At 39.8% G+C, this 116,428-nt stretch overlaps 1 protein-coding gene across 1 annotated transcript; it reads left to right on the forward strand.

Moving 5' to 3' along the window:
* Window positions 1–7,041: 7,041 nt before the first annotated feature.
* On the forward strand, window positions 7,042–110,330 carry GREB1 (growth regulating estrogen receptor binding 1). Its single transcript, XM_009937413.2, has 33 exons — window positions 7,042–7,121; window positions 48,616–48,772; window positions 56,332–56,454; window positions 57,214–57,390; window positions 63,823–64,005; window positions 64,320–64,463; window positions 65,780–65,905; window positions 68,761–68,883; window positions 69,753–69,890; window positions 70,072–70,257; window positions 70,825–71,175; window positions 71,889–72,017; window positions 73,549–73,674; window positions 74,129–74,326; window positions 74,417–74,597; window positions 76,434–76,626; window positions 77,231–77,367; window positions 78,695–79,034; window positions 80,621–80,736; window positions 81,457–81,656; window positions 83,436–83,525; window positions 85,754–86,370; window positions 93,402–93,504; window positions 95,224–95,382; window positions 97,007–97,149; window positions 97,918–98,079; window positions 98,822–99,026; window positions 99,843–100,017; window positions 100,992–101,210; window positions 103,493–103,628; window positions 104,169–104,369; window positions 105,980–106,118; window positions 108,756–110,330. The coding sequence occupies exons 2-33, from the start codon at window positions 48,616–48,618 to the stop codon at window positions 108,917–108,919; spliced, it is 5,841 nt and encodes a 1,946-aa protein (XP_009935715.2). The 5' UTR covers window positions 7,042–7,121; the 3' UTR covers window positions 108,920–110,330.
* Window positions 110,331–116,428: the final 6,098 nt, after the last annotated feature.

The following is a 116,428-nucleotide window of genomic DNA, read 5'->3' on the forward strand; positions in this document are numbered from 1 at the left end:
AGCAGTGTGCCCTGGCTGCCAATGGGATCCTAGGATGCATTAGGAGGAGTGTGGCCAGCAGGTCGAGGGAGGTTCTCCTTCCCCTCTACTCTGCCCTAGTGAGGCCCCATCTGGAGTACTCTGTCCAGTTCTGGACTCCCCACTTCAAGAAAGATGAAGAGCTGCTGGAGAGAGTCCAATGGAGGGCTACGAGGATGGTGAGGGGACTGGAGCATCTCTCCTACGAGGAAAGGCTGAGGGAGCTGGGCTTGTTCAGCCTGAAGAAGAGAAGGCTGCGAGGGGACCTAATAAATGCTTATAAATATCTGAAGGGTGGGTGTCAGGAGGATGGGGCCAAGCTCTTTTCAGTGGTGCCCAGTGACAGGAGAAGGGGCAATGGGCACAAACTGAGGCACAGGAAGTTCCGTCTGAACATGAGGAAGAACTTCTTCCCTCTGAGGGTGACGGAGCACTGGAACAGGCTGCCCAGGGAGATTGTGGAGTCTCCCTTATCTGGAGATATTCAAGACCCTCCTGGACGCGGTCCTGTGCAGCCTGCTGTAGGTGACCCTGCTTCGGCAGGAGGGTTGGACTAGATGACCCACAGAGGTCCCTTCCAACCCCTACCATTCTGTGATTCTGTGATTCTAGCTGAGGTGACATACTCAGTTTCTTAGATGCATTTGTTTACGGCCATGTTTAAGGACCTTTTCCGAGGAATAACTGGACTGGAATGTTATCTAACTAAAACACAGGCAAGTGCTTTATGTTTTCATTACCTTTAGTCACACCAACAGCAATGCCTGTAGCATGCCATATGACTGAAAATCTGAAAATGCTGAAAACATGTTAATTTTCTTACTGCGAGAGTGGTACTATGGTAATTGTTGTTGCTGTGTTGTTTTTTTGTTTTGTTTTTTAAGAAATGATTTGATATGTATTCATCCTGCACCAGAAAAAAACAGCTTTTTGGTTATAAGTGCTATTCCAGATGAGGGAAAGAAAAGGCTATGGGCAAAATTAATAGTTCTGGTAGGGTGGATCACTCTATAGACTGTATATTGAGTACCTGGGATTCATATGATTAAAAGGAGTGATTTTAAAAAGACAAGTTAAGAATTTCATGAAACATCTAGACATAAAAACTGGACAGGATTTCTTTCCTCTGATAATGACTGGAATGTTTTAAATAGCTGTGAAGTGTCTTGCATGATTTCTGTAAGGGTGTCAAAGATGGCTTATTTCATAGCATTTCAACATCAACTGGCTTTCGTTGTAATTAGGAGTGTGGTGATTAAATGCTGGTGAACTTCATCGGTTACGAAGAAACTGATGCTTAGTGTCATTTATACTTTGTGAGTATGTCCAGTGCTAACTTCAGAAAAGACCATGCAGATTCTTTTCATTTCCAACAGATATTTGTTATGTGTATTTTGATTATTTCCTCAGTCTTGTAGCTATCTAAATATCTCATTATTCACAGAAACTCATCCCCAGGATACTCTGTCCGTCAAGGATATATTTGATATTTAGTATTTTTCTTTTAGATGTTATTACTTACATAATTTATCTTACCTCAGCTAATGTTTGTAACGTGAGTAACAGATTTTTCTCGGTAGTTTATTAAGAGGCTTAAGAAGACTGGAGGCTCAGTCAGATACAAATTAAAAAATAGGTGATAGGCACCTGAAATGATTACTTATGATCAATAATACAAAAGAAGTATTGGCTCACATCAGAAAGTGAATTCTTAAAGGCAAACTTGCCTTTTGTTTCAACATTTTAATCACAATGAATATCTGTAATCTTTTAGAAGAAGCTTGTGTGTATTTTGCATGAAACAGGAGAGAACTGCAGCTTAGTGATTATAGCTGAATTGAAATCCTGTGCGAAAATTGATGCCTGAGCTGGAATGATCCAGCTCCTGGTTGGCGTTAGGTGTGTAAAGCAGATTCTTGCTCTGTTCATACAGACAATGGGTCTTCTGGACTAGCTCAGAATTTGATGGCCACCATGACAATTCTTGGGCTGTTCCACAGATCTGTAGGCTCTGCTCAGAAACCTGGGCTCCTGCCAAAAATACGATTCTCCGGTTTAAGTTGGACAGGCAATCACTGTCTTTTACTTCTGGAGTTCATAGTTTAGCTGTTCTAATGAGGCCAGGAACCTGCTTTGGTGGTCTGTCATTGGAAGTTGAGAGGAACAGTCAGCCTTGAGGGAAAACGTCAAGTTGAGAACTTTGATCTACTTTTGATCTAGCACCACACCAATGCCATGTATTACATCCTTGCAGTGGTATATGATTCACAAATGGTCTATGAAGAGGAAGCAGAGATTGTTAGAAGTGTCTGAGGTAGGAGACTTGTGCTGAACATGGCTGATGAAAATGCACAGGTATTTGAAGATTTATGTTGTGGCTACATCGAGGTACAATAGAAAAAAATTCACTACGTGATCGTATTTTTAAATGTTATGTGATATACTGTTTTAAAATATTTAGCATCTTTATGAAACTTGGTCACCTCTACTGAATTATAGCATTGATGTTGTGTATGTGAAGGCTTTTCATCTCACTTTACTAAGAAAATTGCTAGAAATGTGTTTTATTAAAAGGACACAGGAGAGTACACAGAAAACTTTGCTTGCTAAGAACGTGTGGTACCAAAGTATGTTGTTTCTATTCTGTCCGTGACAATGGACAGTAAAAACATTGAGTTTCAGGAAGAGTTTAAGAAACAGAAGTGTAAAGTAGTGCCCTCTCTGGAGTATCCAATTGTAATATACAGTTTGGAGAATTCCTGTCCTGTCCTGCAGATACCCTGCATCTGAGCTGCCCACTGATGGACCAAACTCCATGTGTTCCCTGAATTAATTTTTGAACCCTTTCATAGTTTTGACTGCTGTTGCATCCTTCAGCAGTGAGTTCTACAATAATCTGTTTGAAAAAACAAATTTTGTTGCAGATATGGTCTCTAATCATGTCATTGGGTACTCTGTAATTCTGGTGTTACTTATTTTCAGCTCACTTTTTCCATATTATTCTCTACTTTGTAGACCTTTATCCAATTTGAAGACGCCGAGCCTATATAATCTGTTTTGTGTGGAGGTCATTTCGAATCTCTGGTCACTTTTCTGTGTTGCTTTTCTGTTCTGCTATAGGCTTTTCAAATGGTGTGACATTTAAAAGGAAGAAAACTGTAACTTGAATGAAAAAAACCAAAGGGAAAAAATGAATTTTTTTCCCCAGCACGAGGATGGTAAAGCAGTGGAACAGGCCACCCAGGGAGGTTGTGTAGTCTCCATCCTTGGAGGTTTCCAAGACACAACTGGATAAAGCCCTGAGCACTTGGCCTCATCTCAAAGCTGGCTCATCTTTGACTGGGACTTTGGGCTAGGCACCTTCTGTGATCCCTTCAAATCTGAATTATCCTGAATTATCCCAAGACACAATATGCAGCCAGTATATGAGAAGTCTACAAGTGTAGACTTAATACATAGTTAAACTGTTATTTTCTTCTTTAATCTCTATTATTTTCCTAATACTGTATGTGCTTTTTTGAAAACTAGTGAGCATTGAGCTGATGTTTTCAGAAAATGGTCTACAGTGCTCAAAGACCTCTTTCCTAAGTGGGTAAGAGTCCATCATTGTGCACATACAGTCCGCAGCTGCAGCAAGAGCAGAGAAGAAAGAGCATCAAAAGGTGACGTTGTGAAGTGTGGCTGTGGAAGCAACATCTGTCCATTCTCTCTGTGCAGAGTTACTTCCCTGAACTTGGACAAAAGCAGGTAGCAAGGAGGAGGTATCTTGGGAATTGCCTGGTTCAGTGGATGCTGCTGTTGACTGAAGCACTGGCAAAAACATTGGCTGAAAGAGAGAGTTGTCTGCTGTGAGGGGAAAGGATTGCATTTTGTGCCACTAGCATGTCCATCGCCCCTGGTACGCTCCTGCACTGGGAGAGACTGAGCAGAGCTGGACCCAGCTTTAGTTCCCTGACTGGCGCTGGTGGCTGCTGCCTTCTGCCTGGGCAGCCTCTTACCATTCTTTCTTCACCCGCTCTCTGGGTAGGTAACTCTTCCAGCCAGCTGCCTTTGCCCTGCCACAGATCTCCAAATCTCTATAGAGTATCCATACTGTCAGCGTCTTGCCTGTGACTTCTTCCTGCCCTGAGTGCCAGTATGGCTTGCTAGAGCTATCAGGCAGCTCTTTTATTGCACATCCATTGTTTTTAATTTATTAGTACTTAATTTAACCTGCCTTTTCAATCATCTACTACTATGAGACATGCCTGCAACATTTTAAAATCTATATTTGGGTATCCTGAATGATCTTCTGTCATTTCACTGTTCCGCACTGTACAATGTATCAAGCTTTGTCACAGTAGTGTTCACCAGCTTCTCCAGGTGACTGGAGAATATGCTGAGAAACAGTCCATCAGTCAGTCATTGGTGTCCCACTCATATTTACCACTCTTGTGGTGCTGAAGTTGGTTTAAGCTATAGGTTGCATGTCTTACCCTATAGCTAGTTGTTCAGCAGCTTTGTATTTGAGTAAAAAACCTCTGGACCTGGTGATAACTTTAATTCCAACTGACCTGTCCATTCCAAAGCTTCCTTTGCTGTCCATCAGGAAGAAGTTCTGACCTGCAGAAGTTGTGCTGACATGCGACATCTCTGAAGTGTTCTAGAAAAAGCATGTATCTAATTTTATAGAGATTTTTTTAGCAGCAAAATAGATAAGACATCTGATTCTCTCTGCTTTCTTTTTTTTAATGTTTTTTATTTTTCAAGTTTACCTGTTGTTAAAATAAAAACTCATCCAAATTGTAAGCCCTGACTTAGTCCTCTTATCAACTGCAACATGAATAGCATCAGTTTGAGATGATTATTCATGCTTGTCTGGAGATTGTTGCTGAACTGTAAGGATTGTTTCTGGTCTGAAAACTTTGTTGCACACACCAAGTTCTGAGCAAGTTTCTGCTACAACATAGGAGTGGTACTCTTGTCCTTTTGGGGTGCAAAGGCTATTGTGAGGTAGTGTGTATACAGAAGGTTGGTAGGAAATACTTCTGTACGTAGTGCAAGATGGCACTAGTTCTTAAAAAGCATATTGCAGCCCACAACTCAGGAAGGAAAGTCTTGATGCTGGCAGTCTGGGTAGTTGTCAAAAGTTATTCAAAAGTTCAGGTCTCTACTTTGCCTTGATTTTTGGAAAAGCTCTGCCCTGGTTTTGAGATATGAGATTAATATGGTTCTTTAAATTAGGTGAGTGCACTGAGGTGCAAGTCTCTTGAGCATGAAAATAGGCAGCACGCCCTTTTGCTGCAGCACAGCATCTGCTCATTGTGGCACCATAGCTTATTTCTGACCTTTGAATAGAAGCGTCAGCTGCATTTAGTTAAATTTAAACAATTTGCCAAGAGCTGCACTTGCTGTGCCTTTGAGAGAGAGGGGGTTGAACACTGTGCTGTGATATAGGTCATGCTGCAGAGGAGAAGGTGGAAGAAGCTGCTCGATTGAATCACATGCTAGGCATATGAGATTTGGTAAGTCTGGATTATAATTTTTTGTAAGTCTTCATTTCTGGGCAAATTGATTTGAGTTTTACGAAGATTGATCAGTAGAATGTTTTGATATGGCAGATGTTACTGTTGTGCTCAAAGAGCCTCCTTAGAAGGTATCTGTCTTTTGTTTGTGAGATGATCCGGGGAATGTGAGTAGTTGTTTCTATGCCCTGTGGACCACCTTCTGCTGACCTTACATGTGTCATACCTCTTAGTTGCCCTGTGAGGCCACCAACAATGAAGAAACATGGGCTAGAACATCGAAAGTTTTAAGAGGACTTGTAATTCCTACACCTTCATTGTGTCTGGCCTTGGCCTTGCAGTAGGTAACTTGCTGCTGGATTTCAGGCACAATCAGTAGAAGTAACTGCCTGATAAATCTTCACACATCACCAGAGAGTCAGGTGCCTCTGAAGGCCTCCAGAGGGAGATCCTGTCCACTTAACTAAAGTGTTTAACTGCAAGCAGACAAGATCTTTTAGAAGTCTTCAGCATCACCTTCCTCTCTCCATAATCTCTGTAACAAACATAAACACTTTAGAAGGGCTGGTTTATTGCGTGTCTAAAATTAAGTCCTTAGGAAGAACATGCTGGCTAGCTGTGATTATATTTGATTTTTGAAAGCCATGTACTAGTTACCTGAAAGTGCTTCTAGTCAGTCATCGCAACTGCTGAAAGTGAAAAAAGACCACTTGCACACTTTTATCATTCAAGCTGATAAGTCAGAAGACTTGTGCCTATGGTTTCCATAAGTGTAAAAGTGATTATTTCATAGGTCATGATATGAAAAAATCCCACTGGTTACTTTTTCACTTTCATTTGCTATTGCATCGTCAGATTATACTGTTATTTAAGCCTGGCTTTGTCAGGGAAAAGTTTGGAAACTTCTTTAAAAAAAAGCTATTTGGAATAAGGGTCGAGAAACAAAGAGCACAAACAATAGGTAAGCTGGATTTGGGAGATAACTAACTAACTATCCAGGGCATTTTTCTTTAATCTGTACAGATCTTTTAAACTAATCTCCAAGTGGCAGGCTTTGGCTACTGTGACTAGATTTCTTTCACACACAGATAATCCCCCAAGATTTCCAGTTTTTCCAGAAGACTTCCACTTTCCCTTCATATCCCTGGTCTTCCCTGTGCATCTTCTGTTGTGTGACTCTTTTTCTCCTAGGGCTGCTGAAATTGCCTGGGCTTTAGACCCGAGAGCCGCACAAGGCACGTCTGGTTGGGAAGATACCATATCCAGTGGGAAGCAGGGGTGAGGATGCGTGAGGCTGGAGAGGAAGAGGCGGGGGGAGGGTGAAGGGGTTGTATTCTTGACCTTAGGTAGCTGGTGCTGAGAGGTAGCGTATTGTGTTGAAGCACAGTCAGAGCTAGAGTTTGTGGATGGGAAGGAGGGAGCAAGGAGGAGGGAGGAGGAAGCTGGGACAGCGAGGGGGGAGGAGGAGGAGGGAGCAGCATCTCTATCTTTCTTTGCAGACCACGCTGCTAAACAGCGAGGGGAGGCTCATGCTGCCCTAATATCCATCACTCCCTGCTTCCAGCGTGGTCACAGGCAGCAACAAAGAGGGTCTCAGAGGTAAGATCCTTGCAACTTGCAAAGCTGCAGTCTCCGCCAAAATAAGGAGGAGCAGGAGCAGCAACAATACAGAGAAAAGATTATCAGCACCTGGGAATGCTCTGCGACGGCTCGGGGAGGGGACTGGAAGCCCGGGTCCCCTGAAGGCTCGGGAAGTGTTAGCAGCAGCAGCGAGCAACAAGAGCGGAGTAAGAGGGGAGCAGATCAGGTCCGAGGGGATCAGGATACCAGCTAGCAATGGTCAGCGGTGGGCAGTTTGTGTCTCCGCTGCCTGGGTAGAAAGAGGAGAGAACAGGGTAGAACTATGAAAGCAAATGCTGTGTTACCTGAAATACATGGCTAAGTAAGGCTTAACAAAATATATGAGTGGTTTATTTGTGCAAAATATAGTTCTGGAGTGGACAAAACGATTCATTAATTTGTGCATGTCAAAAGAAAAAATATGAATGAAAAGCAAAGCTAAAGTCTGCATATTTTTTCAACATTATTATGTGAAAGTTGATTTTTCATTTTAGGACAATGTTTCAGTTCAGCAATGCATTTAATAGCAAGAGGAGAAAAAAAGGCAAAACACCCAAATGAAATGTTGGGTGGTTTTTTTGGGGGGGTCAAACAAACTGTGCTGTTTGATAATTATTGTAAGAAAATATTTGTGATACCAGAACAAGGTCTGCTGTTTGGCCTGAGAAATACTGTTTCATTTCATTCAGGAAAAAAACCAACATAATTTTGTACTGGCCTGAAATGAAATTTACAATCATGTGTGATTCATCCACTCAGCCTAAAAACTCAGCAATTTGGTTAGGTGTATTTATAAAGTGAATTGTTTATTTTTAGTTGCAGATACTGGAAGCTTAGATGAAGGAGACAGAAAGTACAACATCTCTACACTGGAGAAATTGATGCTTGCTTTTTTCTTTGTGCTTTGTCTCATTTACTTTACTTTTTAAGGTATGAGCTACCTTGGTTTTGATCTAACACCTCATACACTCTTCTGAAAATTATTGACTAATAATGGCAGTAATGTCAGTGTTTGTTGTTAAACATGTTGAACAAAGTACAAAGAAAATTAACAGAGGCTTGTATCTCTTATGAATAAGAGCCTTTAGGATTTAATGTATTGTTTTCCTTATGATACAGAATCAGTCTCCAAAGGTGGACATTCTGGAATATTTGTGCTTAATTGGAAAGTTCTGTGTTTTCATCTCCACACTAGGTAACTAAAATAGCTGTAGTGAGTTGATTTGGTGTATGAGTGAGGAAGTTAGAACCCCCATTCTCTGCTGCCTTGGGGAACTTGGAGATGGTGGACCTGATTTTCATCAGTGTATATTTACTGGTACAAAAGTACATGGGATCAGCATCAGGTTCAGTACTGGTCTGCTTCACCATTGCCCCATTTTTCTTATAAAAGAGAGAAGAGCCACGTCACAGCAATGGGCTTTTCTTTCACCAGTTTTTACAGTGGTGTTAATTGCTATTTCAGGGCTTACAGTTCTGTTATTATTTTAAAATAACAAAAGTCTGACTTTGGTCACCTTATCTGGTGTGGTAGTTGTCAGCTCCAGCTTTGAAATTGACTTCAGTCAGTAGAGAATCAGGGCTTTTGTTGAAAAAACAGAATAACTTCTTTTCCTGTCAGCCTACTCCCTTGCTTATACAACTTGTTTTATTTTTTTAATCTGTCTTTTGGTTTGCTGACTGCAGGAATGCCCGATATATATTTGAAACCTCTTGTTCTGTCTTGTCCTTAATGTACAGCTGTTTAAGAAAACCTCAAAGGAATTGAGGCCTTAAAAGTGATATTTTGTTTCTTTAGAAAAACTAAACAGCCTACATACAAAATTGCCTTTTTTTTTTTTTTTTTTGTATTTGACTGCGGTTTTAATTTTCTGTGGCTTCTGCTAAAGAAATGGAACGGTCTTGCTTTGGAAAGGTTTAACTGTGTCATGTGCATAAAAAACCAAAACAAACCTGACACAAATCTACTGCTGCAGGTAAAATTCATTTGAAGCTAACATTCTTTTCTACTGAGACAACAGTTAGCTATTGTTCTCTTAAAACAACCTTCTATGAACTGTATTGTTCTTGAAGTTTATAAGGGCTGGATGCAAAGCTCCCTGAAGTCAGGAAGAGACATTCCATTGACTTCAAATGGCTTTGAATCAGGCCTGTCACGTGAGATTAGCTCCTGACAGAAGATCTTATAAGCACAGGCGCAGAACATAATGATTTAGGGAAGGAATTTCACTTATGCCATGATCGTCTTTGCTTTGTGAATATCTGTTAGGCACAATGCTTTTGAAGCAATGCTTCATTTATTTTGTGTTAAAAATGTGTATATTCCTTGGTATTGTGAATATGTAGTTCTGCAGAAATTTTCTTCTAGCTTAGGTCTCAGATGTGTTGTCTATTTGTGTCTATAGTTAAAGACTTTGTTAAGGGAGTCTGTCTTTGGATACGAAAGTTCAGGATCTCTTAGATGAGATTTCATAGCCTCAGTAATACTAGGTGTAATATACACAATGTTAGGGAAAGAGTTTTCTAATGTGAAATAGCAAGTTAAAAGCAATGGTTTGAATTCTGTTTTTCTTGTTAAACTAAAAGAACATATTCCATATCAGAGACTAATGGCTTCCATAGTTCCTCTTTTAAAAAAAAAACACAACACCTGCCCCCCAAAACCCAGAAGAGATTGCTCTTCAAGTTGTCAGAAGTGGAAGTCATTTTGACATTTGGAGTCTTTCTGCATTTGAAGCTTATGCAACTTACACCATGTAAAAGGAGCCATGATAAAACCATTATCGTTTTATATAACAAAAATAAACCAGGAGCATTTTACAGCATGCATTATGTAAGGCCAGATTTGGATTAGGAAGTTGTAAACTTTCAGAGGTGATTCTTTTTAAATAAAGGAAAGCCTGTCAGACTCCTAAACACTCTAGTGATGCTGGACATAATTATCTTTAGGGAAAAATTGCCTTTGGTTCTTATTGATTGTGGCTCTTCTAATGAATACAAAGTCTGCACAGCAAATGATAAGTGATCTGTCACTCCTTTTTTCACCCTCATACAAAATAAAGCATTTACTTACTGTCAGCTGAGATCAGGCACAACCATGGGTTTATTTCACGTGAATAAAAGCTACATGAAGAGCATAAAACGCTAGTGTAACTAAGAACAACCAAAATCTACATACAAACATACCTACTGACATAAAAAACGTGACTGCATTCATGTACTACACACATGCACAGGGAAAGCATTGCGTCTTTAACTACAGCTGAAAATTCTTTGCTTTTTTCCAACTTAGACTGTGGTTAATGACTCAGTCAGTCTGCAAATCTAACTCTTCGAAACTTCTGCTACACAGACTGTGGCAGGCGATACTGTAATTTACTAATGAAATTTCAGTGTGTGACTTTTGCTCATTTTGTAGACATTTGTAGCTGTTCCTTTATAATTGCACCTAAGGATTCCAAAGAACATTGGTTTGTTTTTCAATTTCCCTTCATTTGCTATTATCCTTGTGTTGCCTGTCATGCTTGAATATTTATGTGAGGAATATAGGAAGTCTAAGAAGTAACATAGCGAGTGGTGTATTTCTGAAGAAACAGTAAAAGAAAATTGCCATTTAGACATTGTATATCTTAAGGAAAAATGCTGTCAAATACAAATACTGATTGAGTGTTAAATGAAGAAACTATCTTTTTTCTAGCTAAACAGTACAGCAGCACTTTATGAAAAGAAATCTGTAATGATATTGGAGGCATATTTTATGTAATTATGCAGTAGATAAAAATGTGAAATTATTTGCAGAAAGTATATTAACATCACAGTCATAAAAATAAGCAGTACTGACAAAGAATTCCCATCAAAGATGTATTTATGAGAATTCATCCTGATACTTAGCTTAGTGACTCTTTTAACACTTTTTGTGTTCTTTTAAATGGTTGTCTGCAGAATATATCCTTGGTTTTTAGCCTAGCTGTCTTAGTTTTTAGAGCTCCTTAGTAGGAAAGCATGGGGCTAGGTCTAATGCTTTTATGAGAAAGAGAAAATCCATAGATTTTGTCACTTGGAGTGGGAAAATTTTATTTCCACATTTCTTATCCCTTTTCCAAGGATAAACATTTATTTCAAGGAAAAATGATATGATCCTTCCTGTGAAGTTCTAGTGTTATTATACAGTGTTATGAAACGATAAGCTAGTTTCTAACGATTATGACAGCACTTCTATTAAGATTTCATCATACAAGTTCTTTTCTACAGGATATATGTATCAACTATAAGAGTATGTGAAAGGGTATGTAGACAGGTTTAAAAACACAGGTTTTGCTTCTGTCAGCTAGAAGCTTAGTGCATTAAAAAAGAAAAGGATAGTTTTTTCTGATTTGGAACCACATTTTCACATGTTTTCAAAATCTCTGTACTCTCCCAGTTTCTGTATGAACTAGAGATTAAAGTAGCAAAGTACTACCCCGTACACAAAGCGATCAAACCATAGGCATAGAGTGGTGGATAAAACTATAGATATCACTGGTGAAATGATTCAGGATGTTACTTGTAATAACAGTAGTGAAAATATTTTTGAAGACAAGAATGATTTGGAGGTTGCTGATAAGTTGTAAAGATTGTTTAGTCCTAATCTGGCAGCTGTTTTCATCATTTTCACCCTAGAGGTAATGAAATGGTTGATTTATTCTGTAAATGTGTTTGTTTTTAAAGAAAACATTTGTGACATACTTGACTGTGATGGAAAGGATGCTCTAGTTAAGTGAGGGATCCAGATCTCAGTGACATTTTTGTGTAGATGGATCTATAAATGGTTTCAGCCCTAATTGTTCAAGACCCATGCATGAACACGCTGTGGAGATACACTTAGACATATACATGTAAATTGGGCTCAGTCATTCCTGCCATCTGTGAAAAAGTCACTTGTCACTCCCATTTGAGATGGAAATGCCAGTCAGTTCAGACTTGCTAGAATATGTCTGACTTTGATGAGTAGTTTTCAGATTTATCATTTTATTAAATCAAAAATCTTCTGTCAACAAGTGTGTATGTTGTTGGTTATTTTCCCCCTTGTTCTGCTATATTCCCACATTTTTTATCATTTGTCATCTTTTGCATAAAGAAGAGCATAGCGTTCACATCAGTGGTAATTATGTCTCTGCTGCTCAAAGTGGCCTCGAAGCAAGAGAGCCTTAAAGAAAGCAGATAAGCCAAGCCTCATCTTCTCAGCGTGAGACAAACGTTTGACCTGATACCCAGCCCCCCAGCTATAATACAAGCACCTTGCCCACCTACAACACAGCATTATATTATATCTCCTGCTTTGAAGTTCATGGGATGCTGGGAAAGCAGGAGAGGAATCTTGGTGATGTACTGTGGTACTCTGCCTCACAGTGGGGTCTCCATTTGAAAGACTGTTTAGAAGGAATATTTCCTAGGCAGTGGCATTAGTCCAACCCCGTGTGTGTGATACATCGCCCAGCATGGTGGGGGCCATGAGACATCAACCAGGCCTACTCACGAGAGAGGGTGGCTGAGCAAAAAGCAATGTACAGTGCACATTCTGTGTTTAGAAGAGGTTATGGTGACCTGGAGAAGTCCACTTAAATTCTATGGAGCAAATCTGGTGCCGAATCAGAGAGATGGAGTTTGGAAAACTCTGGTCTTCCACTGATACTGCAGTCCATTCTCTAGGGGCAAGCAGGCTTCCACAATGTGAAACAAGGGTGAAGCTCCTCAAGGAGAACTTGCTATGGTTTTAATATTGTTGATGGATTATTGTGGAATTTACTGCCTCTTGTATAATCTGAGTGTATTGGAACGCGTTTCCTCTTGGCATTTAAAGGATTGTTTAAGAAGTTAATTTTATGAAATAGTTGAAAATTAATTTTTGTCTAGCAATGCTTGTCTAGGTCTTGCTCAGATTGGAAAAAAAAGAAGTTTTAAGTATCCAGCTTTCAGGGCAGTAAGGTCAATCTCCTTAAGTCCTAGGCACCAGTCAGAAAATCACCGAGGAAGATTTTATTGTGGAGTTTGATATCAGTAAAACTTGTTCTAATTCTTACCACTGTGGAGGATGCTGTGTGCTGTTGCTCCAGGTCAGAGAGCATGGCAATGCACAGTTACTGACAGCTTTGAACAGCTGAGTTCTGAACCACTGGTTAGATCCTTCCAACTGCTATTAAGTTTTGATACCAGGCCTCAGAATTCATCGATAAATATTGAGTATTTCTCTGCGGCCGTGTGTGGCAGGTTCAGGTTACTGTTGTAGATCCCCAGACATTGATCTGTGATATTAGGAGAAATGGATAGCAGGCTCTTTGAAAGTCCATTTCTTTTTACGTGGTACTTGTGGGAGAACTATCATACTGTACATTTTCTTGCTTATGGAGCTCTTTAGGGGAAACCTGAATACAGGAAAGAAGATATACAGTAAAGCATCTCATCTTGTCTTGCTTTTGAGAAGTTCGTCCTCAAAATGACAGTGAGATTATTTTTCTATATGAAATACAAGTTGTCCTATAATGTTGCTGTATCTTGGCCACCTTTTAAAAGGCAGATGTAAATTTCATAGTACTGTAACTTAGAAAAAGCAACCAGCCTTCTTTCTCCATGCCTAAAACAGCAATAAAATTAACAAAAATATGAAGTGAGTGAGATTTTAACAACTTGCATTTTTAGAGTATCTTCCATTTGCCTGTGCTAGCCCACTGATGAACATTGGGACCCATACTGCTGCTAAAGTTCACATGACCCTGTCCCGTCCCACTCGGTGGGTGAAGGGAGAGGTGATCTATTTTGATTCTCTGCACTGTATCTAGCAGTCATGACAAAGACTGAAGAAGCTTGTTAAAAGAACAACCAACCAACCAAAGCTTTACTTGGAATTCAGTGAGATTACAAAAGGTGGTAACTTTGCAACTTCGTAACATTACTTTTAGCGCCATGCGGTTAGAATGGATGCTGACTTGGCAAAACTTACAACAAACTAAAAAGTATAGCAGATAGATAGACAAACTTACAACATCACTACCCCTGTGTGTCCAGAAATTCAGAGACAGAGAAAGAAAGGAAAACAAAAAGAAAGATAAGAGGTATCACCACCCTCAGATCCAGCGACAACTTCTGTTGGTGGTCAAGGTCCTCCGCTGATGGGTGTACATGCCCGCTTACAATCACATCGCATGTTTATACTCAAAAGTTACAAAAAGCTCCACCTAACTAACACAGTTATTCCACCTGTCTAATGCATATTCATGGTGTTGCACAAGTAGGGTCATGTGTGCTTGCACGGGAATTGTGCTGAGCCAGCAAAGTCATCTGCGCCTGCGCGGGGGGGTCTCAGAGGGCCTCTGGTGGTCGTGTGGGGAGGAAAACCCACACTTGTTTTGTCCTTTTATGGTCATGTGTCATCTGAGGACACCAGAGTGCTCATTGTTCTTGTCAGCTCCTTGTTTCGCAATTTCACAGCAGATGTAGGTCCTTGGTTGAGCAAGTTTGTAACCATGAGATGTTGCTTATCTTGGAACACTGGCTGCTATTCAACCAGAATTCAGAGGTGGTCCTCAACACTTCATTCCACCTCAGGGGTGGGGTACTGTTGTGCTTAGGCAATGGGCGTAGGGGGGGTCTCGGTGGTCTCATGGTCCCCCCTTGCCTACATGACATTGCAGGAGAGAGGTGGGCTTCGCAAGCTGGCACCCCGCCTCCGCAGGGTTCTGCCTGTCTGTCCCAGTCCCTCATCCAAATGACCTCTACAGACCCCAACCTGAACCACAGACTATTTCCTTTGCAAATTGTACATGCATAGACAAGAGTTTACAGCCTGAACAGCTAGCGTATGTTATGGATATATGTGTACTTATACACGTATACTATATATGTACTGTGGCTTAGCTGCACGCTTGATCAGCTGCTCTGTCATAGTTACCCATGACTAAAAGCTTTTGTCTGTGAGGCTTTAATAAAGAAGTAAGAGACTAAGACTTCACCTGTTTTTTAAACCTGTAACTTAAAATGTTAACAACTGTACAATCTCAGGCAGTGACTGTGTGTAGTTGTCTAAGAATGATAGTATATGTATTTTTGTGTGTGTGTATCTTGTTTTGCTTTATGCAGTGAAGTTTCCTGACACGTTCTGATGTTTATTTTAGTGCTTTTCTTTCTGTTATGCAGCCAGCATTTTGTACGCACAAGGGAAAGCCAAAGGTAGCTGAGGGATGCAACTGGGAGTATCAGTGGGTATAAAGAAGAGTGCAGCAAGTGAGGCAGGTGACTCTGCTCCTCAGTTCGTTCCCAGGTTCCAGCCCATGGATGACGTTCACTCTGCGGTGTTCTCTCCTGGATTCTCTTTTACAGCAATTTCTCTCTGAGGCAAAACTTAAGTGTGGTTCTGGACCTAATTTACTTCAAAAGCTGCTCCCACTGGACAATATGGATGACACACTTATGACTTTCTTAATCCCACACAGTTTTCTAATACTATATAAGTAGGCCTCGTACCCTGTGTATAATGTGATGCAACATCCTAATTTGTGTATCATGACATGCTTTTAGTTCCATGCCAAAAAATGTTGCTCTGGTAAAAGCTGCACTACAGCCTGCACAATAATTGAATTAAAGTGACTTGGGGAAAAAGCACACACAGATAGTTATGCCAGGGCTGTGGAGGCCCAGCAGAGGCCCAAAGACACTTTGGCTGAGCATCAAATGATGGGAACGTGATCCTGTAGTGTGAACTCAAGCGATTCTCCATCCCTTGACATAAAGGCCAGGCATCTTTTCCTGGGCCAGACGCTTTTAGCAGTAGAGGTGTAAGGTCGCGCTGACAGCCCAATCTGGATGCAAAGTGGTGATGAGTAGGATGGCTGCAAGAAAGCAAAATTTTATGGTTGGCACTATCCCCATTTCAAATTAGCTATACTGCTTCACAGTCTTTTCACTACTAGGTGGCATTGCTTTTGCTTGTAATTTGGTGTCTTTGGCAAAGCGTTCGTTTTCTAAAGAAAAAAGAGTATCTTGAATTCAAGCTAAATCTTACAAAGTGTTGGAGTGATCCCTTTAAACTTTGCAAATGAGGTCTTAATATACAGGGAAAGCTTCCCTGAAGTTTGTTTTTTTCACTGTGTGCTTCTGTGGATCCAGGATGAAATACATTTTTCTTTTTAAGCCTCTTCTTTTGTTATATCCAATTGGAAATTGCTTAAGTAATCGTGTTTGTTAGGTTATGTGATGAAAGTCTGGCAACTCCTAATGAGGTTGACACAGTGGAGAAAGAATAGTCTGACAAATAGCAGGACTGCAAAGGAATAATCCATTGATTCTTATATCTTCTACCTACATTGGAATTAAGTGTGACTGCAGCCACAGAATTTGCCTACACTCAGGGCCGTGTATAAAAGCATGCACATGAAAATCTAATATGTTTTAATAAGGCTTTATTCACACAGCCTCTTCTGACTGCCACTGTGCTGGCTGAGCAGGTGACTGCCCCTGTCCCTCATTATTGCATTTCTGTCAGAGGTTATCACAGGTGACTCTGCCAGCTGGGCTGCTCCCATTCCTAATCTGTTTTTCTTGAAACGAACTGAGGTGGTGAAGAGCTGTTGTTTTAACAGTTTTAACTTTTTCACTGAAGAGATTGAGGGATTGCTCACAGGAGCACTTACATGGGTAAAACTGGCAGGGCAATCATTTACAACATCAGAGCAGTAATGAGCCTCTGTAAAAGTGGTTGTAATCTTTTTAGTGGACACTGCCAGAACTGGAAGATTTGTCGGTGGCCTTATATGCATTGAATTCACGCCACTGACTTTTTAGTCTTTTCATGTTGCTGTATAGACATGACCTTAGGTTCCTATATATGTTGCCTGTTCCGGTGTAGCGTATGTTATCCATGGTCAGGATTCAGTTAAATGAAGATATTTACAGACTTGTGGTTCACCAGAGCTTTTTTTACCCTGGTTTAAATTTATCTGCTTTACATTCATGCTGGAGCTGCTCTGAGGGCTCTGTACTGATTTAGAGTTGAGTGTTCTGTCTAAGGACATGCAATTTATTTTTAAAAAAACAAGAGTAATCACTGAGTAAAAATGCTCAGGGTCTGGTTTAGTTCAAATCCACCAAAACCAACAGGATCAGTTCTAACAGCCCTTGTGTATGACTATTATCAGCATTTTGTCTGAGAACTTTTTGAATTCTAAAACTTAAAAAATCCCTCCTGTTTTTTCCCTTTTTTCTACTATTTGCTGGTATATTCCTTATTTTTTATAGTAGTAAATTAGTATAGAGGAGAAGAGTGATTCTAAAGATGGCAAGATTCTTGGTCATTCTAATGACACTCCATTCCATTTATGAATTCAGTTTTGCTCTTTTCCAATAGACATCTATGTTAAAGCAAAAAAACATTGGCTGAGCTGAGTAGATAATATTAGGTGAATTAGAAGTTGCTTTAAAACAGGTATCATAAATCCCAATGTTTGCATTATAGATTATGAATAGTTTTATTTTTAAATGATGGAATGTATGCTTTCTTTATCTGTTGCATTATTACTAATATGTCATTGACTTATAGATTAGGAGGGATATCGTCAGTGTAGAAAAAAGTTGTATCAATGGTAGTTTGAAAAAAAATAATCAGTGCAAAACTGTTTAACACTTGGGCATAGGTTTTTAAATTAAAGTTGGTTTAGAACGGTGTATACTGTGAAATCTGTCCAGTTTTGGACGAGCGTTTGTCCTCATTCCCAGCAATATTTAGTGGTGTGTTACAGAAATGGTTGTCCAAAGCACAAGAGACCAAATATTGACATTACTTCAGGCTCCAAATTTGTACATACTTATTGATCATCAGTAAGTTTGTCTTGTTAGAGGTATTACTTACATATGTGCTTTCATTTATGTATCTAGAATGGGTTTTCAGCAGGACTTCCCATAATAATGCGGAACAGAAGGGTGTTTCTCTTTGTGTTTTCCTGGCTGAGCTTATGCAGAAAATGCTGTTAAAATGCTGCAGGACATGTATGGTTTTGCTGATGTTGTTAGGGGATGCCCAGTGTCTTGGCTAGATGTGTACCCAAGGAACTACAGGCCGGTCAGCCTCACCTCCATCCTGGGAAAGGTGATGGAGCAGCTTATCCTGGAGGCCATCATCAAGCAAGTGGAAGAAAAGAAGGTTATCAGGAGTAGTCAGCATAGATTCACCAAGGGGAAATCATGCCTGACCAATCTGATAGCTTTCTACGATGACATGACTGGCTGGGTAGACGAAGGGAGAGCCGTGGATGTTGTCTACCTTGACTTCAGCAAGGCTTTCGACACAGTCTCCCATGATATCCTCCTAGGGAAGCTGAGGAAGTGTGGGCTGGATGAGTGGTCGGTGAAGTGGATAGAAAACTGGCTGAACGGCAGAACTCAGAGGGCTGTCATCAGCGGCGCTGAGTCTAGTTGGAGGCTGGTAACAAGTGGTGTCCCCCAGGGGTCAGTACTGGGCCCAGTCTTGTTTAACTTCTTCATCAACAACCTGGATGAAGAGTTAGAATGTACCCTCAGCAAGTTTGCTGATGACACCAAACTGGGAGGAGTGGTAGATACACCAGAAGCCTGTGCTGCCATTCAGCGTGACCTGGATAGGCTGGAAAGCTGGGCAGAGAGGAACCTGATGAGGTTCAACAAAGGCAAATGCAGGGTCCTGCACCTGGGGAGGAACAACCTCATGCACCAGTACAGGCTTGGGGTAGACCTGCTGGAGAGCAGCTCTGCGGAGAGGGACCTGGGCGTCCTGGTGGACGACAGGTTAACCATGAGCCAGCAGTGTGCCCTGGCTGCCAAGAAAGCCAATGGGATCCTGGGGTGCATCAAGAAGAGAGTGGCCATCAGGACGAGGGAGGTTCTCCTTCACCTCTACACTGCCCTAGTGAGGCCTCATCTGGAGTACTGTGTCCAGTTCTGGGCTCCCCAGTTCAAGAAAGATGAAGAGCTACTGGAGAGAGTCCAGTGGAGGGCTACAAGGATGGTGAGGGGACTGGAACATCTCCACTACGAGGAGAGGTTGAGGGAACCGGGCTTGTTCAGCCTGAAGAAGAGAAGGCTGCGAGGGGACCTTATAAATGCTTACAAATATCTGAAGGGTGGGTGTCAGGAGGATGGGGCCAAGCTCTTTTCAGTGGTACCTAGTGACAGGACAAGGGGCAATGGGCACAAACTGAGGCACAGGAAGTTCCGTCTGAACATGAGGAAGAACTTCTTCCCTCTGAGGGTGACGGAGCACTGGAACAGGCTGCCCAGGGAGGTTGTGGAGTCTCCTTCTCTGGAGATATTCAAGACCCGCCTGGACAAGGTCCTGTGCAGCCTGCTGTAGGTGACCCTGCTTCGGCAGGAGGTTTGGACTAGATGACCCACAGAGGTCCCTTCCAACCCCTACTATTCTGTGATTCTGTGATTCTGTATTATTTCTATTTGACCATTTTGTTGAATTTTTATCCCTCAGAAAGGGGGAAGATGAAATTGTTTGATTAAAAGTACCCATGGTCATCTCTGATAGTTTTGTGGAAAATATATTCTCTAAATATTCTGGAAGACAATGGAAAAATGATCCAGTTATCTATCACACCGTGTCTAGGGAGGAAAAGATTTTGAAAACTGTTAAAATTACATTTCTTCTTAAACTATGAACAAAAGTATAGAAATTGACAACAGTCCTTAAATGACAGCATACACACATTTAAAATGTGTACATTTGTTGAGTGAAATTACATTAGTAAGCTCATACATCTGCATCTTAAAACTGGAATTCTGTATGACACTGACAAGGTAGAAGTACTGTGGGTGAGTGTACACAACGCGGCGTCATCAATAAGCTTTAGACAGAGAGGTTTGTCAAAGAAAGTAGATGTTTGAGAATATTTTCAAAACCGGAAAATTTAGGTTTTTTCTCATTGACACTTTTCCTTCCGCTCTTTTTGTAAAATCTTCTTAGCATTCCCACTGGTACATTAGGACACAAAGCATTATGAAAAACAGAAGAAATCCTTAGTTTATTGGCTAAATTTGGAAAGAATTTTTGACATGGCTGACCATCCTTCAAATAAGATCTTAGCGTCTGAGTGCAGAGGTCAGGGTATAGAAGCCTTGGGATATCAAAAGGTGGTGAGAAGAATGGCTGGGATTTCCAGCAGCCGGAGAAGGCTCTTTTGTCTCCAGTGGTCAGTTGTTGAGGATGATGCCTGTGGACATCAAAGAAATGTCTAAACAGTGTTATCTAGGCCTGTCCTTTGCCCCCTGCCATGTAATGGGCCCCTTTTCAGTAAAACATTGGGAAAGCTGAGAAAGTGAGTTGTCCTATGCTGGCGCTATTAATTCAGCAAGAAAGCAGATCAATAACATTTGCACTGACCAGTAAAACAATCTGTTATTTTCTGAAAATGCAGATTAGTCAAGCCTATAAATTATACATTACACAGCCAAGAATCAATTGAATGAATGTTTTTTTATAATATATATGTTATGAGACCTTACTTTCTAAAAAATTCCTTTTGTGTCTATTCTAACATATTACGGGGAGCTGTTCTGAGAAAACAAAACAAAACCATCACCTTTCTTTAACACTTGCAAAAAAGTTTTGGCTCTTGTTATTCATGGGTTGTGTGTACTGAGGTACTTTTAAAGTAAAAAAATGAGCTGATATTTGATGCAATTCATACTTAAAACATTGACTTTGATGTCTGAAAGAGTGATGCCATTGTTATCAAGATAGATTGCTTTCCTCATCAATAAATAAAAGTTACAGTATCAAAACACAGCCTCTACCAAAAATATTTCAGCTCCTGTATTGCCTATTCACCCTGTTTGTACACAAGTGAAGGAATCACCATCACCAGCTTTTTCTTTGTGCTAAATGCAATCAAAAAAATCTATTCTGAAAATGTTATGAGAGAAGTAGTCTATCATGAGCATTTTCTATCAATACCTGTGTGCAAAAGCAAAACCTATTGTTTGCTCCTTGGCACTTTGGATTTCTTTTTAGAAATCAGAGTTCTCTGAATCCCCAATTTTGCAAAGAGATATTGCAAGTTTTGGAGGTGAACAATCAGGGTGATAGTCTGGGGCTCTAGCTGTGTGAGAGCTCATTTAGCCTAAGATAGGTAGTAACAGAGAGGAAGTCAGACTAGAAATGGGCCTTTGTTTGTGATTCCCATGAATCTATCTCTGGGGTTTTTTGTTGATTCAAAATGAATTATAGTGCCTATGTCATTATGCAATATTGCTGTCATTCCTGAACTACGTAGACACAATGTAAGAAATATTCTTTGCAGGACTGAGCAGTCAGTAGAATTTCTGGTTATGGGTCGGTCTCTAGCAATGTGTAATAAACCCAGCTTTTAGGATTCACTGCTGCCCACATTTTGCTAAGGGTGTGTTATTAATTAGAATATACTTGAAGTCTTTGCTGATAAATTAGGCCACAACAATATATATAATTGCATTATTGTCGTAAGAAAACTATATAAATTCAATAACAGATACTTAAGCCAAATGGTAATGTGAGTATTAAAAATAAAACAAACCTGCAGTTGGCACTTTCTTAAAAAGAGGAAATTGGAGCTAGGATTTGTCAGTACGTAGTTGTGTGACATCTTGAATTATAGCTAAAAATGTAAGTGTGATGGGTTTTCAAAAGTCAGAAATAATCTTTTTAATGAGAATGTGTTTCTCTACCTTATTTCATTTGATCGTGAGTTAGAACTGAAGAGGAAACTGATATAAATTTATGGGTAAACTTTAACTAGAAGAACATGTATAATAGTACAACTCTTGCTAAACTAATTAACAAGTAACAGATGTGCTGGGATGATTGTTGTTTATTTGGATGGATATTGCACTTGAAAACTGACATAGTGTGCTGTGAGATGACTCACCATTACTTACCTTCCTATATCCTCACCTAGTGAAGAAGGTGAAGAGCTACAGATTTGCTAGCACACCGGGGTGACACCAGAGAGGCTAGATGGTTTTCATTGCTACACTGAGAGCCCAAAGTAAATGCTTCTCGCTTCAAGAACATGGATCTTGAACATTGATACTGTATTCTAGAGTTAATATATTTTATAATATATAATATGATATAATATTGCTTTTAGAAAAATATGGAGAGCAAAGTATTGCACCTCTTATAATATTTTATACTTTTCTTAATACAACTGCATTGTTTTTCTTGTCATAGTTGCATCCTGACTTTGCAAACAACTCTGTCCCTAGCTTTACACAAGAGAACAGTTCCAATGAGTGAAGAAGGACAAAGGCCACGCAAAAGAGGAGTGTTTACAGAAGTGAGATCCTGATCCTTTAGTTAAATTCTGATCCTCTGTCTAAACAGATGAGTTTAGATTTTTATTGGAAGTGATACGTGACTACAAGTATTATAGTTCAGCAGTAGCTTAGATAATAGCCTTAGCTAATGAGTAGGTCACTGCTGTTTGCTAGCTGAAGGCATATTCTGTTATGTCACAAATGCATAATTTATAGGTAAGGATAAGAAGACAGAAGTCAAGGAAACAAGAGAAAAATGTAATTTCTCGTATAAAGATTTCCAGACCATATTTGAGGTTTACAGAGTTGCCTCTTTATTTGTCTCTACTGGATGCTCATGCAGTATTTTCTGCTGTATGAATTTATGAACAGTCTTTCTTTCCCCACCACCATTTAAAAACGTATTTTTAAAAATAGATTTTCTATATAATACTCCTAGTGACTGTGGCCATCATCACTTAGGCGGTTGCTGCTGCTGGTCACTCATTCCCACAACAGTTGTGCAGCTGCATAGGTGGCATACGCATAGATGTGGCTGTATAACAAAATAGTTTAAGGGACTGATCTGGCTGAAAATCAACTTAAAAAAAGAAGCAGTAGATATTTTTTTTCAGCTAGGTCATGCTCTAATCCCACTAAACATGTCCATGTATGAATACCTGTGCAAAAAACAAAATAAGAGGCATGAATGTGTAGCTTGAGTCAGCCCAGAAAGAAGAGGTGCTCACTGCACAAACTGGAAAAAACTACTGAAAAATTTATTCCGAACCTGTGCTAAGGGAGAATGGTTTTCCCCTACTAACACCTACTTGTACGCGTTTGCAAATGTTCACATCTGAAGTAAGAAGTGCAAATTTGACATTCTTAGAAGCACAGAAATTGCCTTTTCCAAATTCAGATGGGCTGGCCTGTCTCTCTGATATTTCAGTGTGTCTGCTGTAAAACACTTGTCTGTCAAAATGATTTTTAAAAAATCCATTTTTAAGTACTGGCCTTCATTCTTCAACATTCAGTCTAGAGAAGCCTAATTAGAATTACAAGAGCTGCTGGAAAAGTCATTGTAGCTTTTGTAAAGGGAAGTCAGACATTGTAGATTTACATTCCTAATTGTAGGGTAGAATTAATAACCTAGTAATTATATGATAGTGTGTAGTGTTATAAAAAAGTGAAAAGTAATGTATATGCCAATTAAATATACATAGATCGTGATGTGGTCTGAATTAACCTGTTAAGACAGGTTTTAAAGTTGTTAGGTCAAAACTCAGTGGCAGTTAGGCAAGTGAAAAATTAATAATTATTAAGAGGAGAATAAAGAAAAAAAAGTAAAACAGTATTTTACTACTATATTAATTTGCTGTCTACCCATATCTTGAATAATGTGTGCAGTTCTAGTCTTAGAGTAGAGCAGAACCTGAGGAGTCCTGCAGTGGAGACGAGGATAACTGGAGATCTGGAGGAATTTCCGTAGGAAAGACTGGATGGGCAAGAGTTCTTCAGCTTTGGGAAGTACAGGAAGAGGGGATCGAAGTTCTAGGACATCTAGAAGGTAATGAAAGATAAGAAATTGTACTGGACATACTTATTCACTATTTTTCCTAATAAAAGAATTAGGGGAGCCACTGGAATTAACATCCAACAAATCTAAAATGAAGAAACGGGTTGCTTTTATTATTTTTTCTCTTCTGTTTTTCATGTTTGACTTCCCGTGCTTCTCCATAAAACTTTTCTTATGCATATGCTCATTTTCCACATGAGAATGGTTTCAATCTCACGTCTGAGCTATGTCACATATAAAAGATGTGTATGATGCGATGCAATTAGGGGAAATAGTTAAGCTTGAATTTTACAATAATTTCTGAGGAAGTGATCTCCTGTGGTGTTCAGCAAGGTTTAGATCTAATAGCCTTTCAGAAGTGAGTTTTGATTGTGGGTAACTAGAGATGTATTGATGTTTGAGATCTTAAATTCTGTCCCAAATTTATCAGAAAGAATGAGATGGGAAACCTGTTACACCATGGGAGAGTGCACAGGAATTTGAGTAATCTGAAAAGAAGTGAAAAGTAAATGCTACTGGATAACACAGGTTTCATGCTCAGAGAAGTTGCAACCTAAGTTCAGATGAAATTTTGCTGCAAACTGTATCAGCTCCCCTGCAGAAAAGAGGTTCTTAAGTTTAATTGCAGTATTTTTAAATGATCCTTGTTATCACTTAGCTGGTTAGATGCTTGAAACAATTTTAATTTGAAAGGAAATTAAAATAACTCTCTGTGCCAGGAAAACCGTAAACACAGGCTTAATGTATTTTAGTGAGAGAAACTTCTCAGACCATTTTGTCATCATATGGCTTTTTATTCTTTTCCATGTATGCTGAATCACCTGTCAAGTCTGACTTGCCTCAAGACTTGAAGAGCTGGCATTGCACAGTCAGTTCTCGCTGATACTACATAATGACGGGACAGAGTAATAGAGATGAAGTAAAAGCGGTTTAGAATATGCAAACTAATGAAAAACACGAACCTGTTCGTGAGGAGAAGGGGAACAGCCTTAAGAGATTTGCTGCTGAGTGCTCTGAGCAGCGTGTCATCCTCCGTGGTGTTCTATGTAACCAAAGGCGTGGAGCGAAGACAAGACTTAAATCGCTGTTTGGACAATCCACCCACAGAAACTCAGGAGTTGATGTAGAAGCTTTACCAACAGAAAGAAGGCAGATACTCAACTTGCTTATGTATTTACTTAGTCTAGAGGCAAAGAAAACGGTGTCTCTTCTCATGGTTGCATGGTTATATGTGCAGCTGCAATACAACCAGTGTAGTGCCTTTGAGTCTGCAAAAGTCTCAGAGTCCAGCTTTCTTAATCTGTCAGAACAATGGTAATTTTCAAGCCTAATGGTGTGTGAGTGTCAGTATCAGTTGTTTCATTGCTGAATATTGCAGTTCCTGGAAAGGAGAAGTAAGTGGAAGCGGAGCGTGTATATCATTTTTGGGAAGGGCATTTAGAGAGAATAGTTTTGAAAAGGCAGTGGATAGAATAGAAGTCAGAGAAAGTAGGATGAAGAAGGGAAAACTGTGACCAGGATGCACGTGGACTTGAAAGCAGAGTTTGCAGCGCTAAACTAAATGTCTTGTGGTGAGCCTGTGCACCGGAACTCCTGACTGATTAGAGTGGTTCCTGGTACAGTTTTGGCCTGTGGTAGTTAACAGTCTTCCAGCCAGTGCCTGGGGTGGGGCTGGCGTGCACTGGGGACTGTTCCCAATGTGCGTGGGCCTCACATATTGTCCCACCAGGCTCTTTCCCACTAAAACATTTCCACAGCCCTTCAGTTTCATGTGGTGAAAGCATCACTATGATGACTTGCAGCACAGCACTGGCGTTGATTAAAATGCTGTCTCAAACCACACATAATGGTTATGTCCACAAAGCCATAGGGCGCTACCTGTGTCCAAGGAGGGTAGCATGGGCATGCCACAGAATGGCCTGTGGCCTGGGTGTATTTAACAGTATAGACTTAGCAAAGGAGTGACATTTCCTGCTTGGATGTATCTGATAAACGGATGGGGTTGCTGTGAAACTGCAACCTCACATGAATGGGAGTGCCAGCCTTGCTGAGCAGCACTAATGACAGGGGCTTCATCTGTATGGGCCTTCCAATAAACTCATTTCTACGGACTGTGCCACTAAGGGCTGTTGAATGTGACATACAGAGAAAAAGGGACTAAAAGTTATTTTACTGCGTAAGGGGCGTATTTTGTCTTTGCCTTTTGTGCAAAATTCTTGTGAGGTCATGAAGGTAGAGCAATGAATGTCAACTGAGGAAGGAAACTACTGCATAAACAAGTGTCATGTTATGCATTGATAACTGAGCCTCAGGACACATAAGGCTCTGTGTCTATGTGTTGATATGTGTGTATATACAGGTGGTACCTACCCACCTGGTTTATTTTTGTCCATCACTGGGATATAACTGTTGCTTACAAACAGCTTCTTAATAGTGTACCAGGACACTGTGTCTTAAAAAATTAAGAGGGTGATGAGCAGAATTTATTCGAAGGAAGCAAAGCTTCAAAATTGCTTATAAAGTAAAAACCTACTCCATTAGAAAAGGTTTTGCAAAGCTCTAGTTTGGTAAAGAATAAACACCTTAATGGCAAGATGCTATTCATGTATTATAGAGACTGTTAATTAAATGGAGATGATGAGGAAAAGATAATAATATGCTATTTCAAAGTCCGTAATGTCCAGCACTGAAAGACGTTACCACTCAGAGTGTTAGAAGAAAAGGAAGGACTTCGATAACAGAATTCTAGCAGAGGTAGGGTTTGCAATTGTGTGAACCACTTACTCCTCTCTTTTCTTCTTCACAGCTTTTGGCACAGGAGACAACAAAGAAAAGTAATATTTCTAGGTGAAAGTGAGCTGGGCCCCTTGTGGACTTGACTTACACTCTTCTTTAGCCAGAGGTCATCTTCCTGAGTCTTAGGCAGCTTGTAGGCGAGCAACAGTTGTAATGATTACTCCTCAGTACTTATGGAGGTGGTTCCCTACAGAGGATAAATTCTTCAGAATGCTTCATAGATGGTTCATCCCATATTCTGTCATAGAACTACTGTTTGGGTACCTTTAATATAAAGTTTTCTTTATTCTTCAGAAGTTGAGTTCTAATGCAGTGCTGTTTCCTGAAAGTCATGTAATAGTGTTTACAAAATGGGCAGTACTTTGGGATCCAAGGCATTTTCAAGAAACTACTTTCTCAGTAAGTAGAAATATCTGTATTTTTCAGTGAGAAACTATATATAGGTTTAGAATACAAAAGCTGACATCGTAACATTAATGTATTAGGATGTCTTATGACAAATTAGGATAATCTTAAGCCTCCCAAAATCAGAGATAAGGGTCAAAGTGGTGGGACCAAGGTTCCCTGTGTTGGGCAAGTGAAATGATCTGCTCGGAATCAAAGAAAATTGTCATTTTCAAAGTTTGAATTAGAAGTCTAAACTTGGTGCCTACTGATCTTGTGTGAACATTTCTGAATGCATCTTCCTCGTGCTTTCAAATTATACCATAAAGCTAAGATATATTTTTCTGAAAGAGCCTTTATCAAATGTCTAGGAAAAAACCTGTCCTTTATATTAAATATTTACTGCTATGGAACAAGTGATATGTTTATGTAGAAAGTACTGGATGCATAATTACAGCAAAAATGGATGCTGGCAGATGTGAAAGAGCCACCCCTTGAAGCAAATAGTTTTGCTGTTGTACAAATTACAGGATGAATGCATGCTGGCAGACGTGGAAGAGTCAGCCCTTCAAGGCAAGAATTTTGCTGTTACATAAAAGCTTGTTCCTAACATGTCAATCGGTACAATATGTCCAGCTGTGGTGTTTCAGACATATCACTTTGTACTATTCGTGCTGTCTATTTAGAGTGCTGTTCCCTTCTTTCATCTAGTCACCTGAGCTCTGTGCTTTTAAGTCTTGATGGTGAGAGACTGTTCTCTGCTGCAGGGACAATGTACAGTGGATAATACTCAAATGTGAGAGCAATGCCCAGCTTTTTTGAAAGGCACTATCAACCAACTGAAATAGTGGTATTAAGAATAATATAAATGAGAGAGTGTCCTATTTTTTATACTTAAATATACAGTGAACTATGTGTCCTTATGCACCCTTGATGTTGCAGTCATGATCTTGTGGACTTCTAGCATATGCCACTAAGTCATCCCTTTCCTGTTCTGAAGAATCCCAGCCAACTAGATAGTTCTGAAGCTTGTTAATACTTTCAATCTTCCGTCTTGTCTTTCTTTGAACCTTTTCAGGTTCTACTATGCCCTTTTTGATACAGTGGACCCAAAATGCAGAGCACTCCAGTATAAGCAGATTATGGATTTATGCAGTGGCTTAATCATGTTTTGTGTTTTGCTCTTGGCTCCTTTCTGCTTAGTTCTTAAAATCTGATTTGCTTTTTAGCTTGCTATTGAAAAAAAAAAAATCAAATGTGAGAAGTCACTACGAAAGTCATTTCATACACTGCTGAGGTTTCTTTTCTCAACCAAGACACTGAAGTTGTAGGCCATTTTTTACTATAGGAATGTAAAATAATTTCAGGTACAAAGAAATAATTCTTAAGAGCCATTTTCTTTGATCACTATAATTACAAATATAAATACCATAATCATTAGGATTATACAACATGTATGTACAACAGAGAGAATGTGATTGTTATTACGTAGTATATAATTGCCATTGTGCTGTCTTAAGATTTTTATGGTAAAAAAACCCTACTACTTGCAATTTATATCCCTTTTTGTATAGATCTATTGCTGTGGATTGCCTCTCCTACTAATACTTTCTGTGTATGTGTCATATAACATGCAATAAGGATTTCAAACCAGAGCAAGACAAAATGTCAAACGGGGCAAAAATTTCATAATGACAGTGTTCTTCCTCTCCAGCTTCTTTTCTGTAGTACGAGGAGTTGAAAAATGGTAAAGATTTTAACAATGCTTTCAGCATAATGTCAGAAATCACACAACTGTCAAGTTCTAGTTTTGTTGAGGAATTTATTATCATTCTGTCAGACTCGAGTCCAGAATTGCTTTTTGATAAATTCTGAGGATAAAAGAGCAAACATTATACTTAATCATGTCATTTTATAATAAATGCTTGCTTTTTAAAATTTTTACTTTTTGTTCCAGAAGTCAACAGTCTCATGTATAGTTGCTATGCTATTTCAGCACCAGATTTTGGATGTACAGAATGTTAAGCTGAAAAAGATTTTGTACGACCTTTGCCTTTGCGGTTTGACATTCAGTATTCTGTTAAAAGCGAAGTTTTGAGGCTTTGGAAACTGCACTAAAATTTATTTGGTGATAACATAATGAAAATATTTTTGCATTGTTCATACTGTGTTCACAGCAGATAATTTGTATGTATGCAGTTGAAAGGCACAATGATGTTAATATATGAGAAAGGTACATATAGGAGGCAGGTACCATAAAACTGGTTCATTCAGTGTGAAATTTAAAATAAGTACGGAATCCTTTATACTTGTCTTCTGGTTCTTCCATTTTTAGCAACTTTTATGTAAAATTAACCATATCTCTGTCACCTGCTCATGTCATATCTCTAGGGAAAGGAAGGAAGATATTTCAGCAGGGCCGGATGAGGGATGCTCAGCTGAGTTCTGCTTAACCTTCATATTTACTATTATTAGCAGCAACAGCTGGGTCTCCATCTGTTAGAATTTACTCTGTGGAAGAGTTTTGAGTAAGCCGTTTTCACGACGTTTCTGAACTCACATGTAAAGATATTTGCTTTTGGGGTGGATTCTGGTGGGTGCTGTTCTGCTGTGCACTTACAGGCCTTACCGAAAGGCAGCTGGCGTTAGGATTGTTCCAAGCAGCCCTACAGATCATTGATGCGGAGTGAGTCAGCATTTGTATTGTCCAATTTATATCTTGTTTCTTCTATTAGAACTTGTTCCATAGCCTTCCAGATGCAAATGGAAGCAAATTTAGCTCCTTACCCACCTTTCCTTGGATGAAAATAAGGATTTGTTTCTTAGTTGCTTGGTACTGACATCTTTCATAGAGTCTATGAGTAGTTTTCAAAGGAGTAGTATTCCAAAGAGTCTGTTGTTATCTTGCTTGTCTACCTGGGTATCTAAAACCTACTGTGAACTCATGATTGCAGCATTTCAACATCTTTGAATTGGTGGTCTATTCATTTTTATTCCACAGGTAACTGTGGGGCTGGGATACCTGGGTGATGAGAAATCAATAAGGAGACGGCAATGCTGGCTAACACAGTGTCAACTAGAATAGTTCTGTATTGACTCTCAGTTCAGCAGGACCTATCTGTACAAGCTGTAGTAAAGGAATAGACCTGGAAGACTACAGTATAATTGTGGTTACATGGCCTATACTTAACCTTTGTATGAGATTTAAGTTGGTTTTGCTTGGAGACACACTGAGAGCCTCTGTACCTCCGGCATAGCGAACACCCAAATCAGATAACACTTGCATGGGTATTTGGGAGTTGCTAATCTTTTGACATTGTGTTTTGTATTGTTTCAGCATTACATTGTTCCAGTACTGTTAACATTTGTAGATGTGAGTAATTTTCAGTGTAAAAATTTGCAGGATCTGTTCTGTTTGGCAGTGGAGCCCTGTGAGTGATAGCTATGAAAGCCTGGCAAACCAGAGGGGTAAGATGCTAGCTTTATAACTAGCTAAATGCATTACAGAGGATAACCTTTTCTTGAATTTGTGTAACACCAATAGAAAGTTTGATATGATGCTGAATTTTCACTGGAACATACAATATTTTAATGAATGAAAATCATCAGAAATTCTGGTTAACATCTGAGATAGTTCATAAAACTGTTGAAAAGAATGTCAGGTTTGACCCAAAGCCTGTTGATCTTACTGGGTTTTGATCTCTCATTGCAGATCAATTAAGAAACTGTAGAGGAAGATGACAGGAGACGGGAAAGCTGTATGCTTTATTTTCCCTTGTATATCGCTTACAATAATTGAGAAGTTACAGAGAATTTCTAGCACCGTTTACCTAAATAAGGAAAAAAATCTACTTTTTATTGGAAAACTTATTTCACAGGTTGTTTCTACATGGCTGTATCTTTAGACCTTCCAAGCAGAATTACAGAAATGGAAAGATTAACTCCTCCACACCCTCCTAACTCCACAGATCTAGCAGCATTTAAACTAAATGAGTAAATCACAGAATCACAGAACCACAGAATGGTAGGGGTTGGAAGGGACCTCTGGGGGTCATCTAGTCCAACCCTCCTGCCAAAGCAGGGTCACCTACAGCAGGCTGCACAGGACCGCGTCCAGGTGGGTCTTGAATATCTCCAGAGAAGGAGACTCCACAACCTGCCTGGGCAGCCTGTTCCAGTGCTCCGTCACCCTCAGAGGGAAGAAGTTCTTCCTCATGTTCAGACGGAACTTCCTGTGCCTCAGTTTGTGCCCATTGCCCCTTGTCCTGTCTCTGGGCACCACTGAAAAGAGTCTGGCCCAATCCTTCTGACACCCACCCTTGAGATATTTATAAGCATTTATTAGGTCCCCTCTCAGCCTTCTCTTCTTCAGGCTGAACAAGCCCAGCTCCCTCAGCCTCTCCTTGTAGGACAGATGCTCCAGTCCCCTCACCATCCTCGTAGCCCTCCACTGGACTCTCTCCAGTAGCTCTTCATCTTTCTTGAACTGGGGAGCCCAGAACTGGACAGAGTACTCCAGATGGGGCCTCACTAGGACAGTGTAGAGGGGAAGGAGAACCTCCCTCAACCTGCTGGCCACACTCCTCCTAATGCATCCCAGGATCCCATTGGCAGCCAGGGCACACTGCTGGCTCATGGTTAACCTGTTGTCCACCAGGACACCCAGGTCCCTCTCCGCACAGCTGCTCTCCAGCAGGTCCGCCCCAGCCTGTACTGATGCATGGGGTTATTCCTCCCCAGGTGCAGTACCCTGCATTTGCCCTTGTTGAACCTCATCAGGTTCCTCTCTGCCCCACTTTCCTCCTGTCCAGGTCACGCTGAATGGCAGCACAGGCTTCTGGTGTATCTACCACTCCTCCCAGCTGGTGTAATCGGCAGACTTGCTGAGGGTACATTCTAACTCTTCATCCAGGTCATTGATGAAGAAGTTGAACAAGACTGGGCCGAGTAGTGACCCCTGGGGGACACCACTAGTTACCGGCCTCCAACTAGACTCAGCGCCGCTGATGACAGCCCTCTGAGCTCTGCCATTCAGCCAGTTCTCTATCCATCTCACCGACCACTCATCCAGCCCACACTTCCTGAGCTAAATATTTAAGAAGATCCTAGAACATCATCTAAGCAGATGATCCAGCACAGAGAGGTATCCCAGGAGAGCTGTACTCAGATCTGAGCTTTTTCACAGTTCCTATATGACTTTGATTGAAATATTTGAACTCAGACTCTTAAAAGTATGTAGATAACATTACTTGCCATGGTTTTCAGTTATAATTAGGGATTCAGATGCTCATGGGAGCTATGCTAATATAAATTTCCCATCAGTAAAATGGAGGGAGAACATAACTTTAATTCCCTGTGTTTCTCCGAGGGTGATATTATTAACCACTGCAGTGTTCAGGAGCCCAGAAGGCCAGCTGTATCCTGGGCTGCATCGAGAGAAGCGTGGGCAGCAGGTCGAGGGAGGGGATTCTGCCCTTCTTCTCCACTCTGGTGAGACCTCTCCTGGAGTCCTGCGTCTAGCTCTGGAGCCCGCAGCGGACAGACATGAACCTGTTGGAGCAGGTCCAGAGGAGGCCACAAAAATGATCAGAAGGCTGGAGCACCTCTGCTGTGAGGAAAGGCTGAGAAAGTTGGGCCTGTTCAGCCTGGAGAAGAGAAGGCTCCAGGGAGACCTTATTGCGGCCTTTCAGTACTTAAAGAGGGCCTATAGGAAAGATGGGGACAGACTTTTTAGCAGGGCCTGTTGCAATAGGACAAGGGGTAATGATTTTCAACTAAAAGAGGGTAGATTTAGACTGGATATAAGGAAGACATTTTTTACAGTGAGGATGATGAAACACTGGAACAGATTTCCCGGAGAGGTGGTAGATGCCCCATGCCTGGAAGCATTCAAGGTCAGGTTGGGCAGGGCTCTGAGCAACCTGGTCTAGTTGCAGATGTCCCTGGTCATTGCAGGGGGTTTGGGCTAGATGATCTTTAAAGGTCCCTTCTAACCCAAACTATTCTGTAATTCTGTGATATGTATTCCTCTCTGATTCATTGAGTATGAAAAAAAGCCATCCACTGGTACACTTCCTTCCCAAGAGTATGTAGGGGTCGGGAACATATAAAAATGGCAGATTGGGAAATAGGTACAAAACATGGCAATGACAACGGAAGTTTTATAAGTATCTTCAATAGTTTGCGGTGTATTTGATGTTGGAGACAGGTAATGGGTTAACGCAAGTGTATCAAATCTGGTACTGACAGACACTGAGCACAAGATTTGTTCAATTAGTTTCAGTTCACATTCGCAACAGAATGTAATGTGCCTGTTCCCCGGGTACAAAATGGTGCCACATCTTTTCTCCTGACCCAAAGTACTGTACAGTGTCCTACATCACATGGCTTGGCATATGAGGTCTTTCACAAAGAGAGCTAAGAAAGTTGTGAGTTCTTAAGAGCTGCTTTTCTAAGCACTCAGATGGATGTCACTCAGCCTGGAGATTCGGAGGTTTTTTTGCCAGTACTACAATTACTAGAGATGAAGGAACACTCTCAGGGAAGTGTTTTGAACAGTTATAGCTGTTAATAGCTACAGAAGTAGTAGTCAGGCTGTAGCTTTTAAGTTTTAAAAAAATGGTCTTTGAACATTCTTTTGAGATTTTTACACAGGTACAGCATGACTGGACAAGTAGTGGGTGCTTTTGTGCAGAGTGTGAATAAAAATGAAATGTGGGTGAGAGATGAAAGCAGCACCAGTTTCGGTTACCATTAAGAGTGATGAAGAAACAGTTGTGACACTCTGAAATGTTCCTGGTTTGCACTGAGAAAATGAAGGCTTTTTCTGGCATAGGTTATAGCAGTTGTAAAACAATGTGTGTGATTAATAATGCATTCTATTGAAAAGGAATGGGAGGTTTGCTTAGGCATGATTCATCATTGTCTGTTGCAGTAATTAAGTCTGTTGCTTGCCTAAAGGGTCAGCATGACCCTGTTTATTTTAATATTTCAGGCTTGAGAGTCTGTGCAGTTGGCGTTTAAGGAGGAATTAGCAAGAGATAGCAATTTATTGCTTTCTGTAGTTTTTTGGCAAGCATATATTTCCTTTCATTACTTTATTTCTTTTTTTTTCCTCTCATTCATTGCTGAAGCACTTTTGTTGTTTTATAAAACTTAATTGACCCTTTATTTTACACTTGAAGAACAGAGATTTTAAAAACATATACTGTCGTGGTTAAGATCCTTGTCAATTTGGTCACACGAAGAACAAAAGTACTTGTATGACTTTAAATACAAAGCAGTATTCAAAAAGGTTCTTATGTGCCTTTAATACACTTTTATATGAAAGACAGTCCTCCTCCTGCTATCCTGTTACTTTATAAATAGCAGCTCGCTACACACGCTTCCTCAGTTTCCTTTGCATTTGTTAGTATTTCACAGTAGATGTCTGCACTTTATTTTGCAACTTTCCTCAATGATTTTTTGAAACTCCTGTTTCTTTAATACTTGCAAAACCACAGAATCACACAAAGGTAGGGGTTGGAAGGGAGTCTGTGGGTCATCTAGTCCAACCCCCCTGCCAAAGCAGGGTCACCTACAGCAGGCTGCACAGGACCATGTCCAGGTGGGTTTTGAATATCTCCAGAGAAGGAGACTCCACAGCCCCTCTGGCAGCCTGTTCCAGGGCTCCATCACCCTCAAAGTAACAAAATTCTGCCTTGTGTTCAGACGGAACTTCCTGTGCTTCAGTTTGTGCCCATTGCCCCTTGTCCTGTTGCTGGGCACCACTGAAAAGAGTCTGGCCCCATCCTCCTGACACCTACCCTTAAGATATTTAGAAGCATTTATAAGATCCTCTCTCAGCCTTCTCTTCTTCAGGCTAAACAAGCCCAGCTCCCTCAGCCTCTCCTCGCAGGAGAGATGCTCCAGTCTCATCATCCTCATAGACCTCCTCTGGACTCTTTCCAGTAGTTCCTCATCTTTCTTGAAGTGGGAAGCCCAGAACTGGACACAGTACTCCAGATGGGGCCTCACTAGGGCAGAGTAGAGGGGGAGGAGAACCTCCCTTGACCTGCTGGCCACACTCCTCTTAATGCACCCCAGGAGACTGCTGGCCTTGGGGACAAGTGCACACTGGTGGCTCATGGTCAACCTGTCGTCCACCAGGACACCCAGGTCCTTCTCCACACAGCTGCTCTCCAGCAGGTCCACCCCAAGCCTATACTGATGCATGGGGTTATTCCTCCCCAGGTGCAGGACCTTGCACTTGCCCTTGTTGAACCTCATCAGATTCCTCTGCACCCAGCTCTCCAGCCTGTCCAGGTCACGCTGAATGGCAGCACAGCCTTCTGGTGTATCCGCCACTCCTCCCAGTTTTGTACCATCAGCAAACTTGCTGAGGGTACACTCACACTCTGTCCATTCACCCAGGTCATTGATGAAGAAGTTGAAGAAGACTGGTCCGAGTACTGACCCCTGGGGGACACCACTTGTTACCAGCCTCCAACTAGACTCTGTGCCACTGATGACAGCCCTCTGAGCTCTGCCATTCAGCCAGTTCTCAATCCACCTCACCGACCACTCATCCAGCTCACATTTCCTGAGTTTCCCTAGGAGGATGTTGCGGGAGACACTGTCAAATGCCTTGCTGAAGTCTAGGTAGTCAACATCCACTGCTCTCTCCTGAAGAGTCGTCTCCTGACATGTTTTTTCTGTCAGCATGGTTGGAATAACTGCAATCTTGAGTGTAACTTCTTTCACTTCTATTCCAGCATTCTTAAACTTTGGAAAACAGGCCCTGTAGATTCCTGTAAAAAAGAAGATTCTTTTCTATAAGTGCCTAGGGTACAAGGTGTAAATTTTACATACCTTTTGTTGGGATAATCGCATGGTCATCTTTCCCCTAACAACTGTTCTGTCAATTCATCACTTACAGTACTGACTTATTTTACACAGATTCAGCACCTCATTTCAGAAGGCAGACCCACTCTTTACTGATGTGTGTTGCATCAGCAGCTGCATACTGACCAGCTCCCACTGGTTCTGTACACAAGGTCTCTTATGCATAACCTCCATGCTCATCACCCATTCCTGGCATTCCTCCTCTGGGTACTAATCAAGCACAGTAGGCCCCTCTGTGCTTGCTTGCCCTTTCTCCTTCTCCTCTGGAACTTCTGCTCCATGCCCATATCCAAAGCAGGGAGGCCCCTCTTACTTTCTGCATTCCATTACTGAATATCAAGTTAACATCTTCTTTAACACCTACCCTGTACTAATATTCTTTAAGAGTGATGTGGTCTTTCCAACCCCATAGCAAAGTCAGACATAGGCACTACAGCATCCAAGACTTCATTGTAGACAGCAAGCTAGAGAAATTTTGTTCATGAGCGCGCTACAGTTATGGGGTGAGTATGTTTGGCATCAATCAAGTTATACCTCTTTAAAATGTGCATTTTCTGGCTTGTGTTATTGTTGATCTGGTAAATGATTAAAAGTGACTCTTCCAAAAATCACGTACTTTCACACACATTCATATGTATTTTGTGCAGTGTTTGTATTCCTTTTGGATTTCTCTAAACTTTGGTTGTTAATACAATCTTTTATGTGTCATCTTGTCAGGTTAATATGTTTAAGATACACAATTGTACAGTGCTGATAGGAAACCAGACAATGATTTCTGCGTTCCCTAGCTGGATGATTTTGTACCCTACTTGAAAATGACATGACTGAAGTATCCCATATTTGCTGTTAAGTATAGAACATTTATAAAACTTCTACTTCACTTCCATAGTAACAGAAAAACATACCAGTCACTCTCCTAGAGGATTACTTACTACTTTCTGTACAGTTCTTTTTCCACATTCTTTAATACGGTGCTTGCATCTAAAATCTAAGTATAGAGTGTATATTTTTTAAAATTACCAAATAAAAAACGAAAGCTTGCCTTTAATATGAAAATTGTTTTGAGTGAAAGCATTAAATCCCCTAAATCCCAAAGGGATTCCTCAGCAGGCTTTAAAAGCTGATTTTTTTTCCCCTTTGTGTTTCAGAAGGAGAATCAGAAGATGCAGGTTTAGGGTTTAAATACCTCATTTGAAACTTTTTGATAGTCTGGAGAAAAAGATCCTGCCACATGCTTCTGGGCCTTTTCTTTCACATATATTAATGGCTATGTATTTTACATTCTAGATGGGGGATCTGATCTAGCTTGACATGACCCTGCAAAAATGTCTAGTTTTTAACCTTATCAGCTCAGATCCATATCACTGAATAATGCGGGGGAATATGTGATCAAGAGTGAGGGACGTTCCTTTTCAGCTGTAAGTTGAGTTCAGAGCAGCTTGAGCCAGTCATGAGATTGTACCCCGAGAGTGAAGGGTGAAAATGAAGTTTCACAAGCTGTACTGAAAAATAATCTCTTTTTGTTTTTCCGTGTATCCTGCATGTAAACGTTACGCAGAACCTAAATTCAAACGAGAGCCTAGATAAGTGCTTAATTTTCCTAATTTCAGTGATACTTAACTGAGTTTAAAATTGAGCATGTATCTAAATATGGCATGACTTGCAGCCAAAGGAAAAGAAAATTCAATTTTCAGAATAATTGGTTTCATCGTCTGAAGTCATGTTCAAGTTCTCTGTACTTGTACTGTAGCTGTATCTTGAAAAGATGCCGTATTTGTTTAAACATGATACAATAGCTGTTTCTTTGTATATCCAGCAGTATATTGCCCATGATCTCTCAAATGTTGTTTTGAATTCCTGTCCTTTTATTCAGAAGATACAGGCATAGTACCAAGACAAAGATAATATTGCTACATGTCTAGTGTCTATTCTCTGGTTAATATTTTCTTCTGTTAGCAAAATGAAATACCCACAGTATACACTTTATGCTTTCTTTAGTGATTTTGTTATCTATATAATGCAAAAGGACACCCACATTTCTTTAAAAAACCCCGCCTTTATTCCTTCTAAAAATCTACAACAAAATTGTTGACGTTAATAATGCTTCAGACTGATAGATTGATACGTGCCTGGCCAGGAGCACCATGACCCAGCACAGCACTTCTGTGTTACTAAGACATAAAGTCAGACCATTTATCATTTAGTATAACCAGCACACAAGTTAGAGAACAGCTTGCCAGGGTATATTGTGGTCTTATTACTTTGTTTTTGCCATAGTTGCGGAATAGATAGCTTTGAAACCTTCCTGTGCTCTACTGTGACAGGAGAGTGCTCATGTCATGGTGACCTGACTGAGTTGTTCGGCTGCATACAGTGCTGAGTCAGGAGCCTTAAGTGTCCTATCCAATTTGCCAAGCAGCAGACTCTTCTAAATCGAAGAAGGAAAACTCCATAAAGATATAATCACTGGCAGTTACCACAGGTGTAAGATCTTCAGCAGTGCAATCAGAATATGAAACTTTGGGAGTAATTTGCTGCATGTCACTGAGGAGCACATGCTTTCGTTACGGTACAGTATGTTTTTATTACATAGCTAGTGTTTCCGTGCTGAAAAATGCTATTTAAGGAAAACATTAACATATCATAAGATAACATACACTGCCTTACATTGGTTACTGTTCAAATATTATAGTTGAGAGACATTTTACAGCTAATATTGGTGTTTTAAGTGTATATATTTGTCTACATTTTGTGTGACTCCTGCCTTGTCAGTCAATTGCTGTCTTTGGGCTGACTGAGTTCCTCTCAGGAAAACTTTGAAATATTAAAAAAATAAAAATGCAGACAACTTGTGTTTTTAAACCCTTAAAATAAACACCTCAGATCTCAAACTGCTAAGTTCAGTTTCTTAAATCAATGAAATTTGAACTTTGTTGTTGTTCTTTGATGAAAGATGCTGGTTTAGTGCTTTTGGATTGCATATTTATGTTTGTGAATGTTTCTTATTTCATGTATTTCAACACATTATACATGTGCAACTGATCCTCTAATTCAGTATAACTTGATGCTCAGTTTTCTTTTGCAATGCAATACATTCATCTAGAGAAGTATTTGCTATCCACAGATGGCGAAGCAGAATTTAGACAGCTCCCATTGTGTTTTGGTCCACTCTTTGTTCATTGGATGGAAAATATGATCCAAATATAGCATAGTGGGCTCTGTCAGAAGAAATCAGTGAAGATCTATTTCAAGCAGTGAGGCCCTTCTCTGTGAATGAGATAAAGCCTCTAAACCTGTGCGCTCTGTGTGTATCCTTGGAGAACCACCACAGAGACTGGCTGGCTCAGCCTCTGCTCCAAAGTGTCTTTAAGCTATACATCCCACTCTCCTCCGTGGGTGCATTGGCTGCCCCACAGACTGGCTGTTGCACTGCTGCCAGGAATGAGCGTAGAGGGGTAGGCTTAGGGTGAGGAAAACCAGAAGTCTGGTTTCTGAGGATGGCTCAAAAGCTAACGGTACAATCAGTGTAGGTTTACTCTTTGTATGTTCATTTTGGATTCTGGAAAGATTCTCAGAAACAGTCTTTAGCACCAGTAACTGGAAGAAAGAGGAATACACCCGAAGTGAAGATAATCCCTCTCCTTCTAGCTTGCCAGTCTGCTTCCTACTGCTTTACTCTAAGATCTCAAGTGCTGCTGTACTCAAAGGTGCAGAGCAGATGTGTGAGGCAGTTCTTGGAAACAGAGCTGTATCTCTTTCCTGGGTAACAGTGAGAAGGCCTTTGCGCTTATGGAGCTGGGAAAGGGAATGACCTAGACCTGTACAACTTAGTGATCATTTTTTACTAATTTTCCACTCACCACTTTGATCATTGCTTCCTAATGTTGATTTGTGGCACCTCCTTCCCTCTCTTTCTCCTCCCTCTACTTGGCTTCTTCCTGCTGCTTAACAAGCTCAATTGGTTTTATGTATGTCATTCTTTTTTTAAGAGAGTTTGAAGGTGGTCTCTAAAAGAATTGCTTTCATCCAAAGCCAGGAGCTGATCAAAGCAATGCACAAAAGCCGAATGGGAGCCAAGGCAGAGCTGCCTGGACAGCCGTAGGGTCAGGGTTCTGGGCTGGAGAAGTAGTAAAGCATATCCGCTGAACTGTGCTGGAAGCTGCTGGTAAGGGATTTGCTCTCCAGTAACACCTGCAAAGTTTACGAGATCCTGCAGGAAACTCAAAGAAATCTGCATCAGAATACCTTGTTTCCTGCAGAGAGAAGTGTGAAAGCATTTACAGGATGAAGTGCCCTTGCCTAAATGTATTTATTGCCATATCATATATTAGGCTCAGTCTGCACTATGATTACAACACTGGACTATCACCCAGCTCTACATTTGCTTTTATGAAGTGGCTCCTTAGCCCAGTTGTCAGGGTGTTAAGGAAAGCCGTGTATGATTGTCTATGAAAAGAAGGTTCACTCTAAATCAAAAAAGCAAGTAAATGAAAGTCAGTGTTATGACAATGTCTGAAACTAGATTTCCAGTGAAAATTATAATTAAGAAACAAGTTAATAACAGATGTTCAGTCATCTATAAAAGGTCTGATTAAGATTTCTCCTCAAGTCTTTTTACAGATACAGATTTTTATCAGGCATCAGTCCCAATAGTGATTATGATTATGATGTTTTAAAAATTTGAGCACTAATCCATGTGAGACTTTTCACAAAGGACTTTCTACTATGACCAATTTGAACTTTGTCTGGCATTTTTTCTTCTATATTAGGATAAGCTAAAATAGAGTGCCATTTTAAAACTAATCATTCCTTTAAATGTCTCAGAAAAATTCAACTTTGGTTTGAGAGTAGGCATAAAAGTTTCTAGGGTGAAGAAGGTTTAAATTTTCTGTGGTTGTAAAGGAAGACTAAACTATGTCTTAAAACCAAGACAGCCTTTCATCCTTCGATAATTAAGGGAATCTGGTTGCAACTGGAGTTTTCAGTTTTCTCAGAAAGCTACAATGTAGGCTCTCACAGCTTAGATTCCTTGAAGATTTATTTTTTTAGTTCGAAGTAAAGTTGAATTTATATGAGAAGTTTAAAAATATGATTTTTTTTACACATCTGGACATTATTTTTTCCTTTTTCTGTAGAAGATATTAATTTGATATTTTTGCTACTGTCCCGTGTGTGAATTGTAGCATTTTCAATTGAAAAACAAACACTCTGTCCTCAAAAGTAGCGCTTGTTGGTTTGCAATTGAAGAATATCAGCAAAAATAAGGAAATACCTTTTTTTTAGCTGAAGTTCTCTTTGCAGTGGCCAAAACAGATGTGAAATAATTTCATATTAAGAATCTTCCATTAAATAGTTTGTTTTATTATCTGTCTGAAGGAAAAAAGAAAGCAACAGCTTTTTAATAGTGTTTTTAATGAGGTGGTATAACATTGGTTTGTCCAAGTCTGTTTTCATCCCCTTTGATATGGATCTGTGTGATTTTTTTCCAAGGGCACAGAGAGCAGTTAACAAATGAGCTTGATTTTTCACTAGGTGCAGAAAATTGTGTGTATCTGATTTTGTTGCAAAGACATCCGTATTAATCTCTGCAGCAATCTCCTGAGAACGAAGAGATCTCCCTGTTACTTACTTCTGAAGTGAGTGAGAAAACTCATTTCAGTGATTAATAGAAGCAATTTAGTTTGGGATCTAGAGTTGCCAAAAAGCTCGGTGATGTCTTCCCACCTCCCACTCTTCCCAGTGCACCTGAAAGCTTGGCACCTTTCGATCTGCGCCCTCGTTCCGCCATCCTGTTGCTTGGAAACATGAGTCAGCAGAGGAAATCATCTCACCGTTAATGCAGGAGAAATACCGTGTCTGCAGTCAGCTTGATTTTCAAACTCAAAAGAAGGTATCAGATAAAAATTAAAAGCAAACACAGAAGAAAAAGACATGGTAGAGAGATCTGAGTAGTCTTCTTGAAGCATATTCTCTTATGGAAACAGTAGCAGAATTGTTCTTGGCTGTATAAAGATGGTAGGATTATGTTCTCTGTGACCTGTCACCAGCCTTAATCAGAGTCTCTGTGTTTAATCATGAACTGCTTTCCAAGGTGGCATTATTAGGAAACCATGAAGTTTAATCTGGCCTGGTCTGTAGATAACATTACTAATATAATTCCACAGAGATACTTGAGTTCTAAGATCTGGTAACAGAAAAGGAGCTGGAATTTCTGGCAAAGATAGCCGTGGTTGAAGTTAAAGCTTTTATGTTGCCTGTAACAAGTAATAGCCAAATGGGGTCTACCGAATTGCCAGAACCTTATTTATATATGAAACATGGAATGACTAGAGGCTTTTAAAGGATCTGACAGCTTTATTGCTGTGGAATAAATCAGTTCACTGAAGAAGTGTATTTCAATTAGAAGATCCATAAGTGACTGCTGATTTTAATCTTATTAGTACTATAGAGTGAAGCTCAGTGGAGGATCATAATTTCAGTTCTCAGTAACTTTCGAAGCTTCAAAATTTCTCTTTCTGGCTAAGACTAGCAGCAGAAAACTGAACCCTTTTTGAAGATTTTCATGAAAATCATAGGAATAGTAAAACATTGGTCTGGAAGTGATCTCAAATGAGCAAATGTATTTAAAAGTTTCCCACACTCCAGTATTATATCATAACCATCAGTCTTCTGAGCATTTTGTTGCTCTCTCTTACTGCCAAGTCATTCTGGCAGAATGAGGAAACAGATTTGATTTCCAGAAACTAATATTTTTTTCAGAAATCAGCAATAGTCCACCTATTTATTATGCCTGTAGGGGGCTTTGTACCAACAAATAAAAAACTTTATAAATTACTTCCACAAGTGATAATTTTGTGGTACATGAACAACCAGACTGCTTTCTGAAAGAGTAAGTTTGTCTTTTCCCATATGAGCTACAGCTTTATTGGAAAATTAAACAGTTGCAGGAAAAATTCCTGTGTGCCAGAAATCAGTTTTCTGTTGTAATGTCTTGGCATGGCGCTGGGGTTAGCCACTCGCTCTCTGCAGCAATTCCCTGGGCCAGTGACTATTCCCAAAAGGCATTTTGGATGGAGTAACCTAGTTTTGAGGCTAGTATTAAAGACATAAGCTATAATACTATGCTGAGTCTGGTGGGGGTGAATATCAGTTAAAGTCTCTCTTAGTTCTCCTGAATCAAGAATTTTATATAACCTGTGGGAATAGATTTACCACACAGTATCACTTTTACACAAGACAAATGTTAATATAGAAGATTAAAAATAATTTATTCTTCCAAACCCAAAGCTAAAGAAAGCACTATCTATTATTACAGATAACTTTGTGGAAATAAAAAAGTAAAACATGGTTACACAGTCTTGTGGCTGAACTGAATCCTTGAGGAAAATCTTACAGTATGTATCTCTACCATTGAAAAGAATCAGTTTTGTGCTGTCTCCAACTTTACTTTTCTTCTTACAATTACATTTACATACAAGTCCCTGCCCTAGGATTTCTTTCTTCTTAATAAAATTGTTGTTTTTAATACAGGCTTACACTGACAACTTTTCCGGTACTGATCTGTGAACTAATTGTTAGCCTGTAGTAAAGAATGTTTTCTCCTCTCAGATAAATTTTAAGAGATAGCCTTTTGGATACTGAAGTCCATAGTTCATCCAAACAAAATGAATAAACTGGAATAACAGTAAGCTTGGAAACATCTTACCATTCTCCTCTTAGAAATGATACAATAGAAATTGCTCTGGTAGGCCCTGTCAAAAGCATGAAAGCTGGATGCTTAAACTAGGAAAATGTATCTGTTTCTATACTGTTTTGTGGAAAGGATTAATGTATTAAATTAGGAATATCAATTATTTTTTAGAATGCAAAACATTTGGAATTTTATATGAAACTTTTTCTTCTGTAATAATTTGCAAGTTGCACCTAAGATTGAATTTGTTAGTAATTAACTGTGTCTTCCAAATTTCCCACTCAATCACTTGACTATTTTTTCAAGCCTTTTTAACACAGCCCACGTATGTTCTTTACTTTGCTGGGTTTCGGCTGAAGGCAGTCTTTCTTTATCCATCTATTTCAGTGGGAGTTGTCAAAAGCCCTGGATTAATTTCATGCTATAAAGTCCATTGCTTTCCTTAGGATACCCAGTCTGTCCTAGATACGGGATGAACTTTGTCCAGAATTGTGGTGCGAGATCTTCAGTCTTCATGAAATCTTAATGCTTGTCACTGTTTTTTATCACAGACAACTGCAACTAAGAAGTCAGTAGAGTGGTACCATCTTTGTTCCGCTGTGTCAGAGATCTCCCTCCATGATCTAGGTGGTGGGACTGCGTGTCCTCCTGCTGCTGGCATGGGCTCTGTGTTATCATGACTAGTCACTATCATGGCTCTTGCGGCAGGTACTGCCCTTGTGGCCAAGAGGGAACTCCTTTTCTAAAGTAACTAGCCACAGGACGAGAGGAAATGACCTCAAGTTGCGTCAGGGGAGGTTTAGATTGAATATTAGGAAAAATTTCTTTACTGAAAGAGTGGAAAAGCATTGGAACAGACTACCCAGGGAAGTGGTGGAGTCACCATACCTGGAGGTGTTCAAAAAATGTGTAGATGTAGCACTTCAGGACATGGTCTAGTAGGCATGGTGTTCATGGGTTGACAGTTTGATCTCAGAGGTCTTTTTCAACGTTAATAATTCTATGATTCTATAAATCACAGAAGCTGGAGTACAGGGTCATAGCAGAATAATGCAGGTTTTTTTCAAAACCTGACTAGTTCAACTGCAGTTGAACTTGAAGTTGACTCTATATGTGACAGACATTAACCCTTAAGATCGCTGTTTCTCCTGGACACGTAATCCCTGTTTAACACAGGAATCTTGACAGTTCCTTGTTTGGAATTTGAGGACTGTTCTCTTCTACTTTGATTTTCAGAGGCCTGGACTTGGCATCTCTCTTTGGCAGCATTATCCATGGGTTTCTAAGACATTGGCCTGACCTGCTTCATTTGTATCTGTAATTGTTAGGCTCCAAAGTTCCTCAGAGTGGTTTTCTTCATTTTGTCATGGTTTTAAGCAGCTCTTCCAGGCCCAGGACTTTCCCTTTTTTCTCCCCTTTGTATTGGCAAGTATTTTTCTCTGCATGCTCTCCATGGAAACTGACAGTATGATAGGGAGGTGCCCTTTGATTTATCAGTAGTTGGGGTCGAGGGCTATTTTTCTGTGTCAGTGTGGGGTTTTTTTTAATACAACTGGTCACCGTCTATGTTCATGGCATGGAATTTCACAAGCACTTGAAAGTTTATCCTGTGCCACCCACTTGTATCCAAGAGGGATATAAATCTGGGCTGGGAACGCTGAGTTCATTGAAGCAGGAAAATAGGACTCAAAGCCTTTGCTTCCTGATGCCACGGAGTCAGCAGTTTACAATTCAGGTACCACAGTCTGAGCAGCTTTAAAGAAAAGAGGGGGTGACAACCATCGCGGAGTTAGTGAGAAACAGCTTATCTCTTTCTTGCTTCATAGAAGTAATTTCTCCTGCAACTGAGAGTCACTGGGACTCTGAATGACAAAGGCTGATGCTGGCAAAAAAGTTCCTGCAATGCCCATTTTCTGGTTTCATTGGTGTGTGTTCGATGATGAAAATGACTATAAAATACTTATCACAACTTCCAAAGTATGTTCATGGATTTATGATTGTGTTTGGCACTGTGATTGTAAGATACCACAGGAACACGAGAGTTTACCAAGTGTACAAATCCACAAAGCATGTTTTTATTTCATTTTTACAAACCCATTCACATAATTGAATTAGCACCCCGATGGATAAACAAACATGCTTATGTTGTAAAACATTCCAGGACCCACCCCTCGCACAAATAACTTAACTGATTCCTTATCTGTAACATCACATCAATAAGACGCTGGTTTCTGCCGTCCTCAGGGTTAAATACAGGATTTCTGTTTTGTCAGTGAGTGGTCTCTATAAATGAGGAGCAAGTATGGTAGATCCCTGCAAGTGCTAAATCTGTTTCTGTTCCTCACAAACTGTACAGAATAATAGCTGACTGTGTGTATGGGATAGAGTTTATAAACAGGAATATTACGGTGTTTTCTCTTTCATCACAATGAGATCCAGATAGTGATCAGTAAAGCAAATAAGCCTTCATTGTATAAAGCAGTCTGCATGATTATTCTTCTGATAATGCTTTTGAGTTGTCTCAGAATGTTTTGTCTCACTCTGGATGAATTTAAAAACTTCCTATTTTCCATGTGATTTAATGAAGCTTTTCAAGAGATAATTCAGTTTGAAAGTCAGGTACACCAGTCTGCTTTGCAAGGTCATGTTGAGAACAGGTAGAAGCCAGCCCTTTGTAAGACAAGCCTCTGTCACTGCAGTAAAACTTCTGGACATTCTTTTTGTGCTGTAACAGTGATTTTTTTATGTGCAAAAAGTCTTTTGGATGTTATATGGATTTTTCATTTTTTGGCTCCGTATTTAAATAAAGCAGTCTATGTAAGAAAGCGTGTAGAATGGATGATAGCTGAATGCTCTTTCCATTCCTGAAGGTGTAACTTTGAATGTTAACATGTTGAGAGCACATTCGTGCATTTTTATTTCTCTTTAGTCCGGACTTTCAAGACTGTGGTGAACAGTCAGGTAGAACCACATTGTACCTACCCCTGAAAATGTAGAAATGGGTCCCTGTGCCTGCAGATGCCTCCAACCTAACAATAGAAAATATGAGTTCATAATATGGGAGAGAATTTAAAAGGACAAAGTAATAAATAGGTATCTGTCAGGTATCTTGATAATTATCTGTCCTTGTTACATTAAACATAAACCATCAATGTAACAAAGACAAAGAATTATCAAGATACCTGACAGTCATATAATGGCTGAAAGATGGATTAGAATTAGAACTAAACAGCTAGTGCTTTTGTGTAGAAATAGCATTTAGTGTAATTCATTTCAGAGCTTGACCCTGGATTTCCTTTGCTAAAACTTTTTAAGGACAATACGGACTCAAGCTTTCCTCATTGTCCTCACCTGTGTTTGGTGTTGAAGTACTTAAAACAAGAGGAGCCAGAGTGTTCCTATCAATGCAGAAAGGAAACTGCAATCTACTTTTTGTGCTGGAAGGGCAGATGCATCCTCACTTCTATATTAGCACTGAACACCACTAACAGGCTTTGCAGCTTGCCATTTACCCGTCACCATATGGATATATCAGTACTACTCACTGCAACTTTTCTGTTTGATTTTGTGTATATACAGAAATATTTTGTCTGTAGTGCTTGCTTTTAATCTAGATCATATTCTTAGATGCTGCCTGTGTTGTTTGATAATTCCTCCTGTGCTTCTATTAATTATGTATATAATATCCATATGCTATATTATGTAATATTAATATGATACAAACAAGTATACAAAAATATGATTACATATGTAAAATACGCATTACAAAGTCATGAAAAGATATCTAACTCATCAACTTTGTATGTCGTTCCTTTTAATCCCCTTTTTCCACCAAGAGCAGTATGTGGTTTCACAGGAGTTTTCTTTTGCTCGACTGATTCCCCCAGGACGCTTCCCAAGCAGCTCGTTTCCCAAGCAGTGCCCGGTGCCGAGGAGGGGCTGTTCAGTGTTTAGCAGCTGCTGGCACAAACAGGAAGCGTTTCATGCTTTCTATTCACAGTTACTTGAGGAGGTAAAGGACATGGGGCCCAGGGCAAGAGCTACTTTGTAATAGGAAAAGAAAGCTGTCATGGCTTTTGGTTATACCAGTTCATTGTGTTCGCTGTGGAAAGCAGGCGGCAGTTAAGTATGTGGGATATTCAGCTGGAACAGATTGACTCCTCAGTGACAGAATGAGTAAATTATGTGGTTTCACTAATGATAAAGGCTTAATAATTAAATGCAAAATGTAATAGATAACTGATAATGTCTCATTCTAAAAAAAAGAAAAGCAGGTTTACAGGGAAAAACACTGCTTAAGGTGGGAAGGAAAAGCCATTCTGTTTCACAATATCTGAGTTACAGTAGTGCTACGTTGGTTATGAGACTGCACCTCTAAAAGATGTGTTGAACTGCTTTAGCCATGGGCTTTCAGCTGTGGTGGGCCATGTGAACATAGATACATAAAACTGCTACTCCCAAGATCCTTTAATATTTCCTGTTTGAATCATGAAAAACAAAGTCTGTTTAACAGATGAGGTTGCTGACTATTGAAAATGCGTCTCCTCAATTGCTGTATCAACCAAGGAATTTCTCAAAGCAGATTTCTTGCCACAGCTTCAAGAAGGTGTCAAAACTTGCTGCCTTTCTGCTGAATTACCGAAAGCTATTACTTTGAGATAGCTTCCTGTAATTTACCAGCAGGATCTGCTCAGCGGCTGCTGCAGTCAATGTTCTTTTCCTTTGCCTTTCTTCGTGGACAACGCAGCTTCTCTCTTTCGTGAGAAATATTGTAGCCTGACATCAACATGCAGTGATTGAGTTTGGAGTGCTAAAATTGAAATACTTTTTTTTTTATCTTCTTGTCTCTCTCTTTTTTTGTGAAGATGGGAAATTCTTATGCTGGTCAGCTCAAGACAACGCGATTTGAAGAAGTGTTGCATAATTCTATTGAGGCCTCTCTCCGCTCAAACAACTTAGTTCCCAGACCAATCTTTTCTCAGTTGTATTTGGAAGCTGAACAGCAATTGTCGTCACTGGAAGGTAGGAAGTAGTAGAATTTATATTTCTGCTCAAAGACAATTCTGCTGTTTGCTCTCCCAAGGCTCAGACCACACATTTCAAATCAGAATACAGAAAAACAAAAGCACTTAAAGTTTTTCTTCGCATTTTTTACAATCTTCAAATATATATTTATATTAGAATTGGATTAAAACTACAAACTGCATTGTCTTTTATTTTGACAAAATTAAGCCACTTGCTGCTCAGATTTAGCAATATATATAAATTGCAAAACTAGGAATTGTTCCATTAAATGTGTGGAGGGATCTTTGGAGATTTGGAACATAAATCTGTTATGGTGAGAAATCCCATGTGTTAAATACCAACTTGTGCATGGTTTCCAGGAGAACACATCCTGCATTTTTACCTTTGCAACCACTGAATAACTACAAATATTATGTCCAAAGTAACTATAAACGTTCTCAAAAGCTAAAAATACTTCTGCTGCATTTATTCACAATGAAAATCAGCATATATCTTTTATAAATCTATATAAATAAGTATATATCTAAATGTGTTTACCACCATTCACTGTATAACTTTCAGCAGTGTATGATAAATTTCTTTTGACAGGTCAAATTCCCTTGCCATACTTTGCTAAAGATGGCTTAGATATATATGTAATGAAAAATGCATATGGTTAACAATCCACAGTAACAGGGAAAAAAAAAAGCACAAGAAGTAGTAATAGATAAAAGTATTTTGCACAGATTTAACTCTTTACTATTATCTTATATTAACAGCTGAGAAAACATTTATTGAAAAAGTAAATCTACTCACAGGTCACACATTATTGGTCTTTTTTTTTTTTCTCCTAATATAGGTCATAATAATGAATATGCCTTCATTGTTTAAACATATATGCTGCTTATTCCCTACACACAGTGATCCTTCTATCAAACCCTTCTATGAGGATTTCATAAACTTTTCCTTGGCAACCAACTGCTATGTCACAAAACGGATTATGACATCCGTTGGGAAGATGCTACAGGAGCAGATGCATTGTTCACGAACAAAAGTGCAATTTCACACTTCTGTAACTTCTTTCTTTCAAGGCTTTCATAGAACTTTCCAAACCTTGAGGTGCTGTTTCTGTTTTCTTAGCGGTTAATGGAAACAGAATTGAACTGTAATTAATTGAAAGTCTCACAGCAGCCTGGCAGAGAACATTCCTTTCATGAAAGTTTCAGTCAAGGGGAACGCTGAAGGGACCTGTAATAGAGGTTTTCCTAGGTCGTTTCTCAGGTGGGAGAGGTCTGCAAGCTGGCATCATGTACTCCAGCCTCAGCATAAATTGAAATTTCCACTTCTAGCCACATATCCCTGTGTTCTGAGGGTCAGGAGGCATCTGAAGCAGAGAGCCGTCCCTGGGGCCTTGTATAAGCCCCTGTCCTCCCCTCTCATTGTTTTGCTTCCTTGGCCCTGGCATTCTGACATGGTGAAGTACTTGGGTATCCATGGTCATAACCCCTTGTTGGTCCTCGATACAGCAAGTGTTTTCCTATGGTGGAGCAGACATGTTATAAATAATTCAAGACAAGATAGAGCAGTGGGTCAATGCAACTCAAGTGTTTTGGCTTTCCATTATGTGGACTGATGTCCTGGTTTTGGCTGGGTTGGTGTTAGTTTTCCTTCTGGTAGCTGCTGTGTTTTGAATTTAGCACGGGAAGAACGTTCATGTCACATTTTCAGTTTTCATTTGTTGCTATGAAATCAAGGACTTTTTTTCCAGTCTCCCATATTCAGCTAATGAGCAGGTGTGCAGGAGCTGGGAGGGAGCACAGCCAGGCAGAGAGCCCGACTGGCCAGTGGAAATGTTCCATACCACGGACATCTTGCTCTGTTTGTGAATGGGGGTTGGCTGGGGGAGCAGGAATCTTTTTTTTTTTTCCTGCTTTTCACTTTTCCATGAGTTCAAATCCTCTCTTGTCTGGAAATTCAACTTTTCCAGGAGTTCATTTTTTTCTGGGAGTTTTGTGAAATTCTAAAAAATTCGCGAGTTTGGTGTTCTGCAATCACTGCTCAGGAACTGGTTGTAAAACGGTCATCGGGTCATGACAAAAATTGTGTTGTATGTAGTTTGTTTTGCATATTCATTATTATCATCATTAGTAGTAGCAGTAGTAGTATTTTCCTTTGTTGCCTTATTAAACTGGCTTTATCTGAACCCACGAGTTTCCCCTTTGTCCATTTTTCCTCCCCATCCAACTCTGAGGGAGGAAGGGGAAGTGTGAGCGAGTGGCTGTCTAGTTCTTAATTGCCAGCTGCCGGGTTAAACTACGGCAACTAATAACATATTACAGATGTTCGAAGTAACATTTGGCAACAAAACCAGCCACCAGTTAATAAGACTGATATTATGGATTTTTGTCTCTGATGATGTTACAGTATCAAAATTGCTAGAGACCCTAACAATTGAGTATAGAGTCAGTTTAAGAAAAAAACAATTGGAAATGGCTTTTTTAAGCTTTATCAATCACCCGTTGTAATTATTTTTTGGTTTATATATTATTTGCTTAAAAACCATTTTTCTGTCTCCTTTGGATACATAAATGACCATCTAAACCATAAAAAAGTACTTAGCCACTGAAACTAGAGTAATATAATTACATATCTGTCATGACAATTTATGCCTAAAAATAATTTATTTGTGCAAAAGAGACTGTAGTGTGCCTGGAGACAAATGAAAGGAACATGTTGGTCCCTGCTGGCTTAGATGTTGCATTTTTTGCAATGAATTTGCAAACAAGTGTGGTTTTCCAGTCTACACATTCTAAATTTGAAAAAAACCCATACATATTATATATGTATGTGTTTATAGTCATTTATGCAATTCTATTTGCCTATAAAATTATTTCTAGCTATGTAAATTAAAAGTACCAGGTTGACCCAAGTTGGGTTAGACAGAATGTCAGATCTCCTTGGCTCCAATAATAGTATGTTTTTTCATTCTGTTTTTTTTGTTGATGCCTTTTTATTATTGATGTGTTTCTTCTCTTCTCCAGACCTGGAAAATTCATGTAAGGCTTCAAATAGTCCAAAAACATTATCATTATTTAAACAAACCTCTTGCTAGGTTTTTCATTTTATCAAAAAGCCTATGGTTTGCTATGGTCTCACTGGTCTTACATTTCTAATGAGGGACTTTTAAAGTCTTCTTAATTTTCTCAGCCTTTGTAATTGCAGAACATATTTACAAATGCAGATAAGTGGTCTGGATGTTCAGGAACTTTCTATGAATGTGCATTAAAAACTCTTTACAATATAAGGCAAGGCTATTTGGCTCTAACAGGTTTAGGTTTCTTACATATCTCTGTTTGCCTAGCTATTACCATATAAACAGCAAATTAAATCTGTGGACTGAATTGCCAGTTATGAGAAGTCAGTATGTGCAAAACAGTGAGGCTCTTGAATCATTCACTTCTGAAATCAAAATCCCATTTGAATCACAATCACACTCACAGTTTCAATTGTCTAATCACATTTCACTAAAGCAAAATATATATTTTTCCATTTTTCTCTTGTGCTTTTAGATGCATTTAGGTGCCAGGTTTTAGGCCTATGTATTATGTTTGTGCCAAAGAGGTGTGAAGCTGATGTCAAAAGTTAATGACAAGCATCATTTTTCCATTAGGATCTAAGTCCTACACCACCAATGTCACTGGAACTTCAGTGGGGAAAGGATGGGGAGCGGCGTGGCAAAGCAATGCAGAGCAGCCGGGTGGCAGTTAGCTCCGCTGCAGTGAGGCTGCTCATTGAGTGGTGCTGGGTTCAGCTCTGACAGCAGCATCACGTTCTGACGTGAGCTTTGCAGCCAGCTTGTGTCTGTGGTTAGCTGGTTCCCTCCTTGGTCTGCATTTAAGGGAGGCTGCCCGTTCACCGATACAATATATTTTGTGGCTGTTAATTGAAGCCCTGATGCTGCAATCAGTTAGTGGATAGTGTCAGCACTATGAATAGTTCCACTGAGAAAAAATGACATGTATATTAAAATATTTGCAGAATTTAACTTATATTTAAATTATACCTTAAGGAGAGAAGAATTTTCCATATGAAATATCTTAATCACAACTTATAACATAAAGGTCTAATAAATCCTTTGTAAGAACGGACAAGAACTCCTTAAAGAAAACAATAGCATTTATGGTATCTAGGAATAAATTTCGATTCAATAAAACAAGGACAAAATCTTCACAGTGTTGGTTTAATGAAGCTATACCAAGTGACATCAGCTGACTGCCTAGTTCTGTAGCATACAACAGAAGAACTATGGCTGTGAGTCTGCTCTTGCCATCATCTTGTCTCTGGTTTTGGGCGCTTGATTGTGTGTTCTTTTGGGACTGTTTAAGCAAAGAAGATGTGGAACAGACACATGTAAACACAGAGTTCTTTGAAGGGGCCCTGCTTTAAAAGTAAAATGGAAGCAGAAACTGTAGATCTTTTTTAAAGTGAGCAGCAGAATGATGCCCTGTACAGGTGGCAGCAGCTCATTCTTGTGTATTATAAGTACATATTTGCTCTTGCACTCTTTTCATTTTTGACCGGAAAGCGCTGTAGCTCTCCTATTTTTTAGTGTCCCTTCCATTTCTTGTTGCTATCTTTTTTTTTTTTTTTCTGATATGAAATTACCCATTATGGCTGAACAAAGCGAACAGTTTGCCACTGCCCGAAGGGGAAAATCTCACATCCTGCTCCCCCCACTCCTTCTCCCATTTTCTCCCTTTTCATCAATTTTGGTGTTTTTTGGATCTTCCACTGAGCTAATTTAATACATAAACTCAGCAAAAGCCTCTGGTCATTGTTGTTTGCTTAGTTAGTTTTCTGCTGGGTTAGCAGGCTGGGATGGCTCGACACAGGCTCCAGTAAGTGTCAGCGCTGGCACAAAGAGGAAGGAAGGATCTTCATGGCTGGGAGTGTGGGAAAAGGGAGGAAAGCCAGGCTCACCCCTTTTGCATTGTGTTTGGATGTTAGTCAAGGTTAAGTCATAACGCATAACTTACCCCTAACTTAAATAGCAAAGATGGAGAGCAGCGCTTTTCCCTTTGTTCACTTTCAGCATTTTTGTCTTCAGACTACGCCCCTAAAACAGTTGTGTTTCACTTTCTGTCCTTCTCTGTGTGCACCAGGACAGAAACTTGATGTTTAGATACTTTAAACACAACCTTCAAATCCTCTTCTGGATTGGGAGGTAAGTCTTAATAACCTTTAGAGACAGATCTTCAAACTCCAGATTTACTTTCTTCACCTTCCTTCCTAATTCTTATTTATCCTGTAGTATTTGTTTAGCTGATTCTACAATAATTTGTCAATAAAATAAAAAGATATTCTGAAGACAGTCATAGGGAAAAAAAATTCCTTGATGAATATCCTGTGGGATTCTGAGTGCCTGATCCAAAGTCAGCTGAAGCAAAGTGAATGTCTCCAGCTGACGCTGAGCTTTGGAGGATGACTGCAGCATTCTTCATTATTTTTTTATTTCAAGACTAACAGCTGGATCAACAGAATAATGTAGGAGCCTAACTGATGTTTTACTTGCCCAAGTCCAAACAGCTGTTTTGTCTCTTGCTGATTCTCAGGTACCTGCAGCCCTTCACTGCCCAATTTTGCCAGTGAAAGCTCTTTGTGTTTGCTGCAGGCATGTTCCTACAGAAGCCAACAAGCTAGATGCCTAAGTCATAAGCCCCACTGGGTTCACTTAGTACTTGTGCCCTGTCTCTGACATACGTCAGGCGGGATATGGTCTGCAATTTTCCTTAGTCCTGTCCGTAGAAGTGTTCTCCCCATTTACCATTTAACTGCACTCCTCTGCTTGCCAGCTTTTTCCCATTTGCCATTAGTGTGTCTGAGCCATAGGAGAGGATGGAGTCATTGCTCCATGTGTTTTGTTGGAGCTGTTGCTTTATGCATGAAAAAATTATTGTCCTATGGGTGGAGAGAAGGAAAGAAGCAGTCTCTGGTTGAAAGGCTGAAAGGTACACCAATAATATGCAAGTGAATTCTCTTAACAAGCAAGCAGTCAGGTGAAAAAGCTGATTTAGGCAGCCAGCGCACCAAAAAAAGTGGATCACAGCAGAGAATTGGAAGAAACACCTAAAGCCCTCTAAAAAATGAAGCCTACATCACATTGCCTCCTAGACTAGCACAGTCCATGCATAGGCTGCTGCGAATTGTCTTCCTAGAGATCTGCCTTTCCTTGACGTTTTGCGGGGTGACATGCGGAATCAAACTTCACAACTCAGAGAGTTATAAAGCAGGTATGTTTATTGCGGCGCCGGGTGCAAGGGGGATCGCTCCTCCTAACTTGCACACCGAGTCACGAAGCATGCACCTATTTATTACAAAGCTTATCTAAGTAGGCTGGACTATTGTAATTATTTCTAAGAATTCATTATCATACTCCACCCCCCTTTAGCACTTGCGCAGTGTTGACTGGTGGTCGTCTGTGGGGATCTTCTGGATGAAGGCTCATAGTCTTCCTCACTGTGTGCTTTCACCTTTGGCCCAAAAATTCCTGAGTTGTCTGTGTTGGCTGAGGCCCAAACCATAGAAACAGTTTCAGCTAGGGAGTTGCTTCTTACAAACATCAAAGTTCTGGTTATCAGTCCTTGTTTCTCTTCGTTGGTCTCCGAGTAGGCCTTGTTAGATACATTTGAGCCACAACAGTCCTTGTTTTTCTTCGTTGGTCTCACAAGCAGTCCTTGTTAACTACATTTGAGCCACAGCAGTCTTTGTTAGCAAGGTTACAAAGAACAGAACTAAACTAAATAAGTGTTTAACTCTTACTTTAACATAGATGCAAAATTATATAACAAAATTAAATTAAATCTATAGCAAAATCGAACTAATTGTCAATTTCCCACATCAGGGGAGCGGCAGTGCTTTACTCAGAGCTCTGGGTTCTGGTAGGAGACAGACAGCCTGAGAATTAGTTGTTCTTATCGTGGCGTCATCTGTGGTGAACCTAGTTTGAAGCAGGAACCGTTTCTCCAGTTTCTTGTACAACATCAAGGACATGGTCAATACCTAATTAATAGAATCTGTATTTGGACTGTAGCCAGGACATTCTAAAGTGCTAAGTAGTAATGACTTTGGGGTTGTATTGTCTGTTAATATTATAAACAAAGGATACAGTTACACTGTTGTGATCAGCAACAGTTCAAACTCCAGGACTTAGGCCTCTCAAAAACATGAGGTTAGATTAAAAATAATGACATTTAAAAAAATAATAAATTGAGGCTTCTTTTTATTCCTCCTTTAGGTTTTTTTTTGCTTTCTCAGGTGCAGTTGGTCATGCTTTTGCACTTTTTTTTGCACAGGAGCTACAAGCTGTATTTTTTTGATGAAGGACGTAAGCATGACTGGAAGTTGGAGCTTTAAGGAAAGAACAAATATCTTAAGGGATGGCAACAGTAAAATCATTGTCAAGAGGAGAGAATCCAGTTTGCTGTAATACTTTCTGTAGCTGGGTCACACTGTTCATTCATTGGTTTTTTGCCAGCGTTTTCTGTTGTCTAAGTCATTTATGCCATGATAATTTGTAGCAGGCAGCAGAGCAGATAATGAGGAAGAAGAAGAAGAGGAGGAGGAAGAAGGCTCAGAATCAAGTAGTCCTCCTGTTTCTTACCAAATGAAGTCTCCCCCAGAAGGATGTTGCACTACTGATGGTAAGAAACGCACTAAACGTGCTGTCAGAAGGCATTCGCCCTAATGAAAAGGGTGGGAAGGGGGCCATTTCCCCTATAATTCATCAGAATGAGATAATCTATATGATATAGAAATCCTAAAAATGTCAGTGTTCACAACCTGCCAGATAAAGCTGGATTGCTCTTGGCTGCTTTTCAGTTTGACAGGGTCTTTACCCAGTGTGTCAGATAAGCGTTTGTGTTGGACCACCTGGCATGAGGACAGAGCTTCTGTCCTTTTAGGCAATGCGACCTTTAAAAGGTTGAGTTTGTAGGCATGGCGTTTGCTGAAATGAATGTGGTAATTCTTACGACTTTATCGTTGCTCTTTTCTGTTTAAAGTGTACCTCATTCAGTCTTGCTATAAAAAACGTTTGGAAACCCAGGAAAAGCCAATGAAATTCACCAGATGTTGAGAACATTTATCTCCAGTTTTGAAAGTCTGACCTAAGTTATGGTGATGTCAGTAAATAGTCCCGCAAATATGTAGGTTGCAAAACATCATCAGGAGAAACTTCACTGTACATTTTCAGATTTTTATTTATTTATTGTACTGGTAGCATCTGTTCATGGCTGACCGCAAGGCAGGAGAGAAAATTGTCTCTTAGTTTGCCCTTGACCTCAGAGGGCGCAACTTTGTTTTTCATTAAAAATATAGGAAGTTCTTGAATGAAGACAGTTGTGAATATCAAACAAAAAAATCTTGTCAACTTAAAATACATTGAATTGATTTTTTTCTAGGTTTCTGCCAGGCTGGTAAAGATTTGAGACTGGTTTCAATTTCCAATGAACATATTGAGGTACCATCAGGGTTTTTACTTGTTGGTGCAAAGTCACCAAATTTACCTGATCACCTTTTAGTGTGTGCTGTGGATAAAAGATTCCTGCCAGATGACAATGGGCGCAATGCCCTGTTGGGTAAGTGTCTGTGATTGCAGTAAGTGGATTCTCCTGTGAGCTACAATTAATAGCTAACCTTTTTTTGCAGAGTGAGCTCAGCAGATCTTATTTCTGTTCCACATCTACAGTAATGCTCCCTGGTGATGCACAACAAGACAACAACTCAGAGCTGTCTATGTTCGCTTTGGAAAGATACAGAGCGAGCCAGTTCATTACAAATGCTTCACCACCTTGTATCCATTAGTCCAAGGCTAAAGTTGTTGTCCGATCAGTTTATGTCCTAGTTGCTGGAGCTGCACATCTGGTAACTGGACTAGTTGAACTGCTGGCTCTCACTAGTTCAGCTTTCCAAACACTGACACAGATGGCCTGTAGACCTGTCAAGTGGAACTCTGAGGCTGCTATATACATGTAAACAGTTTAATGATAATTTGGACTACAAAAATTCATGACCTTTTTGATTTATCTCTTTGAGATAGGGATAATATTCTCCACTGTGTTTGAAAAATAGCGTGGGTTCCTGATCCTAACCTATGACTTTTTGCGATTATAGTGATATAAATAAATGTGAATGCTTGTAAGTTGAAATTTTTCCTAAATGTGTAATCGGGTAATACTGTATGTTTGAATAATACCGTTTGTAGGATACTTCAATTTCTTGCTTTTCATCTATTTAGAAGTCTAACTTCTAACATAAAACTAGGTCCTGTTTTTGTTATAGCCTTTCTGTTGGCCATTAGCCTCATCCAAATTAACCCAAATAAGGAAGATCTGCAATCATGTGATGAATGAACTGAATATTAAAGTTATTAAAATGGAATAGCTTTTATATTGAGAAAAATAGTATGTAATCAGAGGGAGGACTCTTTTTTCAATCAGGGATTATTTTCTTAGTTAACCAGAAAATGCTGCATCATTTGTCTGTGTACCAGTCCAAGCTTTCAACAGCAGAAAGGAAACATTAATCATGTCTTTTAACTGTTTTTTTTCTCAAACACTGAGGGATATGACATGAACTCAGTTGTTAGCTCAGTCTGAGCAACTCTTCAAGGCATTTGGGATGACAGCGTAGTGTGAAGGTGCATAATGTAATTCTATGTACAGTAATCTCTTTCCTCATGTGATCTTGCAGAGTTGGATTGGTCACAGTACATTTGACCAGTGATTGTAAAAGAATTAAGAGGGTTGTAAATCACCCACGTGTTGTCATTTTGAAGATAAAGACAGGAATGTTGTACCACTCAAGTCATTCAGTGCTAGCACTATTAACAGCTTAAGCTCCTTAGGCTGTTAGCAGAGAGGAAGTAGTGTATTTGTTAACTGCATGCTAAACAAGAACAGAAAAAGGCAACAGGAACATAACTGGGAGGTTTTTATGTGACTTGCATCCTCAGCTTGCTTATTTAATACATTCTAGTATCCTAAAACCATTTAAATCCTTTTTTTTTGGCTGTTGTTATTCACTTAACCACCAGTGAATCACATTCTTTTGCAAAGAATTTTAGCAATTCTGTAGGATGACTTTTAACTATTCTATAAGAAGTTTAAATATGAAAGAACTTACATACTTAAAGATCCAATGTCTTCATCTGGAAGCTGGAAATAAAATATGTTCCTGGTCTCTAATCTAATGAAAAAACATGATATATCTTATTGACATGAGGATAGCATACTATTTGTACAATAGATCATACAGTTGATAGAAATTATTGTTTGATTCTAGTGTTCATACACTGATACAAGTCAAATCAGGGTGAGTAAAATTAGAAGCAGACATGAATAGTCTCATGGTTTCAGACACAGAGTGAGATAAAAGACAGAACCATTCTTGCTTTAAGTTGGCTACTAGTATAAGACAGTGACCGCTGTCTTGTGATAGATTTAAGTTGAAAACATTTGATCTAAAGAAGGGAAGCTCTTTTTATTTTCTTGCTTTTGAAGATGGGGTCGAAGGTTTATTTTTGGTATTCTGAGTTTAGACTGTTCTCCTTCAAACATGTTGGCCTTTTGAAAGAACCTGGGAAGTGGTCCCTTCAAGCCTTTCTAAGTTTAGAGGGAAATGGAATTGAGTTTATTTTGAAATGAAATGAGCTGTCATCATGAGCCAGAGTATATCCCCCTTTTGGTAAGGCTTTGGTGATACAGGCACATCACTTTTAACCCTTCAACCCCTTTGCTTTTGTTTAATTTCATGCTTTTTCCCTTAAAATACTGTGTTTTTTTGTAAGGTAGCCATTACTCAGTGCTATAGATTTTTTCCAAAACAATTTATGTGAAGGGAAAAGACACTAATGAACTACCCAGTAGTTTCCTGATTTCTCAAGGTCTGCCTGCCTATATTTGTGAAGATGCCTGTGGAGCGTACAAAAATTCTGGAAGAAAACAGGAAATGCCTTGGTAGTTTCCAGGCCAGCTTTTGACTTACGGTCTTGTTCCCATTAGGTGCTGCTGATATGCCTCTGGGGCGTGTGCCAATTTATTGATTATGCTAATAAATTGTTCCACAATCAGGGCATATGTGCTTGTGACTTGAAAGTCATATCTGTTGGAGGTTGTTTTATTTCTTTGTTTTTACAATTGAGGTAGAAAAAAATTCCATTTTCTGGAAAAGACCATATTTTTGGCAAGCAAAACGTTCTCTGTCTGAGAAAAGCAGCAAACATTTACCACTCCCAAATGTTTTTTCTCTTTTGTTTTTTTTTCCCCAGTTCTCACTCTTAAGGGGATTCTCTCATCATAAACAAAGCAGCTATTCACCCATCATTTTCCTTACCAAAAGACCAAACAGCTGCCCACTTTCCTAGCAGGGAATAAGAAATTCTTTTTTTTTTTTTTTCCAGTGGGTCCCTGAGGTCAGAATGACAGAGGAAAAGATTAGTTTTCTTGCATTTTAAGCTGTGAGTAAGGCGAAAACATTGTGGTATAAAATACTGTGGCTGTTTCTGTTAAAATGTGTGAGTTTCCATTGGGCTTTGGTAAGAGTAGTGAGTTTCCATACAATGGAGCCTTCTGGCTTGACCATATTGATTTCATTGATTTTTTAAATTTAGGAATTCAATCTTCAAATGGAGTGGTACTGAGTAGGTGGGAAAAATGTGGAACATTGTCAGTGTTTGTGTGCTTTTTCTTGTGAGTAGGGCTGAAAAGAAGAAATACTTTTGCTGAAAAGTTGAAAATATAGTAGTTCCTTGTTTAAGTAAGTTGCCAACTTTTGACAATTAAAATTAATTAAAATTAATTAAAAGCCTGTTGTTCATTTACAAGAGAAACAGGAAGAAAATTTTCTGCCAATTTATGAAAGATTAGATTATTAAATATTAGATTATGAAATATGAGATGGATGAAGTCCATGCTGAAGTCCTCTCTTTATCCCTAGCACAAGCTCACTGTTGATCCAAAGGAACCATTTTCCCAGGGAGAAGGTAGGTCAGGTTTCATACCCTTGTAGTCCAAGGTCCTTCTTCTGACTGTAAGGTCCCTGCTGTGGAAGGGTTTTTTAAATTGTGGGCAGTTGATCATTGTGATGTGAGCAAATTAAAGCAAATGCATGTCATAAAATACCAGATACAATCAAACACATTCTGATTAAACAATCTTCAGAGGGTAACAGCCTTAAGTCAGTACTGAACTGAGTTGGACATGAACTGGTGACCTTAAGGTGAAAGGCTTTTAGCCCCTAAACTCCAGGCATTGATTTCTAATTCTCTGGTGGAATCAATCCCATGACATAGATATATGGAGTCACCTTATGGCTGCCCCGACTCCCCTGACCTTTGTCTGATCTATAAGGTATGGAGGAATATTTAATGCAGCTTGTATGTGAAACAAGCTGTCCCCTCTATCAGCTGCTGCCTCAGGCCATGGCATGTGAACAGGGCATTCGGAGAAAGGAGGATGATGAAATGTTTCGGTTCTCCATGTTGCTCAATCTGCTGCATAAAGTGCTATGGGCAAGGTTGGCAGCGCCCTGCAATGACTAATGACTGAACAGCGTTTTATTGCATTGCAGCCAGAAGATCATGCTGTGTTCTGTCTGTGATGTCAGGGCTGAGCTGTATTAACGAAGCAATGGCTGCCATCAGAGAGTGTCGGTCAGAATGAATGGGATGAAAACCGGTGCTGGCAGGAGCTTGCAAGAAGGGACTCTGTTTGACTCAGAGGAGCTGGGGAAGCTTGAGGTGAAAGATGATAGTTTGACTTCGAAGGACAATTAAAAAATAAACCTCTAAAATGTTCTCCAAGGACTTTTCAAAACAAATGGACAATTACGATCTGTTTAGTCCTTACCAGGCCTCACCTGTATGCTATACGTGGTGTAAACGGATTTTCCAGTAGACCTCACAGAGTTAAAAATCAGTGATTAGGGCAAAAGGTTATTTCAGGTAGAATTTATTGCTAAATTTTATTTAGGCAGATGATGATTTTCAAAAGTTACCAATAGTGACTGTTCTAAAGTCCTCATGAAAAGATTTTATGTCCACTGCCCAACTTCTGTTTTACAAATATTTCTACCTGTGGCTTTGGCATGTTGCTGGACACTCCCAAGAAAATGATAAAACCTAAGAAGTGTACAGGTACTTCTATTTTACCTTTGGAAATGGTCCCCTCGTGCTTGTGTTTGAAAACATGTAAGGGCTTGTAAGTGGCAACCAGCAAAAGCTGCAGTGCCACTGGTCATGCCCAGTGTGCTTCCAAATGTAGGGGAAGTTTTCATTTACTAGCAGATGCATCTTTCATGATTTTTCGATCTGCATAAAATGCATGAAAACTCTACAGCTTTTGCCACATCCGCTCTAATTTTGTTTCCTTTTGTTGTTGCTTTTATTGCAGCTACTGAAGGCTCTGTGATGTTAGACAGATGTTTTTGTGCTGACTGATATAACGCAGAGGATTCTGCAGAGTCATGACTTGTCCAGGTTTTATGAGTCATAATGACCTTTATCATCCTACCGACCAGGATCGGAAAGATAATAGGCAGCTTTCAATAGCTGTTAGCCACTTGTTCCCATGGATACCAGACCAATTTCCATGTGAACTCAGGTTTTTAGTAAATTCTTCTGAGATATTTGAAAACTAATGAAAGTGCTGGGGCTGTAAACCAAGCAACAGGTGTTTACAAAACATTATATTTCAGTGCTTGTATTTTACAGAAGGAAAAGATATTGACCATTAATTTGAAAACTTAATTAGTTTTTAATATGTGATTGAAGTAATGATTTTCATAAATGGCTTTTAATTTTATCTACCATATTATTGTTCCTTTACTCCAGTTCTTTATTTCCAGTGTTATTGTCCATACGTTATATGAAATGTATTTCCTTTATTTTTGTCATCTTCCAATTCACTGAACACACCCTTTCCATTTCATTTCCTGTGATGACACATAAAAATGTTTATCAGATGTGATTGAAGTAAAAGAAAAATTCATGCTTCAGATTATGTGTAGGGAACAGAGAGAAAATTTCCATGTGGAAGATTATCTTCTAATTGCACAGTGTAGGATTTCTTTGTAGATAAAAAGTGTTTTCAGAGAGTTGCTTTGATCTGATGCAAGGTGAAAATTTTTTAGGAAATGCTTTGAAAAATGGAGAAAAAAAGTTTTTTAGGAATCAAAAGGCAGATAGTCAGCTGTGCAAGGAATGCCCTTTATTTCCAGCGATAATCTCACCACCATCAGGAGCCCCTCTTTGAGGCTCAGCCTGTGGGTCTCGGGGTGAGAGGAAATGGCAGTATCCCTGCAAGGGCCCCATCCAGCCTGAGTACAATAAGCTTCTTTACGTGCAAGGACTATGTCTCTGTCGTGCCTATAAAGTTGCAGACACTTTGTTTCCGTAATCATAAATAGTTTAAACTGCTGTGAAGTGCTAACACAGTCCAGCCATAATTTGACAAAGCTACTTTGGACTAATAGCCCAGGCAGGCTTTAGTATTTTCCTCTCTAAAAAAACATCTGTAGTAGGAATTTAGTACTTAAGTGCACTCAGTTCTAATTAAATGTAACAGATTAAATGTACTTAATTTCTTGAGGCTTAATTGCATGTTGTTTCAATGAAAGCTGAAGCAGAAGTGAAGCATGTTCTTTCTGTGGTGTTGAATAGGGCTGAGGTTAAGCATGTGATTCTGTACTCCAGTCAGGAGCTGCCTGGTTTAATGTTTCACAGGTAGGTAATACATTGGAATTGTGACCTTTTTCTGGTGTGAGAAAATGAAAAACATGGCCTATTTTAATTGTTCCGTAAACATGGGGCTGTGTTTTTGCAATCTGGTAGCCAAAGTGCAATACAGTGGACTTGATGTAGTTGTTTTTTTTTCTGGAGGCGAATGTTCATAAAATGTTCACGCTGTGAAAAAAGATAAATACAGCTTTTCTCCAGGAAAGAGTCGTGTTTGGATGTTATGAACAGTGACCCACCTCTCTCACTGGATTATATGTATTGTTTATTTTATCAGGCTTCTCTGGCAATTGTGTTGGCTGTGGCAAGAAAGGTTTCTGCTACTTTACAGAATTCTCAAATCACATTAATCTTAAACTGACCACTCAGCCCAAGAAACAGAAACACTTAAAGTATTATCTGGTCAGGAATGCACAGGGAGCTCTGACCAAAGGATCTGTAATCTGCTGGAAAGGGGCAGGTAAGATAATGAAGCTGTCTTCCTCGAGCTCTGGTTTTCATCATCCAAGCTTAGCTATCGCAGGGACTGGCGTCTGTAAAAGCTAAGGCAGGTCAGTTGAAAGAAAGACTCTCTAAAGCTAGGTGATTGCTAGAGCAGCTGTAAAAAGTAATTGACTGACCTCATAGGAGGACGGCATGTCTGAGGACATCGTTTCCTCCCTTCCAAGTGCTGTCGCCTCTCAGTAATTCGTGTGCGAAATTATTAAATCAAATACGCAGAGAAAAAGCAAATGCCGCTGTTGTCAGGGGGTAAGAAGTTTCTTTTCTGTTAAGAGTTCAGAGGCCGGCAGTCTTCATCCAGCACCTGCTCCAGCACATTGCTCCAGCTGCCGGAAAGCTCGGGCGTCTCGGGAAGCACCTCAAGCGAGCCGCTTCCAGCAGCAAACGCCAGCGCTCCGGCTGGGAGCCAGCAGACAGGTACCGCTCGGGAGGGACATGCGTGGCGTCTCGTACGCTCGTTCTGCTGCGCGGGCATGTTTGTGTGTACGTGGGTGAATGGAAAGGCAAACAAATAAGCACGCTACCACATACAATGAAACAAGTTGAACAGATTTAGAGATATATTACAAATCAAGAAAACAATCAAACTTTCAAGGCTTCTCGCTGTCCATTTTTACCCCTCAAATTTATGTAGAAAAGGTTAGTAAATAATAAAATAGGTGTTCCGCAGCTTGCTCATAACTAAGGCAAACCAAAATTTTTGAAAAGCCATTAGTTTTAAAGTTGCTGAGAATAGGTGTTACATTCCTCCAGCTGTTGCTTGTCTGGTCACAGATGACAAATGTTACAGGAACCAGTGTCATTTCAGCTTTTTCTTCTGATCCAGTCTATGTTATGACCAGAATCTTCTTTACTGCAGGCGTTCTCTGGGCATCAGCTTGAAAGCTTGTGAGTTTTTTATTCTGCTGAGAAAAGTGGCTTTAATATTAAAAAACAGATGATCAGCTTCTGTAATGTTTTTGTATTAAAAATTCTTTCTGAAGCAGTTGCTTTTCTGTTAGCTTGACATATATGAAAGGTGATCTGTGATAGAGGCTACAGTGGTATCTCTGAGATTCTTCATGGAGGAAACAGCTCTTCAGTGTCTTGTGACTGTTACAGAGATTCACACAGGACAACTGAGGCACATCTGTTGGTGGTTATATTGTCTCTGTGGGACAGAAGCCTGTTAAATAGTTGTGATCTGGAATACTGGTACCCCTCCAGAACAAATCATTAATCTCTTTACAATAACAGATTGGCATTTTTTTTGTCAGAGGTGACATATATTTAAAAGCTATGTTAATTAAAAGCATATTAGGCTTGAGAAAACTCTGTTTTTAATGCAGTGTAGTTAAAAAGAAGCTTGGAAAGAGGATGTCAAAGTGGAATAGAGGCTTAGAAGCTTTTTAGTAAATTTTGAACAACCTCTCTCACACTTTTAGCTGGTTCTTGAGTAAACTTCATGTAAAAGCTAGGGTCCACCTGTAAAGAAGCTAAAGGATCTGACATTGCAGAACTGGATTTTACCCAGGCACGTAACTGGGAGTCAGACAGCAATAATCTGTTATGAGATCAGAAGTGGATTTGTTTTATTCAGCATTACCTTTACTCTGAGCAGATCCTGATGGCTCTATTAAAGTAAATGATCAGGTGAACAGTTTATTATGTCAGCTGGGGATCTTGACCTAAAAATGTTCAATTCAAAAGAAATTCAAAATTAAATTCAAAAGAAATGCTTTTTTTCTTTCCAGCTGCAGCCATAGATCACATCCCTTCAACAGCCGCGTTCAGCTCAGCAGTTTATAATGGCAAGGAATCACCTAAACAGCAGTTGGTGAAAAATAACCTGTCTGCTCTGACAAGACCTATGGTATTAGGTATTAATATATGTTTGTTGTTCAATAACCCTGTACTCTGTATTCCGTGGGTATAATAGAAGCATTGAACAAATGATATCATGATCATAATTTACTCTATGAATAGAAATTATTGTTCTCTTCCAAGTCCTTTCTGACCATAACACTTTTTTCTGTGTTAAATTTCAGAAAAAGAATTGTTTATATGTTTTCAACCATAGCTTTGTTACAATTCAGATTATGAATTGGAAGTTTTTATTTATATTTACAGTTCATTCATTTAATAGAAGGACAGACTAGACTCGAAGTCCAGGTTCTTAAAGAATGTGCCAGTTTGCATTAATGTCACCAGTAGATTTTGTGGAGGGAATTAGGAAAGATTTGCAAGTAATCACTCATAGGATAATTTGTATGTTGCAGTTCGCCTTGGGATGGAGCACTACATTTGGACAACTGGCTCCAAATTAAAAAAAATGTCCTCACCACACCTTTATTATAATGATTTGTGTTAATTGTTTTCTGTCATAAACTGTATTCTGTGTCACTGGATTGTTTAAGCAAGAAAGTTATTCTTCTCTACGGCTAGAAACATGCTATAGCTCTGTTATAGAATAAGTTTTCCAAAGTTCCCTGCTGGCATCACAGCCAAATTCTTTTCCTCTGCCCATTCAGATTCTTGATCTCTTTCTTCCATGCAGCAGCATATTCTTGCCAATTCATTTCAGAGGGATTACTTTCACATATCAACACATCTGCAGGAAAGAGCGCGGCATTTTCAAATGAAAAATTCTTGGTGTTGCTCTATCTTGTGACTTTTGTCACATTATGCCAGGAAACCAAAGGAAAGCAGGAGTAGAACAAATGGCTAAATGCTGCCCTCACCTGGTAAAGATTTAAAGGACAAAGTAATCTTTGAAAACCTGTACGTGTGGTTCTTCTGCAAGTGAACAATCACAGAATCACAGAATCACAGAATAGTAGGGGTTGGAAGGGACCTCTGTGGGTCATCTAGTCCAACCCTCCTGCCGAAGCAGGGTCGCCTGCACAGGACCTTGTCCAGGCGGGTCTTGAATATCTCCAGAGAAGGAGACTCCACAACCTCCCTGGGCAGCCTGTTCCAGTGCTCCGTCACCCTCAGAGGGAAGAAGTTCTTCCTCATGTTCAGACAGAACTTCCTGTGCCTCAGTTTGTGCCCATTGCCCCTTGTCCTGTCACTGGGCACCACTGAAAAGAGCTTGGCCCCATCCTCCTGACACCCACCCTTCAGATATTTGTAGGCATTTCTAAGGTCCCCTCGCAGCCTTCTCTTCTTCAGGCTGAACAAGCCCACCTCCCTCAGCCTCTCCTCGTAGGGGAGATGTTCCAGTCCCCTCATCATCCTTGTAGCCCTCCGCTGGACTCTCTCCAGTAGCTCATCATCTTTCTTGAACTGGGGAGCCCAGAACTGGACACAGTACTCTAGATGAGGCCTCACTAGGGCAGTGTAGAGGGGAAGGAGAACCTCCCTCGTCCTGCTGGCCACACTCTTCTTGATGCACCCCAGGATCCCATTGGCTTTCTTGGCAGTCAGGGCACACTGCTGGCTCATGGTTAACCTGTCGTCCACCAGGACACCCAGGTCCCTCTCCGCAGAGCTACTCTCCAGCAGGTCCACCCCAAGCCTGTACTGGTGCATGAGGTTGCTCCTCCCCAGGTGCAGGACCCTGCATTTGGCTTTGTTGAACCTCATCAGGTTCCTCTCTGCCCAGCTTTCCAGCCTATCCAGGTCACGCTGAATGGCAGCACAGCCTTCTGGTGTATCTACCACTCCTCCCAGTTTGGTGTCATCAGCAAACTTGCTGAGGGTACATTCTAACTCTTCATCCAGGTCGTTGATGAAGAAGTTAAACAAGACTGGCTTATTCTAGATCTCAAGACTACAGGTTTATTTTTATCTTAAATATATTTTGCAAAATTAACCCCAGATTTTTTTATATAAGATTCTTACTCTGTCTTGAATTTCGTGTGGGACTAACCATTCTGCCAAGAGATGTAGCTCTGCCAGTGTGAAGTAGTGTTACGACCTCTGCATATTCATGTCCAGAAATAGAAATAGCTCAATCCTGCAAGATACTGAGCAATTCCTGGAGTACTGCTGGCTCTCAATGATTGGAAAGACTTGATGTTAGTGGAAGCTCATAATCCAAGGAGTTTACAGGAGTGCACAAGATGATTAAAAAAATTAATGAAAGAAAAGTCAAGTTAATAATCAGGAGCTCCTAGAAAAACTGTGAGAAAGTTATGTTTTTACAGACAGAGGTGTTGGAGCTTTGTAGTGGTAACAAAGTGCAGAAGTAATTTGCTAGGAGTTAATATGGAATAACATAAAACCAAAGATGGTAACCAGCAAGAAGTGGCAAAAAAAATCCCGTAAATGGGAAAATTGTTGAAAAGTACTCAGATCTTTATAAATATTTTCCTGAAACCCTTGAGAATTTTATTCTGCAATAAGTTACATGAAACACTATATCATGTGTTCAGAAAATAAAGGAGCAAAATGCCCACAGTCTTGACTTCAAAATACTAACACCTACAAGCATTCTTAGTACGTCACATTCTTACTACATTATTCTTAGTACAGAATAAACATTGGTGTAAAATAAGTGAAGTCTACCTAGACAATTAAGAGCTCTCTGCACTAGAAAGTTCCCAGAAATTTAAGCAGGACAAAGCAAAGTAAAATAAAAACCATAAAAAATTATTATGAGCATGGAGTTGACCCTGTCTACCACAGTGGTTAATGCACACATTCAATCTATCAAAACATATTGAATGAACAGGCACAAAACTGAGTATATTTTATTCCAATACTTTTCTGAAATATTATTGTTATTCAGGCACTTTAACAAATTCAGGGCCTCCAAAAAAGCGCCATAAAGGTTGGTCACCAGAATCTCCATCATCTACTGAAACATGGAACTCGCAGCTCAACCCACAGGCTCCAAACAGAATTAAAAATGGTAAGCTATACCCAAGGTAATGATAATATTTGTTTCATTGTTCAGAAAATAATGGGGGGAAAGAGGCAATACTTTAAAGATGCATGGAGATTTGTATTACAGTTTTGAAAGGTGCTTGATACCTACATGCTCACCTACATTTGGGTGATTTGTTTCCATCGATTTCTTTTTGAGGCTCTAAGCTTAGCTTTCATTAGGGTCCAGTCGTCAAGTCATTATTAATAAATCCCAACAAGTGCCTGTGTCTTTAGACACGAGAACACTTTTGTGATATTAAAATTCGTGTCATAACTCTGGTTAAGGTACCATCCATTCTTTCAATTATTTGTTGCAGTGTTCTTGGCACTTGGATTTTATAGTCTAGATACAGACTAGGGTGACATGCAGTGAAATGAACCCGCTTTTCCCAAAATGTTTTCTTTTAATGTGCTCGTTTAAATTGAAATTACCATAAAGATGTTACGATTGAGCAAAAGTTTAATCTTATTTTTTCTTTCTTGCTATAGCAAGAAAACCTGTTTAGAAGCAGTGGAACTAAAAATATCGTACAGGACACACAAATCATAACTGTTTGTGCGTCATTATCACATAAGTCTCTGTGTTCTTGCATGCATACTTGGAACTGTTTATTTATAAACATTTAAAAATCTTGAGATGTATGCATGATGTTCAAGGTTGCAACAATTAGTCCTCCAGAAAAGTTAGTATAATAGTATGGGTTGTAGTAACAGCTCATGAAATATGTGATGTAACCATAAAAAGCATTTAATACTCATACCAAATGTGGGTATGCGATGATTTTGAATAACTTTTCTTTGAGGACATCATTATTAGACCTGACTCCAGTAACAATATGTCTAAAATCCTAGATGGAGGAAGTCTATCATCTTTACCACATTCTGCTTTGGTGGGGCCAGCCTCATCTCCAATGGTGGGCTCAGGAGAACCGGTCTCAGTTCCTGACAACTTGCTGAAAATCTGTAAAGCAAAGCCAGTTATATTTAAAGGTAAAAACCCCAAACCCCCGAAAGACCTTACATCTTTTTGATAAGAGATGTGAAGATACGTCCTACTGCTAAACACTGCTAAAGCGGTTAGTTTTAAAAGGTTTACTATTAAAACTGTTTAATGCATACATGGGAAATTATGAAATTAATGTGATGTGTACAAACATTATTTATTTTGTAGGTCATGGAAACTTCCCATATCTTTGTGGGAACATTAACGATGTGATAGTGAGTCCTTTGTTGTACACCTGCTACAGAAATTCTCAGTCTTTATCTAGAGCGTATGAACAATACGGCGCCTCCACAATACAGCCTATTTCAGAGGAAATGCAGCTCTTACTGACTGTCTACTACCTTGTTCAGCTAGGTAAGATTATTTTATATCCAGATGGACTGCAATGAATGTATTACATGCTGGCAAATGAGAAAGGGAATATTAGGGCAGGACAATATTAAATATCCGTCTTAGGACATGTCATATTAGACAATTTCGTTCATGGTAATGAAATAAAACTAAATAATTAGTTCTTGAAGACCAGACGGATTGAAATATAATGATACAAAGTTCATCTTCTCCTATAATCTGGGACCTCAGCAACTAAAAATAAAGGAAGGAAAAGAGCTGTAGTTCACTGCTCTTGAGTACAGTCTGTGGTTTAGAAGTAGTATTATGCTGAGACAGGCAGTGCTTAACCTCTAAATATTTCTAATTACCGATACTCAGGTTCCAGTTAGGGCAGCTTTACTTCAGTATCACAAAGGCACTTCAAAATGAAAAATTCGGTTCACATCTGCTAAAGCAAATAGGCTCATGCGTGCATAAATCTACAACATGATCATCTCTAAAAAAGTACATGTTTTGAAAACAGAACTGTTTTAAACTCAATAGTTCTGTTTAATTGCTTCCTAATACTTTCCTCTTAATTTTTTTTAGCCTCGGACCAGATCCCTTTGATTGAGGATTTGGAACAAATATTCATGCGTTCGTGGCGGGAATCACACCTGTCTGAAATCCGTCAGTACCAACAGGCTATTCCACAGACCTTCCCACAGGTGCCCAGCCAGATCACACCGGTGACTTCAGCCCAGCTTCCCTGGCTGGCGGGCCTCGCAGCCAGCTCCTGTAATGACAGCGTCCATATCATTGAGTGCAGCTACTCTCTTGCTGAAGGGCTGTCAGAAATGTTTAAGCTGCTCATTGAAGGAAAATTAATAAAGACAAACTATGTGGTGATCATATGTGCCAGTAGAAATCGAGCCATTGATTCCTGCATTGTGATAACAGGTGAGACTCCAAGGGTGTATCTTCAGGCAAAACAGCGTCATTCGATGCTATGAGGGGTTCGGTTGGAGTTTCAATAAGCTGCCTCAGTAAGCAGAGCTTTGACCAGCAAGTAAAAGCTTTTGGTGAAACTAAGTTAATGCTGCACAGTTGGGTCTCTCCCCAGCAAATCACATTCTGCCTGCCTGACCCGTTTTCTCACCAAGGCAGCCCAGCCAACACCACTACAAACAAATAATGGTGAGTTACAGCACACGCAGCGCATAAAGCTCTCCTGCTCTGTGTGACTGGGATGTTACCGCGAGCAGAGGACCGAACATTTTCTTAGCTTCTACAGATGGTCTTTCAGTGTCATTCCCTTCAACAACCTGTTGAGGGCTATGCCGGTAATTAAATAAATTATTTGGGTAGCCATTCAAAGATTCATCATGAGTGTAAGATAATTGAAAATTTCTTTGACTAATTATATGCTCTTTTTATATACTGTATCAATAAATATTTCCTAAAAAGAATTTATATTCTATATCCAAAATAATTACAAAACATGTATCTATCTTACAGGTATCTGGTGCACACATGTATAGGAGAGAGAAAAGACACATCTCTGCCATTTTTGCATGTGTAGTATTCGTTTAGCTGGGTAGTATTTTTATTATGACTTAGAACATTTTTACTTCAGTTTGAAGTGCTTTCAAAATTACTTTTTTGTCTTTTAGGGAAGTATCAGGCGAGAGTTCTGTCTGAGAGCATGCTCAATCCTTCAGACTACCAAAAAGAAGTTAACTATCAGCTGGTCACAGGGAAAGTGGAAATTCTGGGGTCCTTCTTTAGCACGCTCTGCCCAGGTACCTAACAGGTTATAATGAGGCATGTTTCCAAATCCCTGAAACTTTTAAGTCAGAGAAAATAGCCGTGCTCATTACCTTTGCAGAAGCAAGACGTTATTAGAAATATGTAAAAAATGCAGGACAAAGATGTGAACGTACATTGGAATTGGAATTCCTCCTAAAAGTGTCAGTTTCTAAAATCCCTCAGTTTCATAAAATATGCCAGGAAATAGCTGAGCATATTATTTTTAGCTGTGCAAATCCATCCATATACTATGCTGGTCCATATCCACATGAATGTATAAATTCTTTTGCCCTAAGCACAGAATTCAGTTAGACCATGATGGAACAGAGTTATTTTGTTTAAGGAAGGATTTGTCCTTTCAACTAGCCATGCTGTGAATTTGATCACGATGCATGGGAAAGAGAGGAAAATTGCAGAGAGCCAGGGTTACTGGATCATTTTTTAACTGAGAATACTGAGGATTACTACAGGCAGGATTATCTGGGGATAGATCCAGCCACATGGACAGTTAAACCGTCTCACAGAACTAGAGTAAATGTAGCACATTTGTCAGTGTTAATGGAATGTCACAGTCCCCTCTGCTATTCATGTCATGTTGGTAAATCTGTACTTAGATCACAAGAACCCTTCTAGATGTGTCATGGTATTTGGAGTGGTCACTTAAGAGAAACTTGTTTTCCTTGAACCATCACGTAGTTATGTTAGCGTTTCTGCTCTTAGTATCTTCAAAGTATGGGTCTCAAAATCACTTTTGCTGTTGTTATTGTTTGAGCAGAACAAGTAAATGAACATCCTAAAAATAGCTGCCATCTGTATCCACTGGATTGCACTTCATGGGGCAGAGGCCTTTCTGAGCTCAGTGCAGGCATGTTCAAACATCTTTTCAACTGCTGAGAAAATACTCAATACTCAGGACAGGCATACTGTATTCTCTGCATAGCTTTCATCTGTAAGCAGGGTCCCTGCTGAATAGAATAGGGTAAATTTGCAGATATGCATAGTTCAATAAAACATACCTTGCTTGCTTCAGCATTGTGTGTAGCTACAAAACACCTATTTCTCTTTCAGCTTTACACACAATTATTTTTCTTACAGTCTCTCAAAAATGTTAAAGATTTTAAAATATTTATCAGATTTTCCAAAGCTTCCTGTAATCCTTGTTAGTGAACAGTATAGCTCCGTGGTCTGAACATAAACTAAGCCAGTTTCATGTCCTTCTTGTTGCTGATTTGCATCAGGGCCTTGAGGCTAGTTTTCTACCATCCTCCAGAAACATCCCAGCCAGTGGTCTGCAGAGTTGGTCTGTCATTCCCTGACCTGATTTGCATTTCATTAGTGATATCCTGTAAAAACAGATGCAATAGAAAAGAACAAGAGGGTTGCTGTATAAAACCGCTGATAAGCCAAGGGTGGGATAACTAGCTAGCATATATAAAGCTCTTTTAGGTCTACAAAACAAAATCAGTATGAAATGCAGCTCTTATTAATGTGGATGTTTATTCCACTATCCCTTTGATTTGACAGAGGGTGACATTGATCTTTTGCTGGAGAAATTTTACCAGGAAAACCAAGGGCACATCTCTTCATCACTTTCTGCTTCAGTGAATAAACCAGCAGCACTGAATGGAACAGGAGCAGCTGTGTGTACAAGTGAGTAAGGGGGATTGTCTAAAGAGATACTTCAGATTAAGTCTCTAGATGCGCAGTTAGATCCATCTGCACAGAGTCCTGGGTGCTTGAAGGCAAAGGTCCTGAGGCAAAGAGCAACTTATGTCTTGGGATATTCAGATTTACGCCGATGGATGCTCTGCTTCTTTCCACTGGATATTATAGTCTCTGAAGCTCTCAGTCTTACTTCTGTGGTAGCAGAATGCTATGGCACAAGTTCAGTTTCAGCTCTCAGACATTTAAGAGACTTACAGGACCAAAATGCCCAAATGCATAAAGATTTCTTTGCATATTCCATATAGATTTTCATAAACTGAGACACCTGTTCATAAGCAAAGTACCTTACAGAGTAGATCAATCATTTGTTGCCAGACTATCATTTTGCTTTAGATTAGACTTTAAGCATATATCTAAACAGAATTTTGCCTTTTTCCAGGTTATGAGATTGAACGACATCAGATTCGTCCATTCCAGCTAGCAGTGGCTCAGAAATTGCTGTCTCATATTTGCTCAATTGCTGACTCCAGCACTCAAAATCTTGATTTGGGCTCCTTTGAGAAAATTGATTTCTTGATTTGTGTTCCACCCTCTGAAGTGACCTATCAACAGACTTTGTTTCATCTCTGGCACTCAGGTTCTCATTAGTTAGCTTTATTTTAGATTTACAGGAAATTGTGAAATGCATTTGTACCTGGAAATACTGACATTTGTTCCATTTGTTCAGGTATTTTATTAGAACTTGGGTTAGAAAAGGAACATCTTACAAAGCAGAAGGTGGAACAGTATGTTATGAAACTAGACACAGAAGCCCAGATTAAATTCAAAGTCTTTTTACAAAACTCTATGCAGAATCCACATACACTGTTTGTCCTAATTCATGATCACGCACACTGGGATCTAATGAGGTAAGAAAACTAGAGCTTGTTTTTAGAGAAACTATTATTGTTCGCACTAGATCTCAAGATCAGCTTTCTGATTTATCCCTTTCTTCATCTTAGTTTGCATCTTTCTGATAACTCTCTTTTCCCATGCGTTGAATAAACATGTTTTCTTTTAAGGTCCTTCATGACTTACTTATTCTTATCCTGCTTATTATATTATGCCTCAGTGGAACATTTCAGCTTTCCTTGCTCACCATTCTTACTTTCTTTCAGCCACAGCTATTGTTTTTTTGGCTGGTTGTCATTTGTTCAAAGGAAAGCTTCCCATGAAAGTACACAGAGCTCATTATCCTCTGTCAGTGTCCTCCGGGCTGTAAAACATGCAAAACCCCTCCACAGTGAGTAGACAACTAGTGAGCCAACACTGCTGCTTATTTTTTTAACTGATTGGAAATTTTCCAGTACAATGTTTTTTCTATCCAGAATAACTGCTTTATAAGAATTGAAAGCTTCTGTGGATACAGAGTAATGTCAGGTAGCCTTCTCGGGGAAGCAGGGACATTTCTATCTGATGTGTACCGAGTTCCCCGTCAGCTCACTTGCATAACTCCTTGCTTCCCTCAAAGACCCCTGTTTCCTTGGCTTCTCCGCAATCTGCCTGATGAGAAGTTGGGCTGCTTTTGCTTTCTGGCTCCTGAGGCACTGGGGAGCTTGGAGAACGTGCTGAATTCCAGAAACACCAACAGATTCCAACTTTGGGAGCACAGTAGTGTTTCTGAAATCAAAAACTATGGAATCTTGCTTGTGAAAGAAATGACAAGGTCTTGTCTTTCACACTGATTAAGAGTCATAATTTTCACCAAATCTTTATTTTTGCATGTGAGGATTTCGTATTCAACTCCTCTGTATCTTAGGAACGTACATGATGTGCTAGAGCTGTCACAGCCTTTAAGGCATTTGTTCATATAACATCCCTGAGTGGTAGGGAAGTACCTGAGTTGCTGCATAACTCTGATATTTTTTCCTCTTATCTAATACAGATAGATAAGTGACAAATATTTTAAGTGACTATTCTGCATAGCAGGATTCGTGCCACCTGACTGAAGCCGGTTAAAGGAGGTGCCTAAAACAGGAGTGTGATTGCCTGGGATTGCCCACATAGTCACACCAGAGACATGGGCATCTCTGAGGGCTGGCTTAGGACGCGGGTGGACACAACCAATTTCTGGAGCTACCTGTCTCTCTCTGCCGGTAACAGAAAGAGCTTACAGTGACTAGGCTTGGAACTTAGTCACTGTAGGTAAATGCCAAAAATTACAGAGTATGAATTTGGACTGAAGTTTTACACCAGAGCAAGGAATTGGCTGTAGGTGTTGCATGATACTGGCATTTGCCCTAACAATAACTGTTCTTCACATTCATAATAGCTCTATCACAAGTAGTTTCCCTCTGTTTTTCTGTCATACTGACTTACTGCCTGTCATTTTCTATCTTGGTTTTTGTAGGTAAGAATTACATTTTCTTAAGGGCAGCACTAACAGTCTGGCCACAGTTGCTACAGGACTCTGTATCTATTGGCAACTGCCAAATCATCCTTTATCTTTTGTATTCTGGTAGCTGTAAGGGACTGGTAATGTGCTAGCTAGGGAACTTATCAGACACGCAGAATTTCAGCAGCAGTGAAATAATTTGCATTTCTTTTCCCATCCTGCTATGCAACAAAAGCAGGGTAAAGAATAGAGTCTGAAGTTCCTTGTACATGTTTAACTTTGATTTCACATCTAAGTTAAAGCTATTCCACTGACACAAATATTTACGCTTGCTGATCACTTTGGAGAGTTTTGGGTTTATTTTTTGCAGTGCTGTGCATAGCATTTATCCTCAGACAGAACTGCCTACAGGACTTGTTGATAGACTGTTGAACTGCAGGGAGGTGAAAGAGGCGCCAAATATTGTGACCCTCCACGTGACTTCCTTCCCCTATGCACTGCAGACGCAGCATACTCATATCAGCCCTTACAATGAGATCCACTGGCCTTCTTCATACAGCAATGTAAGATGCATGCTTTGAAGTGCTTTTGTGAGCTTTTCATAAGTTATTTTACGTTTACATACTTGGAAAAACTGTGGAGGCCCCATGGTGTTTGTAAACAAGAATGAATTTTGCATGGCATCTTTTTCTTGTTCAGTCTCTGGCAAGTTCTTTTACCCTTTTTGCTTATCCTGTCATTTCTTGCTTGTTTTCTTTATTCCTTTTATATCTTCTAAAAACTGAAGTAGCTGTGCTAAAAATCTTTGAGCTACATAAATGGAAACCATCTGAAAATCTGTCTCTAGTGTATTACTGCATAAATATATGTATATACGTGAATTTTCTTCATAAGTGTGCATATTTATTCCACACATAGCTGTTCTGTCTGTGTATATATATATGTGTGGAGAAAGAGAGAGAAAAAACAAGGAAAAATTGAGTCAAACATCTGTTCTCTCAAAAAAATTAATTCTGTTTCTTTCTCTTCTTGTTTTAATATGTCTGAGTAGGTGTATGCTTATTAGAGAATGTGATTGCAAATGTATCAGATACCTATGGTTAATCACTTGTAAATTAATAATTGATAGACTTTGCCTTTATATTTTTACTATTTCATTTGCTTTAGGGTGTAGATTTATACCATGAAAACAAGAAATACTTTGGACTGTCAGAGTTCATCGAGTCCACCCTCTCTGGACATAGTATTCCACTGCTGCGATACGACAGCTCTTTTGAAGCAATGGTCATGGCTTTGGGAAAAAGGTATGGTATCCTCCTTTGTTTAACACAGGAAATTTAGGAGGTGTGTTCTAGTGACTTGAGTTACTAGCTAAAAGCCTGGGTTTTCTTTTTTTTTTCTCGCTGTCCCACAAATCGGCTGTGTATTCCATCTTTTTTTGTGTATATTTCGCCTGTAGTCTAATCAGTCTAGGCTGCCTCTTACTATGAATGAGAACACTGTTTAGCCCAATTTAGGGTGTGTTCTTGCTGTGACTGCTATATTGTAATAATCTAACATTGCCTCATCATATAATTTCAAATGTGTTATTACTTTTGTCCAATGTTACCACTCACTAACCCTGGCTGATTTTGATGTATAGAATTTGTGTATACCGCACTTGGATCACAAAGGGAAGTAGACGTATCACTGTGGTTTGTACACTTAAATCAGCAATAAAAACTTCAGAGTATCATCAGAGCTTGAAAATACATCATCGATTTTCCTTTGTCCCTGTGGAGCAAGTCTAGCATCACTGCAAAAGAGCAGTTGCACATTTCTTGCATACCTGTGGCTGTGGATGAACTCTCTGGGATCTGTAAGAAGAATGAGGCAGGACAAATAAAATCTTGAGAATTCCTATTGCTAGCTGGCAGGCTGAGCACATCCACACTTAACTTCTCGGGCTTGCTACAGGATACTTTGAAGCTCTGATCACACATGAGAGTCCCTTCTCCAAGCAAGTCATAGTTCGTCTTTTTACTGTGCACCTGGGTTTCATTCCTGTGAAAATGAGATCACAGGAAGCTATTGCATACCCACATCTCTCCCCTCCATAGACAGGGGACTGAGACAGGGTGCACCTGGGCTTGGGATCTTGGAGTGCTTATTGGATGCTGCCTACTTATTCAGTCCTCTTGGAAACAAGAGTAAGTTGATTCAGGGGTTCAGTAAGAAAACAAGAGAAACCCCACACAGCTCCTCATCCTTTAAGAATAACACATAATGAGGAATACTATTCTCATTGATAAGAGAATGTAATTTTGATTGATGATATTACTGGTTGCCTTAGCATATATTCTGTGATAAATTTTGTAACAGCAGTAGAGTCTTGGTGTCTTGAAGGGATGTTATCTTACTGGACTACTTGCTTAGTAAATCTTTACTAAGAAATGGAGAGAAAACATCAGTTCTGATTGTGAAACGATGCCTTGCAAAGACTGTGCAACTGCAATTTGGTGAGATGCTGTTGTACAGTAGATATGAAGGGTTCTTCATAGAAGAAAATCCTGAGTTTACTATATTTTGAAAAAATTAGCTTTTTCACTTTAGCCTTTAATACTTCACTATTTAATTCACCATTTGTTTCAGGTTCCCCAGATTACACAGTGCAGTGATAAGGACTTTTGTCCTCATACAGCACTACTCTGCAGCTATGATGGCAGTGTGTGGTCTTTCTCAGATGAAGAATTATACTTCAGTTGAAACTCTGGAAATCACCCAAAACCTAATAAACTCTTCAAGACAATGTCCAAGTGGTCATGGCCTCATGGTAGTGTTGAGAATTCCATGTACTCCGCTGGCTGCAGTGGCATATGAACGTCTGTATAACGTAAGGGAAAGACTAGCCCTTGAAGATAACTTTGAAATAATCTTGGGAAATCCTAATTCTGGAATCACAATAGGGAAGCACTTTGTGGAGCAACTAAAGGTAACTTACAGAATAACATACAGTGGGAAGCTTCATTAGATGGGTAGGTGAGGAGACTTTACTGGTGAGAGTGGTGGTCATGAGCTGAAGTGTGGGTCTTGCTAGTAAAAATAAAAGCTATCATAAGGAGCAGGGCTTTTATCTTTTAGACGTCCTGTCTGTGACTCCTCTACTGCCCTATCTCTGGTTAATACTCAGTGGAATGTTAACTAATATGGCTAGAAGTTGACTTCCAGCAGCAACCCTTCCAAACAGTTGGACTGCTTTTTTCTATAGAGACCAGGAAATAAAAACAAACAAACAAACAAACAAACAAATAAATAAATAAAGCCAAATAAAATGTTCACAGTTTTAGCAGAATTTTCTCACAAAATGATTATAGTGCACAAAGATTTTAATCCGTGAGCAGTTGAGCGTTACATTATTTTTGTCACCAGCAGGTGGCATGAAGGCACCAAATCAGTGGTGCTAGTTACAGGGCCTAGAACACCAGGCTCTTGACAGCTCAGAGCTTCATGCTTTCTGGACTAGCTGTTTGGCTTATGGATTAATTTACATCTTTTATGTCCAGACTCTTGGGTCATCTGTTCAACAAAAGCTTCTGATGCTGTCCTGCTTTTCATAATGTTACCATCATCTGATCACCAAAGCAAAAATATATTTACTATATTTATTTATTTCTAGGGTGGTGTAATACATATACAAGACACTCTGTACTGTGTCTGATTCAATACATGTGAGATTAAGTCATCTGAGATCAGAGTCTAATGCTGATCTCATTCTGCTATAAATTAGGCATAACTTATTCTGAAAAGTCAGTATTAGTTCTGAATCACATCCTGGTTGTCTTCTCTGACATGCGTGATAGTGGTGCATGTATGAGTGTCAGAGGCTGAGGAGTTGTACTGTTGGTCCCACTGTGTACTCCTTATCTGTGGAACAGCCTTGCAACAAGAAGGGCAGACTGGTGTGAGTAAAGCATTATAACCTGATGCTAAATGGTCAAACAACAGATGTAATTATCAAACTTCTCATGAAGTTTTCAGGAAAACTGATATCTTTGCGGGAGAGCAGGAGACTTCAGAGGGTAGCAAGTGAGGACTGTGGCATGTGTGTTGGACACTTCCAGCTTTGCCTTGTTCCTCAAAGGTGACAAAGCCTCATTCCTAGCTCATTTTCTCACTTGGACTCAGACATCCATACATTATCTGCCACAAGAAGCAACCCTCTGTACTCTTCTCTCCCCCCAAAGCTCCTACTCAGCTTTTCCGTCCATTGTACCATAACCACGCTGCCCGTCTATGCCCTGGCCTCAGTGCTACGCTGAGGAGAAGTTGGGAGACTTTTCAGACTGGAACATATTGTCTCAATCTCCTCAGACGTACAGCATGCATATTGCTACCTGTAATGCTCTAGAAATTGTGCAATCTACCTACGTTGATATTGGCTCTGCTCTGTGGCTTCCCGTGGTGGAACAACCATCCACTGTACTAATTGATTCATATAATGGATGATAACAATATGTATTTCTGCATTTTTATTTGTGCCATATAGATATGTCCAACAGTGTTTCCTACCTAATACAGGTCTGGCAGAAAATTGAAGATGTAGATTGGAGGCCACAGACCTATTTGGAATTGGAAGGTTTGCCTTGTATATTGATATTTAGTGGTATGGATCCACAAGGGGAGTCTTTGCCACGGTAAGAAGATCCAGTATTTTCTCAGTGGCAGTTTTTCATCCATTGCCTACCAAATGGCTAAAGATTAACTGTATAATTACAACTGTATAATTACTTATGGGAGAAGAAAAGAGATTTTAGTGTCAAGATGTTTCTTTTCCATTTTTTGGCAGGTTTTATATCATGAATACAAAAACTGTATCAGTAATCATAACTTTGTAGCAAGATATAAGTAGCTCAGAAAATACTGTGAGAGTTGTCCCAATTTAGAGGAGAGAATAAGGGTATGTAAAAAAAAAAAGCATAGCTACTTTAGATACCTTAGGGTAGCTGAGACATCTGCATGATGCTGGCGTAGGTGCTGCAGGATGTGTGGAGAGATCAGTGCCTTCTGGAACGGCAGCTGGAAGCCAGGCAGGATGCCCTGGGGCACTAAAAGCTTTTGTATGTTCAACTGAATCCCATTCTGTGTGTTAGGCTTAGAACCCAAATGATTATTCTTTTCTTTTCTTTATGCTGATGCTATCGTTCAGTGCACTAGATTAAGTTGCATAATGGATTAAGAAAAAGAAAAGTGTATGCATCACAGTGTTCAACTTTTAAGAACAAAAGATATACTGTGTTCTGTGTCATCCAGTTTAAGCAGATGAATAAAAAATTCCCCTTTGGCTGTGTTTGTAAAAGAAAAAAGGAAGTAAACGACAGCAAATTTTCATTCTAGCCCCTCTTGTTTCTCTCCAGATCGCTGAGATACTGTGACCTACGTTTAATAAATTCCTCTTCCTTGGTAAGGACAACCTTGGAGCAAGAACTTGGTTTGGCAGCATACTTTGTGAGCTCAGAAATTCACACAGAGAAAGCAGTTGTGAATGATGTGTTAGAAAGTGACCCAGAGAAACTAAGCAGCACTGATAATGAAGATGAAGAACTAGCGACGGAAGGTATTATTAGTAGTGATAATAAAAGAAACTGTAAAATCATTGAATTGTATTAGAAAAAGCAGGATTGTGTAGATACCTACTTGGTCAGGGTTTCTGGAGTTAGCCCTACTGAGTGAGCTCTGCTCCTCAATTTTGCTCCATCTCGTTGAGCCTGTGTTCTCTCACCCTTCCTGCCTGGGGACTGCTGCTGCTGCAGCATTTTAATCTCTTGCAGTCCTGCTGCTGCATCTATTCTCTCTCTCGTTTTTTTGGCTCCCTTCTCTGCCCACTCTCCCTCCATCCTTTGCCCGTATGTTCTGGCAGCCGAAAAGCAGAGCTCCAGTGGGTGCATCTAGTGAGCGCTGTGCTGGGTGGCCCTGCCCACAGCAGGGCAGCATGTGCTTTGCCATCTGGCAAGAAGTGACCCGATCTCCTCCCTGACAGCAGGGGCAGCTCCACCTAAACTGTCCCTGGCTGATGCTACCAAACCTGTGCTTGCATACTGGCGAGGATGAAGAGTCCTCCCAAGGAAACTGTATATTGTGTAGCTGAGTAGTCTCAAGTTTGTAAGGTATCAAATAGCGTGGCTAGAAAATATATCTGAACATAGAAACTTCTGAGTGCACCTTGAAAATGTCCATGAATTCAAACTGACAGTGTAGATTTGGTGAGTTTATGGTTTCTTAAGAGAGTAATTAAGAACATATAGATGTGTAAACAAACAATAATTTACGCAGGAACTGTTGAGGGGTTTTTTGATGGGTGTTATCAGTTATCATTAAGTTCTTCAGATTTTTCTTTACAGTCTATTATGCCTTGTAACTGTGGAAAACAAGGCATTTTTATGCCCATAGGTTATTTAAATCTCAAACTGCTTGCCTTCATTTCCTTTTCTATACTATGAGAGGGAAGAGAGCTGGTTGCTGTTCACCTATGAAGTTCTTATTCATAATAAGGATAGCAGAACAAGCAGAATAAAAATATTTACTTTCATAAAATATGAACCTTTCATAGCGAATGAAATACCTGAGGTCATAACAGATTGTCTGCAATAGAGGCCTACTTTAGATGTGATGAATACTTCTGCCCATTTAGCTGAAGGACACTGAGATTGCATGTGATCTGAGCCAAATGGGCACCTGAGTTGTCAGGTGTTTAAGTTGTAAGGCTGCTTTCCTAGTCCAGGAAGTAAGGTATGCTTCTCCAGAGTCCAATTCAGAACACCTGAGATAAAATTACAGTCTGAGTTGGCAGTGTTTATGTTTCTGTTTATCATGGTAAAACTGTACAGAAACAAACTTTTGAAGTTAGAAGCCTAAGCTAGCTAGCTCAAGTGAATATCCTTGGCTGCCGCCCAAATAAGGGTTTTCATCACCAAAAGCTGAGATATAATCTGGCCGCAGAGCTGTAATGCGTGGGGTAGGAGGTAATTTCATAACCTACTGACAAAATAGAGCTTGTAGCTGGTTGGTTTCCCTGATACTCGATTAGTGAGGAAAGTAAGACATGGGTAGGAGGAGAAAACATGGTTTAGACATGCCTAGAAATTACCAGCTCCTGGCTGCAGCATTGATCTTGTGAAGCTATTGCAGCTCAGCGTAGTTAGGTTAGACCATAGGCTGGTCCAATGTTGCATGGCAGGAACAGATACTCTCCACACTGACAGTGTCAGAATGAGGACAGAACCCACGCAAACTATTGTGTGCTTTTCCCTACTTTGACAATGTGGCTGTGCCTTCTTACAGGCTTACTTAAATTACGTTTTGTTTTTGTGTTCCCCTACTACCGTTCATGAAACAGGTTCTACTTCAGAAAAAAGAAGTCCTATGAAAAGAGAAAGATCCTGTTCCCATGACTCTGCATCTTCGTCTGTCTCTTCAAAAGCTTCCAGTAAGCTCTTAAGATCAATCCTTATTAAGTTACATTTAGGACGAGAGACCTTTTTTTCATCTTATTAGAGAAATAATTAAAGGGATAAGTCACTAAGGTTTTGGTAAGGCCAGATGGCCTTGGGGGTCACTAAAGATGGCCAACGAGATTGCTGAAAATAACTTTAAAAAGAAGAAAAGAACCAGACCTGAGAAATACAAGAAATAAGATCTTTTCTTGCTTAAAAAATAATCATAGGATGCGGGGCTTAGCCAGGCACTTCTTGAATATATATGTTATATGAGGTATGAATCCTCAGTTAGTACTGTGATGGCTGAGGGTGTTCACTGAAGCTATGACAATTTATGAGAAAGAAAACATGCTTCACATGTTTTAAAAATCTTTTCAATATCTGTAGGAGAAAAAGCATGCTTGGTCTCACTGGAATTTTTACCTTTTCGTTTTTGCTCCGGAATGTTCACTCATTAATTTTGCACTGTTTGAAAGCTCTGTTGGAGGTGGATAATTTTGTAAACCTTTGGTTCCTTTTTAATCTGCAAACTGATGTAGAAAGCATGAGGCAGTGTTGAGAACTACTACAGCTCTTTTGTCTGATAAATTTCTTTGCATGCTTTTTATGCAGATTATATTAAATGGAGACCTGAATAAAATTAGGGAGTACAAATTGTACCACAACTTCCTAGAAGTCACAATCTCATGCAGCTTTTTAAAAACATATTGTCTTTTTCAGTAACAGTAACATTTTTTTGTTCTAATTGTAGTTTTCAACATGGTGACATGCATATTTGCCCACGATTTCTTTTCTACAGGCACAGTGGTGGCTGGAAAAGGAAAAAAAACTTGAAAACATTTGGATAAGCTTCATGAACACTTCAATTTTCAAAATACTTTTTTCTTCTTTAAAGTTGGGCTCTTCATAATTTCCACAGTGTCCATGTGGCTGCTTGTGGCTTTGTGGCCTCAATTTGCCTGTGGTTAAAGAAATCTTTTTTCCTTTCTTTTTTTTCTGTGCTCTTGGATACTGATATTTTGAGGGATATCACTGTGGTTTTACTTGAAACCATTCATACTGACGGTGATATTTTTGTATTTGTTGCTAATGTCCGTTACTGGCTACTTTAGATTAATATACAGCTAGAGTATATCTTACTATTTCTTGACACCAGGAGAAACTACAGACTTTCATTAGTTCAAAATGTGGGGTTTTTTTGAGAACCAAGACTGCTGTTTTCACCGTGAGAGGAAAACTGGTTTTATCTATGTTCAGCTTCAGACGGCTCTCCCTACTACCGTGCGGAGACTGATTCCTCAACCAATTCTCAGTCTCCTCTGAAGACCATGAAGTATTTACATTTCCTCTCTGGAATTCACTAAGCATTAAAGATGCTCAGAACCACTTAAAACTAGGCCTTAAACTTTCAAGAAATCTCAGTAGTTAGAATACAAGAGGTAAAAATATACCACTTTCAGAAAATCAGCTATTAGCTGTGGGGTATATCTACATGACATATTCTAGGCCAACTTCTGTGAGTTCAGTATGTGTGCTGAGCTGACCAAAAGCTGTCTGAGTGCATTAATGCATTATGTAGTGCCAGAGACTTGAGAGCCAGGTTTTATTAGATCAGATGAAGTGCTGCAGTGATGCAGACACACAAGTGTCGGATCAGATTGGACTCAGAGGACTATTTATGGATGTCAGTCTGCATGGACAGTTCAGTAGTCTGATAGGGTAACAGCATGTGAATACTTATTTTCTTACACTCTTTTAAAAGATGGTTTCAGTAATTTTGTATTTGTCTTGAGTGATGAAAGTATCTGATGAACACTGTAAGCAAGGAATGTATGAGGGAAATAGAGGACAGGACAGTCACTGACATGCTGGAGACATTCAAGGTCAGGTTGGACGGGGCTCTGAGCCACCTGGTCAAGTTGGAAATGTCCTTACTCATTGCAGGGGGGTTAAAGGTCCTTTCCAACCCAAACTATTCCGTGATTCTATTATATTTCTTATGCACTTCAGTATTTTAAAAGCCACTTTCTGTGTTGAGATGAATAATCCAAACTAGTCCCATTATGACTTCCTGTATGAGAAAGGTGAAAGCAACAACAGGAATGGGATTGCAATGTTTGATGGTTATGCTATCATCTAAATTATATATTTTTTGTTTAACTATGGTATTGACTAGCAGAGATAGTCACGCTCTGTTGCAATACAAATTTTCTTTTAGTCACAGCATTCTGCGGCGAGACATCTCCTCCTTTAACAGCAGCAGGGGATACAGCAAAATCCCCCCACCAAGGCCTTAGCAACAGCACAGAAGAAGCTACAAATAACTATGAAAGGCAGAAGCAGAAAATGGACAAGGGGGCACAAACAACCATCAGCAAACACTTGCCACCAGTAACTGAACAGCTGGATACAAAACAAAACATAAAAAGTGCCCAAATTTCCGTCACCTCGTCATCCTCCTCACCTTTCTCCTCCACTTCTGCCTCCTCTGCACCTACTCACAGCTCCTTCATCCTGCAGACCTCTCAATGCTCCATGACCAAAGCGTCAAAACAGCCTCCCATAGTTTTCCTGCCCAAACTGGTTTATGACATTATTACTTCTACGGACAGCAGTGGACTTCCCAAATCATCTTCCCTCTTGCCTTATCATTCTGTTATGTGGGCAAGTTCTTTTCGTCCTCTCATGAGTAAGATGATGACTTGCACGGAGCAGTCTCTATACTACCGCCAATGGACGGTTCCCAAGCCAATCCATATGGACTACAACAATAGAATTGAGGGCAGAATGGACACCTTTCACCCAAGGAGGCTGCTGCTGAGTGGGCCACCACAGGTGTGTAATAAGACAAGGTATTATCATAGATTTATTTTGATTAATTTTGTCATAATCTCAGAAAAAGTAGATTATTTAGTATTACTCATACTTGAAGTGTTTTTTTTTGGTGGAGAGTAAATTGCTTATGTTTTATTCCCTAATCCCTTCTAATAAAATAATATTCCTTTCTTTACTTTAGCCTGAATTCACAGAGAATGAAGCTGCAGCAATGTTAATTTTCTGTCAGTCTCTCTCCATTAAGATGTTTTAAAAGATAGTTTGTTCGAGAGATGGATTTCATGTATAATTTCAGCTTGTTAAAGTTGAATATGCATTTACATTTTAAATAAAGATCAAAGATCTTCACAAACCCACTTTCTTATGATCAATCTGAAGACAGCTGGGAGTTTGTAATTATTTCCTCTGTTTCCTCCACGCAGCAGACAGAAATAGAAGCTGTTTTAAATAATACATGCAAGAAGGCCAGTTCAACATTAGCAGAGCCTTATTTACAAGATGAGAAGCTGACCCAAGAGTTAAATTACTTTGAAAAGATATATGGAAATGGGTATAATCCTGAGAAGTTCCTTCTCTTCTAAATTCTCTAAGAATGTTTAGCACTTATCTCTGAGCAAGGTATCTCCTAGTTCAATGCACGTTACATGCTAAAAGTAATACTGTGCTTCTCATGTTCTGCTGAAGTATGAAGCAACGAGACAGGAAGAGACACCACTCCTACCGAGAGCATATATACATCCTGTGAACCTCAGGAGTCAAAAAGGGTAAATCCAAACCAAGACAAAAACCTATGTTTCCAGTTACTGTAACATCAACGGAAAGAATTAGTCTAAATATAGTTACTGATTTAACTTGCCACATGAGCCACTCTTCTATGCCCATCCATTGCAGTAGGAAACTACATATTGCTATTTGTTAAATGATTGTATTCCATTGTATACCCACATTTCTGATGCAGTAGAGTAGAAAGAGCATAAATGGGCTTTTCATATTGTGACTTCCCGCAAATGTTACTGTAATTCATAAAGGATTCCAGAAAATACTTTGGTGAGCAGTTTTTCACTGTCCATTCATTTGATCTAAATTGTCCATGTTAGTCAAAGCTTGAGGTATTATGTGATCAATAAACTGTATTTTATACTCAGCTGCAGCGTAAAACCAAATATATTCTGGAAGAGACATTCATTTCCATCTCAAAGAAAAACACAGGCCGTGAGAATTTTTGTTAGAATTCTATATGCATACACATCAAACCCTACAAAGATACTATTCCCAAAGCTACCCTAAATATCCAGATTAGCCGATAAGTAAATCTGTCTTCGGTATTCGTTTGGTTATGAGTCACAAATGTAAATCTGTGATTTTTCAGAAGAGTCTTTCAGAGGCTTCTGAGAGCATATCACACACCTGTAAGCAGGTTTTGATGCTTCCCACAGTTGGTACTTGCAATTTAACTACTTATAATTAAACAGACAGCTTATTTTTTCATTGGCTCCGTTCCAGGATATGGTGTTCAGCACTTTTCACTATTGAAGCTTTTTTTTTTTTATATATTGAGTAGGACTTCTGTTGACTCTCTCTACAGCAGTGAAATTCCAGCCTTGATACCACTTCTTTTACTTGAAATTCCATCTCTTCTTCAGCTGTTTCCACAATGCAGGTTATTTCCTAGTCTTGCATTGTGTCATACAGTTGAATCAGTTCCTAAAGGACGTTCTTCACATGTTTATTCACTTTATATTCCTCAGTTCTTTCTGAAGAATATACCTGTTTCACACAGAACAAATTCACACGCATCAAATTAGAGGTGTCAAGTCTTCTTCCTAAGTATCAAAACCTAGTGGTACTCATGTTCATTTCAGCATGAGGAAAACGACAGTTACTATTTTAACCTCCCAAAGTACTAAAAACTCCTGTAAACCAAACAAAGAGCTGTAAAAGTACATTGATATTTATTGATTTCACTGTTTCATTTAGGGAATAGTTACGATAAAATATACAAAAATTAGAATTACACTTCTGTTTTTGGGAAGAAATGATTTTGCTTCCTGAGATAGGTTTTACTCACATGTGTGTTTGAGAATATTAACATTTTACATGGACTTAACGCTTAATGTATGAAGAGCTATAGGCAGAAATAAAAAGAATTATTAGACAGCACCTATCTGAGTGTTAGTAACATCTCAGCCAAGGTATAAGACTGCCAAAGTACTATCTTTTTAAAAAACAGGAAGTAGTTGTTTTTTTTTATCAGGCAGCAATTACTTTACTCAAATTCGAATCAGGAGGCAGTTTGTTGGTTAAAATGAAAAACAATAAATCAATACAGGAAGAAAACTAGGCACATTAGTGAACCAAAATTATAATTCTCACAATCAGGGTAATTAGTAACAAAGTATAGTCACCCTTCTCTCACAGAGACATTTTACCCTCTGTACTGGTCAAAATGTATTGCTGGAAGACTTGATGCATTTTTACAAGGACAATTCTGTACTTGAGAAGGCAATGCATGCATTATTTTTACAAAAGGCTCTAGATCTATATATTTATCTGTAAGTTAGTTCACATCATCAAAGATAAGCCATTCGTTAGTGAGTATGAATAAATACACACCACCATAAACAACATGTATCATTGTCTGTGTCTAGAAATCTAGACTCTAGTGCACTCAAGAAAATTCTTACAAGGAAGCCTAAATTCACTAAAATATTTTTCTTGGAAACATTCACCTTAAAATTCCCCAAACTGCAAATCAACATTTTGTACCTTTGTTTTGTAACTGGATATTATAACTTAGAACTAGCATTTTCCTTCAGCATGGAAGCTGCTCGTGAGCACAGCTCAGTCCGGTGGCACCACATCCAAGGAATGAAACGAGTATGCCTTAAGACACTTTCTATGGAAGAAAACTGCTGCCCATATTATATGGTTTTTCTCTACTCCTATTAAAATCATTTTACAATAAGTTGAAATGCCGTTCAGCTTATGTAAGAAAATTATTAGGGAAATATTTGATATATCTGTTGTTAGCTGTGTTTTAGAAGAATGTAGCAAATGGAAACAAGGACAAGAGCCCCCACCATTTGACCAACTGTCTGTGGACTATCAGCATGTTTTCTAGAATCACCATTGGTTCACAGACCACAGATTGAAAACCACTGCTGTGGCATATAAAGAACTATCTCAATTGGAAATTAAAATAGAAAAGCCTTATGCAATTATTTCCCTTTTTGCCATATTTCTCCAAATGTGAAGACTGAAATCAGATTATACTGTATAGCAACATATGAGAATAATAAAGTATTTCTAGTGATCCTGGTGTCCAGTGTCTGGAACAAGTTAAAAAAGGGCAACTTATTGCTGTTAGACCTACTGTGACAGCACTTTTGGACGTCACTTCCATGAATAAGCGTGGAGGCAAGCATGTAAAGTCTCTGACTTAAATATCTCTCAGATTCTTAATCAGACTATTTTCAGCTTATCCTTGGTCTCTATGGCAAGTACAGTTCAATGGTCAAAATCTTTGGAGAGCTTTCGACTCCTCTTAGGTAGTGTATGCCTTTGACACAAAAACTAGAGCTTCATATCTCTTGAATTTTCTGCAGGAATATTTTGAATTCGTATTCCTTCCTCTTGCTCAGCTACAGCTACACTCTTTGTGAATGAAGAGCTGCAGGGTAAACCTATTCTGAGTTATTTATGGGCCAAATCATCCTTTGCACGAAGGATGAAAAAAGAAACTAAAATGCTGAATCTTTACAGGCCTCAGATTCCTTCATTATCATAAGTTTTCACATGATTTGAGATTTTTACTTCTTAGTCTTCTGGGATTTTCTTCTTCCAAGTCTGATTCATCAGACTTCTGTTTTCCCAATTCAAGTAGATATAGAATCAAATTGGAGTAATACTTCCATTATTCGGGGATGTTGGCCCCAAAGTGCCTTCTCTGTTACAGCACTGGGCAGTGCCCCATGTCTGAGAAACCTCTCTCTGGGAAGCAGAGCTGCCTGTGGTAGCAGCAGCTCTCATGTACGTTTTGTTTCAGGAATCACAAAATTCAGCCCAGTTCTAGGTTCCTTCATCCTTTTATTCCGTTTGCAGCTTTTGCGTGCAGAGCAAAGACAGGCTGTGGAGAAAACTACCTTGCTCAGGGGCCTTCCTTACCCACTGTTGTCATTGTTAATATTGTGTCCTGCTAAAGCCCATAGTCACTCGTTAGGATCCACACTGCGTTGTACTAGGCTGCTCTAGAGACATGCAAAGCTACAGCCCAATCCTGTATGCAGTTTATAATTTCTTTGCAGATCCATTTTGTTGCAGCTGGGAGATGGAGGATGGGCTTTATGGTTCCAAGCCTTACATATTCTGCTCACAGAATCTCTTTGCAGCTACCCACAATGCCCAAAACTATCAAAAAGAGGGGTGGTGACAGATGGGGCAAGGACTCTTTGGAGAGAGGTGGAAGCTCTGTTTATTGACAGCTATTCAGTATTTTCAAACAAGCAAAGACATTGTGCAGTTCCATTTTGCCTAGAGATGGTACACATAGAAAATGATAAAATTAATTTTAAAGGTGCATTTACCTATCTGGCTATGCTACAAATTCAGTTGTTCAAGGTTCTTCCCTTCTGGGGTAAACATTGATCATACATGAAAAGTCATTCTTTTTTCTTTTTTTTTCTTAAATATTCTCAAAACAACCTGAAAAAGATGTTCTCCTTTTCACCAATTAGTTTCTTCGGCCGCAAATGCAGGCAAGTGTGCGAGTGAATGGAGTCCAAACATGAACGTTGCTATGAGCTTAGCCTGATCTCTCTCCTGGCAGAGAAACACTCTGAAAACTTGGAGAGATTCTTGCAAGTTCCCACCAGCATTTTACATACAGTGTTGCTAGTATCTAGCAGTTCATAAAGCTCACAGGACTATACTGGACATTTTTTATGTGACAGATAATGAGGTTGGGTAAGATATGATTCATGGAATATCACAAGTACATATGTTTTAGTTTAGTAGTTAGGGACTAACAGTTGTAGTCCTGTGTTTGTAACATTTTTGACTCATAACCCCTACAGCTTTGTGTATACTTGAGTCAATTGACAGCTGACACCTTTCATCTAATTACCACAGTATAGTACCCTAGTCACTCCCAGATACATCGTGGAGAACCATTGGTGAAGACTGGTCCCCTAGGGGAAGCGAAATATATTATTTTGATATAATAAGTTTTAAATGGTCACCAAAAATAAATTTCAGCCTGTGGTTCTGTTGACAGTTACAGGTATATACTTAAAAAAGATTAGGAATTAGTTTTTCACATAGATACCTGATATCAAGAGAACAGAGTGTGTACTTTTAACAAATGATCTCTCATTTGTTTGAAATCAGGGAACAGTTAATCTGTCAGGCCACCCTGTGTTTAATGAAATAATGATCAGAAGCACCTTAAATAATGTGTTTATAAGGGCGTATAAAAGTAATCTCAGACGAGAGGAAACACTGAAAGTATTTTCTTCTAGAACAAAGTATCATCGGGCTTGCCTCAGACATGGGAAGATAAGATGTTTTTGTGTAGCTCACCCATCAGTAGCCATTGTAGCCAACTTAGAACATTTTTGAAGGGCCAGTAGAAAGATTCTCATTAGTCTCGATGGAATTTACATAAAAATCCAGACTGGGAGTTAGAAGCATCTGGTCCACAGACTGACTATGGTCCATGTTACCATTTCCTCTATTCAAAGTCACTTTTTTCCTGTGTTAGTCCTGGATAACAGACACTTGTGTGCTAAAACATAGTCTAACGTGTACCTGAAAGACTTATGTGACCCTCAGCAGGGATAACGGTACCCTTTTCCACCCTTGGCAAGCAACTCTTTAAAATGCAGTCTGATTTATTAAGAACAGCAGATACTTTGACCAAAACAAATGTTTACCCACTCTTGCTTCAGCTTCAAAGCCTCCCTTTCTCAAATGTTGAGAGAAAATGAAAATTTCATTTGACTTCACTTTCATTTATGGAAAATAGTAAATTCAATGCTATATTTAGTAATTCAACACCCTATGCTTCTGACATGTCCTAGCAGTAACGGCAGTGAAGCTGGCTTTTCAGCTCAGTAGTGAAGTAAACTTAGTCCGAAATCTGATACCGCTTTGTGAAACCAGACAGCTGCAGCAGAACATGTCATAACTGATCTACATGTTCAGGTCCCCCATACAGGTGTGTCATCAGTCTTAAGGTGCCAGCTGGGCATCAGTGCTGTTCTGAGGCTGAACTATACACACGCACAGGAAATCACAGCATGTTCATTCTCCTCTGAGAGTGGCATGAGCTTGCTGCTCTCTTTTTTCTCCTTGAAACCCATTATGTACTGCTTGCTGTTCAAGTGCAATGGTTTGTAAAGCTGTCTGCCTACATCTGGCATTATTTACTTAATGTTATCATCAGCAAGCTTTATATGGAAGACACAGAACAATCCACTGAGTAAATCATTGGCTGTGGCTTGTACCTTTCAGCTGAAAAACTATAAAAGGGCAGCAATAATATTTGGTGTAATGAAGAGAAAATTCATATAGTCTGTTGGCGGGGTAAAAAAGAAAGGAGAAAGTTATAAACTGTGCTTCAACAGCAGTCAGTGTACTGGTAAATTATGCAAATATGAAAGGGTTGAGGTAATTATTTAGATATCTTGGGGTAAGAGGAGATTTTTTGGAACATCTTATGAGCTTCTATGTATTTTTAAAAGTTCATTGCCAATGTAGAAACTAAATCAGGAGAGAAAATTCTTGTCTGTGGGCCTGTAATTAGACCTGTGATATAAAATGCATTTTCCAAACGAGGTTACTACATAGAGACAACAAAACTGTTGACCATTTAAGCAGGTTCTTTAGACCAAGAAATATACAAATACAGGGATATGGAAGTGCTGAATATTAATATTTAGTTTCACTGCAGCTGCAATTTCTAGATATGTGGAAAAGTAACATGTTGAAAAATGAAAGTTTACTTATGTATTTTCTAATTTATATATTTACAGATAGGGAAAACAGGTGCCTATCTGCAGTTCCTCAGTATTTTGTCCCGAATGCTGATTAGACTGACAGAAGTGGATGTTTATGATGAGAAAGAAATCAACATTAGTAAGTTCTTGGTTTAAAAATACTTGCTTCTGGAGACTATAAACAATTGTTATGTTAAATTGAAAAGTAGATGACTGTTTATGCTGTTCACCTTTGCAATTAATTTACATTATTGAAATATTTTAAGAAATTTTTTGTGTGATCTTCAACTCATACTTAAGGATATTTTATTAGTTTACTCATCATTTAGAAACTAGTCTTCCTCTCAGTAAGAAAACCACATACATCTGTTTTTCCTTGGATGCAATTAACAGCAGTTATGTATACTGAATTATATCCAGCCATCAGTTCTGAGTTTAGAATTGGAATGAACTTTTGTGATAAAATATGTAAAAAGAATCAGTGAAATTCTGGCAGATTTATACCATCAGGAGCAATGTCATATTTTCTACGTACGTAAGACTACATGAGGGAAGAAAACAGTTCCTGCTCTCTAATAGCTAATTTTATTCCAGACTCCTTTTATTTACAGTGCATTACTCCCCTGTGTTTCCAGATGTATTTCTGATGCTCAGCCTCGGTAATTAAGAGCTGGGTTACATAGAAATATGTGGGTGATATTTTATGGGCTATGTCTTAATTCTGCACGAAGAGCACAAGCAGGGTCAGCCGTGGCGAGTCTCGGGCTGCCTCCATCAGATGGCGGCTGGAAGCTGTTCAGCCATTTCACTGTGGGGCCATGCCTCAGCTCCTGTCTCTGAGGGCTTTTGGGGGAGTACCCAGGAGTCTTCCTCCATGCTGAGCTGTGCTTGAGGAAGAGGCAGATATCCCCAAGGTTTATGGCTAAACCTGCGGAAAAGGTGACCAGTCTGCTAGGGAGAGGCTTGTGTATGTGAACCTTTGTATTTTAGGCAGGATTTTACAGGTGACTCAGTCAGGGCATGAAGATAACTGAAAATAATTAGTCTGACTAATTCCACCAGAGTTTCATATTTACTTTAGGTACCAAAAGACAGGGTGTCACATGTTGTAAATAATCACTTTGTCTATACTCATAGACACGGAGTTATGTCTCTTTACAGCAGCTTACAGCTGACCTCCAAATTGAACTCCTCACTATTGTCCATTTTACGCCTGTCAGATCTTTCATCCTCTTGACAAAGGCAGGAAAGTATTTTGTAAGGACTTGTGTACATTTAGGTTTGTATGTCAGCTAACCTGATTCAGAAAAAGGCATGATTTCATTGTGCATCATGCCAACACCACTTACTATTTTTTTCTTACCCTAGGGTGAATTATCTTTTATTACTCCGGTCTTATCACTAGAAGGGACATTTGACTTTAACTCTGCACTGTACTTCATACTGCAATTTCTGAAGCTCTAAGAGGGCTTCTTTTCCTCAGTGAGGATAACGTGTCTTTCCTCAACTGAGTTCACAAATGTGGTGGTCAGTGGAAAGACTTCAAATGCCTTGATGCAGGTAGATCTGTCTTACCAGACCCTTGACAGCATTGTTTTCATCATCATCCCACCAACTGCTCCAGTAAGATTACAGAGGTCTGAAATTGATAACAAAGGTTTAAAAGCGAGAATTGCATTGATGTATGAGGTACATTTGTTCAAATGTGCACCTCTTGATGCATAATAGTATTGCTTCCTCAGAACAATGGAAGAAAAAATGATGCAGGAATAACAGAGATAGCAAAATCATTTATAGCAATATAAAGCACTTAAAAAATTGCAATTACATTAATTCTTATTTTTCAATAATATCATAGATATTAAAGAAGAATCTGATCAATACTACCATCAGCCTGGAGATATGTGGCCAGATTTGGAGACATTTAAGAAGGTGCCTTTTGACTACACTATCCATGACCCGAAATACGAAGATGCAAGTCTGATTTGTTCAAAGCTTCAGAATACGAACAGTGAAGGTTAGAATTAGAAAAAGCTAGATAGGTGCACATGTATGTCTTTATTTGTTCACAATGTGAGAAACCTGTTGAACATTTAAATAGAGTGAAATTATCAGAATTGCACTTGACTAAGTAATAGTGAAAAAAGATCTGAAGTTTGCTAGATGAAGCACCAGAATATGAGACTTTAAATGTTTTATGGAATATTATACAGGCAGTTTTTCATTAAAAAAGCAGTACTGGCAGTACTCATAGACTGATAGTGAGGCAAATGCTGTTTAAGATTGCCATTAACAATCTGTTCAAAGCACAGAATGCAATGTCATGATTTATACCAAATTGGGGGAGCAGTCAATGTGCAAGAAGTTCTGCTATTCAGAAAGACCTTGACAGGCTGGAGAAATAGGTTGACAGGAACCTCATATAGTTCAACAAAGGTAAATGCAAGATCTGGCACTTGGGATGGAATAACCCTTTGCAGCTGTACAAGCTTAGGAGCAGCTGTACAGACAGCAACTTTGAGGAAGGCGGCCTGATGATCCTGGTAGAAAACAATTTGAATGTGGGTTGCCAGTTCTCCAATGGATTAAAGGCTAACTGGACAGACTTACTGAAAACCTAGCAAGCAGGTCAAGGGAAGTGATTATTCTTCTATGCATGGCACCTGTAAGACCACATTTTAAGTATTCTGTCAAGTTTTTTGCTTCCCAGTGCGAGAAAGACATTGACATACAGAAGTGAGTCTGGTGGGTAGCCACCAAGATGCATAGAGGCCTGAAGCATGTGACATACATGGAGAATTGAAGTAATTTGTTCAGTTTAGAGAAGTCCGTCAGGGACATCTAATTGGTGTCTTCAGCTTCCTAACTTATAGATACAAACTATTATAGATACACAGCATAAGGGCAAGAGACAACAGACACAAATTGCAACATGGGAAAATACAATTAGACCGCATGAAAAATATTTCCAGAACAAAGTGGTCAAACCATGGTGCAGGTCACCCAGAGAGACTGTGGAAACTCCACTCATAGTGATTTTCAAAACCTGACAGGACAAGGAACAAGCATGAACAACCTGATCTGATGCTGAAAATCTGAGTGAAAGTTTTGGCCAGATGACATACCAGAAGTTCTTTTCAGCAGAAGTAACATCTCATCTTCCATCAGTCTCCCACAAAGGAGACCTTTTTTTGAAATGTGGATATTCACTAAAGAGCAGCATCACTAAATTTGCCAAGTTCATTTCACGTAATCTACTGTGATGTCCATCACAGGATGGCAAATGTCTGTCGTAAGACTCTTTCTTGCTATTTATTACTTTTGCGAGCATTCAATCAATAATAACAACAGCAACAATACTAATTTTAAGAAACTGGCTTTGCTTGCACCTCAGCCTTATGTGAAATCTGTACAGAATTGTTATAATCATGATTTTGTGAATTTGCAGATACTTCTTTGTAGTCCCTTTTACTGTATGTAATAATTTATACAACATACTGTGCTCAGAATCAATTAATAGTTTATTTTGGATGCATTTAATCCTGGCGTTGTTTCTAGAAGTTAATTACAGTGACATAGTTTGTCACAAGGGACTGCATTCTGGCCTGGAATATATGTCACATTTAAGTTTTTTCTAATAGACAGATCAATGAGCAGGAGACAGGAGGATATGTATACACGGCGTCAAACGACTAGGATGAGATTGTCGAAGTATGCAGCATATAACACCTACCATCACTGTGAACAGTGTCATCAGTATATGGGATTCAATCCCAGGTACCAGGTAAAGATTTCCAGACATTACTCTGCAGAGCAGAAATTGAAGCAGACGCAACCCAAATACAGTTTTGTGTACGTTCACTGTATTTGAACTGGCTTAGAAGTTGTATGCATGTGTTAAAAATATCTGAATTACAGATTTTGTTATTTCTTGAGGTTTGCCTGCCTTGACCAGACTGCAGGTTTGGGAACGTCAGAGGACTGATCCTTGCCTCATTTACACTAGTTTATTCAGTGCTGTAATCTGCATTCCTCATGTGTACTACCAGTTAAAACTACCTTCCCAGTAAACTTTTCCCACTGGGACTTGCTTGCATTTTCACCTGAGTAACAGCAAAAGATACTGCTTCTGATGCAGAAGCAGTCCGGCATAGAATGGTCTATATGTGACATACAGACCATTATTACTCAGAGTAACCCCCCACTTTCCCGCCTCTTAGAATGTGAGGAAGAAGGTATTAGCAGTGCAAATACCATTTTTAATGTGTATTTCTGAAAGCCAAGAGTGGCTTTTAAGTATTGGTACCATCTGCAAGATGAAGCTGAAACAATGGTTTCAAAATAGCGAACAGTTTAATTTAGATTTTCTTTTGTGTATGCTCTAGCCTGGGAGGCAATGGCTAACATCTAGTGCATCATGAGGCAAAACCTAATGCAATACAGTAAGTGATTGTAGTCTGTTGGGTAATGTAGTAAAATGAGTATGCACTACACTGAGACCTCGTAGTTTGACTTTAATCACTGGAATTATGCTATTTTTTCCCATCCTCAGCTTTATGAGTCCACTCTGCATGCATTTGCCTTTTCCTATTCTATGCTGGGAGAAGAGATCCAGCTGCATTTTATCATTCCAAAGTCAAAGGAGCATCATTTTGTCTTCAGCCAACCAGGAAGACAATTGGAAAGCATGAGGCTACCACTAGTTACAGATAAGGTAGATGGATAATTTTATTTATGGCCGTATATGGGAGAGAAACACCACCAATTTTAAAATCTGTTAAATTATGGTTCTTTACACTTCTGCTCTTGCTCTCAAGAGATAATGAAGATGTCCTGATACTAAGCTTGTGTTTTCTCCCAGAAAGGGACACATGAAGCAAAACTGCCAAGCCACCAATAAGGTGTATCTTTTGCTCATTATCAAGGTTAATCCTTTCGTATAAACACTCTTATCTGGGTCCTTAATGACCTTGGAACTAGGCTAAAATCAGTTGCCCAGACTGGAACAGTCCTGGGTGTCTGTAAAAACAGGGCTCTCAGATGCTGTACTATCAAACTTGGGAGCGTCTAGTGAGTTTCAGTGCATTCAAGATTGGGTGATAATCAGCCAGAAGGGTTGTACTGCAGTTTTGGAGTAAGGTGTTTCTTACCATCCTATGTCATAAGGACCTAAATTCTTTTCCAGATCTAGTCTCAAAGGTTCTTGTGCACTTGGCGGGTCAAGGTCAGCAGTCCTATCCAGTCCACCACACTCTCAACAGTCGAATAGGCTAAGTGATAGAGTTTTCTTTTTCTCAACTTTTATAAAAGTTGCTTATTTTCCTATTAAGATGGTTTAAAATGTGGCAGTTTATCCAGTGTCAGTGAATCTGATTTATTCTCCTAAAAGATCTGGTTCTCTTTGTTTAAACATCTTCCAGCTTAATACAGAAACTCACACTTCTGTTTATTTACAGAGTGAAGATTACATAAAAAGCCCCACTTTTACTCCCACCACTGGTCGTCATGAACATGGACTTTTCAATTTATATCATGCAATGGATGGAGCCAGTCATTTGCATGTTTTAGTTGTCAAGGAATATGAAATGGCCATATATAAGAAGTATTGGCCTAACCACATCATGCTTGTTCTTCCGAGCATTTTCAACAGTGCAGGAGTAGGTAAGTATAACAACAAATTCTAAGAAGTGCAGACACAGGACTGGGGCCCTTGAGGTGTTGTTACTCAACAGTGAAGTGCAGACACACACCTTGTAGCTAGCATATCTGATCTGGTGATCTGGATTCTCTTCGAAGACGACATGTCACAGTGGAAACCACAATTCACTTAATCCAGGTCACCTAAAGCAAACTAGATGCATTACACCCTAGAAAGACTCTCCTTTGCTGATTTTAAAGGGAGCTAAGGGTGTTAACTCAGATGGAGTTACCTACTGTGTTTCCTCGTGGAAATAATTTATGTACTATTTGCATAGGCAGTAATGCACTGATTAGGTACATTTCTTAGGTACGTTCTGCTAACATACTATCTGTGAAATATGCAGCACCTTCCTTTTACTGCTGGAACAACTTATAGACAGCAGTAGTGGCAAACATTCAAAAAGCAGGTCGTCATGGGAAATTGTTCCCATGTTATTCAGCTGGTCTATCAATATTTCTAGATGTTTTCACTAAGACATGCTAGTGGATCCAAATATCTGTGAGGTTAAAAGAATCAGTCACTAAACACATAGGACACTAGCAAGTCTTTACCGCAGAAGTCAGGCTGCATTTTGTGTACTTCCCCCTGGGGTCCTGTAAGTCACTTGCTTGGCAAGTGGCAAAGCAAGTTGGCTCTGGGGAGTGTCAGGGTGTTAAAATCTTCAGGGGGATACATACCCTGGTCTGCCGAAATATTCACTTCAAAAGGCTTTCAAGTTAAAAGCAAACAATTCCTGCCCCTACGTTTAATCTGACAGTTTATGTCCTTGGTTTCAGGTGCTGCACACTTCCTGATAAAAGAGTTGTCTTACCATAACTTGGAGCTTGAACGAAATCGGCAGGAGGAGCTGGGGATAAAACCCCAGGATATTTGGCCTTTCATTGTCATTTCAGATGACTCCTGTGTTATGTGGAATGCAATAGAAGTTGATTGTTCTGGAGACAAGAAAAGGTGAATAGAGCAATATATGCTTTTTCAGCTGATCTCTGTTACAAAAACCTTTCACTGCATATCAGTTTTGAAATTATGTTTGAGATACTACAACTTTTACCCTATACAAGCAGAGAAGAATATTTGCCTAACGAGACAGGTATTTTCCCTAGATATCTGCCTTTGCATGGCACGTAGTTTAGTGCCTGTTTTTCACTCCTGTCCCCTGAGGATTTAAGTGTCCTGCAGCCTTTGCTGTATAGCTTGACTCCCGTTCAAACTAGTGTTACTTGGACTGCAGATTTCAGACTCTGTAAACAATCCCTGATTCACTGGCAAGCATGGGCATTCACATGTACAATTTAAACAGGATTTTTCTAAGGAAGCTAAAAGACTTTTCTTTGCAAATTGTGCAGCTGATTTCCTCTGGCTTTTTTGTCAGTCCCAGTCTGTATAGCTCCTTTATTAGGTCCCCAAATCCCCAAACAAGTATTTTTGTTTTCATCACTTTAGAACATTGTTTGTACTAGATATTTTTATCTATTCCCAGAAAGGTGCTATGCAGGATTTACAGTAAACCTTCAAAGAGAACTAAACTCAGTGAAACCTGAGATTTATGGACTCTAGGGGTGGGCTGGGAGGGTCTTATACTTTGTACTTCAGTTATGGCACAAAGTCAGCAACCCTCCCAGAGTCATTTGGAACTTTATCCATGTAACTTTAAAAGTTTACATATCTGATTGAATATTTTGAAAGATCCAGACTAAGTTTCAGAGCTGTCATACCAGTCCCCACTGCAGAAGCACTAATTAGTTTTAAGTTCTGATTAGAGTGAGAGACAAGAAGTTGCAGTAAAGTAAGACAACACTCAAGCTATCTACCTGATACCCATAACTGCTCTTAATTATTAAGAATTGCTCTTCAGCTGCACGAGATTCTGCATATTCTCTATGCACATATACTGTAAAATTAACACATTTTTGTAATTATTGTAGTGACTATACGTGGACTGAAAGCAATGTTTCCTTGAAGCAAATTCTGCAACATATTGAAGCAACTCCCAATGTCACTCACTATGCCTTAATTGGGATGAGGAAATGGTCCAGGAAGACAAACAGTGCTGAGATCAAGGAACCGTTCTCCTGCTGCCATGTGCATGATTTCATTATGCTGAACGTCGATCTGACACAGAATGTACAGTACAATCAGAACAGGTAAGTGAATCGGTAGCACCTTTCAACAGAGATGATGAACCACATAAAGGAAGTTTTACCAAAGCTCTTGTTGTTTTTTGGTAGAGGTTGTTGGATGCAGACAGATTTTGTTTCCTTACTGATGGTTCAAATCCCTGCCTAAATTGCCAGTTGGAAAAGGACATTGATTTCCATATTCCAAATAAATCAGTCGTACTTGAATTACAGGATAGACACACTATGCACACACAGTGTGCCTGGCAGTATTGGTCCCCCAGCTGTCTAGTCCAAGTGGCTTTTTTAGTGAGCACTGTGCTTCCCCTCCTGCTCTCTTACCTGCTCTCCCTTCCAAAGGACACAGGGGTGTATGGGTGAATGGTGCATAACCAAATCTTGTTCTGACATGGAATTGAAATATAGCTGGACTTTTTACCCTGAGAAGCACAACATGGGAGTGCACTGCTTTTGTGCTCATCAGAACAATAAGAAGAAAGGAATAAATAAGCCTTGTTAACACTGGTGGTTGTTTCTCACATTCAGCTGTCTCAAAAATCCCACTTTTTCATTTATTGTGCCACATAGGATATATCAGATTATAATATTGCTGTATAGAGTACCACCACAGTTACCAGAACTGTGTTCTCTAGGTACGTCATCTCATAGAATTTCACTGATCTATGTCAAGTAAACTGTGGTTTTAGCCCCATTTCTGAGGGGCAAGCATTTATTACAACAGAATGAAGTAGATATCACTAGAGGTGTGTTTCACTCATCTAAAGTCAGTCTTTAGGCAGTTCAGAATACGCAAGATGTCCCTATGGTGCTGACAGGTATGACATGAAATCTACATGTGCTTTTCTGTAAGCTAGGTGGGATACCCCAGGTACTCTAAAATGGCTCTACACGCCTAGACTTAGATGACTGAACATCAGTCACTATTCTTCAGAACTCTCCTATCTCAGGAAGATGTGTTTTGAAGTCCAACTTTACCTGTAACTGCAGGGAAGCTCTTCTGCTTTCATTCTGTGGATAAATAGGTGATCTAAATTTCTGTCATCTCCAGCCTGACACTTTAAAAGAGCATTTTAAACTTGCTCCTGTGCATGTCCTAGTACAGAACTGTGCTCCCAGGCTGGCTAACTCTATTACCTTATGAAGCATTATGAAAGGCTAATGAAGAGAAAGACTATAAATCAAAATGATAGGAGTACAGACAGCAATGTGAAATGTCCGGAAAGCCAGACCACCCCACCCATTTCCTGCCTGTGCCTTTGAACCATGTGTGGCTCCCCAGAATCCTCTGTGTGGGTGCTGTTGAGCCTCCACTGTTTTATGACATTCCAAGCCTGGGCTGGCGAGGAAAATGGTACTTTTCAAAACACAGAGACACTGACAGTCAGGGATAACAAAGATCCATGTAAATATTCATAAGATCAAAGACAAGATTTTAAAAACCTATAATCAAATCTCACTGATACGAACTGCTGCAGTAGTTGCTCAGCTCTCTTAAACCCAAGGTCTGGATGTTAATCCAATGGTTCTGAACAACATCCAGTTTTCTGTGTAATATATATATACAAAATTGAAAACTGAGTCTGAATTTTCCAAAGGTCAAAGTATTTGAATTTACTTAGCTTTAGAAGTTTACCTATTATTCTGTTACATCTTATTTTTAAAATGGGTCAGATTTAGTTCAGGGATGTTTGGCCTCATTCTGCTTAATTTATTGCTATGTCTCACCAGTTCTGTTGTATTAAGAAAAGACTGCTTTGTCTCTAATGTAAAATGATGTTAATTTTGTAGAGGATCATTGAAAAATTTACTGGATATTCGTCTTCTAAGGGAAAAATGAGTAGTCAGAGACCTCTGAGCTTTTGATAATCAAATGTAGGGCCTCACCCATTTCATTGGAACTCAAAGGAATTAATTTCCTTCACCTTATTTGGGATAGCAATGTATGTAGCTATTTCCTATGACTGCATTATAGTACTAAAACACAAAGAAAATATTTTATCTTCTCCTAGATCTTTTCCCTGACAATTTACTACCTTTCTCCTTCGACTTTCCTCTGTGTTTCTGGTCCTTTCCCTCCCTAGGTGATTCCCTCCCTGATTCTGATCTTCTAGCCTAGTTTATCATTACAAAGCTGAAGCCTCTTTCCCTGACTGATAAGCGCTGGTGAAGGGTCAGTATGTTTGACACCTGTCCTTTCTGCGGTGCTGATCAAAGACCCTGAGTGTTTGTATTTGTTAGTATGTGATGAGGAACATTCCTCTGAACTGCTGTGATTTTATTCTTTCCAGATTTACGTGTGATGATGTTGACTTCAACTTGCGTGTCCACAGTGCTGGCCTTCTCATCTGTCGGTTCAATCACTTCAGTGTCATGAAAAAGCAAATTGCAGTAGGAGGACAGCGATCCTTCCACATTAAGTCTAAGGTGGGAACTCAGACTCTGTTTCATTGTTGAAATTCTGTTTTCCTTTTTTTTTTACCCTGTAACCAGCAGAGCTGAGGTATTTTGGTGCACTGCCAGTTGCCAGTAATGGGGTATGTCTGCCATGTGGGATTTTTTTTAAATTTCTTTCTGAAGTCCACAATATTTTTGGCATAAATGCACCTTTCCTTAATCATTTTTCTCCAAAACTTTCAAAAAACCCTGAAGTGTCTCACTACAATCCAAGCAACCATTCACTATGAGTCTTTTATCTCTAGTTATTGAATTGCTCATCTTCATGTGACTTCATATGTAGGAGTACTTTGGTTTCAAAGAAGAAACATCAAAGACTCTATAAATACAAATATAATTCTGTGAAATGGAAGCTTTTTTGGTAGCAGACATTTTTGGCTGAATGCCTTAGCTTCCTATATAAATCTTAGATTTGTAGGATAGAGGTATATTTTATACAAACCAAAATTCAGATAAGTACAACTCGATTGATCAGGATTGATCTGTACCAGCAATATTTTTTCCTCGTAGGTATCTGACACTCCAGTTTCAGTCTCCCCTGCTCAGTACATTTGTGCTCCTGACAGCAAGCATACCTTCTTGGCAGCACCTGCTCAGTTGCTCCTTGAAAAATACCTCCAGTATCACAGCCATCGCTTCTTCCCTCTCTCACTGAAGAATTATAGCCATCCAGTGCTATCTGTGGACTGTTACCTTAACTTAGGACCACAGGTACTGAACAAAATAATCTTCAAGCAGCTCTAGAAATGTATGGGCTACATTTTGGATGAGTTCCTTGATGCATTCCTTAATAAGAGTTACACAGCCTTTGAAGAATCAGGTACTAGTTCCCTATGATGTTAAAATAAAATTCTTAGTCCCTTGGAGATGTTATTAGAGACTTCAAATAAAGTACACAGTGAACAATACCAGAGTGGTCCTAAATATAGTCTGTGAATTATATTAGATTCTGAATTAACACAGAGCACATTTTTGTTTAAGAAGTGTTTTCTCAATCTCCTATAATTTGGCCCTTTCTACAGCAAAATTCTTCCACAAGGGTGTTTTACAAATACTAGCTAGCCCTTAGAAAGCACATCAAAATACAAATGTTTTAGTTCACTTTTGACTGATAAGCTCAGGCAGAGAAGAAAATACCAGGAAGTCAGAATGGGAGAGGCTGACATTAGATCACAGGAGCTGTTGGCTCTCTCTTATGACTTTGGATCTAAAGCTAAGGTCATACTTCAACTTTTATGTAGGTCGGATAGAAGTGTGATACTAAGATGGTGTTGTTCAGGAGAGAGAAACTGTTTTTACCTTTTCACCTGACTTGAAAGCTAAATGAAATTTAGTCTTGCTGAATTTACTAAACTCCTTTACCAAAACTGCTGTGTGATGACCTTCCCATACATGCTGCTCCCGGAACATTTTTAACTCTGTCTTTTAATTTCCTTTCTGGCTGAGCTCTTACAGGTCTACATTCCCACCATGTTTGGAAAAAGAAAGTGTGGAAGGGCATTGTACTGTTACTGTCTTCATCCATTGCATCCTTTCAGCTCTAACCCATTCTGCACATGAAATGAGTTCAATTCGGTTCTGGAATTGTTACCTAAGCTGGAAATTGATACAAGAGGATTGAAGGAATATGGATAAATATAGGCACCCTGGGCCACAGTCTTAGTTGCTGTGGGTCAGCCTTTCTCCACTGAATCATGCTGATTTGTGCCAGATGAGGGTCTGCCCCAACGAAGTTTTACAATGGCACTTTGGAAAAAAAGCCTCGTGCGGCAGATTCCTTAATTTAAATCTATAAATCCTGAAAGAGTGTGTAAATATTCCTTGTCCCTGGTGGATTTGGGGAATAGTCATAAAAACAAACTAGACAAGAGGAAACCTCGCACATTTATGTATATGCACAACTCTACCGACTTCAGTAATCCTATCGTAATGTAAATGAAATTAGAATTTCTAAAGAATTCTTTTTGTGTCTGACTGCGCAGTTACTGTATTTTCTCATGTGTAGATGAACAGTGCTGGGCAGGTCACAGCATTAGGTTTGTGACAAACCATTGTTCCTGCAGCTTTCAAACCCTAGCATATCTAAACCTCATAATAATAGTGATGAATAGTACCAACTAATACATAGTTATGAATAGTGCTTTTATGTGGCTTTTTAATAAGTAGAGGGATGTTTAGGGAGGAACTATAAAGATCGCAATATTTGGAGTTGGAAACAAATCTGAATTTGAATCTAGTGCAAATGCTGAAAGCTTGATATCAAGCCTTAGCTTTATATACAAGCTTGAAAAATGTTAATTTTTTCCTCCTCTCCCCATCAGATTGCAGTTTGCTATGTGAGTTCTCGGCCTCACTCTCTGAATATCAATTCCTCTGGTTTGGCATTCAGTGGTCTCCTGCTTTACCTGTGTGACTCCTTTGTGGTAGCTAGCTTCTTAAAGAAGTTTCATTTTCTTAAAGGTGAGCTGCAATAATTTTATTACAGAGAATTATATGTCCTAGTCTCTGGGAACCTGGGAAAAAAATGTGTTTTATATGAAAACATGCATGGAGATATATGCGTATGCATGTATGCATGTTTGTCTTTGTATGTCCCACCCAAATTTGATGCTTGATCTTGCTGGCTCTGTACTGTCATAAACTGGTCTATAACAGTGCTGTAAGTTTTGCAGACTTCTAAGCAGAGAGGAATGTTGTATCTATATCATTATGCCCAGCGTGTATGTGTAACTCCTTACCTGAAGTTTGAAAACTGAGTATTTAAGATTCATGTATGAAGCATTTACCTATTGTGTTCTTGCAGGTTTTCTGATTTTTCATAGAAAATGGATGATGAACAAGCCTCCATCAAAATCTGTTTACTATCCCCGGAAACAGAAGCTTGCTTATTTAAAATTTATTTCTAATAACCAGTTTCTCCATGTAGTCCTGGATAGCAGCAGAGACAAATAAGTTCCATTTGTATTGTAGGCAGTCACACTGCAAACTTCTTTCGGATTGTTCTGCTCCTACCTTAGGCATTTAGCACTCTGGGGATTTCTTTCGCTCACAGCTATAACTGTCACTGGTGGAAGAACACCGTGGCAAATGCCTGCTTGAAACAGGCTGAGCTGTTATGAACTGCTGTGCTCTTTGCTGCAGTTCACACGGTTTTGTGTAGGTATATGTAGCGAGGTGCAAATTGGGGTATACGGCGCTTTTACCTGCCCATGCCACTGAAGCCACAGGAGTGCCAGTGTCTATGCTCATTCTGGAGCAGTGTCCAGATTTTAACCAGCCTGTAGTTTCTCTAACAAGGCTGTCAGAGTAACTGCAAATGAAAGCAGTACTTTTCTACTGCATTTTTTGAGTGACCAGAGGCTATCAATCAGTCAATTTCTTTTTGGATAAACTAGACAATTTTTATAATGTGTAGCACAAAGTGTGTTTGATTCAGGATTTCTCCATCTCCCTTGGCAGTCTGCTTGATTTTCTAACCTGCTACATGAGTATTAAACATCACATGACTGTCTGTCTTGTTTCTTATTATTATATTCTCAACTTTTTTTTGTCTTGGGCATTTCCACTTACCTCACCATCTCTCATTCAGATTATTGAATGCTGGTGAGGTAATTATTTCCTCTTAACTGAGCATTTTTTTTCAGAAACCAGGAAATCATGCATGCAACTTAAAATGGTATCAGCATGCTAGTCAAGACAGTTGATATTGTTTATTAAAATATGGTATTTCTTACTTTGGCATTCCGGATTTGCCTGTGTCCATAACCATACAGGCCACATTCTTCTTTGCCAACATGTCAGCTTACCAATCCAAAAAGCACTAAATTTTGTGGTTAGTTTTCAGGACATGTTCCACAGAATCACAGAATGGTAGGGGTTGCAAGGGACCTCTGTGGGTCGTCTAGTTCAACTGCCCTGTCAAAGCAGGGTCACCTACAGCAGGCTGCACAGGACCTCGTCCAGGTGGATTTTGAGTATCTCCAGAGAAGGAGACTTCAGCACCCCTCTGGGCAGCCTGTTCCAGTGCTCTGTCACCCTCAGAGTGAGGAAGTTCTTCCTCATGGTCAGATGGAACTTCCTATGCTTCAGTTTGTGCCCGTTGCCCCTTGCCCTGTCGCTGGGCACCACTGAATAGAGTCTGGCCCCATCCTTAAGATATTTATAAACATTTATAAGGTCCCCTCTCAGCCTTCTCTTATTCAGGCTAAACTAGCCCAGCCCAGCTCCCTCAGCCTTTCCTCATAGGAGAGGTGCTCCAGTCCCCTCACCATCCTCGTAGCCCTCCGCTGGACTCTCTCCAGTAGTTCCTCATCTTACTTGAGCTGGGGAGCCCGGAACTGGATACAGTACTCCAGATGGGGCAGAGAGCGGGAGGAGAACCTCCCTTGACCTACTGGCCACATTCCTCTTAACACACCCCAGGATGTCATTGGCCTTCTTGGCAGCCAGGGCACACTGCTGGCTCATGGTTAACCTGTCGTCCACCAGCACTCCCAAGTCCCTCTCCGCAGAGCTGCTCTCCAGCAGGTCCGCCCCAAGCCTGTACTGATGCATGGGGTTGTTCCTCCCCAGGTGCAGTACCCTGCATTTGCCCTTGTTGAACTTCATCAGGTTCCTCTCCGCCCAACTCTCCAGCCTGTCCAGACCATTTCTGGTCAGCAAAGCACCAAGATCCCAGTCAGCCATCATGGTGATTGACTTGTGTGTTTTGCTGAGTGAAGGTTTCACCCAACAAAGTAATGATCAGTAAGGCTAGAACAGTAATGGATGTAGGGCTTTATCTTGTCTTCTCTCAGGACCCATCACCGCCTCCTTAAATCTGACATTTTTACCCTTCCTTTCTCTAAAGAGTAGGGAATGTATTGTTAGTCCTGTTCATTAGATGAATACTAGATACCTGAAGTTACACAAGAAAATCCTGATAAACAAGGAGCTGAACATAACTCTACTCAGTCCTACACAAGTGTCTTAATTTTCTCCCAAGCCCGTTTGTAACTCCTGATGTGAAAGTGGTGGAGTTCTACATGCTAAGATGTGGTGGGAGCTGGGTGATCTGAGAACATACTCATGTGGGTTTCTTTTTAACTGTTTGCTTAGGTGCCACCCTGTGTGTGATCTGTCAAGATCGCAATTCTCTTCGCCAGACTGTTGTCCGGCTAGAACTGGAAGACGAATGGCAGTTCAGACTGCGGGATGAATTCCAGACTGCCAATGCAAAAGAGGACAGACCACTTTTCTTCCTGACTGGAAGACATATCTAACTGAAGAGACACATTGCCTGAATGGTACGAGAGACTAACTACCACCCTAATTGCCACCATCTCATGAAATGACTTTGGAGAGGCTCTGTTTTCTGAACAGAAAGAGGACTGTTTTCCATTGTTTATTAGAATGATATCTAATCAGACAATTTACGTTCATATTTCCAAACATTGAAGAGACTTTTCAAATTTAATTGTCTGATGGAAGTCATTCCTACCTCCTGGGAGAAATGTGGAAACTTGCTACTTAGCGTGGCGGAACTAATTTTGGATCAGAAGGGAGGTCAATGAGTGCACTTCTTCTGTGACAAAAAAGACCACATGCAAGTTTATAAGCAAGAGTTTCAGAAAACTGTAAATTTAGGAGCAGATTTTGTTTTGCAAGTCTTATTTATCTAACAGTTGGCACAAGGCAACAGGAATTGTTACAGTTTTGTAGTATACTGCTACTGATTGATCCAGGTAGGCTTTTTATATGAAGATTTGTAAAGTATATTCCTTTAATAGTGGGAACTCGGAGTCTTGTTTTTTGGAACACGTGCCACACTGGATAGATTTACCATACAGGATTCTTGGGATAGAACCATAATTATATGTCTGATTTTATTGGCATAAGGAAGAGAGTCAAGAGAGTAGATTTTAAAATGAGATCTGAACATTTAAACACATAACTGAGATTATCTTGAGGAACTGAAGAGATCAAATAGTGAGACTGACCTACAAAGGACTTAGTACATCTAGAACAGTGGAGTTTTCTGGTTTCTGACTAAATTTTTGCACTGGCTGCAGACTTCAAGCTGGGCCCAGTGCACTCAAGACAGCAGATGAGACAATTCTGAAACACTCCCAATACACTTTCTGGGGATATTTTCTTGCCAAGGTGCTTCAAAAGAGTGAGAAAATGGAGATACATCTCTGAGGACTTCAGGTGGAAATCTGAAAACGTGTTCCAGAATGGCACCAGGCATTATGCTATTTTATATGCTCTAAATGTGAAGTCAGTGATCATGTTCTTTGTCGAGGTTTTTGGATATCCTCTCTGAGTTGCGAACTTCCTGTCTGTCTTTATAGAATCAGTGTTAAGTTCACTCAGTCCAGGTGCAGGAAGGATCGGTATAGACATTATCAGAAGACATCTAATATTTGGGCAGTCCTTGCTTGCTGCATACACCAATAGGAGGATCCTTGGTTTTATACTGATGAAATGCCATCAGGTGTCTGAGACCATTACAGTACTGGCCTTGAAATGCAGACATCAGTATGCCAAAGAGCTAATTTAGGTTCACTTACAGAGATAAGGCAAGTTCCGTAGTTCTGAGAGACTTAAATCACTAATTACGAGGTACCTGCTAGAAATCGGTGTGTTTCTGTATTTCATTGTCCTTGTTTCAGAGTGAGAATTCATTTTAAGTTTTGGGAAGGAAGGTGGGCATTGTCCTATGTAATTAGTATTACCTGTTCAGTTTTCACCAGCTGATTAGTTAACTTAAACTTTTTTAAAGAAGTGTGACATTCATGTCTAATCCATCCTTTATAAATAAAGTTCATGCTGCATGGACATCTGTCTTGGTGATGTACGGGAGTATCAAGTACGCTTTTGTAGGGGGGGATGGAAAAAGAAGAGGGCTAGCTGAAAGGAGTTAAGCTAATTATAGGAATGCCCTGAAGTGGTCAAGAGAAAATACAGTACTGCTTAACGGCCTAAAGCATAACGCAGCCTCAAAGGTGTAAATGTTTTTACAGGAACTCAGGACTAAAGACAGTGGGTTGATATCTGCTTTCTTGTAACCAAAGACTTAAACAGCTTATGCCAAGTGTCTGTTACCTTTTCCTGTGTTTTAGATTTGAGATTTGCTTTGCAAGTCTTTAGGCATCCATTTTGTCCAAGAAACTGAGAAAAGGCCTAAAGTATATAATAGTAAATAAATAAAAATAAATCACTTCCTTTCTTAACATTCTCTTTTGCCACTAAGTCTTCAAAACTTCAACAAAATGCAGCTGCTAGTGGGCTGAAACCATCACACTCCCAAGTGTTGTTTCACTGTTAACCTTTCGCTCCATGAGTTACCTACCTACTGTATCCTGTCTATAGGACAGGAGTCTCAGGACCTGGCCTCACCAAATGTATGTCCATCATGTGACCAAGTGCAATCATTCTCCATCATGGAGTATATGCATAAGCAGTCGTATATGGTGAAACTTGCTTGCACAGCCCTTTGTCTGATGGAGCACATTCTCTTGCAAGACTGGACATGCACTTACCTTGTGACCAAAATGCAGTTACTTTGCACCATACAACCAGCTATGCACCGAACATGGTAGAAAAATGTGGCATTTTTTTCACAGGATGCCAAAAACTAGTGGTGGGTGAGTCGGGGAGAGCCACTCTCCAGAGTTCCTTCCAAAATTTGCTTCATCCCTGACCTAGTTTACCAGCGAAGCTCCCTTAGAATGTAAGCTTTCAGGGGGAGGGACAGCACAGGGTTTGTGTCCAGCTGGGATCTGAGGTGATACAGTAATACGGGTAAATAATACGGATAATAATGATAAATAATAATGATAAGCAAATCTGTTTGGGTGGGACTGGCATCCTGTACTGCCACTTCTTTGTGCTGTAACTGCTTACCATAGGTGCACGTGTAGGGCTGCGAACCCGGGTCCCAGCTCCACCCTGCTCTTGCCTTGCCTGTTGTGGGAAGGAATTACCGACTTTCAGCCCCAGTGATCCACGTGAGAAAACTTGGCGGATGCCCATTATGTACACAAATCTTTTAAGTATTTCCTTTCTGACTTTGGACATGGCAAGAAGACAGAGCTCTGCACTACATGGATTGACTTGATAAAGTAGTAAGAAATGAAATAAAAGGCATTGCCTGCATGCTTTCACAGAATTTTTACAGCCGCTACCTTCTTGTCTAGTGCCTTCTGTGCTTGCTGATTTAGTCATCCACTATTATCACCTGCAGATAGTATTGTCAGCATGTTCTCTATTGTGTGTCAGAGGGTGAGGTAGTTTATGATTCAGCTTCTGCAAAAGGCAGTATCCAAATATAGAGAAGGTTACTGGGAAGGTGACGTTGTTTCCCTTCTTACCATCCTCTCTCCACTCTGAAAGCACTCTTGACAAGCGTTTAAGCACTGATGTCTGGTATGTAATCATCTGGGCATTACGGATGATTTGAACACTGGAGGATGTGAGGGATTTCATCCTTCCCTAGCGAGGGTCTCCCGTTGTGGTGATAGAGGGAATGTACAGATCTGGGCTCCCGCTCTGCATCTAAAAGCAGCTGCTAAACATTGCCTGAGAGGGGTCTGCGGTTCAAAGGATGCATCTGTGACACTCGGTGGTGCAATGTGTCATCCGCACAAAAAGAAAGCGGTACAATTAATAGACAAACAGCCCAAAGGAAGGGTCAGCGGAGAGGTTTACAGGGTGGAAAATGGAGAGTGAGGGAAGTGGGGGCTGTGAATGGAGGCAGCAGCACGGCAGAAGCTGGGGGGAAGCAGGGCTCCTGGCTGTGGTGGGAAGTGTTTGCTGGGGTGCAAGGACCCTGGGCAGGGGCTGTGCGTGGTGTAAAAGACTCAGGATTTCCACGGCGGGGGGAATTCAGGTGGGTGGCGAGAGCACCCAGATCAGCCAGTCCTGGCCGGCTGCCACGGGCTGCTGGGCTGGGCTGGGCTGGCTGCGGGTGGTGAGGCATCGCTCCATCCTGGGGTCTGCTGCCCAGGGCCCCTGCACAGCCCTTTGCCTCACCACCCGCAGGCCCCCACCCTGCCACCTCGCTCTCCCTCCACACTCCTCTGCTCGCCCCTCTGTACCTTGCCTTGATATGGCATCAGCTGGCACTGAAATACGGTGGTAGTGCCAAGGGAGAAATAAAATCTGTATTCTTTGCTTTTTCCTGTTTCCTTAAGGATGCAGCTGTTTTGATGAAAAGTAAAACTAGTCCCATACATCCTCTGGCTGTTGACTGTCTTCTACCCCTTATCTCTGCTCCAGTCTTCAGGTGAAGAGAAAGTGTTCTGGTCATTTGCAAATGCTTTTATAACATTTCCAGTCCTGTTTTGACAGCCCCCAAAATAACCACCGATAACTGCGGAGGGCAGAACTCGGGGAGTTTTGAGGCAATAGGCCATTTGCTGGCATTGCCCATTGCTGACGTATTATTTGGTAAGGGAGTGATGCGGTGTCGGATACAACAGCAAGACTCCTGTTCAGGGAGAAAAAGACGTTTGGAATCAACTGCCATGATTTCACAAAAGGCTTCATAAAGCAGCTTCATATGTAAATGTGGTTTTGATTAAAACCCTCAAGAAAATTGAAGTGTTTGATTCAGATTTACATAATAATATAAACAGAATGAAATTTCTTCACACTTCTTACATATCGAAGTGTTGATTATGCACGTAAACTCTGAAGATACCAAGGAGTATTATTTTAACAGTGTGTGCTGAGGTGCTGGAGGAGATATGGAGTGGCACTGTAAACAGCAACTTAACAATTTTCTTTATACTTCGATACAGCAGGATTGATAGGAAGGTGAGTTTTTACTTCTTACCGTCTATAGGGACCAGTAACAGTTTGGAGAACAGCTGTTGGCTCACAGGGTATGCAGCAACCACTGGATTAATTCTGCATCATGTGTGGAACATGCTTTTGCAAATACACAGAACCTGGGGTTTTTTTTGTGATGGTGTGATTTCTTTCTAGTCAAACTTAAATTATTGCTGTAAATACTGCTGATTTTTCAGCCACAAATCTCACAGATCTGTCCCAGACAAGATGGCAGCTGTGTTGGGGCAGGCTGGCAGCAGCGTGCACCAGCCTGAAATCCCCCACCGGCCTCATGCTCGGGCTAGCAAGCAGCATCTGGAATCCCACCTTTGCAGGAGATGCGAAACAGGAGAGCTACAACCCCGCGGCTGTGTAAGGTAGAATTTATTCTTGCTTTCTTAATATAACCCTATTTCAGGTACCAAGGTGCTATGAATTGCCATGGGTGTTTCTGAGACAAAAGCCTTTGCAGAAGGAAAACAGGGAAGAGCAGTTCCATATGCTTTGTCTACGGCAGTTGCAGTAATGTGAAAAGGTTGGAGAATGTTAAACTGTTGTAGGTGAGTGACTCTGTCCCAGCACAGTAGAGTTGTGATTGTATTTAAAAATATCTTAAATTAACCTTTAAGTTAAACAATTATTCTGTTAAAGATAAGATGACATAATCGTATCAGTTCAGCAAAATAAAGTTCACGCGAAAGTTACCATGAGCTCATATTACTATATTTAAATATTCTGGGGCGATATGAAGTATTTTTTTCCATCTCATGATACAGCACTTACTTACAGTGGTTATAAAAAGAAGCTGGCTTCTGTTTGTCCTGTGTCATCACGTAGTGAAATCATTAGGCAATGTTTAAAACTGACATCAAGATTTCCGTTTACACTGCTTAATTACCCTATGAAACCTGTTACTACAGGATCTCACAGAGGCTACGAGCTGAGCAGGAGTCCAAAAACCATTGTGAAGCTCATGTGAACTGCAAGTCTGAGAATATCTTCTGTGAATTGTGTGTCAGTCCCCATGTTCTTTGGTTGAAAACACCAACTGCGGAAGTAGCAGCAAGCTGTGAAGTCCCAAGAGTGGAGAGATGGGAAGGGAGCGAGGGAGAAGCAGCTGAAGGGGCCATGGGGGAGCGCTGGGCAGGAGGCGAAGGGCCGGTGGCCCGGCCATGTGGGCAAGGCAGTAGAGGAGGTGGGAAGGGAGCAGGTGGTGGGAATGGTGACCTTGGGAAAAGGCTGGGAACCAATGTCCTAACCTGTGAAAATTACGAAGAAAGTTCTTTTTGCGTCTGGTTATTATTCCATTTCTGAATATCTTGATCGGGAGTGTTTGGTGACCCTTGGACACAGGATACCAGACTATCAGGTGCACTGACCTAGGAACAGCAGTCGTTGGGTTCATACACGTTGCACAGAAGAAATGCTCGTACATGTTCGTGCTTCCTGGTGAAAGCAGAAAGGTCCTGAAGCTGGGCAGTGCAGAATACGACAAAGGCTTCAGAGGTACAGTGTGCTGGGAAAGATGCATGTCCACTTCTTGAAGAATTTTATAACTAAACTTTATGTAATGTATTACAATGATGTGAACAGTATTTCTGATAGATTGTTATACTCACCCGTCACAGCTTGAAAGCAAGTTTAACAGAAGAATTGGGTGGGACAGTGGAAAATTACTCCAACAAACAGTGGTACCTATCTTTTAAGTTTAGTGAATAGATCTTTCAGCAGAGGCAGGAATGCCATTGAAATGCATTAGGTGTGGCATTTCCCTGTTTAGCTGAAAAGAGAAGAATTGTATTAAATTTCCTTCCCCGAAAACATTCCAGAAAGAAAATGTGATCTGATACCTAATAAATGGGTTTCTGTGCTTACAGCCTTGACATCTGGTATGCAACAGAAATAAGTAACTTGAGCATCTTGGTGAACTTAAGTGCTGTGCTGTTTTCTCTTAGTCTACAGCTTGAGAATGACTTGGCTTTCGGGCCACTTCAGATCCTGAGTTTTTAATGTGAAACGTGAAAGAATCTAAGCAAACATCAATGTTTCTGAAAATTAGGTCCCTTTCAAGTCCACGTCCTGTGATCCTAAGTCACCCATCAGTGGGAAGTCCATCGGGAACTGGCACCAGTGGGCCAGAGCGGCAGAGTTTCAGGGTCAGAGTAGGTCAGAGCCAGCAGCACGAGGCTGCCTGCCAGCACGGGAGGGATGCGGAGGGCAGCCCAGCCACTGCCGTAGGCCCCGTGAGTGACCGGAGCGAGCTGAGAGTGCGTTGCTTGCACCTGATGCCTGTCCCGTGATGCAGACTGACATTTCGTTTGCCGTGTCAGACATTTGCAGCCCCTTGGCAGCTGCGTTGGTTTTGGTTGATGCACAGGGATAACACCTTGTCCCCTATCAGAGGGGGCTGTCCCTTTTTAGTCCTCTCTACCGTTGTGTGCTGCTGAGCTTAGTGACACTCACAGTGACAAGAGACTGCGTGTCGGCCAGCAGGCCACTGCTCTGCTCAGTGCTCTACTTCCAAAGTTTGATTCTTCCATCACTTCACTGTTTTCCTACTTACTGAATTTGTATACAGCTTAAGGTTAAATATGAAATGTAGCCAGGCTTATTTGTTCATTTGATGATCATTATCAGCTGATAGCTAACTGTAGGACTCCCCTGCAGTGGTGTGCTATAAATAGCCTATTTTGTTATGTAACTCAGTGGAAAGATTCAGAAGCCTTTGCCTGAAGTCAGAGATCTCTCAGAAGGGTTCAGGGTATTTGACAGAAATTTTATTTCACCAGCTACTGCAACTGGATGCCTTATAAGCAGAGGAATAAAAAATAATAAAAATCAAGCTAAAGGCTGTGAATCTGAAAGCACAACACAGCTGTGAATTAGTGGCCCGTTCAGGCACAAAGCCCTCCCTAGGCCTGATCTTGGAGAAAAAGCTGCCATTCCTGTCAGCT

Source organism: Opisthocomus hoazin, chromosome 2 (assembly GCF_030867145.1).
Source record: "Opisthocomus hoazin isolate bOpiHoa1 chromosome 2, bOpiHoa1.hap1, whole genome shotgun sequence".
Taxonomy (NCBI): domain Eukaryota; kingdom Metazoa; phylum Chordata; class Aves; order Opisthocomiformes; family Opisthocomidae; genus Opisthocomus; species Opisthocomus hoazin.

Excerpts from the sequence above, each read along its gene's own strand:
- GREB1 (XM_009937413.2), top strand. The coding sequence starts at position 48,616 with ATGGGAAATTCTTATGCTGGTCAGCTCAAGACAACGCGATTTGAAGAA. Across the intron at positions 69,891-70,071 it reads AAAGCCAGTTATATTTAAAG|GTCATGGAAACTTCCCATAT; the intron begins GTAAAAACCCCA and ends TTTATTTTGTAG. Across the intron at positions 95,383-97,006 it reads TCAGAATACGAACAGTGAAG|ACAGATCAATGAGCAGGAGA; the intron begins GTTAGAATTAGA and ends TTTTTCTAATAG.